Raw genomic sequence first — 121,896 nt, forward strand, 5'->3', positions numbered from 1 at the left:
TAAGGTTGCCAAATTAATATTTCAGCTATAAGGGGGACACTTGGGGTGATATGGTATCTGAAAGAAGAGGCATCAACTCTATTCTCACCCTGCGATAGTCAAGAGACCTGACGGTCCCAATTCATCAGCAAAGCAAACATGGCGATAAATGAGCACTGGGAGGAAGGGAGAAATATGAATAAGCATCAGTATTGTGGCCTATAATGCAGTACAGACTGCCCTGACCATGTTTCCAGATCCAAAAGTATAGCCAACTCAACATGTTAGTTACCTTTATTGCAGTTGCAGTCAAAGCATCTCCCACATAATGCCATCAACTAGGGATGCTGGTGAAGAAGAATTTTGGCATGAGCAGGAAATTTCGCTAGACACTCAGGGTATGTTTTTGTTTTGTTTCCAAGGGCTCATTTCAGACATGAACCCTTTTGGAAATTTTTCCCCAAACCTCAAAGGGTTCCCAGACCTCAGATCCCGGCCCTTCACTCTGATTCCAATAAGATATACAAAATAGTAGCTGCAGGGAGGATATGCACATAAACTTGCAACTGTATCTGTTGCATGAGTGTGGAAGAGAGAGGAAATTTGATCTCACTGCTAGAGCAAATGAGCAGAATTCCCTCTTTTGCTGTGCAACAGTAATAAAACACCTCAGTGCAGCACAGCTAAACAGGGAGCATTGACCAGGATATGCATTTGGGGGCACCTAGGTACATGCATACAAGTGCAAGTGCAGCCTCCCTGCTCTTTGTTGCTCGAAACAGGATCCATGTTTGAGTATGCACTCTGATTGGTATCCAAATGTGGATTTTAGTGTGGCGAGAGCTGGTTCAGAAAGAGGAGACCTTTACCTAGTCACATTTGCTGGGTGATTGTCTGGGGTCACATAGTAAAGGAGACAGAAGTCCTCATGATGGTGCCAAAGGAGGAGATTTCCATGGGAGCAATGGCTGAGAAAAGATGTGAGAAACAGCACACATAAAAACTGAGGGGTGCATCTCACAACCTTTGAAAGCATGTCCTTCATCTTGAAAACACTTGAAGACAAAAACTCAGCGCCACTCTTATGTAGATCAACCCTGAAGAGTATTTTCCACAGGCAACACCTTGTTCAAAGAAAGAGATTTTGGAGAACTGGCAGAACAAAGGAGAGAGACTGGGTAATCATAACTCCCCTTCAGCCCAGTGGTAGGGGATGTGAACAGCAACAGCATCTCACATCAACTTCTGCCTCTACGTGTGGAAGTGAGGAATGTAAAGTGTTTTGATCCTTTGCCTTCCACTTTCTAATTGCATTGTTCCATAATACAGTGGTACCTCGGGTTAAATACGCTTCAGGTTACATGCACTTCAGGTTACAGACTCCGCTAACCCAGAAATATTGCTTCAGGTTAAGAACTTTGCTTCAGGATGAGAACAGAAATCGTGCTCCGGCGGCACGGCGGCAGCAGCTGGAGGCCCCATTAGCTAAAGTGGTGCTTCAGGTTAAGAACAGTTTCAGGTTAAGAACGGACCTCCAGAACAAATTAAGTACTTAACCCGAGGTACCACTGTAATTGCTTTCAGGATAAGCATGACACCACTTCTTTGGCTTCCTGTAGCATTGGGGATCAAATCCAGCACAGTGGCTGATCTGCTTTTATACTTCTCCTTCTTTCATGCCAGCTTGCTTAGTCCAAAAGAGCTACTACCCCTATTACTGAGCCTGTAATGCTCTTCTAATACTTTGATCAATCCTGTTTCTAAAAGGTTCCTTTTGCTGAAAATAATGAGCTTTTTTAGAGGACAAAGAGCACCATTTCTTCCTGATAAATATGGTATACCACTAACCAGCCATGGTGACCTTTACAGGCTTCCATTGACCTTGTCGCCAAGCTCTCAGCAAATTCAGGCAAGCCTAAAAAGGCCTGGTCACGGTGTTCTCTATCTGACACATGGGAGCTGAAGTGCATTGTGAAGATAAAGGAGTACAGGATGAAACTTTTCTTAATGCTATTGTAAACACAGTCATTGCAAAGTGAAAGTTTAGAGCATCCATCTCCAATGTTCCAGGGCATAATACGGTCTCCTAGATGATAGGATGGGCAGCCAATTCATGGCTTAACAAGCACTTGGAAAGAAGACAGGCTTTGACGGGACAAAGTTCCTGTTTATTTATGCCTAAGAGAACTGGATAGCTTGTAATTTTGGGAAGGGAGTATTGCACGCTTCTGCAGAACACTCTTCCGTTGGTTACAGTTTATGGGTAGTGATTGCTGTGTCTGATTCACAAACTGCACGCCAGCAAGCTGACTTATACACATGAATGTCACAGAGGCCTGACACCAGAGACAGAATCACACACAGACAAGATGCTGGCACACACATCATCCCCTCTATTTCCAAAGGTCAGAGAGGTGAGTGGGGATTCTAATGTAGCCCATGCATCTGCACACAAGAGAAAGGCTGGAAGGAACCTCAAGGTTTGCAGAAGCACACACATGCACACACACAAAAGTCTTTGTGGGGGAGAGAAACTATAAGGCAGAAGGGGAAGCTCAAAAAACAACATAATGAAAACTGAATGTGCTCCCAAACCTCAGATCCAGGTCCTTCCCTTTTCTGTATGCAAAATTGTACCTGCAGGGAGGAAATTCCCATAAGATTGCAGCAAAGGAATGGGAATCAATGTTTTGCATATCTGATATTATTTTTTAATAGGTACAGTGGCATAGCATGGGTTGTCAGCACCCGGGGCAAGGCAAGTAATTTGCGCCCCATAACCCGTGGATTTGCGCCCCCTAACCTGTGGATTTGCGCCCCCTAACCCTAACCCCCAGATGTTGCGCCCGGTGCAGCCGGCCCCCCCTGCACCCCCCACGCTACGCCGCTGAATAGATATATTGTTATCAAAGGGCTATGTTCTCCAAACTGCAAATTGCTGTTCTTTCCTATTGCTCCAGGAGTGTAGATATTTGCAGAGGAGCAATTATGAAGCATCCAGAGCCTTACAGGAATGTAGAACTGGCCAACTGCAGAATTTTCAAGCAAGAATGATCTATTTCTCCATTTGGAGAACAGAGCAACTATGCATTGCACTGCTTATGCATTTAGCTCTTTGTTGTTGCACTGCTGTGAATAACTTTGGATCAATCTTTTTTTAAAATATTCATCTTAAATCAGGGATGAGGACAAGTTAGACTGGAATCTGTTAGCATATCTCTAGGTGGTGTGAAGTAGATTGCAATGGTTTCTTATTCCTGATCTTTTAACAATAGCAACAACAAAAAGGTCCTTTCCCTCCTTAAATGAGGCTGCCAAAGAGAAGAAAGTGTGGGTTCACCGTGAGTGAACTTGTGTGCGAAAGGACTGTGAGTCCAATTCAGTTGTGGTTAGGGATGAACAAATCTGTTAATTTAGTCTCCATTTCTCATTTTTCCAATCTTCAGTTCTCCATACTGTCACATCACCAGGCAATTTCATTTTTAAAAGCCCCATGAAGATTCATCAGCATTTTAGAGTGAATTCCTTCTAACATATGCATTTTAATGCATTTTTGCCTGATGCATACATTTTTTGCTACCTGACTATAAAGCTTTTTCACATGCTATTTTCACAATTGCATGCCTTTTATGCACAATTTAGCCTTCTAAATGCCTTTTGTACACATTACCTGTCTGGAGAACTGCCCTGCAAAATTCAGAGAAATGCGAATTTTGAAAGATAGCTTTGGACAAATCTTTGCACAATGGAGAAAGGAAAATCCTGGTGCATCAACAGGAACCTGTTGTCATCCTCAAGTACTGCATCTAGAGGCTTCTGCATCACTCTGTTCGGGGACTGCTCTACTTGCTGCAGGTGTGAGCCTGCCCAGTGAACGCCCTCCCATCAGATATAAGCAACTATCCACCTTTTAAAAGACATGTGAAGGCAGCCCTGTTTATGGAAGTTTTTAATGTTTAATGCTGTATTGTGTTTTTAATATTCAATTGGGAGCCACCCAGAGTGGCTGGGGAAACCCAGCCTGGTGGTCGGGGTAGAAATAATAAATTGTTGTTGTTGTTGTTACTATTATTATTATTACTACTACTACCTAGCAGCTATCTAAAGAAGTAAGAACATTGAGCTGGCCAGTGAATCGTGCTGTAAAAAAGCAGTTGCCCAAATTGCTGTCAGACAAGAAGAATGTGAAATAGCTCCTGGTGTTTGTTTCTTCAGAAATAACAAATAAGAAAGACTGTCATTCATGCAGAATGACAAATATTACTGTTTGTAGCACTTCACATAGTGCTTCTATGGACATGCCTAATCTGCTCCAGAAGCTAGTTATATCCACATTTTAGTGACATCCTATTAAACAGTCTTGCTTCTAAAGGCAATGGTCTGAACTGAAATTGTTAGTTTCTGTTTTATATGCTACATAAACTACACATTGTGTATCTGTATCTCTGTGTGTGTTTGTGTGTGTGTGTGCACGTGTTTAAGTGACAGAAGCAAAATGGGGTTGCAAAATGGGGCTCTTGGCCACCACGTCTGAAAGCACCCAAAGACGTTCCAGCTTTGCTTGAGCTGCCTATGATTCCAGCAGTGAAGGCAGTTCAGTCTCAATACAACTATCTTGTACAAATGCCTTTCCCTGTCTTGTATCAATGCAAACCTCAGTAATAAGCGGGACAACCCCATTTGCCCAATACAGGCTCAGCTTTGTGTAAGAACTGCCAACACCTCTGAGAAGGGAACGTTTCTGGCTTTCAGAATTTGGGGGATTTTAATGGACTTCCTGAGTCCATAAAAGATAATGGCCCTGTTACTTCTGTGAGTTCCCAATGAGTTTAATGGCACAAACGCACATGTAAAGTGAGAGCAAGCCGGCCCTTTTCCTGTTCTCTTTCCATCAATAACCTTTCTCTCCAGAATCAGCATCTAACACTGGGAGTTTATACAGATAGCACTGAAATGTATGCAGAATCAGATTGTCCAAGATTCAGAAATGAAACACACAAACTTTGTTTCTCTGGAAAGTACAAGGAGAGCTGTCTAAAAGTACCCATCCACATACCTGCATGTGTACATGCTGACATATGGGGGGGGTGTGCTTGTGCTTGTGTATCTTATAAATACACACAGCCCCCACAATCAGAAATGCCATTATCCACAAATTCAGTTATCCAAACAGAAAGAATTGTGCTCAGACTTCTTTACACAAATGGCTGATTCAGATATCTGAACAGCCATGGTTTGCCCATTTCCTTATTTGTTTGTGTTTTGCTGGTCATCGACAGCTATTTTCAGGAAGAAACCGTGGAGGGAGGGATGAGAGAGATTGGACAAATCACAGATTAGAAATGTTCCCATAGGAAATAATGAAAGTTGTCAGCTCATAATGTGAATACTTACCTAATGAGCAATTTCCTAGGAACCTAGGAACCATATACATGGGCCCTGCATGTTATATTCAGATAGCAAAAATTCTGGATTCTTGCCTACTCTGTCCCTGCATTTTGACTCCCACACCCCAGATGTGCAGTGACCAGTGTATAGCGATATAGTAAACTGTGCAGTATACATCTCTGACTTGGTGTCCTAAGTGAAAGGGGTATCTGGGTTTTTCTTCAGTCCACTCCATTGGGAGTGCCCCAGTATTCAGCTGCGATGCCCTCAGCACTGAGTAACCTCAACAAATGCTTTCTCACTGACCACAGCTCACAAAGTTGTTGTTTAAATTTCAGCATAAATGGAAACAAAAATACCTTGCAATATATGCTTTACTGGATAGGTCTCTTCCGCTGTGAGATTTCTATCCAATTTCCTAACCTCCATACAACCTACATTCCACAATGTTGACACTGTGTGTAGAGATCAGCTCCTCAAACTTAAAGATTTCAAGTCGTTTGTTGGATTTTGTCATTTCTGGAAAATCATGGTTCCAGGAAAGCGTCCCTGCTAGAGTTCTGCCAAGCATCCAATAAGATTCTAGGATTTTCTGACGCGCAGAGGCAGCCTGCATGATGAGGGGCCATATTGTCTGTCACAGGCCTCCTTGTAGATACATTCACTGTGTGTACTTTGCAAGGCACAAAAGCAGGCAAGTGGGTGGCGGAGGCCAAGGGGGTGGGAGGGGTGGGGGAACAGGACAAAACAAAACAAAACCTCATGGCCTTGTAAGCATAACAGTTTAGTCTGCTTTCAGGGACATAAGCTGGCAGTTGCCTTTGTAGTAACCCGCATGACAACAGCAGAAACATCAGGAGTAATTAGACAAAATGATGGTATAAATTCAGCCCCCTACCTCTAAACCACCCAGCTCCTCCTCCAATCAACTCATTTGGAAACAATGCATCTTTTGTGGCCTCCAAGTCACTTTTTAAAAAGACAATCAATTTCTTTCTTCACTGTTATAGAAAAGAATGTGCTGCTTAGATAACCAATGTTGACATGTCTCTTTGGGGTGGAGGGCGGGAGGACTTCTCTGGGACCATTTATTGTGTGTCCCCTGCCAGATAACAGCCACCCCCTCTTCACCCACCCCCAGGAGGAAATCACTTCATCTTTTGAATGCAGCTTTAAATCCTCCCCTATGTGTGCCAGCCCCATTGCCTCCACAGTATCCCTGATTGTTCAGCTGTTGGAGGTGTACGTGATCAAGACCCAATTCTCCTTGTTCCGGGACTTTGGCTGGTTATGGATAATTGGTCATGCTCCATCCAGCAGATCAAACAAGCGCGTTAAATTCTCCCTGCTGTCTTTCTCTCTCTCTCTCCCCCTTTGGAGTACGACTGGTGGGTGGTGCTAGTGGCAGGCAGGGGTGGTGATGTGGCTTGGTATTGGGGACCACGCTGGATTTATATGGAAATTATCTAAGTGTGTGGCTTTCTCCCTTACCCACTTTTCCAAAGGAGTCTGAAATTTAATCGTATTTACTTTAATGAAGGGGAACAGTGCAAAAAAGCAAGCCATGAAGAAGGAGGAGGAAAACGTGGTGGGTGATCCCATTCCGTTTGATGTAAACAACATCCAGCAGCTTGAAATTTCTGTCCTGAAGATTCTCATAGAAGGGAGAGAATCTCTCTATCCTATCCTAACTCCAATGCATGCCTGTGTTTTTAAGTCTACTACAGCCTTGCCCAGTGTGGCAAGAATAATAACTATTGTGGCTAGCTGGAAAGAACAGTAAGTACAGGGACCCTGGAACAGGGATGGTGGAGAAATTTGATTGAGTCCACATTTAAAGGTCACACTTTCCGAAACAATACGTGAACCAAAACACAACCATCCTTTGATATTCACACTTCTCCAATCTCGTAATGCACTTCTCCAGACAAGTAATGTGGAGAAAAATACAAGGGTAAAGTGTACAAATGATAATAATGAATCTAATAATGAAAGTAACTTAAAACAATGAATTAAATTGGGGAAAATTGCTTTACAAATGGTATATTGGGGAAAGTGCAGGCCAAAGTGTTGATATTATGAGAAATTTGTACTAAAATGCTGGGGAATTTTCAAGAGGAACATTTTAAAAAAAATGCAAACTGATGCAGAAATGTGGAGAACTGAACTTTCAAAAAATGAGAAACACCTAAACCCTAAAAGTGTTTTGAAGGTCAGGGTGGTCAAATATTATTTTCAAGCTTAGTTAAAATGGTTTGCAATAGGACTAAGAAGACACAGCTCATAAACTTATGGCGAATTAACATTCACCTCTGGAACATGTTTCATTGTTCTAGAAGTACAGTTCATAAGTTTATTGTTCTGTCCAAAGGCCATGACACACTTGCACCAATAGAACTTATTTCCATTATATGAGCCACAATCCATGATGTAAGAGAGAGAAGTTACCAGAGACACCAACAAACTCAAATCCAACTTGATTTCAAATTAAAGCTCCAAATCACCACAAAAATTTATAGTGATTTTATCAAACTCCTTTTTCCTGTCTCCCCATCCCCACCCCTGCAGTGCATAGAGGGTCACTCTTTGTATTACAAAGCTATTATAGTCACTCAAAAGGAACCAAACCATTTCTGCAAGAAGTACTTGCTTACGTGTGTGAACAAAGGTTTCAAAATCTCTTGGGTTTCTATATATGGGGCAGGCTAAAAGATAATGAATGATGTCCTTCACCTGAGGTAGACCACAAATACAAAGTCTGCCTGAGTACAGGACCTTGTTGTGTCAGTGATTCAAGACTGCAGTGGGCATCCCTTGGAAATGCAGCTCAAGAGGAAACCAGCCAAGAATGTATTAATTATTGTGAGAAACTATGCAAATCAGGATAGCAAAAAACATGAGATTTTAGGAAATATTTTTAATGATCCGATTAACTGATTTCAAGTCTGGAAGGCAAGGAATTTATGGAGCAAGACATTAAAAAGGAAGAGGTAGAGCAAGCTATCAGAAAACTTCAGAAAGGCAAATGAATGGGTCCTGCTGATTTTATAGTAGAAAAACTATAAAGTATTTATTGATCTTTTGAGTACCCCACCGACTTAGGTCTTAAATAAACTACATGCTCAGGATGAAATACCACAAGAATGGGAAACATTTTACCATACAGTATAAGAAAAAGAAAGAAAGGAATGGAACAAGTTCTTATAGACCTATAATGCTGTTAAATTTTGTCTATTTTTTTAACATCTAAATGAAAGGAAAAATAAGATGGTATTCAAATGCATAAATCAAGATCAATTATGGTTTATTAAAGAAAGAGCATTAAATATGATGTGTATAGACTCTTGAATATAATAAACTTCATCAAACAATAAATTAATGGGGGGGGGTAGAGGAAAGCATATGACAGGCTTGAATGGAGATATTTGAAGGTGTGCCTAAAACAATGTGGATCTAGTTCAACATTGGATTGATTTGATTTAGCCACCACTATTTGTGCAGATGCTCTTTCTCTATAGCAACACTTGAATTACATTTTCTGTTAATCCCCTTGGCTACTGTTTTCCAAGGTTGCAGGATCAATTTACTAAAATGGGGGGGGGGAGAAGTCAGAGGGGCTTGTGGATTTCATTAAGGGCTCCCATCCCAGCCCCAATAATTCAAATGTTGTTCCACAGATCAAGGCACCGGAGACAGGGCTTTCTTAGTGATGACTCCTATCCCATTAAGCATTTTCTGTGACATATATCGCCAGAATTAAGAAAATTTGAATAACTCATCTATTTTCCATTGCTTTCTTTTTTAAAAAAATAATAATATTTATTGCTTTTAAAAGTTACAAAAAAGTAGAAAAAAGAGAGAAAAGACAAAAAAGACAAGAGAAAAAAAAGACAAGAAAAAAGAAAAACAATACAATATATAAACAATACAAACCCACCCTAAACCCATTAAACTAAACACATAAACAAAGCAAGACAAAAACAATTTAAAAACATCCCTCCTTTCCATACTCTGTCCTTCATTCCCTTGTTTCCTCGACTTCCTCACACCTCCCTTCTTGTATCCCACTTCTAGTACTTATTTCAGCAAATCCTCTCCATCTTTCTCTATTTTCTGTCATATTATAAATAACATATTCTTTAACCTTATTTCCCATTAAAGGTAGATTACTTATATACACCCAACTTCTTATAGCATTTCTGCTAAATCCATAAAATATCATTCCACCATTTTTCTAACAGTCATTACTTTAACAAAATTTCTAAATAAACACTTTAAATTTTCCAGTAATCTTCCACTATCTCCTCTCCCTGGCTTCGGATTCTGCCAGTCCTTTCCGTCAGTTCCATATAATCCATCAACCTGGTGTTCTTATATCCGAGGCTCTTAAATCTCTTCCAAGTCCCTTCTGCAGGTCTTCTTCATATTCTTTGATGCTCAGGAGCAAATCTCGGGAAAACTCCAGCCTAACAATACTTTTGTTCCTTCTGGACAGTTCAGCCAAATTTCCAAAGTTAAAAATAAAGTCCATAGAGTGTTTCAGAACGTATTTCCATTGCTTTCAGGTAGCACGAAGAGGGATTTGATAAGAGGTGGATAACTGTGGTGGATAACAGGAAAACAGTCTAATGTGTGCCTCTAATTCATCATCACATTGCCCAGAAAAGGGCTGAACCAAAGCTGAAGACACCAAGTATTATATTATTATTATTATTATTATTATTACTATTACTATTATTATTACTATTATTATTATTACTATTATTATTATTATTATTATTATTATTTCGCTTTAACTTACCCAGGGCAACCCAAAGCAATTTACAACAAACAGACAGATATGCCACCTCCCGCCACATAGATACATGAAAACCAAGAAGAAAAAGAAATGCATAAAAAAATATTCTGCTCACTTCTAAAAGGCCACAGATAAGGCTGGTTATTGAGGAAAGCTTTTGCCTGGCTCCTAAAGGTATTTAATGATGGTGCCAGGTAAGCCTATCTGGGGAGAGCATTCCACAAACGGGGAGCCACCACAGCAAAGGTGCATTCTTGTGTTGCCACCCTCTAGACTTCTCATGGAGGCAACACATGAAGAAGGCCCTCAGATGATGGTTGCAGGGCCTGGGTTGGTTCATATTGGGAGTGGAGGTCCTTGAGGTATAGCAGCCTTGATCCATTTAAGACTTTATAGGTAAGCTTATGCAGTAGCAGCAGGGGGGTCTGGTTATGCATCACACACAAAAAGAGGACAAGAGGGGAGACACCTTTTTGCAAAATTTACATATGTTGATTTATATGTAGAAATGCACATTAAAAAATACTTGTTACAATTCAGAGAGAAATACATCTCACCGTAGTGGGGAAGCCTGTGATCCAGTGACTGCCTGTTCAGTGTGCTCTCCAGGTGTTCAGCACTGGTGGGCTACTTTATCTTAAAGAGGACTTGGATTAGACAGCCCTTCCAGCAGAAGATGCCTTCAAACAGAGTATTATCCTCCTTCAAGCAGAAGACTGTTCTCTGTAAAGCAGGACCCAAAGCAGCAGCAGGAGGGGTGCATCATCAGAGAAAATAAGGAGGTATGGATGAGCCAAACGTCTAGGACATACTTGGTAGAGCATACCTTATGTATGGTACAAACGTCACATGGGAAAGAGGCCACCATTCCTAGAAACCATTAGTCCATCTATGAACCTTGCCCAAATCTCCTGTCATATCTAATTTCTGGGACTCCCACTGCAGAAGGCTGGACAGGCAATAATAGCGAGCATCATCTTATGCCTAGAATTCTAGTATGTGGGCTGCACCTTGGCATGCTGAAATGTTAAGCGCCTGAACTGTGTTGTGAAAGGCGCTTAAGAGCAGCCTCTTCCCTTCCGGGCCTACATTCCCAGTGCACAAATCACTTCAGTCAGCGAGGCAGGGAGAGAAGGAAGCCCACGGGGGTTGGCGGATCTTGAGTTCCATTGTGTGCTGTTTTCACTGCCTGCTTGCCTGTTTATGTCTCTTTCAATAGGTAATGCTTGGGAAATTGTTACCTGATCCCTCCCTCCCTCCTTCCACCTTTGTTTACAAATGCAATCTGGTTTGATTAATCCCTGCTTACTTTCTTTCTCTCCACTCTGTCTGGGCCCTCATCAATTGAGTGATGTAAGTGGTAACCAATCTCTCCCAGGCCCGCAAAGTTAGTTGGTCGTCTTATTTCCTTATTTATTAAGGCAGACACCTTAGAAAGGCTGGAAAATATTACAAAAAGAAGCTCAAGAGACTCGATCCATAGAACACGGAACAAGCACTCCAGCCTTCAAGTCTGCTACATGAAACACCTCTCAAATGAAGCACGGTCCTACGTATTTGTTCATGGGAAACTGCATTATTTATTTATTTATTTATTTTCAACCTGATCCTGCCGTGTTGCTTAGCTTGTCAGTAACGGAGTCTGCCTCCTAAAAGGACATCTCTGCAGTCACTTGGGGGCTCTCAGCAAATCACAACACCAACCATGCTTCTTGCGTGACAGCAACCGCTGCTGCTTCGCATTCACAACACACAATATTTCGACAACATGCTATGTGGGTTCCCCCACACACCTTCCAGGTATCAAACAGGCATTGCTATGGGATTTAAAAAAAAAATAACTGTGTTTTCCAGAAAGGGAATGCTTCCCCCTAGCCTAGAGTGCTGAAGAAATCATGTGGTGATTTTCACTTTTGGTCATTTGTATGAAGACAACATCTCTAGCCACAGTGGTGGTCATTCAGACTGGCAGGGTAGAAATCAAGGAGATCAACACTAGGTAAAGTCAGAGCAATCAATTCTGTGTTTGTCCCCATCCTCCTCCCCACCAAGTTCTGCAAGGGCAACTCTGAGACAAATGACCCATCTCTACTATACATTTAAAGCAATATCATTCCATTTCCCCGCACAATATCCTGGGAAGTGTAGTTTGTTGTGGGTGCTGAGAGTTGTGAGAAGACCCCTCCTCAGAGAGCTGTCGTTACCAGAGTTCCTTGGGAAGAGGGATTGACAAACTACTCTGGCGATTGTAGCTCTGTGAGGGGAATAGGGGTCTTCTAACAATTCTAGGTATCTTTAACAGACTTCCAAGAATTATTTGAGGGAAGCCATTACTGTTCAAAGTGATATGATACTGCTTTAAATGTGTAGTGCAAACAGGACCCTAAGAAGGAGAAAAGTGGCATTCAGTACCATTCCCTGGACTATATGCAGGCCGAGGGCAGGCTGAGGTGGGAGGAGAAGTGGCTCATTCACTCGAATGGACAAGCCTCCACTGTTCAGAAATGTAACATACATCTTTAGGATGGGGCGAACAAAGGATGGGTCTGTGTAACCAAGGCACAAGAATCTCCTTGGCAGAACAACATGTAGTTCAAGAAGCTTCTAAAGTCTTACCTCAGGTTAAGAACAGTTTCAGGTTAAGAACGGACCTCCAGAACAAATTAAGTTCTTAACCCGAGGTACCACTGTATTATTACTGTTTTTGACATTATTTTTTACGTTTTTATTCTTTTAATAAAACTCTGATATCCTTAAATAAGCATAATTACACTTTATAATTTCTGTGCTTCAAGTTCATTCAGACTTCCTCAGATTCAAATGTGCTTGGCAAATTTACTAAGAGTTTTGGACTCTCCAAGTAGTGGTGGCACTTTTACAAGGAAGGTGATTTTTATTTTATTTTTTAGGAGGGGCGTTCTGCCAGAGATTTAGTAATTTCTGATGTGGTGACAACTGATTAAAGGTTTTTAAGTGTTGTATATCACTTGCAACCTGATCTGTTCACAGTCACCTTATGCAAAATGTGAAGACTGAGAGCACAATTCTGTATGTGTTTACTCAAAGGTAAGCCAGACCGAGTTTAAGGGGACATTCTCCCAGGTAAGTGTTTATTGAGCTGCAGCCAAAACACACCTGCCATTTGAGAAAAGTGCAAAGGAACATAAGGTAGGAGAAGGAGATTCTTCTGTGACTGTGAGAGATAAAACAACCACATAAAATGATAAAACCAAAAGGACTAGGTAAAGGTAAAGGTACCCCTGCCCGTACGGGCCAGTCGTGTCCGACTCTAGGGTTGTGTGCCCATCTCACTTAAGAGCCCGGGGGCCAGCGCTGTCCAGAGACACTTCCGGGTCACGTGGCCAGCGTGACGAAGCTGCTCTGGCGAGCCAGCACCAGCGCAGCACACGGAAACACCGTTTACCTTCCCGCTATAAAGCGGTACCTATTTATCTACTTGCACTTAGGGGTGCTTTCGAACTGCTAGGTGGGCAGGAGCTGGGACCGAAAGACGGGAGCTCACCCTGCCGCGGGGATTCGAACCGCCGACCATATGATCGACAGGTCCTAGGCACTGAGGTTTTACCCACAGCGCCACCCGTGTCCCCACAGCGCCACAACCACATAAAATGATAAAACCAAAAGGACTAGGATGTCTTAAAAAAATCATTCCTGGACGACCTGCACTGAGGTAAACACCTTCCATAGTGAATTGGTTTCTTAAAAATCTTACTATTAAGTCTGCAATTTCACATGAACAGCTTTTTAATATCATTGGATGATTATGATTGGTTACAGGACTTGAACATAATAAGAACCTGTTACCAGCCCATAGGATTGAAGCCCCCAAAACATGGTTAGTTTCTTATACCATGTGCAGGGTCTTGCCCAAGAAATTTTGCTGACTGAAGCAAAGGACAAGATGGTGTCTGCTCTCTCCCTCCCTCCATCTCTCTTGCATACATTCCATTTGCAGAAGACCACTGGACAGGCAGCTGAATCAAACTCTGGCAACAGGACATTATCCTGCAGTGTGCCTGAGGGCGACAAGCTAATGCAGGGCTGCCTGCATTGCATGGTATTCACAGCTCTTTCTCTCAACAGAGGAAAATGCCTGATCAAGAGGAATTGACCCCTCACAAACATTCTCCAGCACCAGTTGCCTGAGGTACCTGCCTTGTGATAGAGCTGGTCCTGATTATGAAAGGTATCAGAATATCTTGCATAGGGCTAGGGGAGGAATTCAATTCAGTTGACATTTAAAGGTAAACTTAGCTAATTCAAAACCATGCAAAATAGCAAAAAACAGCCATCCTTTGCAATTCGCACTTCTCTGAATTTTGCAGTGGAGTCCTCCAGCCATGAAATGTTTCCATAAATGCATATGTTCGGGTGAAAGTAACATACAAAATGAGCTGTGTTGGGGGAAATTGTTTGGCAAAAATGTGTTGAGAACTGTTTGACTGCTTTCCTTTTGGTTTCTTTTTGAAAAATTCAATTTTTAAATACCTATTAATTAATATATATATCAGGGTTTTAAAAACATTAACCCCACATTAGACCTACCCAAAACACGCACAAAATGTTTTTGTATTTCAACACTCTGTTGTTAGCTGCCATGGGCTTTTTAAAAAAGAAAAGGTGGGATATAAATATTTTAAAAGATACAAATTAAGCTCTTCCAAGCCAGGGAAGGGGAGAAAGTAGAATCAGTTCACATGTAAAGAAGAACCTACCCAAGTTGCAGTTTCCAAAGCAAACCAAAATAAAGCCATCCTTCAAAATTTGAAGTTCTCTGAATTTTTTGATGCAGTTCTTCAGCTGAGTAGCATCTACAAAAATGCATATAATAGGGAAAAGTGTACATGGAAATAACATGCAAAAATGCATTGTGTTAGGGGAAGTAATTTACAAAAATTAAAAAATAGACATATTAGGCAAAAGTCTATACAAAAATGTATGTATTAGGAGAAAATTGCATTACAATACTAATGGGTTTTCGAAAAGACAAGACCTGTGAAAAACTGAAAACGTTTGGGAAAAATTGGAGAAACCAAAACCAACAAATTTGCCCACTCCTGTATATGTATTTGTCCCCTGCCTGCTCCTTGACTCAATAGGATTATGCCCCCCAGCACAGCTGTTGTTGTTGCATCTATGCACATGTCTCGTAGGCAAGAATAGGCAGAAGGAACTTGATTGAAGAGTCCAAGTGGTTGGAGTTGTAGTCCAGCAACCTCTGGAGAAACACAGGTCCCCCACCTCTATTTTACAAGATTCAGAGGATTTTTATTCCACTGAGTTGAGGGTTGATTGCTGTTATTTCCTGATGGGCATGCTGCAAAAGCAATAACAGTGGGCAAGAAAGGCCAGTTCCAATGTATTTGTCCTATCAGAGAACCTGATCATTATCAACATCTCATGCATAATAAATTGTACAGAGAAGGAGGGGGAAGGGTAACTGTAGATGGCTAGAGTGAAACAATCGTCTGTTGTGTTCTGGAGTTCCCAGTGTGCACACTGAAAATCAGTGCTGTGTTCTCCCCACTGGGTCTCAGGAATACTTGGAACACAAATAAGCAAGACCACAAAAATAAAAACCATCACTTACCAGCCAACCTCCTCCTTCCTTTTCAACTTCCCCTCCCCACCCCTCATTTAAATGAAACAGCAGACTTGCCTCTTTTGTTTACCTGTTGTTTGGCTAATTCACCTGCATTAAATTGTGATGGATCAGATGCTGTTGGCTGGAAACCTGAAACCAGGTGAAAATGCAAGTGGTGAATTGTATCTCTCTGCTTTTCACAGGCACAAAAGCTGACTTTCCTCTTTGGTGCCCAGCCAGAGAACCATGAGGGGTTCTTTGACATGTACCTAGTACTAACCACTCCTAAATTGCCACTATATCTTTGGGGCAGCTTAGTCATAAGGAGTCATCAGAATGGCAGCAGGGCAGCATTCTAGGAGAATACTTTGCTGAGAGTCACTATGAAATGATGGACATAGGAAGCTGTCATATGCTAGGTCAAACCATTTGTACATTTAGTCAAATAATGAGGAGGAGGAGCTCTCTGGCAGAGGCCTTTCCCATCGCTTGCTTCCTGATCCCTTTGACTGGTTTTTCTGTTTTGCTTTCATGACCAATAGGCCCATGACCTATTTATTGAGGATATCTGGGTTCCCAACGATGGCAGAGGATTGGTACGAAATATCTCTCAGGCTGATGTGCACTTCATATGTGAGTTGCCCAAGCTGCCCTTTGCTTGGCTTTGCTGTCCCACTGGGCAGAAGACAGTCATCGACTCTGAAGGTCCTCTAACTGAAGGTACCCTTTACTTGAGGTCTGTCTGGTCCATGTCTGGTTTAAAGATAAGGAACATTAAGAAGGGAGGATGGGCAGGAGCCTTGAAGTTGCCCTTTGGCCATGAGCATCACCTGGTCAACAGATGGAACAGGTGTACAAGTCACCTAGTGTCTTCCCCACTGTGGTGAGATGTACTGTATTTCTGTTTAAATTGCAGTAATTAGATCTAAATATTCAGATTTGGGGTGGGGATGCTGGAATGCTGAGATCTAGAGAATAGTGGCTTGTTTAGGGCCTCCTAATGAATTCAGGGCTAAGCTGTGGACTGCAGAACTATCCAGCAACAATTATGTGCCAGAAATTGCCTGATAAAACCTGGGTGTGTCCTTGGCTCACAACTCACACAGGTAGAACATTTTCTCATATCAGGCTTAACTCATCTTTGAGACACTCATTTATATTAATGGGTGCTTTTGGTGGGGACGAGTGGGCATTTGCAATGGAAAAGGATCTTCTAGCCAGTGCAGATTTTCCATCTGACTTATGAACCAATTGTGGTGCCAGGGTGAAGACAAACACAACTGCTTTAAGCTTCATGCAATGTCCTTAAACAGTTTGCCAGGGGTGGGGCATCGACTCAACAGTGTGACACGGCAGCTAAAAAAGCCAATGCAATTCTGGGCTGCATCAATAGGAGTATAGCATCTAGATCAAGGGAAGTAATAGTGCCACTGTATTCTGCTCTGGTCAGACCTCACCTGGAGTACTGTGTCCAGTTCTGGGCACCACAGTTCAAGAAGGACACTGACAAACTGGGACGTGTCCAGAGGAGGGCAACCAAAATGGTCAAAGGCCTGGAAACGATGCCTTATGAGGAACAGCTAAGGGAGCTGGGCATGTTTAGCCTGGAGAAGAGGAGGTTAAGGGGTGATATGATAGCCATGTTCAAATATATAAAAGGATGTCATATAGAGGGAGAAAGGTTGTTTTCTGCTGCTCCAGAGAAGCAGACACGGAGCAATGGATCCAAACTACAAGAAAGAAGATTCCACCTAAACATTAGGAAGAACTTCCTCACAGTAAGAGCTGTTCGACAGTGGAATTTGCTGCCAAGGAGTGTGGTGGAGTCTCGTTCTTTGGAGGTCGTTAAGCAGAGGCTTGACAACCATATGTCAGGAGTGCTCTGATGGTGTTTCCTGCTTGGCAGGGGGTTGGACTCGATGGCCCTTGTGGTCTATTCCAACTCTATGATTCTATGATTCTATGACTCCAGCTGGTGGGCAACCATCTGGTAGCCACACACCAATGGTAGAGCCAGAGTCAAGAAGTGGGCAGGGCAATGAATATGACTCTTAACTTTTGTTCAGCAGGCTATATTCCAGCCGCACAAATTCAGTGGTTTCTCTACACATACATCCCACATATCTTGAGCCTGGCAAGAGGCATTGTCAGAGTCCAAGGACACTCTGTAGCCAAGCAAAGGCAGAAGGAGAATGTGGAGCATGACCAGTGAGAGGTGTGGCCTGGGAAGAGACAGATAAAGAGACCAGGGGGCTGCATTTGGCCCCCAGGCCTGAGGTTCCCCCGCCCTTGCAGTATGTGCTACATCACTCCCAGGCTGTCTGTGTAGGAATTGTGTCCTAATAATGTCTGAAGCAGCCCTCGCATCCATATCATGTGTTGAGAACTGGACGGTTGGTCCATTAAGGAAGCAAATGCTGGGATAAGTTTCAGTTATTATGACTGGCTCGCGCTAAATATCCATTACTGAGCCCCATTGAAAAGCTTCATATCCCATTACAGATTCCCAGAAACATTTTGTCACCCTGCGTCACTGCACTTTCTTAATCTCCACTGTTTGCTAATAGCTTTAGTCTGAGTCCTGATGCAACAGCTGCTAATTGTTAGCGCCGCTTGCATTGCATTCCCAATGTGGGTCAGCTCTCTTAAAGACCTCACTAACTGGACAGCCGGATTGGTATGGCTGCAGGGCGTAGAACTCAGTAGGACATCTCTAAAACTCTGGCCAGAGGAGAATTCCACACAATTCCTCGTGATTTCTCTACACACTTACCCCCATCCCACCAATTGCCACCCCGCCCTGAAGAGCCTGGCTATGCCCCAGACCACAGCAGGGTTGGCAGCTGTTTGGCAGCTTGTGAGGTGAATCCAATCTGGCATGACTTTGATACACTTTCATTTACGTCTACATTGTCTCCCAAACACATAGCTGAGTCCAGAATCCCAAGCTGTGCTATGCAATGAAAATGCTTTACTGTCTGGGAATTGCCTCGGCAGATGAAAACACAGAAACCAGTATCCATTCTTTGAAATGGCCAGATGACAATTCCCAAGAAGAAAATGATGAATTTCACCAAACTAGGTCTTCTAAAATGGCAAGAAGAACCTGATGGCCAATGTCAGATGTAACCAGATATAAACTGGATGGGCACATCCCTGGATTACAATTCATTCCAGATTCTGAACTGGGACCCATCCATGTTTTGGTAAATCAACAGAGAGGCTTGGCAAGATTATTCACAACAATGTCACTGAAATTTTATGCAATGCAAATGAAATATAGATCCAGCTCTCCAGATCCATTACTCAATGAGCAGAATTTTTAAAATGGTAAGGGGCTTTCCTGAATTTTATTATTTCAGGCTGTGAGATATGTAAGCATGCATGTTCGAATGCTTCTGCCTCCCCAAAAGAAAACCTAGCACTCCACAGAGAATAATAGCACATCAGAGAGATGGCAAGCCTGAATCCTCTGATTTGAGGATGGTCCTTATGCATTATCCAAGGGCATTCAGTTTCACCATCCACTTTCCCTGTTCAATGTCCACTGTTTGACAGACAGGGCACTGCCAGAAGACTTCACCCTTTGCTCGGGATATAATGCCATTGTCACATTAACTGTTATAGCACTGTATGCTCCTGCTGTTTGCGCAGCAATGCCATGGTGAGGAGAGGAGGGCAGGGCATCAGCACCATCAGAATGTGTGTCCCAAAACTAGAATAAGAAGAGGGCATTTGGGCAGGTGTCTTCTTACCTCTGATACTGTTACTGCTATGATACCTGGAGTGATGTGCAATGAAGGGTTTGCATATCACATAATATTACGCCAGAGAGCCTTCTGTGGTATAAAACTGCCATGCATGCTGAAGATGCTGTAGAAATAATATGTGGTGGTCATACAGTAAAACATAATAAAATGTAGCTTTTGCTGAGCCCCAGTGTTTTGGAAAACTCTTCACTTCAGTTTCAGGGTTTACTTATCCCACTTGACTGAGCCCACAATGGGTTTTCCTTTCATTTTATTGTGTGCATCTTTATAATCAAACTCTACTACATATTATGAAGATATATCAACTTGCAGAGTCCTGTCTTATTCCTTCCAAAGCCCTCACTAGACTCATTTTTACTTAAATTCCCATCTGTGCTGCTGACTAGGTCAAGTGACACACTGACTCTGGGAGTGCAGAACTTCTGGAGTCTGGTTGGCTCCTAACCCTGACAGACCACACAACCCCTAAAGAGTCCAAGGGTCACATCTTTCCTTCATTGCAATACTGGCTGCATTGGCTTTCTTGAATGTGCAGTGTATTTCTCAACGATGAGTGACAAGACTTCCAAGCTTCCTCTGTGCAGAAAACTGGATGCGCTGGCCACATTTTCATTAGCCTGAGATTACTTTTTCAGACAAATGGCACCCCGTGCATTTTAGGGTTGCCTATGGATCACTATGATGATTCTACCCATGAAAAGGAGGATGTGTCCCGAAAAAAGAGGACATATGGCAACCCTAGTTTGCTCCCACCATCCCTTGTGAGTTTGCAGGGAGGCTCAAAAGTAACACAATTTCTAGGGGGGGGGGCTGGAAAACAATGTGTTGTACACTCCTTCATATGTGGAATTTAAAGAAAGCACCAGTGCCTTCGAGATTTGAATGAAGCTGTTAAGAAAATAAGGCTTGGTGGATCAAGCCAAAGGCCTATGTAGCTCAGTATCCTGTATTTTACAGAGACCAACCAGATGCCTTCATCATTTACCAGACAGCTATTTCTGAAAATGAACTGGCCAGCAAGGTTTTCGGTTCCCTCTTCTTTTACCATTCATTCTTTGTTTTCTTTCCCTCCTTGCTCTTAACAATAACTTCAAATTGTCCAGTGCAGAATATCACATTGCTGCAGTTTGGCCTGCTTTGTCCCTTTGTAGCTCCCAGATGCTGGCTGGCTGAGTTTCTGTCTCCTTCTCTTGATAAGTCAGCTTCCTTTCCCTACCCAGTCCCAGGTTTTTCTCACACTGACTCTCTCCCCTATTGCCTCCAATCCACCATTTGCTTTCACTGTCTCTTATTTATCATACTGGTTAGGCTTAATTTTTGCATCTCTCCAGCAGTAGATTTTTCTCAAACCTCATACTGACTAAGCCACACACAAACATCCCTCTTTCACGGCTAGCCCAAACAGCTGAGGGCTTCTGCATGCATTTGTTCTGGGAGTTTGTCTGAATGAGCAATTTAAGCAGATATATATTTGCTGTAACCTGAGGGGTATTTTGCATGGGGGACTGAGGAGTGGAAATCCAAACCAGACTTGAACTTCCGGGTTGGCGCGATCTGGGAATGGCGGATTCCCTCCGAGCTCCGGAGGGAATCGGCTCAGCGGTGGATGGGTCTTTGCCGTGCCGGCGACACGGGGACCCTTAAAAACCGCAGGCGCGGATGCCTGCGGACTGAAGACTCGGCGGGTGCCTTAAGCGCCCCCCCTGATTCGCGAAGAGCCTTTTTAAAGGCTATGGAGGGGATACGGGGGACGGCGCGGCACTGAGAGTCGATCGCTACCGCCGCTGAGCGAAGCCGCGAGCCATAACTGGAGAGCGCTGACTTCCTTCCTTGAAATTTGGACTGGAAAAAAAGAACCCGTGAGTAATCTGGAACTGAACTTTAAAAAATTTTTATCTTCTGAATTTGAGACGACCGGGGGGTGTGCCAAAAGGAAGTCCCCACCCCACCCCTTGCAGACGATCCAGAGCAACGATATAAGAGCTAAGCTGGAGTGCCTACCCTGTAAAGGGTGAGTTTTAAAAAGACAGTAACTTCCAAGATTTGGAAAGGCAAATTTGAGCAGGAGAGTGGAGTGTTGGAAGAGTCTTTGTTTTGTGGCAAACAACCCTCCCTCCCGGGCCCGGGAGCGACCTGCTTTGGAGCCTGTATAGAGGAGCAGAATTTGACAGCTGTCAAAGCTGTCAAATGGACTGTTAACAGTGGAAAAATTGCTATTTAAGACCTCTCCGGATTAAAAGGAGTTACAATTGAATTAAAATTGTGGGAAACAAAGAAACAATAACAGGACAGAGGATTGTTGGAGAAAAGTCCATTAAGTAATCAGATTCCCTCTAGGGGGAATTCTGTGGAATTACAATGGCTGTGGGTGGAAAGATACTGAGAGAAATCGAAAGGATGTTTTCACTGGTGGGAACCTTACAGGAGCAGACTATAGTTATGAGTAAACAATTGATGACCTTGAATTTGGAAACAAGTAGTTCTGCTGAATGTAATGAAGACCTGAGTGAGAAAGAACCCACAGCTGAATTCGAAATAATAAATAAAGAAGAGGAGAAGACAAAACATGAAAGAGAACAAGTTATGTGGGAAAATACTAACCAGAAGCCGGCATTTGGAGAATACAAGCAAGGAGACTATTGGATTAATTCCAGTTTAAGCCTACGAAAGATACAGAAGACGAAAGAGGAAGCCCTGGAAGTTTATGGAATTCAGGAGCTTGAAATAAAGAAGTACAACTGGGGCCTCCACATAGACTTTGATTTTGACTATCACCAAGACTTAGGCCTTGCGGAAATTCCTCAGCAGTTGTTTCTAAATATGGGAAGAGACTATGGATTGATTGGATTGATTGTTAAGGAAATCTTTCGAGACTCGATGACCGACAAAAAGGACTACCAACAAAACCGGCGGAGAGGGACTGAAAGAGAGTTGAGAGCTTCGGACGTGCGGAACCCAGGCTAAAAACTGTTATTTTGGACATGTCTTGGGAAAGGACGCAAGGCGGGAATGGGAGGGAGGGAAGTATTTAAATTTAAACAACACTCAAGACCAGGGGGTTTAGTTAATAAGAAAATTATTCAAGAAAAAATGAGAAATCGAGGGAAGAGAATTGGGGTCCAACTTAGGGAAAATTTATTTTTGTTTTTATAAAAGGATTAATATCAAGACGGAAAAGGAAATGCCAACTTGCTGACATAAACTTGGGAATAGGGATGCAAGGGAGGGGGGTGGGGGGAAGTCAAGGACTAGGGTTAGAAAATAAGATTTTCGGAAACTATACATGTTTGTTGTCTTTTATGTTTGTTTTGATGTTATGTGTTGTGTTTTTGTCTATATAAAATGTGAAAACCCAATAAAAATATTTTTTTTAAAAAAAAGGAAATCCAAACCAGACTCAGTCCATCCTCTGACCTGCTATATTAACTGTGGACTACATTGCAAGGGCTATATTAAATGAATTTCTTTTATCACAGCCTTCCAATCAGGACTAAACTTGGGACCATTTTTATGCAAAGCTCCTACTGAACCACTGAGCGACAGCCTCTCCAATAAAAACAAAGAAAACTATTGCCCTCCTCCCCATTCCTCCTTCCTTCTGGGTCTTCTGCTTCCTAACCTTATGTCCTATGCAGTGAGCACCTATAGGTTCCCTCTTTGGGTTGCATTGTTAGCTTTCAATAGAATGCAGTTTTCCAGGTTGGTGACCTGGCAATCCCATGTGAAGTAGGAAATTCACACATATCTTAGCTATGAACAGAGTGGGGGTCCCACTATCTTCCACCCCCTCCACCCCCATCTGCAGTATAGGAATAATACTGACCTACCTCTCAGGGACACGGGTGGTGCTGTGGTCTAAACCACAGAGCCTAGGGCTTGCTGATCTGAAGGTCAACAGTTTGAATTCCCGCGATGGGGGTGAGCTCCTGTTGCTCGGTCCCTGCTCCTGCCACCCTAGCGGTTCAAAAGCATGTCAAAGTACAAGTAGATAAATAGGTACCGCTCCAGTGGGAAGGTAAATTGCATTTCCATGTGCTGCTCCAGTTCGCCAGAAGTGGCTTAGTCATGCTGGTCGCATTACCCTGAAGCTGTACGCCGGCTCCCTTGGCCAGTAAAGCGAGATGAGCACCGCAACCCCAGAGTTGTCCATGACTGGACTTAATGGTCAGGGGTCCCTTTACCCTTTTTTCTCAGGGCTGAAAAAGTTATAAGATGGAATTCAATGTCATGCTTGGAAGAGTCATTCTGTCTGCACAAGTATTGCACTTGCCAGATAGCATGATCCCACCCAATCTCCCACTCCTATCACATGTTTTTCTTCTGATACTTTAAGCCAATTTCAGGGAGGGCACAGGGGAAGGAGAGGGAGTAAAAAACAAACAGACAAAAAACCATTGTGGAAACATAATACCATGTGCAAAGCTTCCACTGCAGGGCTGGTTAAGTGAACCCTGCTCATTAAATTTTCATTTGTTCACAAAATATCAAACTTTAAAGGAGCCCTACATGAAAACTCCTGGATATACCTTTCAACGATTTGTCAACCTTAGGTTACTTTGCAGGGACTGCTATACCTGCAAATTTCTTCCGCTTCTGTAGAAAGGGAAAATGTTATAACTCTTTTTTGTTTCTCCAGTATAGTAAATGGGGAGAAACCAAAGTTTTGTTTTTAACAGAATTAATTTGGTCCTGAATAGCGAGTCAAATTGGAAAGGCGCGGAGTAGCTCTGAAGCACTTTGGGCTACTTCTCAAAGCTACAGATAAAGATCAACCCTTGTGGCCAGTGCACATTCCCAGCATATGGATAATTATTATGTACATGAGTACTCCTAACATAGCTCATTATTATTCCAATTCCTTGATAGGGAACCATCACTATAAGATTGTAAATTTTTCTAGGCCATCCACTGCATTTAATTAACTTAACAACATGTGCACAGAAAGCTATTCTAAGATATTTTTATTCCCATCGCAGACGTGTTCTCTCCAATCTGCATGCAGCACATTATATCTTTGGAAATATAGATGCTCCAGCTGTTAAATAAATGTAAAATAAAAGCTGCTAAATAAATGTAACAAAGAAGAGAGTCTAGAATCTAAAAGCACATTAAAAAAAATATGAATAACAGGTAGATAAGGCAGACATAGCCTCTTCCTCTCTCACGCACTCAGCTGGATTTTATTTTTATTTTTTGGACTAATCCCCAAAGGCCTTGTTAAACTGTTCTAATAAAATATGATAGAGGCTGTATAAAATGCACAAACAGGAACAACAGAAAGCCATAAACATGTTTCCTGCTGTTAGGGTTGAGATGAACAGCCCTGCACTCCAGTGAATGCTTGAAAGAGGTTTCCACACATGGTTAGAAGAAGTGGGTTGCAAACTGTTGTGCCATTTTGCAAAGCTTCAGATTCCTTCTGGACACAGCAGGAGCCTTGCTTCTGGAAAGAGGGTACATTTAAGTTTGGGTCAGGGAGGTAGGATAAAGAGCTGGAATGGATCAGATCAAAATAGCTTAAATGGATGAGATCAAATGTCCATCTAACTCACCGGACTGTCCCTAATGGCAACTTGTTCTGGGTAAGTCTAAGTAAGAATGTAAGGCATGTCCACATCAGACAAGTTCACTACCGAGCACCCAACAAGAAAGGCAGGAAGCAATGCCAGGTGTAGATACACCATTAGTTTTGGGTTGGTGCCCCTTACTCTGGTTTTATTTCTGCTAGTTTGGCCTGTGAACTACAGAGACACCATTGCAGAGTCATCACCATGGCCAAGATCTAGAAAGGAGGGGAGGACCAAGCTAATAAAGAGCACGCCATGCTCTGTTGATTACAAAATTCCATCTTCCAACAGTTTGCTATTTACAGGCAGCGCCTTCTGTCTTCAATTTGTCTCCTAGTCTATTCTTTGCATGGTTACTTGGAAGTCCACTCAGTTTCATGGACTTACCCCACTGCAATGCACAGAGACTGTGTGTAAACCCAGCCACATTGCTGTCCTTGGCCACACAGCTGCAACCTATTAAGAGAAATGTTTCCACTTGCAAAATTGTTGCCTGATAATTTCATCTGGTGCACTCTAATATTCATATTAATAAAAAGAGTAAATAAACACTAGATTCAGCTGAATCCCAAACAAAATCAGGTCATTATGTGGGGATCAGGGCTTGAGCCGAATCGGGCTCAGGCTCATCCTGGGTGGATCAGGCCACCCAGAGTGACCCAGCGTTGTCAGGAAGTAGGTCATCAGGCAGATAGGCTACAGGGGTCTACTTCACCTGAGTGTCCACCACAGGGAAATGAGCTTGCAGAGGGACTCCCAGCAGGATGGAACCCTCCTGCTCTGAAACAGGAGGGTGGGAAAGGAGAGGCATAAGTTCCTTCTTCCCCTGCTCCCCCCTCCTGAAAGGTGCAGAATTATTGGTATTTGGACGCAGGTGGCGCTGTGGTCTAAACCACAGGGCCTAGGGCTTGCCGATCAGAAGGTGGGCGGTTCGAATCCCCGCCACGGGGTGAGCTCCCATTGCTTAGTCCCAGCTCCTGCCAACCTAGCAGTTCGAAAGCACGTCAAAGTGCAAGTAGATAAATAGGTACGGCTCCGGTGGGAAGGTAAACAGTGTTTTCATGCACTGCTCTGGTTCGCCAGAAGCAGCTTAGTCATGCTGGCCACATGACCCAGAAGCTGTCTGTGAACAAATGCCGGTTCCCTCGGCCAAGATGAGCGCCGCAACCCCCGAGTCGTCTGCGACTGGACTTAACAGTCAGGGGTCCCTTTACCTTTACCTTTATACTGATCTGTTTACTTAAATGTCTGAGCACTGGGTCAGACTGGATCACCAGCCATCCTGTTCCCCCCACTTCCCTTTCTTCCCTTCCTCTCCGTTACTTATATGCACATTACATGTTGTCTTGGTTTCTTATGATATAGTTTGCATTGTTTGACTGCTTTCCTTTTGGTTTCTTTTTGGAAAATACTATTTTTAAATAGCTATTAATTAAGAAATATTTTAGAGTTTTAAAAACTTTAACCCAACATTAGACCCACCCAAAACTGCTTTGTGGGTGACTCTGGGCTGGGTGTTCTTCTGGTCAGCCTGGATATCATCAGGGCCAATAAGAGCCCCCAAATTGTGTTGGAGGGCAAATGCTATATTGTGGAAAGCATGGCCATTTGTAAATATATCCTGGTTCAAACAAACACTTCCTACACACAGTCTCAGTTTCCATTTCACACACTACAAGCCTGAGATGACAACACAGCAAGCTTGTGTAATGTATGGTTCAAATTCCGACTCAGCCATGAAGCTCACTGGTTGCTCTCAGGTGATAACTCAACTTACCTCACACAGTTGTTGTGAGGATAAAATGGGGAGGGTGTGCGCTACCCTGAGCTCAGTAGAGGCAGGGGGCGATGAACGTGTAATCAATATATAAGGAACAGAACCAACGCAGAGAATTGTTGGACGGAAATTTCCGGCACCAGCCCTGTAAAATTCCTTTTCCTAATATGCTGAACCATGAGCTTGCCTGGCCTGTTCTGAAGCCGGCATTTGTTTCCTCCCTGAGTTTTTATTCCAGTGCCAACAAACTGCAGCCATCAAAAAGTTCCCAGACATTTAATAGATGTGCATTCATGTAAGTATATCATATTTCCCTCCAGATATAGCTTCAAAAAAAAGCAAGCAAAATCTTATCCAGCATTCTCATGATTTGTTTGACCTTTACAAGTTCACTTCTGTGTGGTTAGCTGGTTCCTAAAGTGGCAGCTCTGGCTCCATTGTGAGCAAAGTTGGACGATAGTTGGAAATGCCAGAAACCTTTAATGGGGGTGGGGGTGGAAGGCAACAGCAAGACTGCAGGTTTAAGCGTCAAAAGGTCCAAAGAGGTCTCAATGGGATTCCTAGGAATTCAACAGAAAGAGGCTTTTCCAGTCAGACACAGGGAGTTCATGCAGATGGTCCATGACACCCTCTCTGTTTTGTGGCTAGCTAATTGTTTTGCCACATCCGGTAGTTCTTAACAACAAAAAAAAAATCTTTCTCGACTTCTACGTCATATAACATTTTATAGGAATCCTGACTTCAGGCCTGCTGTTACACTGTTTCATTGGCTTTATGAAATGTGCACATATCACTTTTTCAGGGATAACAGTCCCTCTTCTTTTCTCTCTCTCTCTCTTTTTTCCAGTGGAAATAGATGAATGATGACCCACTTGGTCCAAGCTTGCAAGGATCAGGAGAGGGCACTTTGGTTCCCATTGGGAAGCACCTCTGATCTGAACATCAGATCCACATATTTCCAATTTTGGGGGTGGGTGGAAGGGACAAGGAACAGGAGGGAACTGCTGCCCAAAGCTATGAGATCTTGATGGGTGTAATCTGCATAAAATCCACCTGTCTCTTTGGGAGAGGGAATAATTAAAATGGCTGCATAAACATAAAACAGAAGAATTCCCTCCTGCATTGATGATTCTACAAATCTGCAATCTTCATGATTGCAGAGAGAAACTTTTTAATGTGATGGCAGCCCACCCCCCACCCCACCCCACCCCATCCAAAACAATGGTTTCTCATAGGCTTGGGAGCTTAGATGCAGTGATGAAGCACTCCCTCTGGCAGTGTCATGTGTCCTATGGAGACATCTTGGTTGGTTGGATCAGAGCAGGAGGAGGATTGAAATGAGAATGTGGAAGTGGTGGAATCAGATTTTTTTTTTGGGGGGGTGGCCCACAGGACAAGGAAGCACCAATCTGGAGCCAGGGTCAGGGGCTGAGGAGACAGTCAGGAAAGAAGCCCACCTCAGTGCCACCAGACATCCCAAGCCCCACATCACAGCCAACGGACATGACTGGAGTTGCCTCCCACAAGTGAAAAGCCCCCCTACACAGACACCTCTGGGAATATGCCTGGACATAGACCAGATAGTGTTCTGAAATGTTCTGAAGCCGCGGCCCCCCCAAGTCAACACCACTTCTGAGAACTACCTGCTGCTTCCTCATTCAGGAGCACTTCCATTTTACGTCATTTCTTGTAGATCATACCTCTTTGGCACAGCTTTGTGCTAACCAGTGTGGCCAAAGACAGCTGCTACAGATTGATGTAAAGTGAGTGACACTGGCAAATAACAACAAAGGAGAGAGTGAGCAGCCAGAATCAAGATACGGGTCTCTCTTACCCTTTGCTCAACCGATATATCATCTTCAGAAAATTGTTTTAAGTTGAAATAAATAACTCACAGTATACCAAAGTCGCTGCTAGTGTTGAAGCTCATTGGCATCTTTTTGCCATGTGCAGTAGTGATATTTTGGTCGATAGGATGCAGCAGCTAGACTGGTGACTGGGAGCGGCCGCCAAGACCACATAACACTGGTCTTGAAAGACCTACACTGGCTCCCAGTACGTTTCCGAGCACAATTCAAAGTGTTGGTGCTGACCTTTAAAGCCCTAAATGGCCTCGGCCCACTATACCTGAGGGAGCGTCTCCACCCCCATCATTCTGCCCAGACACTGAGGTCCAGTGCCAAGGGCCTTCTGGCGGTTTCCTCACTTCAAGAAGCCAAGTTACAGGGAACCAGGCAGAGGGCCTTCTCGGTAGTAGCACCTGCCCTGTGGAACGCCCTCCCACCAGATGTCAAAGAGAAAAACAACTACCAGACTTTTAGAAGACATCTGAATGCAGCCCTGTTTGGGGAAGTTTTAAATGTTTAATTGATTGTTGTATTTTAATATTCTGTTGGAAGCTGCCCAGAGTGGCTAGGGAAACCCAGCCAGATGGGCGGGGTATAAATAATAATAAATTATTATTATTATTATCATCATCATCATTACACTCTTACTTCCTTTTGCACCTCACCTGAGCACAACCTAGCTTTTTCTTATTTTTTTACCAGCAGCTGTTTCTACTGAATGTAGTCTTCCTATCTTGATTTCAAAGTTCAGCATAAATGTAACCCAGTTTCATTTTCCTCATCCAGGCACCAGGGAAAGACAGTTTAGCATCTTGCTGATATGTTCCGATCTTTCTGTCCTGGGTTGTATGAATTCCTGTGGGCATATTAAACATTTTACAGGAGCATAAGACAATAAAAAGAGCCTCCTGGGTCAGGCCAATGGCCCATCTAGGCCAGTATCCTGTTCTCACAGTGACCAACCAGATGCCTGTGGGAAATCCAAAAGCAGAACCTGAACACAAGAGCACCCCCCCCCCTTTCTGTGGTTTCCAACAACCAGTAGTCAGAAGCACAGCTGCCTCCGACTGTGGAGGCAGAGCACAGCCCTCTCCTCCATGAATTTAGCTCATCCTTGTTTAAAGCTATCTAGATTGGTGGTCATCACTGCCTCCTGTGGGAGTGAGTTCCACAGTTTAACCATGCACTCCTTCACTCAGCATAGTGCCACTTCTACTTACATAAGCTGTTTGCAATGCAACATTTTATTTCATAGATGCATATTTTATGCAGAAAACGGCCATGTGTGCGCATCTGCTGAAACATAACACTCAAGATGATTTATGTTTTGAATGCTTGTATTCAACATGAGTTTGTGCTTGACAGCCTGAAATCCCCAAACCTTAACTGAGACGAACAGTTAAAAGTCAACAGGCAACAAAAGAGACCACTGCCTTTCACCTGAAAAGAACAATGCTGAATAATGTAGGAAGCAGATTGAGGCTGCAATCATAATCCCACTTACCTGCAAGTAAACCCCACTGAATTCAGTGGTACTTACTTCTGAGTACAGATTCAGGTAGGTAGCTGTGTTGGTCTGATGCAGTCAAAACAAATAAAAATAAATAAATAATGTCCAGTAGCACCAACTAAGTTTGTTCTGAGTATAAGCTTTCGTGTGCATGCATACTTCTTCAGATACTTACTTCTGAGTAGATATGATTAGGATTGGAATTTTAGTGCATATGCGCTGCGTCTGGCAACATACAACTTATACACACACAAAGTAAACAAACAACACTTCAGAGAAAAAGAAAAGCAATGTGGTCCCTTTCTTGACAGCATTATGCATCAATGAACAAAATGTATATAGCGTAACTCGCAAAGCAATTTACACCTCCATTTACCTGTAATTAACTGACATGCTAAAGAGATTATTCTGTCAGTGCAGGCATTTCTGCTTGCCCGAGGGAATGATCTCTGCTCTCTTTTTTATTTTTTTTATTTTGGATTTGATATCCCGCTTTATCACTACCCGAAGGAGTCTCAAAGCAGCTAACATTCTCCTTTCCCTTCCTCCCCCACAACACTCTGTGAGGTGAGTGGGGCTGAGAGACTTCTGGCGGAAATGACTGGCAGAATCCGAGACCAGGGAGAGGAGTCGGTGGAGGAAGATTGGAAGAAATTTAAAATTTATTTGCAGAAATATTGTAAAATTTTTGAATGTTGAGGACATTGAAATGAATCGCAGGGGCTTTAGCAACAAAGTAAAATGTAAGATTGGGTTAATAACAGATAAATCAACAGGATATTAATTTGCTGAATTAATTTTTAAAAGGGATACAAGAACGGGAGACGTGAGGAAGTCGGGAAAATAAGTTAATTGAAGATGCGAAATTAAGAAAGAGGGAATTTTTGTTTTTTGTTATTATATGTGTTTTTATCTCCCCACCCTTTTTTTTCTTTTTTCTTTTGATGTGCTTAATGTTTGTATTTTTGTATTGTATTTTGTGATTTTGTATTTTCTTTGTTTTTGTATATTTTCTTGAATGTTCTTTTACTGTTAAAACTTAATAAAATATTTACTTTAAAAAAAAGAGTGGGGTTGAGAGACTTCAATGAAGTGTGACTAGCCCAAGGTCACCCAGCAGCTGCATGTGGAGGAGCAGGGAATCGAACCCAGTTCCCCAGATTACAAATCTACCGCTCTTAACCACTACACCACACTGGCTCTTCCCCCCTCTTGGCTGTTCTGGGGGTTCTCCCAATTTTCCCTGAGAAGAGGTTGGGGCAACATGAAGAGGGGAGGAGTGGGGGGTCAATTCCATTGTGCTTTGGGCTGTCTTCCGCTAGTGCGGCAGGTTAGTTGAATCCAGCCCTAAGATTCCCGTCAATATATGAAACTTTACTTTCAGTCTTTGGCTTCGGCACCATGGGTAAGTTGTATATGCCCCATTGCATGCATATTTCTTTCTTTAAAAAAATAAACAAACTAAAAAACTTACAGAAAACTAAGGCAGAAAACATTCATAGCAAGAGTCTGTGCCATGATGGGAGTCAAATAGAAGTCAGATAGAAGGAAATTGGCTTGATCTTCCATTTTCAACGGAATCCTCCAACGTTCTTATCTGAATGACCCCTTTCTGTCCAAACATCCTTAGACTGCAGTCCTATACACACGTACCTGGCCTGGATGTAAGTCCCATTACACAGTTAGGAGACACTCCTATGCACACTTACTTGGGAGCAAGCTTTGCTGAACTCTGGACTGCATTATGAAGCATGACTAATAACTTGTGAGACTGGCAAGGAGCCTACGACATCCTAGGAAGCAAAAGTTCAATAGCAGATTGACACTGGTGTGCCCCTAGGCTCTTCAGAAAAGAAAAGAAATTAAAATCAGGAAAGATCAGCTCATGGAAACACTGATGGATTGGGGTGGCAGAGAGGGGGAGCTGATTTATATGCAGTCGAAACCAAGCTGCCCGGGCTCCTGCCAAGCCATATAGATGTGGTGGCAAGACAAACAGAGAACTTGCAGAGCAGCCTGTGTAAATATAAACACCAGCACACGTGATGTGGTTCACAGAGTTCAAGCAAACACTTGAGAACAACGGGGAAGCAATTGCAAAGTTTAAGGCACCCTGAGGATGGCTTGAAAGGCAAAAGAGAAAGGTTACAAAGGGGGGAGGGGGGAATCTCTTCTCATTCCCAGCCATTTTTGTCTTTTTTGAGCACTATTTTATCAAGCCACACGTTCCAATTACATAATTAATGGAAGCAGATGATGCGTGGCTATTCCAGAACAATTTTTTTTGTTCTTGTACCTCCTATTTTCATTGCAAAACTGTTGAGACCAAAGTACAAATTTCCTTTTGCCGCTTCATTCATGAACTGTGAACCCCTTATTCATTCCTACCCCAGCAGAACTCTGTCATTTAAACTTTTCTAGAAATAGAAAATGAACTGTGGCTTTTTGGATGTAGAAATGTGAAAAAATGGAAATTGGGAGACTTTCTGCAGTGGAGATGACCATAGCAGGACACCTGAAATTTGTTTTCAGTTTCATAAGCATAAGTCATTTAGTAAGCTAAAATTGAGTGCAAAGGCCTGGGCCATGAATCCTTCAGGCTGGTAGACACAAAAGGGCCTTCTCAGTAGCAGCCCCATCATTGTGTAACTCTAGTGGGCCACTGGGAGAACAGAATGCTGGACTAAATAGGTCTCTGGCCTGATCCAGCAGGACTTAGACTCTTCTGTTCTTAACTCCTTCCCATAGAAGGTTCAATTGGCTCCCTTGCTGATGGATTGTAAACAAGCTCCAAAGACCTGACTCTTTACACCCACTTTGAACTGATTATGATTCTGTTTTCTGCTGCTCAGTCATAGTTTTAACTGTTGCTGCAATCTTACTGCTGATTTCAGAAGGAAATGGTTTCAGATGGTTATTATTGTGAATTTTGTATTTGACTTTTAACCTGTTGTATAATGATTTTATGTTGCAAACTGCCTTCTGAGACAGTTGCTTTGGCCCTGAAAGGTGGTATAAAAATATTGAAATAAAAATGTATTTATGCTTTTACAGACCTGCTCCTGTACAGTGGGGGTTTTGTGATTCCCTGAACTCCCTTAAATTTTATTTTGTATGTGCCTGTATGGAAAATGCAAAGATCTGTTTAAAAGAGAGAGAAAAGCACTGGCTGGGAATCATGGATCAGTTTTCACCATAAAAACTAATAGATTTTAATGAGTGCCTGTTTCATGCGCATAGCTGTTGTCAAAAGGGCATGTCATCATACAATAACCTTCCAACTCCTTCCCCTGGGGTTCATCAAAGGCGGCTGGGCACTTAATTTATTACAAAGACAGGTGCCACAGACAGCAACAAAAAGGAGAAAATCAAAACCACTATGCCAAGAACAGAAAGGCTGGGGAAAAACAACCGCCCCAGTCCCAAACAAACAAACCAGAATGCGCAATTTGGCTGACTTACGCATCAGCTACTCACATGCTCAGATGACCCATGTGTTGACGACATTCTGGTTGGAGCCTTTTCGGGATTAGCCAAAAGTGTCCCGCGAACTCACTGCAAAAAGAAATTGACACTACCTCCTTCTCTCTCTCTCTTCTTCCCTGCCTGTGAAACTTTGACTGCAGCAGCACCCCACATCACCTTTCCTTTGTACGCAAGTGTTTAGATCACTTCTCTAATGTTCAGCTGAAGCCTCTCCAGAAAGCAATAGCCACCCAATTTTAATTAAATAGTAAGGGTGATTGGGAGGGATGCCTAAAGTTATTTTAATTAATTTATCTCTTTGGGAGCAAAGCACTTGAACGAAGGAATCTCATGATGTCAGTGAAATGATATCCAGTCAGCTATATTTACATTCCACCTCCTCAGGGGTTTTTAGCATTGTTTTCTATTGAACAAACATTACTCTTTCTTTTTCCTCCACACCCTTGTTTCTTTCTGGCTTGGCTGCAAAACAGTCACGTACCTGGGTCACCTAACAGTAGGTCTGAAAAACACATTACCATCTACAGCAAAGACGTATTCCCCCCCCCCCAATATAATCAGATTAGAACTAGGGTGTTTGGAAAGGAAACAACAAACTGACTTAAGACAGGGAAAGTTGGTGGCCCTCCAGGTGTTGTTGGACTTCAACTCCCATCAGCCCCAGCCAGTAGGGCCAATGGGTAAGGATAGTGATTGTTGCAGTCCTGCAGAGTCCGGAGGGCCCCAAAATTTCCCTATCCCTGACCCAAGAAATGCTGGCTCATTTAGTCCAGCAATCAGTTTTCAACAGTTGTGAGCCAGTGCCCCTGGAAGCTCTCAAATAGGTCATGAATGTGATGCTTTGCTGTCCCCGTATATTCATCGGAATTACCTGATACTCAGAAGCATGCTGCCTTCTGTAGATGGATGATCTCTTTTGGCAGCTCACAGTCACGAAACTGAGCTGTCCTTCATTGATTTCTCCACTCCTCTCTTAAGGATACTGAAATCCCCTTTGCACATGCTCACTGCTGAGTGGAAGGCATGACATAGGGTATTCCATGTGTACATGAATTCCACAACCAAGCGAGCAAAGCTGATCACCAGGGCTGGCCCTTCACATTCTGTTGCCCTCTGCCACCCAAACAAGATGTGCTGTGCATTGCGATTCAACCAGGGCCGCTTGAGATGGCATGTGGGTAGAATGCTGGAGTACAGCACTCTGGCCCCAGCATCCATTGAAATACTTCAAGGAACTCGGGGGTAAATCTTCATATCTGACACGGCCTCTCTGGTGCCCCTGTAGCACTGCTGTCTCCAAGCAGCCTCCTGGCTTTGTTGTGTTGTTGGGCCTGATAACACTACTGCCCAAAGGTCAGTAATTAAATGGAGAAAACCTGGCACTCATACCTCCACTGTGTAGACTAACATCACAAGGAAGCAGTTCACACACAACAATGGATGCAGGCAAACGGGACCAGGGTTCATGGGAACACACCTTGGGACAATGAATTCTTTAATTTAATTAAGCATTGCTTGAAGAATGCTAGCTTATGTTCTGGATCAGTCGCCGACTTCAGGGAACCTTCAGCATGGGGCTACCAATGGGCTCCCTTCCCACAGCTATGATTGCACAACATTTTTTGTTACTTCTGCAGCCCCAATAGCAAAAGCACTCAGTGCCCTCTTTACCAGCCCCCTGGGTGTCATTTTTGCCATAGAGGAGCACAAGTGCCCTTTTTGAAAAGAATCCAAGTATGGCTCCCATCTGCCCACCCATCTTCTTAATGTGCCCCAAATACAGTGACACAGCTTATAGATCTGTGTAGTCCATAGATTTCATATATCTATAGGCTGGGTTTTCTATGAAATTATATATAGATAGGAATGTCCACCACTAAAATGGCAAGCCGTGCGTCCGATGGCGAGTGGCAGCATGGCTGAGTCAAACAAGTTATGAACCTTCCTGAGTCCCTGGGGCCTTCAATTAGTGCCCAACCTTGCTGAACTCTGGCAGCAGACCCACTTGCATTGGTGTTGAACCCAGTGGTGGAGCTTCATGCTCTGGCACTGGGGGCGGAGAGCAAGTGGGGCGGGGCTGGCTTGCATCCTGGGGGCATGGCACGCATCCTGGGGGCATGGCGCCCAGTGCAGGCAGGGGGGCAGCCACAATGCCACCCCACCAGGATCGCACTGCCAGGGGCAGTGTGCTCCCCCCACACTCCTCTTCCTCCGCCAGTGGTTCAACCTACCACCAATCACCTTTATTGAATGATGCTATTACAGTATTCCAAGACAGGAATTCTCTCTCCTGTCTCCATACTGTTGGTACTCCCATAATTTTTTGTGTGACTGATCTTAGACAACATTTCTCCACCTAAGCTAAAAGAAATCCCAAATGCTTTTGCCTTTATTAATAGAGAAAATAGCTCAGCCTCCTGGTCATCTGAGCTGACATTGCTGGATTTTTTTTTTTTTTTGAAAAAATGTGGTACACCCCATTTCTCATATGATTCTGTCGAAAAGCCAGCATTCCCCCTAATCATCATAATAGGCTTCCACGAACTGACTCAGTCTTAATGATCCATGTAAAAATCCATAAGTCTGTAGAAACAATAAGGTACAGGGAGAGGTTTTTATTTGGGTCCTGTTGTGGATGGCTGGAAAGGTATCCACGGGTAGTGCCAATTGGATGTGTGCATATATATATATTATATACTTTAACACCCTGAACCTTGGCAACATTTACTTGGAAGTAAATGTCGTTGATTTCATTGGAGCTTACTTCCAAGTAAGTGTGTGCACAGCCTAAGTCAGAGAGATTGATTGTATTATTTTAAAACTTTCTGCGTCAATATCGTCTGTCACTGACCAAATACCTCATCTCATCCCCTCAGAGACTCTATAACCTAATCTGGCTGAGTCAGAGTACAGAGTTCCTGAAAGAGGTCCTATAAAAACTGAGCAATGGAAGTAAGCAAGAGAAAGTCTACCCCTCCCTCACAAGCCTCATTCTCTCCTAAGTTGTTTCATGCAGGGAAGAGAGAAGGATCAAACTAATGGATCTGTTTTGTGGTCTCGAACTTCTAGGAAAAAAGCAATTCAGAAACAACAATTCCTTTTATTTGTGAGTGCAGTTGGAGTAGCAGGATCTGTCACCCCTCAGATGGCAGATTTGTGGGTACCTTTAAAGGGAAAGAATTGTCAATATTCCCCTCACCACTTTAGCTTTCTGTCCCAATCATCAAGTCCTGGGATATTTCTGAGTTGTAGAAAAGCCACTGCCGTCTTTACAAAGAGGTTAACAGCTGATGTAGTAGGTTCATTGTGGGAAGACCATCAAAGTCTCACTTCCATGAAGCTCACTGTACTGCCAGGGGGGATCTAATTCACTTCACAGGGCCGTCTGGAGATCACAAATGGGATGGACAAAACAACAACACATGTAAAACAATCTGCACATTGAAATATCAGTGCTTTTTCTGGGGGTACTCAGGGGTACTCAGTACTGGCACGTCCCTCCTTTTTTAGAAGGAAAGTTCTGGTTTAAAGTGTGGCACCTACTGTAACAACTTCATGTATCAGCATCTTTCTTTTCTAGAAGTAAAGCACTGGAAATACTATACAGTGGTACCTCAGGTTAAGAACTTAATTCGTTCCGGAGGTCCATTCTTAACCTGAAACTGTTCTTAACCTGAGGTACCACTTTAGCTAATGGGGCCTCCTGCTGCTGCCGCGCCACCAGAGCATGATTTCTGTTCTCATCCTGAAGTAAAGTTCTTAACCTGAGGTACTACTGTTAGTTTCTGTTTGCCACTGAGCAGCTGCTTAGAGTCACAAGGCTCTGTTTATATTCCAGAGACAGTCCAGACTGTTGGAAGTCTCACAGAAGATGGGAGACGGGATTGACGTTACTGGTTTCTCTGTTCCTTTGTTCCTTGGTTTGCTCTCTGCTCTCATAGAGAAAGGATGTATTTTTCTTTGGTGTCTGCGTAGAAGATAATAAAACTCTTTATCCATGTAGCTCATACTATCTCATCCTTCCGCATGCTGTTGGAAACTGCACTGAATGGGAGAACGTGCCTGGAAGCCTCATCAAAGGCTCAGGTCATTAATTATTCGTCAGGAGGGTGATTCTCAGAGGAAGATGAGCTTTATCAGCTTGGCCAAGCGGAGATCCCGACAACTACTTCCAGGTTAGCGGAGTCTGTAACCTGAAGCATCTGTAACCTGAAGTGTTTGTAACCCGAGGTACCACTGTATAACCACCATCAGCCCACAAACAGACATATTGTCCCTCTCTTTATCACACTTCAAGGCTCTAACGAGATACCTATCATTCCCATTTTATCATATCATATCTTAAGGATCACCCAAGAACTCAGGAGTGACTTCTGACATTACCTCAAGGTTCAAATGAGTAGGCAGGAACTCAAGCAAGGGGGATGTGTAGATAGGAGTGCAGCCTGTGCACTGAGATGCAGGAAGTGGCACGTCTTCAAGATATTCAAGAATGATTAGAAATGGGGTTAAATAACTCATAGAGAAAATGCAGGCCATACACACCAGTCTGTCAAATAGTTTAGGTACCATTAAAACTTGGTGAGATGGTTATAAAATGTTGTCATAATCTACAAATTGCCCACTTTGCTTAATTCATTATAATAACTGAATCTGGCATTCCCAGGCACAGATTTTCAGTTATCATGATGGAGAATGTGAACCGGATTGTATCTGGTACTATGTATACTGAATTTGATTGCGATCAGAACAGCCTTCCTCTCCCCACCCCCCGTCCTCATTATAGAATGCACTTTGAAGGGTTTATCTCCTTTATCTCTGGTAATGATAAAGTGGAAGTGAGTTTATTGATACAGATAAATCAGTGTGAGATCAGCTTTGGCCCCTTGCATTTGTCAAATCAGAAAGATGCTCATACAGTAAAAGACATCATTCCATCCAAGAGCGTTTTGAAATCCATGAGTGGAAAGCACAGTGTACAAGACCACTCATTAAATAGCCACAAACTGTTCTATTCTCTAAACTGAAGCAGACTAGAAAATAGAATGAGAGGCAAACAGCAGTTAAAAGATGTCCCCATCCTCCCTCACTCTCTCCTCTCCTCTACATCTACAGACTCCAGCTTATGACCCACACAAATAGTATATTTATATATTCCATTCCTCTGCTTCCAAGTTCTGCATCCCTGCATATCCACCATAGATTGCAAGAGACTGTCACTTTGTTACCACTTCAGGTCTACAGATCAAACTGGTCTTGCCAAATCAAGGTACACAGGTTTAATATGGCCACTGAGCACTTAAATACTTGCCAGGAGATGCTCCATTTAGTGTCTATTGATGTTTTTCAATACAGTGCTAAAAAGAGTGGCAAGGTAGGCAAGATACGACAAGGTGAGGAGGAGTGAAAGAGTTAAAAGCTTCCAGCTCTCCTGCACACAGCCCAGTGTTATTGCACCTTCTGCCAGTCTAACACTCTACATGTGTTCTTTACAGGGCAGGTATGCCAAACAAGATAGTGATCAACTGATGTACTGCACCAGAGTTACAAACAAACTGGGAGCAATATTTCTTAATACTTCCCTCTCACTCCCCCTCTCCTTTCCCCATGTGGGCCTTTGGTAGAGGCCACGCTATGTTATATTAGACTAGATTAAGGAAGCAGACAGCTAAATGCTTTAAATCTGAGAGGCCTGGGCCGTGATTTTTACTGGTGGAATGCACTGTGGATATTCTCTCCTGGCTTCTTAAAAAATGGAAGAGTGAAAATAGCTTAGATGTTTGAAAGGGCTTTATTTTCAACATGTCACCCTGCCACAGACGTTTTCTGGCAAAGCCTCATGCTGAGTCACTAAGGGGGAGTCTATGGAGCCCAGCCTCTTGGATAATGACGTTGTCCCGAGTGAATCTCCACCCCTCCCCGTCTCTCCTACTTCTTCATTCATCGTCCTCATCTCCTCCACGGGTGCCGCTAAGTACCCTCTGTCTTGGAGCTCTTTGCTCTCCTACCTTTAAGGCTCACCAGGTTCTGGGAAATGGAGGGTCTGGAATGCTTTCTGTTGTCAAAGTGTCAGCCAGCTGCTCTGGGTCTCCCATTATTTCCCAACTTTTCCACTTATCTGCCTGTGTGCTATGACCTCCCACAAATCCCTGTTGTAAATTTATATTGTCTTCCTCTTCCTCCTCCCTGGAAGGGTCAGGATGGGGAGGCGGTCTCCACCGCCACTCCTCCTCCCCTGCCCAGTTCCTGAAATCAGGATTCCAGAACTTACAGCTGTCAAGCTCTAAGGGAAGGCAGGCAATGATCCACAGCTCAGGTGTGGCTCGCTAGCTCAGGGAGAAGGCGTGTGATTCGTCAGCTGGAGTAGGGTCGGGACAGGTGAGGGTCACATGCCTCATCAAGCCCAGAAGGTATAACAGGAAAACCGTCCTGGCCAGGCCTGTGTGTTTTGAGATGCCCAAATGCCTTTTGCGCCTCTGCAGTCCACTGGAATGGCTTCTCGCCCTTCCAAGAATCTGTGAGGGGCATAATGAGGGGCATAATAGGCCAACACAAACTTGTGGTAATAGTTGGCGAACCCTTTGAACCTCTGCAGATCTTTCTTCATCTTGGGTGCCTGCCATGAAACTACGCTCTGCACCTTAGCAGGATCCATCTGAACCCCGCCCTCCAGGCATGAGGCAGCAACCCAGGAAATCTACCATTGAGATGCAGAACCAACATTTTTTCAACTTGGCATACAGCTGTTGTTCTCACAACCTCTTCAGCACCATTTTCATGTGACATACATGCTGTTCTTGGTTCTCTGAATACATCAAGATGTCATCAAGAACGCCCTCCCATCAGATGTCAAAGCGATAAATAACTACCTGACATTCAGAAGACATCTTAAGGCAGCCCTGTTCAGGGAAGTTTTTAATGTGTGATATTTTAGTGTATTTTTGGTTTCTATGGAAACCGCCCAGAGTGGCTGGGGAAACCCAGCCAGATGGGCGGGGTACAAATAAATTATTATTATTATTATTATTATTAAGGAAAACCACCATGAAACCGTCTACCAGGCCTCTGAGTATGTAGTTAATGAAGGCTTGGAACTCAAAGCTGCCATACCTCCCTCTCTGATGTGGATTAAGTTCTATGTCCCTCTCAAATCCAACTTTCTGAAGACCTTCACTGACCTCACACTTTCCAATGAATCTCCAGTCAGCAGTAGAGGATTTTACCTTTGATGATGATGTATTAACATTGAACAACATTAGTACTATTCAAATGGTTTCTGGGGTTCCAAAATTAACAAACAACACAGTAAGTCATCAAATGAGAGCCATTGCTGTATTGCTTTATTTCACCACTTCTAATGGATTTAGGTAGCCAGTAGCCTCACTTACTCTGGGTTAAATGTTCTCCACAATGTTTCCTGCCTTATACTCAGTCGAATAAAAATGGTCCTTCTAACTCAGCATTGTCTACCCTGACTGGCAGTGTCTTCAAAAGACTTTCCTTGACCTACTTGGAGGCCTTTTGCTGGCACCACTAAGCTATGGCCCTTCCTAAGGCAATCATCATAGCATCCTATCAATGTACGCCTGCTGGTCCTCCAAGTGCTGTTGGGAACTCCAGCTCCCAACATTAGCATTTCTCCTTTTTTAATAACCTGTGTGGGCTAAGCTGTAACAGATTCATAAACTCCAGCTCCCAACACCCACTGTCAGCATGACCTATGGTTAGGGCTAGGGGTGCTGTAGTGTGACAACATCTAGAGGGTCACAGCTTCCCTACACCTGACTTAAGATGTGTAAAACTCTCAAATGCACACAAGACAAAGGCATGTGGCGGGAGCTCAAAATATGACATGATGGAATTTCTGGACAGAATGTCCCATCCCTTGTGCTGAAATCAGGAACCACCACATGAGGTCTGCTATCATGAAGTCTGTACTGGAACCAGTTTTGAAGCTGCTGTCAAGTATTCCTTTGTGTGTGCTTGATCATGGCTTCCCTAACGGTCAGTTGACTGGCAGAGAGCAGCATTTCATTTTCTCTGAAACCAGCTTCCTTGCACTGGCAGATATTAGAAAAGATGTAGGAGGGAGGGAGAGAAGGAGGGAGGGCATGGAGAATGACATCTTGTCCATTTTTAGTTGTGCCAACATTCCGTTGTGTTTGAATGCCTGACAAGCTGGCGACAGAGGGAGATTTTTATCAGGTAAGTTATTACAGAGAACTGTCAGGTGAGTATGTGTGTGGTTGCTTTTTGGGTAGTTTGTTTTTCTCAAAACATAGTGAAAGTTTCCAAATCATTGCTACCAAAATGGAAGGAGGTGGAAAGGCTGCTTGTTCAAAGGGCTTTTGTTGTGCTATATATGCCATTATTTAAAATTTATTGCAAATGTGATGTGCTTTAGAAAGTTAGGTACATTAGCATTTCTCCTTTTTTAATAACCTGTGTGGGGCAACAGATTCATAAACTATATGAGATGGAGGACATTATGTGCCACTTAACAAGCTTTGAACACTCTCATCCAAATTCCCTGGGGGCATTCCAAATTTCCCAAGGTTTGAGTAATTGGATGGTTAAATAAGCAATAAATAATCCTTTATTTACTTGGCTATATATTAAATTTGGGCTACAATGAGAAGAGAATAGGAAGAGCAGTGAGAATTTGAACTTTCAGTGCCTGTGTATAATGGAGCACAGGTCCAAACCACCCAGCCAGCCTGAGATAAGTCCTCACAAGCCTGGGCAGGAGAAAAACTCAGGTAGATTCCCTTTCACATTGCAACATGGTGGACTACCTTCTCTCAGCCATGAGGCAGCTACTGGGTTTTTCCCTTGCAGGAAGAGAGGGGAGGGTCTACCAGCAGCCAATAGGTAGCTGGAATTCCAAGGACAACGTTTGGGCTTCCTTCCCATATAGTTGTATTGCTTGTTGAACTCTAACTATAATATCATCGTCATTTCATTTTATTATTTAAATTGAATTACTATGACTTTTTATTATTGCTTTGTTGATAGAAGGAAATTGCTTTGGAGGTCAGCTAGTGATGGAAAGTGGTATTCAACAGTTTTAAAGAAATAAATATGAGGGAGGATGAGGAACTTGTTTGACTACATTCTAAGGGGAGACCAGGTAGCCTGAGCCATCTGAGGAGTTATGACTCACTCTGCAGATTCCGCTCCCCCTATGAGAATGCCGGTTCAAGTCTGAGTTTAAACGTCATTGGGAGAACTGAAACAAAGAAACAAATTTATGCAATCATATTCCCCACCCCCCATTCCTAGCCTGAGAGGGCTCCACCCTGAATATCATAGTGTTAGAGCCATCACAGTACCCCAAACATTCCATGTAGGTGCTACAATACAAGGAAAGATGGCTCTTTTAGAATTGGAAAGAAGATTATTAGTTTCACCAATACCATTATTTATAAGAAGCCACATTCTTGATGAATGCACTAAACTCATCTGGAAAACCAGATGAGAGGGTAACGGAAATATTCGTGGAGAGACCATTTGTATGTGACCTCAGTATTACATGAAATTGCAGTGGTACCTCGGGTTAAGAACTCAATTCGTTCCAGAGGTCTGTCCTTAACCTGAAACCGTTCTTAACCTGAGGTACCACTTTAGCTGATGGGGCCTCCTGCTACCGCATGATATCCGTTCTCATCCTGAGATACTACTTCCGGATTAGAGGAGTTTGTAACCTAAAGTGTCTGTAACCCAAGGTACCACTGTATTAATACTTTCCAAACAATAAACATGTATCAATTTGCATCTTTAAGTGAAAATATCCATAGGGTTTACCCTTTTGATTAGCCTAGTTTAATGTCTCAAATAAAATGGCTTAATAGTGTAAAGAGCATGTGCACTGCTGTTGCTAGACTATACCTAAGGTTTGCACAGAATGTTAAATTGGATCCATGCAAAAGCCATACAAATAGTGACATACTCACCAGGGAGCTGCATGCCCCATTACTCTGCATCTATGACACACGCTCAGTTATATAGATGTGTGATTATTTTACCTTGGACTTGGCCATTGGCTTCCGGAAAGTAGAGAGACATCCAAAGGGTTGTCCAAAGATTCCTTGTCTCGTTCTGCGAGTTCAGCATGACGCCTTTCAGTCTCCGCAATTCCCCCTGCACTTTTCAAAGGCTAATGGATTTGATTTTGGCAGATATTCAGTGGGCCACATGTTGGGTTTATCTGGATGATGTGATTGTTATTGGGAGAACTTTCCAGGAACATTTAAATTGCCTGGAGGATGTGTTTAACTGGCTTTCAGCAGGCTGGTTTTGAAAGCACAAGGCCATCCAACTGTGACTTGTTATAGTCCCAGGTGCAAGGCCCCAGCCACATCATTTCTTCACAAGGGCGTCTTCCCAGATCCTGCCAAGATCAATACCATTAATAAACACATGGCCCACACCGCCAATGGCGGCAACGGAGACAGGCTTTCGGAAGCTTACTCTGTGCATCTGAGTTCTGGTTTTGCTTTGGCTGATGCATTTATATGCCCTTGCCAGAAAGAAAGAAAGAAAGAAAGAAAGAAAGAAAGAAAGAAAGAAAGAAAGAAAGAAAGAAAGAAAGAAAGAAAGAAAGCTAGTCATTCAGGAAAAATTCAGTGTGTTCTACCATACTGCATAAGGTTTCGAATATGGCTTTCTGGGCCAAATTGTGGCAACTGACACAAATTCATTTTGTTTGCACCATTCACCATGGCCTGTGCTTTTGATAACATTTGGAATCGTTTATCAAGAACAAATGGAGAGAAGGAAAATATGGAAGGGCAGCAGGACCCATAACTCAGAGCAGAGCCACACCATACATTGAAAGCACATCCTGTGTACATTTAAAGCACCTGACTTCCCTTGCAAGAACCTTGGGAGCTGTACTTTTCTTCTCACAGGGCTATGATTCCCAGCATTCTTAACAAACTATCATTCCCAGGATTCGGGGTGGGGTGGGGGAATAAGATACAGTACTTTAAATGTGTGGTGCGGATCTGCTCAATGTGCCTAGATGTAGGAAGCTTCAGGTTCAGACCCTAACATCTCAATTTAAAAGGGTCTCAAGTAGCAGAACTGGGGGAAACTGCTAACATAAAATAAAAATAAGAATGACTGTGAAGAAATTTACATCTCAACTGTTCAGAAGTCTCATGGCTATTGTGCACATTCTAAAATGCCCTGATGATGGAGAGTCTCTTTGGTTGGCTTGAATTACATTGGATACTCTTGCTGTTGTTGTTTAGTCGTTTAGTCGTTTAGTCGTTTAGTCGTGTCCGACTCTTCGTGACCCCATGGACCAGAGCACGCCAGGCACTCCTGTCTTCCACTGCCTCCCGCAGTTTTGTCAGACTCATACTCTTGCTACATTATTCATTAAAAACTTAGGGCTCACCCGTACTTCTCTAGAAACTTCTCTAGTAGTTTTCTGCTTCCCCCCTGCTTTTTAGGCACAGGTCTGAGTGGTATTCCCTTTGCCTCACCACTTTCCCCAGAAAAACCTATGATTTAATAGGTTTAACTCAACTGCAGCTTGTTCCAATTCAGAGCTAGTTTCCCCAGAGAAAAGCAGTGGGGCAAATGTTGGTTTACATATATTGGTTACATATTCTGCAAGCATGTGATCCGTACCTCTGTGACAGCATGGTGGTGCAGCCCTCTTTGCTCCTTACGATACTGTGGGTGCTTGAGAAAATGTAGGCTAATCATCCAAAATGTACATGAAAACATATATTGAAATGGATGCACTAATTCTTTTCTACAAACCTGAATTAAGAAAAAGGCTGAATTTTAAGGTTTTCCAGATTTTTATGATGACCTCATTATTTAAATTTAAAAAGATAGGAAATAAGCGCTACTGGCTTTTAATTACTATTTTGCATCAAAATAAAAAAAAATCCTTCCAGTAGCACCTTAGAGACCAACTAAATTTGTTATTGGTATGAGCTTTCGTGTGCAAGGTATCTGAAGAATTGTGTATGCACACAAAAGCTCATACCAATAACAAACTTAGTTGGTCTCTAAGGTGATACTGGAAGGATTTTTTTTATTTTGTTTTGACTACGGTAGACCAACATAGCTACCTACCTGTATCTTGCATCAGTTCAGCAAGAGAGGTCAACAGGTATAAGCAGCCTCCTGTATGCATTGCTGATGAGAATGGCATTGTGTATATGGATCTGTAACAGTCATGATGCCCAAACTCTTAATTATGGTATTCTGAATACCAATCTGCCTGGCTCAGAAGCAATACGAATTGAAATTATTCCCTTCAAAGCTCTTCTGTGGCTTGGAATGGAGAAGAGATTTTTCACGTGTGCAAAACACAGGTTTTTAATATGGATATTTTTAGTCCAAGTCCTGGACACCAATCACACAGGGATGGGCAACTTGCTGCACCAGGTGTGGGCAAGGGGTGGGTATCCTGAAGTAGCTGAAAACCAAAAATTAAACTGGATCCTCCTTTCCCTTTGGTAGCATGGTTGCAGGTATTGAGAGTGAGGGGACAAAGCCTGAGCTTTCTGAAACCCCTTTATTTTCTGGCACAGAGGCAGAAAGGACTATGCCTGCCAGACTTCTCCCAGCCATTTAAAACAGAAGAACCCTGTTCCTTACACTGAATTCAACAACTCTGAACTTGGTGCAAGAATCATTCTCTGTTAAGGGGATGTTTCGAGCCCTATAATCAAGGCACGCCACCCTCTGCAGGGATGCCATTATTTTCTTCTCCAAGAGCAGTGGTTTCAAGCTTATCACTGCAGTTCTCCTGGGACCATATGGATCCAGCACACTTTCAGAGCCAACAAAGCAACGGTTTTGCAAATGCCCTATTATTTCCATGCTGGGTTCTTTTCCTATTCAAGTGTGCCGGGGGGAATAACGTAAATAAAAACCCACATAAATATACCCAAATATTCCCAGCGTCCAACTACTATCAAATGTTAAAAGATGTGGGGCTAGGAGAGGATCATTGCAGCCTCATCAGTAGGGTCATTCTGTCCTTTGCAAACCACTTAAATGTTTTATTTACAGTGAAGCGCTGTACAAATTCTGTTAAACTAATAAAATTAATTCTGAACGTTCAGGCTGTTTCTTCCCTTCTGACCTTTATTCTTTAGAAATCTGTTCTTTAAAGTGGCAGTTCAAGCAAGCCAACTGATTTCATATTGACTCCAAAGGACTTCCTTCCCACTCCCTCTCCCCCCCCCCACACCCCACGCCACTAGCTTTATAGATATTGACTTCAGATTAAAAAAGACTAGTAGCAAATTATATAGTTCATGCAGTCTGCATGCAGCAGGATTTTCTGGAAAAGCTGGCTCCAGCGAGTCTGGCACTCCGTATCATTAGAAATATTTAAAGCCACTCTTTGGAGCCACGCAGATGGCAATGAACTTATCTGGAACTGCCTTAACTCTGTCGAGGCAGCTGGTGTCTTGAATGCTGCGAGCTCAGACAGTTGTGGCAAAAGGGCCATTGCTTTCGTGATGTTTCCCTTTTCAAATATCAGGTTTGCACATCCCTAGGTCTGAGTTATATGAAGGAGTGCAGGCCCACCCACACATTAATATCACCCCTCTTTGTTTGCTCTGCATCCTGATCAGCAGAACTGCTGGGGAGAGGGCCTTTTCTGTGGTGGCCCCATGACTATGGAATTCATTGTCTACTGATCTCTGGAAAGCTACCACACACCAGCCCTTTAGAAGACCCTTATAGACATATTTATTGTTTCAGGTGATCTGTGCATGAAGAATATTTTCTTCTTTGTATTTCTTTTAGCTAATGATTCAGGGCTGGGTGTGAGCTCTTCAGTATTGTTGCCTTATTAATGCTGTTGATGTTGTAGAGAAACTGTTCTGTTTTGTATGTTTATTCCATTAATTTTATTCTATTTTTCATTTTACCATTGTTGAAGCTGTAATTTTATATTGTTATTATGCAAGCCACCATGACAGAGTTGTCTACTGAAAGGCTGTATACACACACACTTAAATAAATAACTAAATCAGTGTACATATAAATCTAAACTTAATGGCACAGGTGATCTGACCTGCAACTCTGCTCACCCATACTGTGACTGGTCTGAAACAGGCATGGGGAAATGGTATACATGGACTGCCAGATGTTGTTGGACAGGCTGAAGCTGATGGAGACCCACAACATGCGTAGGGCCACAGGTTCCTCATCTGCAACCCAAAAAGGGAGGGGACGGAGAGAGATGATTGCCTGGATCCGATGCTTTTCTAGGCTGCAGTCCTTTGCACCCTTCCCTGGAGTAAGCCCCACTAAAAACAGGCTTCAAAAACAATTAATTACAGTAATAGGCAATTCAAACATCATGAAAACAAAAGGGTTGTGCAATATGAACAGGTTAAAACAAGGAAACCAGGAAATAAATTGGCTTTTTATATACCTGTCTCAAGGCATTCTGTGCCTCTTTATTGACTCAGGCCATTCAGTCTCACGCCTATGACTACTGTCTTCAGTTAAGCTCCTCTAACAAAACCATACACAAAGCCTCCTTCTCTCTCTCTCTCTCTCTCTCTCTCTCTCTCTCTCTCTCACACACACACACACACACACACACACACACCACCTTTCCTAAACTTGCTAATATTCTAAGGAATAACTACTAAGAAATGAATCACAGGATGACCCTTATATGCAGTGATCTCAAATCTACTGCTGGGTTCATATATATTGATGTTTGCAGCCTCTCTCATGGGCAACAACAGCCCAAAGACTTGAACGCATAGCCACAGTTACTTGCACTCCCCCAACCATACCTGTGAAACAACAGCTCTGCCATCAACATTGATCTCATCATGGCATCTCCTGTCATCCAACCCAATTTGTGTTCCTTCCCCTGAACATATAAAGACTTTGCAGAACTTTGCTGTTAGAGGAACTGGACATGGAGGAAGGGGTTAATTTCCTTCATGATCACAAATCATCTGTGTATGAGATGGGCTAATGTGGAACTCATTTCCAAGTTAAACAAGCATAGGCTACAATCTTAAGCATGCTTACTGGTGGGGTAAGCCCCTCTGAACTCAACGGGACTCACTTCTTGAGTAAGTATGCTTAGATCCATGTTGTACATCAGTTTGGGGAGTTGGGAGCCAAACTTGTGTGGTTGTGGGTCTGTTCTTTGTTTGTATTTTACACTTGGAGGCTATTGTCACACTTTTTCTTATAGAATGTTTTTATTTCAGTTTGATTTCTGTTGGAAAGGCCCTGACGCTTCATTTTAAATTTTTTTATGCACACCACATCTAAATGACTATAATACAAACCCAGCTGTCCTTGTTACTTGCGTTAATATAGTTCCATTTTATATGGTGATGGGCTTTGCCTAAGGGCTGGGCTGCATGGCTCCGAATTCCCTGTTTGTCAGCATTTTGCAAGATACGACATTTTTCATGGCAGAGTGTAAGGAATTTCATAAATTTGCTGAATGGATAAAGTAAGTGCGATGCAAAACAGTTCTGGGGACATGACAACAATCTTGCACAGATCTAGTTATGATTGTTATTACAAATAATATTTTATTTCTTGGACACTGGCTATGTGCAAAGGGCCAGGCGCTCTTTTTCGGCCTCACCCCTCACACATTCATTCTGGAACGAAAGGGCTCCTATTTCTATCTCTTCAAACCCTTGATTCATATGTAATATGAATAAGTGGCCACCATCCTTATAGCAGCATCAGAGCCTATCCTGCATGCATGTATTGCGAGCAGCTCAGGGGTGGGCCAGCCTATTTTACCACCTGAGGCAAAATGGGTAAGTGCTGACCTGTGTCCCTGCTAAAGCCCCACTTACCTAGCTTGTGTGGTGGTGACTTCAGGGTTCCACCATGATCTTGCAAGAGTCCCATGAGAGCCTGCAAGATCCCCCAAAAATTTCACAAGATTCCGTGGGGCTATCGTGCTATCCCACCACAACCCAGAAGCTGCTACCTCTTTGCCTTGCTTCTCCAGTGGTGGTGCCCATAGCTGCGACCCCCTGGATTCTGCTGCCTGAGGCAGCTGCCTCAGTCTGCCTCATGAGTGGACCAGCTCCGCTGCTACCAGTACCTCATTTCAAACTTAACAAGCATCCAGCCTGAGGCCTGTGGTTTCTACAAGACCACTTCCTCTGTAAGCTTGGGGAAAGAGACAGCAGGGGAGGCACACAATGGGTGGCTTAAACAGGGCCATTCCAAATCATACCTGAACTTCAGAGAATTCTGGACTCAAGTAGAGAGGGGTACGGGGGTCCCAACCATCCACCTAAGCCCCCAGCACCATCACTGCTAGTGTCACTTCTATGGATGACAAGAAGGCCTCCAACTAGCAAAGGAAAAATGAATTTGCTTTGACCTAAGACTTGGCTAGAGGGGTGGGGAAGCAAGCTGCAAAAGCCATATATGTTTTTATTTTATTTTATTTTATACCGTATTTTTCGCTCTATAACACACACCAGACCATAACACGCACGTAGTTTTTAAGAGGAGGAAAACAAGAAAAAAAATATTCTAAACGAAATAGTGGATATATGATTTTTGTGGTTAATGCTGTGGCCACAGACATGTGATCTGACAGTGAGTTTGGAGTAGCCCACTGCAAAAATCCTGAGGATCCATGTGGATCCATGCTTTGTAACCACGGAGGATGGAAGGAAGGGGAACCATGGATCCTCTGCTCACGACTGCAGCAGATCCCCCGGCCACCCGTAGGCATTCGCTCCATAACACGCACAGACATTTCCCCTTACTTTCTAGGAGGAAAAAAGTGAGTGTTATGGTGCAAAAAATACGGTATTTTATTTTATAAAATAATTCTTTGTTCTTCTACCATAGAAAAATTAAAAAGAAGTAAAACCCTTAGCTCTTGCAAAACCTGGTCAGAATTCGCAACCCGAATGAAGTCACTGACCTTGGCAGTAGGATATGCTGCATTATCATGAAAAAGTCTGTGGCCTTCAGAGCTCTGCCCCTTATGAGATATTCTCTCCAAAAAGAAGTTCCTGTCCACATTAGCAGATACTACAAAGTATCTCATTAGCAAATGCTTTCCTTTTTTTTGCTGAACTAGAGAAAGCAAAGAAGACTCAGGCTGCTGCAATTCTATGCACATTTCATCTGGTTTTGTTTTGTTAAAGTCCAATGAAAGTGGTCATTAACTTGCCTAGATAGTAGATAATAATTCAGAGTTTTGGGGCAGCCTTCTCTCCTATCTCCCTTCAGTTTCAGCTAGATGCTTAGTAAGAAAAGCATTGTGAATTCTTCTTTTTCCATTTTTAATAGGTGTAGTTCTTATGCATTCCTTCCTTACTCTGATGAAAACTTCTGTAGAGCATTTCATGTTAATTCACCTGGATCTTCACAGCTCTGTAGGTGATCTGGGCAGATTTTACATGTGCATTTATGACACTGGAAGTCCAGAATCTTTGTTACACTTCAGCCTTGCCATTGTGCATTCAAGTACACATATGAATAACGTATTTCTACTAAACCACTTTCAATTCAAGCCTACTGCACATTTATCCAGAAGTAAGTTCAATAATGTATACTCAGGGAAGCATACAAAGTTAAACTTGCCAAAAGAGGCTGTACCACATATTCACTTTCTTTTCTTTTCTTAAATGACCACAGTTTAATTAAAAAGAACAGCAGTCATACAAGGTCTTTAAAAAGTGAGCAACATCACACACAGTTTTGCCCCTCTGGTATAGATGGGCCGGCAAAGCAACCCTTATAGACACTTGGTCCTCTTCTATGTCTGAGGCGTAGATCAAAAACCATTCCAGTCTAGCCCTGTCCCTTGCTTGTTGCAGAGAAGTTCTCAGCAGAGAAGAGGTGTTCTCTCTCCTGGGCATAGCAGCTTTGTCAGCATCTGAAAGCTGTTATCACATGTCCCATCACCACCCCACCCTTCATAATCTCTCCTCTAGGCTAAAGATGCCTAATTCCTCCAGTATCTCCTCATATGTTTTGCATTCTAACGTGACTGCAATGTGTTATGTTGTACGGAGTCCAGCTCAATGGAGTCACTTGGAAGAAGACAGGGAATACAATGTGTGAGGGTGACGGTGGTCTTGAAAAGGCAGTCCTTCCCTTTAATGAAATGCACACAATGTTCTCAGTCTCTGAAGCATTTGCTGGATGAAATGTAATCCGGAACTCATTTGGGATGTGGTTATGTCATCTCAGAACATGCGGAAATCGCAGCGCGATGCGTTGGGGAATAGTGGTGCTGCGTTAAAAGACGAGGGGGTGCCAGGTGAACTGGGAGCCAAATTCAGCGGCTGAAACTCCATGCAGCTCTAACCAATTGTGGCACACGCCTTCTGCTGCCCTTCCCTATATAAAGAGACACGCATCCCACCCAATTTGCCGGTTCCATGTTAACCTGTCAAGACTGAACCACATGGTCAAAAATCATGCTCCTCTGATGGTGTGGCTGTATGGGCAGTCTGTCATCATACAATGAGATCCTTCTTTATTTTTTTTACTCATCACACAGGGTAATAAGAGGTGAAGAAAAATAAGGTTCTGGTAACTTTAAAAGTTGTATATTAGGAGTGGGTGAAGGGGTTTGGGTATCAGTTTTTCCCAGCATGACAAGTTAAATCAGCCAAATTCCCCTCTTTTGCAGTAGAGATATGGCTGCCCCATGTTTGCTAAGGAAGAGAAATGTTTATTATGACGAACACATTTTGAGTAATGATTCTTTGGGCCCTTCCGGTTGACCTATTTACTGAACATTCATACTGATGTGTTTGCACAAAGTTTTTTGGTCCTTAGCCTATGTCCGGTCTTTCCTGAGCATTTGTTCTGATTTGTTTACAGGGTGGTTATTTGAAAATGAGCATTCACTCTGCATTCATCCTGACTGGCTTGTGAAATGTTTATATATCTTTCTGTTACTCATTCATTCTTCCTACACTCTTCAATGTATTTCCCTGTCACTTTCCAAACCGCAAAAAGTCTGGTTCTTTTAAAAGTGGATTTGTTGTGCAAAGGCGACAGAACACTTGAATCCACTATCAAATATGGACACCTAAAGTTCTGGTAAGTGTATGAATCCCACCTGCAAAATAGTGAGAATTTGGAGGTGCCTGTGACAGATACCCCCACTGAAGATAGGTGATGGGTGATGTGACCAATATAATGAGTGTGCTACTAGATAAATATCTACTTATTATTGCACAGAAGAGGTCTAGCATTAACTGTGTGTTGGTAGTGTTTAACAGCAGCAAGGTATTCCATTTCTGTGAGTGCTGTCCAGTGTCCATTCACTCCCCACCCAGAGATTCAAAGTATGTGGTGGCACTTCTGGAACAAAACTGTATATTTATTTAATTACACTCTATGAGGGCTTAATGCTTGATGGCCGGTCTGTGCTGCAAATGTGCTGGGCCTAATAAATAACAGTTCACCATGGAGACTTCCTCTGTGGTTGATTTCATATTGATGTCCTCCTTCCTCCTCTGCTTTACCTTCTCTTTTGCATCTGGCCACCATACACTTACAGTAACTATGTGGAAAGGCATTTTGGGCGAAGGTGCCTCCACCCCCACACCGTTCATGCTAACTAAAGCAGCAAAAGAAAGCTGGCCAATTTTGCTGGTATGACTAAAATTGCCAAATTACTTGGGAAGATAAGTGGTGCTCCTCCTTCGTGCTGTTGATGAGCCAATACAGTTTGTGCCCTTGGTAGCCAATCACATTGCCCACATAATGTTGCACTCCACCCCAATTTCCCAGTGGTGTGAGAGTCTAGGGTTCAGAATGAGGGATGACAGAGACTGTGGTGTCTTCAGGCTATATGGCTTATTTACACATATATACAACTTGAGCCTACACCCACAGCCTTGGCTTCCAGCATAAATCATGCATGGCTGACTCTCCCATGCTTCCTGCCAGCTTCTAGCTCACACACAAAACTCTCAACTCTGGCCTTTATCTTTTAAACATGGGACCTTTGTGTGCAAAGCAGATGCCCTACTACATCCCTTCCTCTACTGAAATATACAAAAGACATGAGCCCTTTCCCCCTATCTACCAACATTTATAAAGTCTACATCTAATCTCATTCTGTAGCTCCACCAGGCTCACCACTCACACGTGTACATTTGTCCAAGACCAGGCTTTTTTCAGTGGGAACTCGCCGGACCTCAGTTCTGGCACCTCTCAGGTAGGTTCCATTGCCATTCTAAGATAATAAGATAAGATAATAATTCATGGTGAGTTCCGGAACCTCTTTTTCTACAAAAATAGCACTGGTTCAAGGAATGGCAGCAATTTATTGCATCCCAGAAGTCAGCTTTAAAAAGCAATGGGCTCATCCCGGGTTGTGAAATTCTCTATTTCTGTAGGCCTCTGCAGCGTAGTTGGAAAAAGACCAATGACAGCTTAGCCAAAGCTCTAGGCTTTGATGTGTGCTCAGAGTCTTGGAATTTAAGAGGCAATTGTGTGTTTAATGCCCCACTGTTCCTCAGCTTGGCACAGGGTTCCTCTTGCATTGCTTTTCAGTTCAATTACTTCTACCTTTCTCAAATATGAAATGAAGCAACAAAAAGATTTTTAGGAGCTGGCTTGGCTCTTTCCAAAGGCAGGGTCCTGTTGGCGCTGGGCTTACAGCTGAAGGTGCTGACAGGCTCACAGTTATGCAGGAGTTCAGCTGGTGCCCTGTTCTGTTTGTTACAGTGTGTTCTAATATAGCCCCCATCCTTTTCACCATCGCAGAAGGGTGGGGGAGAAAGTAAGAGGAAATATTTTTATAGAGGAAAAAGCCCCTCAGGTAGGAGAAAAGGACAAGAGACTTTCTCAGAGAAGCAGCAAGGCAAGTCAGGGAGGAGCAGACCATCTCACAAATGACCAAATTCAGCATGGGGAGACACTCAAAATGGAGACATTGGCTTCTTGTAGTGTTATAAGTCCATGCAAGCCTTTGAGTTACGCAGGGCTCTTAAGCATGCAGAAGGGGAAGGTGGATCAACCACAGCTACAGGACGTGTGTACACAGCATCAAAAGTGGGCCAAATTCTGCACCCAGAGTGGTAGCAGAGGGAAGACTCCAGATAATATCAATTTGCAGTCATGTTTAAATTTTTGCATATTCTATTCTGCTTTCCTAAAGCTGGGGCTTTAAAGGAAGATAGAATTAATTTGGACGGAAATGTCTGATGCAGCTGGAAGACTGGGAGAGAAGGGAATGAAGTTTGGTTAAGAGGCCAGTGGAGAGGCAAGTGTGTGCTGCATCTGGTGGTGTAAGAGGGGGTCTGCAGGCCCAATGTACTCCCACAGCTCATTTGCAAAACAGCATACAAGACAAGGTTAGCCACAAACCATATCTGCCCTGTGCATGTCTTGCTATTTCTTATGAAATATTCCAGTTTCATACCCCTCAACTGTCCCAGCACTGGGGGGCAGAGAGCAGACGGGGGCGGGGCAGGAATCTTGGGGGCGGGGCACCCAGCATGGGCAGGGGGCAGCCACGATGGCACCCCACTGGGATCGTGCTGCCGGGGGCGATGCGCTCCCCCTGCACTCCTCTTCCTCTGCCCATCTTTAGAGGGACATCCCAGAATTACAGAAGCCATTCTGAATTCTGATTGGATCCTGGAACGTAGTGTTTTTTGGTCCAGTGCTCTGGCTCAAGCCAGCTAGCTTGCACTGGAGCACCAGAACAAAAGACGCTTAGTTTTTGGTCTTGCCTCACGCACAAATCAGCTGGCTCCTGTGAAAGCTCGGGACTAAAAAATGAGCATCCTGATTTTGATCAGCAGGATGTATGCCATTCCCCCCCCCCCATCAGTTTCAATTCAAACTGAGAGAAAGAATGGCCTAGCAGTGTTTTTAAGCAGCAAAACGTGCCCACAGTCAGGGAGTGTGCTTCCAGACATAGGCTTAATATTGCAAATGAGACATTCAGGTGTTGCGAAATCGTCATTCACAACTGTTTGGTTTTTTTTAATTTAGCAAAAATTTGCCCAGACAGGGTAAATCTGAAATAAATCGAGAAGGGGGTATATCACCTGGCATTTTAATGCCAGTGGTGTTGTTAGGATGCTGTAAAAAAAATTGCATGCATGAGGATAATCAGTTCCATGGTATTAAAAAAACCACACAAACACCTTTCTAGAGGCAGAGAGAGAGAATAGCAGCCTTGAGAGTGGGAGAGTGGGCTGTGCACAACTCTGAAATCACTGTTTTCTGGAAGCTCTGCTTGGCACCATCCTCATTTCTTACCTTTCCTAGACACTGTTCCTGCTTCCATGCCATCTTGCTCCCTGCTAGGTGCCAGAAGTTGTATTTCGCAAACTTTTGATCAAGTTCTTGATATGTTTATTTTAGTTTATTAAAACTGGAGGAGGCCCACTTCACTCCCACACTAAAAGAGTTAACGTATGTTGAACAGATTCTTGGAACAGTAGTTTTGAATTGATACTATTCTTTTCCTTTTAAAAAATAAAATAAAATCATCTGCTAGATTTCTGGGCCAGCATTTCATTGAGCTTTTTGACTGACTGATTGATTGAGAAAAAGTATTTATACACTGCCATAAAACATTGTGGTGGTGTGCAATGATAAACATAAAACACAGTTGAAAACAGTTGAAAATAATCATTAAAGTGACTGGCTAATCAGGAGTGTTTTGAACAACAACACAGGCCTGTCGGCATATACAAAGTCTTCAAGAGACACCTGAAAGTCAAAAGCAAAGGTGGGAAGGGGATCACTCTAATACCCATCAAACACAGTCAATCTTGGAGAATTGCAGGGTCAGTAGTATCAAAGGCCAGTGAAAGATCCCATATGAGTAACATGTTCACACTTCCCCTGTCTTCACTTCATAAGATCATCATCAGGGCAATCAGTTCCTTCACTGCAGTGGGTTGGACTAGATGACCCCTGGAATCCCTTCCAACCCTACAATTCCATGATTCTAAGACTAATTCCATTCTGAAACCAGTCCTAAATCCAGACTGAAGTGAATTTAGATAATTTGTGTCATCCAGGAATACATTGAAACTGGAAGATCAGTCCACTGCTGAGGCTCTCTAAGACTGCAATTCTATTCATAAGGGTAAGCCCCATTGGACTCAGTGAGACATTCTTCTCAATAGACATGCATACTACTGTACTCAAAGACTCCGATAATAAATCTTTTTTATTAAATAAAAACTACACCACTCTCCTAGCTGCAAAGCACCACTCTCAAATGTAAGGGCATGTCTCCCTAATGTCCAGGTCCTTAGTCATCACCAACTGGCAGTCTTGAAGGCATGGGCTAGATAACTACATTGGTACCTTGGGTTAAGAACTTAATTCGTTCTGGAGGTCTGTTCTTAACCCAAAACTGTTCTTAACCTGAAGCACCACTTTAGCTAATGGGGCCTCCTGTTGCCGCTGTGCCACCGCCACACAATTTCTGATCTCATCCTGAAGCAAAGTTCTTAACCCAAGGTAATATTTCTGGGTTAGCGGAGTCTGTAACCTGAAGCATGTGTTACCCAAGGTACCACTGTATCAACATCCCAGGAGCCTAAACAGAGAAGAGCCATGTGCGATGTTGCTTTAGGTGTGTTCCTTTGGTTGGTTCAGAAATGCAGTTTTCTGGATGGTGCCCTCTTCCTTACTCCTTTACTGCTCACTTTTGATCCAGGTCTTTCCCATTCTTCCCGTTTGTCATTTCTCCCCATTCACTTTTATATATTCATCCATCCAGAAGTCAACTCTCTAGATTCCTCAACAAGTGCAAAGCACCAGACATGTACATTATTATCTTGCATAAAGCTGCAGATGTTTCACATCTGCCTCCACACTTGTTATCCTGCCAAATTGCCGAGTCTTCATGGCAGGTTTACAGTAAAGAAAGATTGTAGCTGTAAACAGTTTTATGACAGGTTGACGTTACAGGCTTATGGCTTCTTGCCTAAACTCTTGAAGGCTCTATGACTCCACAAAGCTGGGCCATTGCTAACCCCATAAGCCCAGTACAGAAGGGGAGGGAGTGACGTTTGAACCTACCATGTGACCACACAGGTCCTTCGCTTGCTGTAGACCTGCATGTTTAAGTGACGTTTACCAACAGATTCTGGAATCTCTAGATTTCCAGTTAACAAAACTCCTTGTGGATGCAACGCTGACAGATTTCCATGATGCACTGTTATGGCCAAAGGGGAACTTCAAATGTGGGACACACTGATTTCAGTTTGTGGTGGGAAAGTTTCCAGAACTGATGGGGTTATACACCTTGAAAGTGTGGAAATTAGACTCTAGTTCCCATTTACAGAGCTATGCAAAATGAAGAGACAGGGTCATTTAACCCTTTAATTAGTTCCCCTTTGCCTCCTATAAAAAATATGCAAGACACTCTCTTTTAAAGTTTAAATAACAAATAACTTTTACTCAGTGTACTTGCATGTGTTAGATTAAACATACAAGACAGAAAGGTGTTACTTATGTTACGAATACATATTACATAGAATTGTATCCAGTGCTGTTTTTCTAGAAAAAGAGGTGCTGGAATTCACCATGAACGCCTCCCTTGTTCTCTTCTAATGGCAATGGCACTCACCTGAGAGGTGCCAGAACTGAGTTCTGGTGAGTTCCAGATGGAAAAAAAGGCCTGATTATATCTAAGACAAAAACTGTTACAGACCAACCAACTCTGAGGCAGGCAGCAGCACAGCAGAACAGACATACTGCTCAGCTGCTCTAACACAAAAGACTGTTAATACCTGCTCTGACTGTACCAACGGACATAACTGCCTCTGGCAGGAGGTGTATGACATCATTGTGAGCATTAACCCTTTGATTAGTATTTTGGATGCTTTCATCCCATAAAGGAGGTGTCAACTTGGCCCTATCCAGAGATTTTCTCCAGTGGGAACTCACTAGAACTCAGTTCCGGCTCCTCTCAGATGGGCACCATTGCCATTCTAATAGCACTGGTCCTATCCATAAATTATTCTCCACGTGCAGGGCTAACGTGCAGGACCATACCCTTTTGGCCATGCATGCAATAATGTGACCGACCCTGTCATCCACATTGTGGACATGGATGCCTCCAAATGGGCAACCATACATTTTTACTGTACACATTTCTTTTGCCTAAAGTCTCACTTTCACTGGTTCCTGGAAAGATCATCCTTCCTTATAAAACTTGATGGACAGATGTTTATGCAGCTGGATTGACGCAAGTATGCAGTTAGGAATGCTTATCAAGAGAGATTTCAGTCCATGCTGTGATAGCAACACCACTTCAGCAGGTTGGCCACAAATATTCAAAAGCTGGCTTTTGTTATACCACTTTCCTTGCACCCTCCTTTTCTATACTTAATTTTGTCCGGTTAGTGGGCAGGGTGGAGGCCAAGATGCATATGAATCAGCTCAAAACTGATCCCTCCCCCAAATATAGTTGTCATTATATGAGGAATATAGGCAAAAGGATAATGGACACTGAGTACACTCTGGCCTCAATTCACTGTCTGGAGATTTACTCTCCCTTTAGGATTTCCTCCCCCTCTCCCACCCCAGGGAGGGGCAACAACTAGGGGAAAGAAAGGCATAACATCTTACAAGGACAGGAAGAAACATCGCAGACAGAATAATTGCCACACACAGGAAGAACAAGGATATCGTTTGAGTTCCGCACTTGTAGTTTTATAAATCATGTCAACATGAATAGAAGTTATTAATATTGCAGTTGTTGTATAAGGGATTATTATTATGACTGGAATGTAATGGAAAATAGTAAGATTTTGGGACGCAGAAATTAAGCAAATAATCAAGGCATTACATTTCCTTTGCTTCACTTCCTTTATCCATCAGGAGGAAAGAAGTAACAATGTGTGAGGTGCCAAAGCAATTCTGGGCATTGCCCTGGAATATTCACTATTTACAGATGTCTGCACAAACAAGAAGGTTCCAATGACTTGTGACTTTCATAGCATACACCATGCCTTACAGGAGTCCTTCTTATCATGGCTTATCACTTGCTGGATCATCACCTTGTTGTGGTGAGTGGGCTTGCACGCTCCTATGTCCCTTGTAAGCAAAGCCGTCCAGAATCTCCCACTCCCAGCAGGGTCACCCAAGGCGGTAAGGTCAAAAGGAAGGAGCTAGACAAAGAGTGAACCAAGAAGTCCTCAGTGGCAGAACAAGTGGATGATAACAAGCAGTATGTTACAACGGCTGTGAAGGCGGATAAGAATCTACCAGTCGTAGTGACTACTCATCCCATTGGAACAGAGCCTTACTGCGAAGACTGTGTGTTGGTCAGTGCGCACTGATCTACACATATAAAACAAATTCACGCACAGGCGTCTTCCAAAAACCCAACCCAAACTCAAACCCCAATACAATCTTACTCAGCTATGAGTGATCGCCAAAGAAGATCACAGCTTAGTCCTCATCCCCATAGCCTAAACGCATGTGATTCATCTCTCTCTCTCTCTCTCTCTGTTTCTTCCCCTCATGTTTGAAATATAATTGTGAGCTCCTTGGAGCAGAGGCCTCATGTTTGCTCATGTGACTATTTTTTTTAAAAAAAAATGTTTTTACAGAACTAATGAAATAAGATATAGTAGAATACAGTTAATGCCATTCAAGTATATGGAGCTATATGTATACCTAAGTGTGACACACACACACACACACACACACACACACACACACACACACTAAATGGTTTTCATTTCCCAAGTGCAACCAAACAGTTAGGACACTTTGCCTTGAAGGAATCAAAAGTTTGTGAAATTAAGCTTTATAGATTTCATTGCTTTTATTGCATCATGTGGACTGTACTGTGTCCTTAATGTGGTGAGAGCTGCTTTGTAAATAAATATCATAAATATTATGTTGGGAGAGAGGGAGTTAAGTTTCAAATCACCAAAATGCTGTGAGTTGTTATTTTTAATCCCCAAAGCATTTTAAAATGGCACGTGTGATTGATTCCACTTCGATCTCAGGTTAACAAATGCATTTCACATTGCCCTTGTTCCAGTCTTACATCCCTCCAGGATAGGCAGGTATGAGGTTGTGAAGAAAGAATGAGCAATGCTGAGAAGCCAAAGGAGCCCACTGTATGAGCCAGAAGGTTCTTTATTCATTTACCAGTGGCTCAATCAGTAACTCATTGTCAATCCTGGTGTTTCTGCAGTTCTTCTCCTCTCATATCCCATTCTCCTGTAGCTAGACCAGAAACCACCCGGATCCATGCCCATGCCCAGTCCCTTGTATTCTCACTGCATTGCAAAGCAAATAATTGCACAGCAGCTACAGGATTCAAGACTGCACAGCAGCTGCTCAGCGTGTTTCCATGAGACAACGCTGGATTTATACTTCTCTCCCCCCCCTCCCTTTTACTGGAATTCTTTGTTGTTTGCTGCTGATGATGGCTTTCATTTGCTTTTATTAGCTGCAGGTGTTTTCTGTTCTTCAGCTGCAAGCGCTTTCCCTTTTTCCCTGCCAATTCCAACCCCGGTTTGTGCCTTGGTCACCTTTTGGAATATGATGTGGAGAATGATGGAGATTTTTGCGGCTTCAGCAGATGCGCTCAACCTGCCTGGCTTTTGCCTCTCCCAGCCCCTCCCCACCAGTTGAAAACATAAGGAGCACTTCTGCCTGGGCTTGGAGAGCAATCAAGAGAGAACTAATTAATGGTGGGAAAAGGAGGTGGAGATTAGGGATGGGACTCTGCATTATGACTCTGCTTGTTTAGCGCTCGTGGTTCTTGTCCCACCATCTAAATTTATTAATCTTCTTTAGCAGTATGGGCTTGGTCCACAGCAGGTATGTTGACTGCAAACTTGACCTTGCTGCTGAGCGATCCAAAAATGTCAGGCTTTAGCTCAAAAATATAGTGACTGATTTTGACTCTAATGCAACCCCAGGGCACACTAGAATGGCACAGAGGCAAATGGTGTGTGTTTTTAAATTTTCATTCTATATTGTATATTCTCTAATATGATATTGAGTTGCTTTAAGGCTGTTAATATCCCCTCTACAAAATGAATTGTATTGTTTTATTGTCACCCCCACACTATCATCTATCTATCTATCTATCTATCTATCTATCTATCTATCTTCTATCTATTATCTATCTATTTAATGTTATTGATTTGTTAACAATCACAAAAGTGAAAACCAAACAAAAAGAAAGAAAACAAAGAATCAAAAATTTAAACGATAAAGCATCACAACCTGGAAGGACAAAGGTACAGTGCAGTTCCAAAGGGATAATAAAGTATTATATTATATCATAAAAAGATTTCCTTTACAAATAATAAAGATTTATGAAATTTAAAGTATTCTCCACCCGTGAGTTCCATTATTATAGAGAATAAAGATTCTATACAGCCTTAAAAGAGCCAGATATTTGCATATACTGATAGCACCAAGTGATCATGTGACTCAATATTTGTATATTATTTTTATTCCCTGCCTCTCCAGTCCCCTTCACCTCAACCAGCCACCTCACCAGCAGATCCTTCCTTTGCCTACTGGGCACAGACATCAGAACAAAGAGCATTCATTCTTCCTCAATTTTGCCTTTTCTTCTTTGATAGGATTACATGGCAAATCAACCCCACCCACCGCCCCTACCCCATCTCTCCTGCTCAGACAATTTGCTTATCTCATTTATTTTCTGCCTTTAACAATGCATGCTGCTGATTGCTGACAGTCACATCAGCAGTGGAGAGATCTGCATTTAAAAAATGCCAGAGTAATGCCAGTGCAAGGCACAGGATAATAAATCATCACCTAAATGTAACAGGCTGAGCACAGACAGTCCCAATACACATTTAATCACATCGTATTGTACAGGAACAGCAGAAACCGTCAGTGAGTCAAGAGGATTTACAAGCTTAAACCTGGAGATTGAGAACAGTGACAAGAATTTGGGGGTGAAAAGTTTATCAAACAAATCTATGTCAAAAATTGCTCACAAGTTCTCACATGTGAGACAAGTGACCAGTTTATGCACAAACGTACAAGGTCCATGGAAGCTCAGTCTTCTACTCACTTTTAATGAACTTTGTTACCATCCCTAGTGGAGATACAGATAAGCACAAAACGATTTCCCCCTTAGATGGGGTGTCTCTCTCTCTCTCTCTCTCTCTGTGTGTGTGTGTGTCTTTTTTAGCGAAGTGCCTTGAAAAGGAGACAGGATTGCAACACAGTGGCAGAGAACTTTGCATCCCAAATTCAATCTCCAGTATCCTGAAGTAGGGCTGGAAAAGGCCCCCTTCTGAAAATATGGAGAGCCACTGCTGATCAGTGTCAACTGGATGCCTCCCCGTCCCCCACCCAAATCTGTCAAGTGAGCAGAGCCACCCACCCATCAGTCACCTGACATCATAATATCGAGTGAGATCATTTTTTACATACGGGGTTGAAATCAAACTGTGTAGGCAAATGCACAGCCCACAAAACACCTTTCAAAGCACTCCACAATACCCAATAATCCAGATACTTGCTGTTTCTTACAAAGCACTAGCAAGGGACTTAATAAGTTGACCATTCAGGTCCTGCAAAGTCCATTGCAAAGCAGTCTGTAAGATGTGACAATCAGCCGATTGCTGAGTGTTACAAAGCCTTTGGTAGAAAGGTTTGCAAGCACAGATCAGCCGATTGGCAGAGCCTATAAATTCCTTTCTGCTGAGTCAGGTCTTTGCCTGCCCCATACCTAACATCATATATTATGTCTGGTGTAAAGCAGGTGGGCGTGGCTGAGCTGAAATGGCCTCTCCGGCCAAATGGGGAGGCCTGGTGGGCCTAATTGGGCCAATGGGCCAGTAGCTCTTCATTCCTGGTGGAGATTATAATAAGCTAAATCAGAGTTGGGGAACCTGTGGTCTGGAAAAGAGACTGAGAAGAGAGATAGGACAGGCATCTTCAAAGTTCTGAAGGGCTTGGAGGAAGCTTGTTTTCTCCTGCTCTGGAGGGTAGGGCTTAAACCAAAATTACAAGAAAGGAGATTCTTACTAAACATTGGGAAGAACTCTGAGTAAACCTTAGTTGTCTATCACCCTTTGTGTTTAAGCATGCTTTGATTCCCTTGCACAGTAAAGACAACACTGTGACGTAATATTGGGAATAGGTGTGTTGAACAATAGATCTAGTAAAGATGGTGGCATTGTCTCCAAGAAAAGATGGGTATTCTCTTTCCTCAGTGAAGCATACAGTTACTTTCTCACATTCTACCAACAGAGCACTGGGTCAGAAGAATCCCAGTTTCCTATCTTTTGTTCTAAGAATGAGTTAAAAGAGAAATAAAATAACTCCCACTGGTTTGCTTGTTTTCTTTACTTGCGTGAGTGTCCAAACTCCACAGTGAACAGTGGGTGAAGCGATCCCATGGTGCAAGTAAGCACAAACATCAGTGTGTACACATTGATCGAATATTGGAGGAATCTAATTATGCATGTAGCAATAAAGCTGACACCTCTCAGGAGACACATTAAGTAACCGAAGCACTGTTGCTGTCTTCATCACAGCTTGCTCTGCTGCGTTTGCTTGCAGCCATGCAGAACACAGCTTTGTGGAGACCTAATTGGATTTACCATAGTGCAGGGAGGTTGAAGGAGAACTGGGCTGCAGCTGCAGCAGTTGTGAATCCACTATGCCCCCTAGCTCTCAGCATCACCATTGCACTAAGAAAGTCCTATTCATGCTCCAGTGTTGCAAAGGGAAGGCTTGCAGAAGGCAGATATTTTCATGTTTGCTTCAAGCATATAATAAGAAGAGGGGGGAACAGTGAAAGGCACTGTCCTTTCTAGAATGCAAGAATGCTTTATGCTCTTTTAAACAGCAAGCAAAATGTGTATGGTCAGGGAAACTGCATGCTGCTTTTTCAACCAGGGTGTAAAGAGGATTATTGGAGACATCTTTGCAATTCTTTAATTGATCCCATATCTAAATTGTAGAACTATCTCTCTCTTTTTTCCCTCTGCAAAGAACAGGCTCATTCCTGATGATAGTTTTAGGAGATGTTTGTACCAATCCTGCAGGTTGGTACCTACATAAGGGCACAATATGTGGACCCAGAGCTCCAAAGAAGCAGAAGTAGCTCCCCTCACTCAGGATGCATTTTGGAACAAGTGTGCAGATCAAAGGGTTATCCCTGCACACCTGGAGCACCATGCACATATCAGAAAATCTCTTCAGCTTTGCATCGCAGCCCATATAAATTGCTCTGTGCATCTGTGCAATTCAAAGAATGCATTTTAAGACCTTTCTAGACAATCAATAAATGCAAAGGTGTTAACCATCTGTATGTCTAGAGGTCTTTCCCTCTGAGCTACCGGTATGTTTCTGTTGCATTGACACTCCAGTTTCCCAGGACTGGATGCATAATATTTGCATACCTGGGAACTGCAGCTCTTCCCTGAGTTACTATCCCATGCTACTGGCAGCAAGACTCTCACCTCCCCACATTCCCATTCCGTTACTCCTCCTAGAACAGGACTAGCTATTCACTCTTAATCAGATGGCTTAGCCTGAAGCATTTTCAGAGATCTGGACACAGCGTTGCAGAGCAGTCGTTGCCAACAGCACACATTCATTTGTGTGTATAAATCCCATTATAATCTCTGGTCAAACCAGTTTTTGTGGCGCTTGAAGCAATAACCAGAAAGTCAAAAGTAGCCCCTAAGAAGCATGGCTGTCTGCCTTGCAATAGACATGTGTACACTGCGGTAAGACATTATTCACATATTGACGCAAGCCTCAAGTTAACCCTTTCAGGTAGTCCATATAAAACAATGCAAAGCTACCTTTCATTTTCAGCCATGCTCCAATCTGCTGTTGTCCCTGTTAGATTTTCATTTAGGAGTTCAACTGGACTAGGCCAGAAGCTGCTTGTGTGATCTGGTTCAAATATCTTCACCATTCCCTTGACTTGCAAGAGACATGGGGAAGTGGCTGCAATCAGGGAAATTATATAATTTCCTCACCCTTTCCATGACTCTTGTAAAGTTATAAACAACTGCTAATGCTGGATCACAGCAATCAGTGTAGTGATAAGGAGGAAATTGCTCCCATTGCTTCATATAAATAACTGTCTGCATACACTTCTGATGACCTTCAAAACAATAAATGATTTGTGTTCCTTAGTTTGCAGGTGGCAGGGTCACATTAATTTGATATCCTTTAAATATGACCTGGACCGAATGACCTTTATATTTTGGCTACATCTCTCACAACATGCATTCACTGGTAAGAACAAGAGGGGCCGTTGTGATGCTCTACAGATGTTGCTAGACTCCAGCTCCCATCAGCCACTGCCAGCATGGCCACTGGTCAGGGATACTAGCCAACACACTGCCTTCCAGCTGTTGCTCATCTCTGGGTAAAAGGAGGATGCTCTATATATGAAACACCTTAAAACATTCATTAAGCATCCCAAAAGGAAAGAAATTAAATACCATTTTGCTTGCTTTCTTTTTGCCCATTCATCAAGCTTAGCTAACTGATTCCAGTTGGCCAAGCCATTTTCTTATTTATTTTCTCCTATCCTCATCCCCTCTTTCACCAGCACACACTGGCATTCTGCTCTGGCATTTCAGGGTGGAGAAATATAAATCCCCAGGGAACTTTAATCCTTGCCATTCTTTCTAATTGCACGAAAACTTATTCTTTCTTTTTCTTTGAGCTTGTAAAATTTAAGTTTCCTTAGCAAAACCTTTTAAAATATGGATTTATTATTATTTTTTCCCTTTACCAAGCTAACTGGACAGAATCCCTTCCAGATAAAGCCAGTTCTTTATCCGTGAGTCATCCATTGGCCTGTCTGGGTGCCCCGCAATGAGTGTGATGTGTCCAGTGGCAGCAGAGTACACAAACCAGGCCAAACAGTCTAGAAGACATATGCTCTAGCCCTTCATCTCAAGTTTGGAAAGCTGACACTTTCATGCATTACAGCCTGGAGTTAGTTGTGGAGCCCAGAGCAGATGAGGTGTACTGAACATCAGCCATTTACCCATAGCTACAGCAATGAACAGACCATCTGTGATACAGAGTATGCTGAATGTGATATCAAATGCAGAATCTCATACCTTGTCCCAGGAACCTCACGAATCTACCTTTTTATGGTCACAAGAGCAATAAATTGTAGTCAAGGGGGAAATAATGGTGAACGGAGGCCACATTCTCATGTCACTATAGCCTTGTGTTGCTGGCTTATCGCCGTGTATCAGGAAAGAGCAGCGTACTGATGGTTGCAGCCTGCTTACTCCAGATTTGTTCCTTCCACAGAGTGAATGGGGGAAGCAAAATGAGAAGCAGCAATTAAACATGGCTTGTTGTGACATCCCAGCCTAGGATCCTGGGTTGTTTCTCCCTAACAAGCCCAGGTCACCATGGTTTGTTGGTGGCTTATGGATCCTGGCTTGTTTGGCAAGCACAAGCCCTCCTTTGGAGATCACAGCAAGCTGAGCTTAATTGTGGCTTTCTAGCTTGTTTCTTCTGCTCAGGAAGGTCGAAGTGGAAACTATGGGACTGTGCACACCAGCACCCTGGACCAGCAGCCTTGGGTTTCATTACTTGTGTATGCAGCCCATATTAGCAGTTTCAACTTTCTATAAACTGGAAACAGTCAATGGACAATAGGTGCTTCAACAAACAGGATATCTCTCACTTCCTTCCCAGTTCCTAGATAGATAGATAGATAGATAGATAGATAGATAGTGAGAGAGAGAGTTCAGAGCTGTATTTAGGTACACAGCATCTGGACTTATGACCTAGGTGGTGGAGCTCAGGCATCTGGGTGGAAGAATGTTAGGATTTCAAAATTGAACCGATTTAAAATGAGACAAATTCTGCATTGGTCTGTAGCCCCTCTGCACTGTGCACCCTTTCCACCACCACCTCAACATTCCCTCTGGTCCCTTGCAGAGAGAGTCCTGCCTCCCTTGCTCATGCTTGTCAAGGTGGCAAGCAAGGTTAAGAATTGTGGAAGCATCTAGGCTGCACTTGAAGCCTGTGGCTAATTTGAACGCAAACTCCATATGCTCTCCCCTGGGAAATTAGATAGAGATAGAGAGGGGTGCAGGGAATATAACAAAAGTAGGAGCCAAGGTTGCCTTTGGACTGTATCCAGAGGTGGCTTTGCCTTAGTGGAAAGTGCTTCTGCTTATACAAGTCAGGGCACACACACACCTCCTTCTTTTTAGCATTCACTGATCCATGAGTCATCCATTAGCCTTTCTGGATACCTGACATAACTGTGATGTGTCAAGTGGCGCCAGAATACACATGTCAAGCTAAACTGCTTGGAAGATATATGCTCTACCCCTACTGCTGCCCTCCATGCCATATCCATGCTATTCTGGAGGGAGACACACACAGCCCAGCCTCAGCAGAGTGACCATGTGTCCTTCCCACTTTATGGAGAACAGTCTTCAGTTTGGAAGGTAGGCTGGTCCAAATCTGGTATAAAGAACTCTCAGAGAGGGAGAGGCAGGACCTTTCAGACCAAATGATGGCAACAATGACAGCGGCATCTCCATGGTTTCTGAGCCATGGGGTGACTCACCCCATCCCTGCTGGCGTTCAGCTGCTTGGGTGGGCTAAGGAGGGGAGGGTCTCATAACACAAAAGTGGGTCATTGTCAGTGTGGCCCTGTGCCCTCCTTTGGAAAGCAGTCCTCCATTTTGAAAGGCTATCTGGTCAAAGTCTGGTTTAAAGATAAAAGTGCAGGGGCCTTGAAGTTCCCCATCCACAGATGGTACTTAGACAGAGGACTGAGCAGGCATGTGGGTCACCCAGCCACAGTCTTCCCCCACTATGGTGAGAAGTGGTGCATTTCTATTTATAGCATGGTGATGTTGTTGTTTTTTAATATATATATATACTGCTTAATACTTTTTTAAAAAATCTCTGTGGTTTACATAAAAACAATAAAAACACAACATTCAGTACAATTTCCTATATACCTGTCAGGGAACTGACATCGGAGCCAGAGGCGGAGGGAAGGCTCCCAAGTGATGCTGGAGAGGGACCCAGCAGGGAGAGAGGCAGCTCATCAGCTGGGGAAGGAAATCAGCGCAACACCAGGGATAAAGGGGGGCAGATGGGGGAATCGGCGAGAGGGCTCCAGGACTCCTCGACGGAGACCAGTGGGGAGAGCACGGGTCCTCCGCTACCCACACCTTCCCTGCGCAGAAGACTTCCGCGCAGGGAGAGTAGGAGGAGACTTGGTGTCAAACAGTTTTTATGCTGGAAAAGGTTTAAGAAACGCCCACTGACGGATTCTGCTAGCGACTGAGGCAGCCACGAAGTGAAGGGCTGTCCAGACAGAAAAGGTTTAACAAGGCAACATAGCCAGGAGTGGCGGCAGCGTACGCACAAGCAACCCCTATATTCATTACAATACCCAACCAAAAACGACATTAAAAACAAAATCCAACATTATATTGCAAATTAAACTAAAGCAAAAAATAAAAATCCATTAAAATTAAGAGTCAGAGTCCAGGGGGGAAAAGAGTTTTTCAGAGATATTTAAATGTCATTACTGCCCCTGCCTCACAAGTTACAACAGTGGAGGCATCCCCGAAGGTGGGTGCTATTGCTGAGAAGGTCTGCCTCTGCACTGTCATTGGCTGGTCCTGCTGGGACAACCTGTGAGGCCTCCTGGGAAGAGTTTAGGTCAGCTTGTTCTGTACTGGGAAACAGCCTGTGGGCATCTTGGTCTGAAACTGTATACAGATTTAAATATAAACAAAAACCTTGATCTTCACTTGGTAGCTAATAGGCAGCCATTGCACCTCTTTAGAGGGAGGTGATGTTTAAGTGACCACCCAAAGCTCAGGAGCAGCTTTTGCAGCAGGGGGGGGCTAACTGCAAAATATTGGGTGCCCTAAACTGCATCCGATTTGGCTGCTGTCTGCTAAGACCAAACTGCCATGACATACAGTGATTATATGAATGTAAGTGCCTATCTTACAACAAGAACAAACAAACAAAAAACCCACCCATCATCTTTTATTTTTAAAAACCTTATGGGCAACGTTTCTATTAAAAGAAATGCTTGAAGCAGCGTGCAATTAAAACAAACTATTAAAAGACAACAGTGCACTAGCACGGTATATATAGTCATATTAGAAGCCAGCTGCAGCAGAACGCCGATTTAAAACATACTGGCTATCCACAACATGGGCATTTCATCTATCTGCCTATGTCATCAAAATATTTCTGTTCTAAATTCTCACTTAAAATGTGACCATATTAGCTAGCAGAAGCCAAACATTCAAATCACAGAAGTAGAATATACCAATCAGAAATATAATAAATGAAAACACAGAAATATAAAGCAGCAAACAACCTCTGAAAGCCATCTATCTGCTGCCTCCTTCAAAGGCAGTTGCAGAAACAAGATAGTTGGCACTTTTGCCTAGAGAAAAAGAAGAAGAGAATGTGGCCCCCTTTGCAGAGAGAATCCCAAAACTCACACACCATTATGTATTTATGGGGAATATTTGCTGGCTGCCAAATTAACCAAGACCTCTGAGTGGTTCATGGTACATTATGGTTTATTTATATACCTCTTTTTGGACCAAAGGCCACTGAAGAGTGAAAAAGGATGGAGGAGAAATTAGACTAACTTCACATTTATTGGCAAACTCACCTAATTTGTGTTTATCAAAACAATATGTGAACACAGGGACTTTATCTGGTGAATAAAGATTCTTAGTGAAGGCACCAAGTGGGTATCATTGGGAAAGGCATTCCATTATGAGGGGGCCACCACCAAAAAAGTCTTCTCCTTAGTAACCACCTGCTTTACACCTGGAGAAGGGCCTCATCTCATGGTCTGGGCAGATATATACAGATGGACGGGCAATCTTTCAGGTATCCTACCCCCAAGCCAGTATGGAAAAATCCTTATTATGAGTGGAAGAACCTAGAACAGGTACGACACCTGATGGTGATCTCAGCAGATTAGAGTGTTCATATTCAAGCAGACTATCCTGTAGGCATCCTGAAATGCACCCAGAAAGCAAAGGGAATTCAGTGATGTTCTTAATCACAGACATATTGTGTTCATTGAGATAAGCCGCAGGTAGCTATCTGGTTGCCTCACACTGGATGAGCTGTAGTTTCTGAACACTTTTCAAAGAGAGTCCCATGGAAAGCCTACTGTCTGTTATGGATGCATGGATGTTGGCAAATGATCATCCTTCTGCAGGTATGGGCTCAACTGGAACACTTACCAAAGCGGATTGTGGATCATGGTGCTTCTGATCATTGGTGGCACCTGAGAATCTAGGAGCAGAGCCAAAAGGAACGCCTAGGCTGCCCACCTGATCGCTAGAGGAAGCGGAGTGCACTTCCACCTAGGACAAGCCAAGCACCAACTCCAGAGTAAACTGCAGCGACAACACCTCAATCTTCTATGGAATGCATTTTAGTTTCGTAGCCCTCACCCTGCCTATTACTGATCATTTCCAGAACATCTATTTCCTCACCTTGATTAGATGGAAATGGTGCTGAGGATCATTGATGAGCTTCCCTCAGTGGTTGGATATAAATCTCAAACAGCATGGGAGGCAAAGTGAAACCATGTGGGCACAGCCACATAGCAATTGCTGTCAGGTGAAGCAAAAAAATTTCAGCATTGCATTCTGAAAAATCCCCTAGGTACTAGAAACAGAACCAACACAATATGGTGCCTTCAGTTCTAAGCCCAGACAACCATCCCAGAAAGCTGTCCACTGATGCCACGGACAGTGCTGTTGAAAGCGGGAGCATGAAGAGTGTCACATTCCCCATGCCTTTCTGCTGCCTTAGGTCATTCACTGGGTGTCAGGGACTGTGCTGAGGAGGGCTGCACTGAGGAGGAATGGTGGGAGCCTCCCCCTCCCCCTGCTCCTGATAGGATGCTGAATCTTCTCAGGAGCAGGAGGACAGTATAGATTTGGAACAGTGGTTTGCAGAGGACATAGTTCAGAAGGCAGAAGCTGGGAAGTACTGGATGGAGAAGAGAAGAAGAACTGGGAGAGAGAGAGTTAACAGACTCACTTTCTCTAGAAAGTGTTCATCCACTGAGCCCAAGGTCAAGAAGAGCAGATAAGGTGGCAACACAGAAAGCACAGTGGTTGCAGATCAGGTTGCAAAATGCGGAAGTGACGTGGGTGACTAGGGAGGAAGTGGGTGGAACCCTTAATTGGGAGCACCTTCATTCCTAGGAAATGGATTCTTTGTTCTCTCACTGTGATCGTTAAAGTTTCTAACTGGTAAGAGGACTCCTTTCCCTTTGTTCTGCATATTTACTGCCAAAGCAGGGAGGAAACCAATTCCCTGAAGCCTGACACTGGGGCAACCAAGACAGTCCTTCAAGCTGGTTGGAACCCAGGCTGAAATGTATCCAGATGTTCAGGGTCATCCAGGAGGTTCTGAATCTGGACCACACCAGAGGCTCCTGTAACTTACCCGAGGAAGAAATTTAGAAACAAAGTGGTAGCTGGATAGTTCCTCTCCGTTGCTCCCCCCCTCCCTTTTGGAAATGGCATGAGAGAGAACTTAAGACAATCATTTAGCAGCTGGTACGAAGAGAATACAAGCAATGCCAGAAAAATAAGATCCTTGTTAGGAGTAAATTCTATTACAGCTAACAGAAGCTAATTGGTTGCAAACCAGTTTCTGGTTTCTGCTGTTTTAAAGCAAAACTGCTTCTTTGCTACTGGTGAGAGAAGCAAATTTGACAAAGAGAGCAGATGGGCACTGATGGGCTCGTTTCCATCATTAGTGGTGAGCAGGATCACTTAGCCACAAATTGTACTCGAGTCTATTTCTTCCAGTCCATCTCAATTTCACCTGTGTGATATTCCCAAGTCTGTTCTGTCGTTCGTGTGTTTGTGTGTTTAAAAAAAGCTCTGTATGAGAAGTCAGACTGAAATATATATTTAGAGTTGTACATAAACACACACATATACAGTGGTACCTTGGTTTAAGAACAGCTTGGTTTATGAACAACTTGGATAAAGAAAGCTGCAAACCCAGAAGTAGGTGTTTCGGTCTGTGAACTTTGCCTTGGAATAAGAACATGTTTCGCTTCCTGTTGAGTGTGTTCCATTTGTAAATTGAGTCCCCCGCTGCTATGGGAAAGCACGCCTTGGTTTAAGAATGCTTTGGTTTAAGAACGGACTTCTGGAGCAGGTTAAGTTCATAAACCAAGGTACCACTGTATAACTCAAAATAATATGCATTTTAAAACATATTTTATCTCAATGCACACATTTCTGAATGTATTCTATCCTAAGATGCAGCTTTTTAGGGCAAGAGTCATGACACAAAATTTGGAGAAGCATGAATTCCAAGGAGTAGTTACATTCCAATCCATTTATTAGAAGCGCAAATTAAGGTCACTTTGTTTTAAAAACATGGGTCAAGTCAATTGCAAAAGCCTAGGACCAGGGCAGGACTGCCAACTTTTAAAATGGTCCCTGCTCCTGTGCCTTTCTCAAGCAGCTTGATTTGCAGACATTAGTAAATGGTCATGTTATGCCATGAAACGTTTCTTTTGCTGGTTTCTGCATTAGAGACACAAGAGCAGACCAGGCTGGTCCTTCCTAGTGCCAGGTAAAGGGAAGGCTTTTTCAAATCTCTACTCATCCAGGAACTCTTTTGCTGGCTTTGAAAAAGTTACAGTCAGCCACATCTGCAAATAATGGAATATGAATAATCTTCCAGGATTTTATGAGGATAAATGAAGCTTCAAGTCCAAACACACTTCCCGAGAAGTAGGCTCTGTTGGTCACATCCACAACATACATCTAAAGCACATGGCTTCCGTCAAAGAATCCAGGAAGCTGCAGTTTGTTAAGAATGCTGGGAACTAGAGCTCTGTGAGGAGTGAGCTACAGTTCCCAGGATCCTTTGCGGGAAACAGTGTGATTTAAGTGTGCATTAAGTATGCTTTCAATGTATGGTGTAGATCTGCCCACAAGTGGGGCATACTTCTGAGGAGACAGAACCTGGTGCGCAGCAGAACTACTAGTGGAGCATGTGTAGAGGCAGGTATTGCATACTATAAATTAGGGGGTGAAATTAAGGGTTGTAAAATAAGCTCTGTAGGAGATTTGTTAGTGAGAACTAACCCAGCCAATGTCCAAGGTGGAGGGTGCATTTTGCCCCCAATACAGTTCCCATACACAAACATTGCAATGCATCCTTGGAGAAAGTTGCATCTGTTGGATTTCCGCCTGTCACACAGTGGCTAAAGACTCACCAGCGGAGAAAAAAGGCTGTGAATCCCATATTTAAGTTAACCATCAACGGGGAGAGTATTCAATGAGCTTCTGCAAATTTCCCAGCATTCAGATTCTTTACTTAAAAGAGTATTTCGTGATGCTGACAGCTCTTGGACATTTGAGAAACAGATCTCTCTAGGGTCCCTCTCTCTGCCTGTCTGTCTCTGGACTCCAATCATCCCTCTGTTTGGTGTCAAGAAAGAAAATGTAAGACATTAAGTAGCCAGCACTAAAAACATTCAAGCAACGCCAGAAAGGGGTTAATATTTTTTTCAAGAAGCAGGCCCAAGGACTTATCATAGATAAGGGTGCATTCTAGTGGCAAAAGCAATGCAATGCAGGCATTTTCCACACAGTCGGGAGAACTGAAATCCACCTGGAAGAGGAAGAGGAGAGGCCCGGCCGCTCCTTGAGAATCTCCAATGAAAATTGACGGGTTGTTCTCAGTCATAGCCCCCTCTCCCACCCACCCTACCCTTTGTTGGAAGGAAACACCGACTTCTTAGTGGTTACTATATGCAGAAGGGGAAATTTCAGAACGCCACGCTGTGGTTCCATATCTCCTGTGTTTTCTTCAGAAGCCGTGTTTGCGTTTCAGCCTACTGGGAAGGGTGGTGGTAGACATGCCCATCCCAGCTACTGGCATCTTGACAGTTTGTGGCCTTTCAGCGCCCATGAAAATAAGAGAAGGTCATTGGTTCTATAACACGCAAGAGAAAAAACCTTTTCTTTCCAGACATGTTTTTTTTTAATGTGTTTCAAGGTAACAGGTCAGAAGAGCGCTGGGAAGGGTAGAAGAAATAAGGATGCTTATTTGATGTGGCTCTTTGATGTGGCAAAAGCCCTCTGATGATGCAGCTAACTTTGTTTCTGGTTTCTGTTTAGGTTCCCTGCTTTTGCTGGTTTGTTTGGCTTTGCTCATGCTCTGGGTTTGCTTAAGCAATTGGTATTTGAGAGGTAAGGAGCTTTTGTCAGACACACACACACACACATACATGCTGGCGGAGAGCCTCGCTGAACAAACCAAGCGCTGCAACTCCACGCAGGTTATCGCCCTGCAGCGGTGATGTCATGCAAATGGGCACCTGCCATGTTAAAACCTGCAGGCGCGGTGCACGGTAACGGAATTGTCAGCCTAATCCTGCAAACAGCTCCTGGGGCCTGGAACGATGCCTCTCAACTGCGAAATGTCAGATTATACACAAAAGGAGCCACACTAGGCTGCGATAACCCACATTCTGTATACAAGCCTGATTTCATGAACAGTGGCGTAGCGTGGGGGGGCAGGGGGGGCAGCCACACCGGGCGCAACATCTGGGGGTTAGGGTTAGGAGGCGCAAATCCACGGGTTAGGGGGCGCAAATTACTTGCCTTGCCCTGGGTGCTGATAACCCACGCTACGCTACTGTTCATGAACACTCTTTGGCATGGAGCAGACCATGGTGATTAAGGTGATGGGAGCTACCACAAGGCAACACTCGTGTAGTGAGTGTTGCCAGCTGAGCAGAAACGATGCCTGGCCGGCTACCATTCAGCAATCACCAGGTAAAGATTTTTGATGGGGTCTGCTAGGCAGCAGCAATTCCATACTGAGCTGCTGTTAAGTGCACAGGAGCAGGGATCAATAAAAAAGTTGGCAACTCCACATGTACCCTTGTGCCTATGCAGAGTTACTCAGATCCGAAGCCCCACTGAGGCTTGCTCCCAAATCATGGTGTGCACACATGATTCTAGCCTTGGGCATTTAATAAAACAAAAACATGACACCAATTTAGCCCAGAAACTCTGAGCTTTTTCCACTCTTCCCTGCAGTCTGGAGCATAGAGAACTTTATTCCTTCTTGTCCGGTATAAATGAGGCAATTGGATGCCTTTGGGGTGGCGTCTGTGTGTGTGTGTGTGTGTGTGTGTGTGTGTGTGTGTGTGTCTGCGAACAATAATGTGGCTGATCATTGCCAAGGGCTTTGGAAGCCTAGAAGTCAGAAGCTGCACAGCCCACCCCCACACACATTTGGAGTGTGCACTGATCTTGCCCTGGTTCCTGGCACCCATTCAGGCTGAGGTGTCATTGGGATCTCAGATTGCAGCGAGGGGCTGGCAGGCAGCCAGGGGCAGTCTATTTAAAAGACATGCCTGCTCGGCACTATTCAGTCTCTTTAGAAACTTCTCCAGGGGAAAAGTGTTGGGAGATCTACAAAGTGGAATTCTTTTTTTTTTTCTCCTTCTTTTTTTTCCCCCTCCTCCCTCCTTCGTTCTCTTTCTACTGCCGACTTTGTAGAAATCCTCCAACTTTTACAGAAAACCTCTTTGTTGTTCTTAACCCAATCTAGGAAGAGGAGGATAAGGGGGGAGGAAAAAAATTGCAGCCAGTCCCATGCTAAATCTCTTCTTGACAAAGCCCAGCTCTACCTGCTTTAATGCTACTTCTCTCCAGGCGTTTTTTCATTTGCTGCAGATAATATCAGGACAGTCGAAAAGAAGCTGATTCCCTTCTCTGCTTCCTCCTCAGCCTCTCTTGCAGACGTTGCTTTTTTGAGTGAAGCCTGTGGATTATTATTATTATTTTTGTACCTCTCGGTGTGCAGCTTCACCAAAGCTCTCCTGGCTCTTCTCCCCCCCCCCTTGACTCCCCAACCCACCCTCCCCATTTCCAACCTGTTGCATGCGTAATTCTTGCAACTGCAGATTTTGACAGCCAGGTTTTGTTTTTGCATTCCGATCCCGAATCATTTCTGAGGTGGAAAAGCTCTTTTGGAATCTAAGGAAGGAGACACTTTTTTTTTCGTTCTTTCTTTTTGAAAAAGATTATTTTCCTATTTTTTTATATAGCAAAAAAAATTTTTTTGCAAAAGAAATAAAAAGAGGACAATCAATATTGCCTTGGGTGCCTGCCACGCTGCATGCCTGCCTGTGCCTTGAAGATGCTCGTGACCCAAGTTTTGCTCCTCTGCCTCTGCCTGGGGCTGTCCCAAGGGCTGGGCTCCTTTGTGCACTGTGAACTTTGCGATGAAAAAGCCCTTTCCATGTGCCCTCCCAGCCCGGTGGGCTGCGAGTTGGTGAAGGAGCCCGGCTGCGGATGCTGCATGACCTGCGCCCTGGCTGAAGGGCAGTCTTGCGGGGTGTACACCGAGCGCTGTGCCCAGGGCATGCGCTGCCTGCCGCGCCAAGGTGAGGAGAAGCCCTTGCACGCCCTGCTGCACGGCCGAGGGGTCTGCCTCAACGAGAAGAGCTACAGGGAGCAAGCCAAGAACGGTGAGTCCTGCCCCTGGGCCTTGGCTCTTGAGGGGAGGGTCATGGGGCACCCCTTCATTTCGCTCCACTCTCTTGCCTCCGCACATCCCTGTCCACCACCTGCCATGCTCTCTAAGCGCCCTCTGAACATCTTGCCCTGCTGTCTCCTCGGATGCACCACCTATCCCATCAGGTCACCTTTCCAATCCGATTATGCCCAGGTCACCCCCACCCCACCCCGCTCACTTGCACCTCCCTTACCTTCCATGACACATAAACCTGTGCAACCTCCACAGTGCTGCCCTATGTTCCTCCCTTGCAGCGCATCTTAACCTTGCTTCACCTGTAAGTGTGTTTTCCTTCTTTACCCAACTCTCACCTGGTCCCTCTTCCCCTCCCCAAGCCTGGGCTCCTTATCTCCCATTGCATAGCTTTCCCCCCATCCTTATTATTGCATGCCTGGTTTCTCACTCAGATGAATTTTACACCCCACCTGTTGCCTCCTTGACCATCGAGTCACACCTTTTACACTCCCACCTCCTCCTTTGGTCCCTCCACGATCCTGTCACATTTTAGTAGCAGTCTATCTTCTCTGGTTTTTATTTTTAATGCTCTGCATCTATTTGGCAAGAGCACTCAGACAGATACACCCCATTAAGTCCCGTTCAGTTCAGGCTCCATACCTTGTGAGTGCAGCCCAATCCCATCTCTGTCCAAACTTGAGAGTGGTTTTTTCCTTGTGATGCATCTGAATGTTTTGATGGGACATAGAAAGGAGCAGGTGCAATACAGTAACAAAAAAATGCCGAAGAAAAAAATACTTTTGAACAGGGAACTTTGATATACGTTTTAGGGGGGTGAAGAAGCCAGCATTTCCTAACCCGTATTCCATTTGAGCCATTTCTTCTTTTTTGCACACCTGGATGCAAAAGAGAGCATTCTCTCTCCCAAAACAGCCACTGATTTGCCCCCCTCCTCTTTCCATCTTCTGCAAAAAAACAAACCCCAAAACACACCAGGCATCTGCTTTCTGCCAGCATGCCTGTTGCATCCATACAGTGAAGATTTGCAGTTACAACTTCTCTTTCCCAACACCCCATAAATCTTCCTGCTTTTATGACAACTCCCCCCCTCCCCCCCCCACACAGAGCCTTTTCCTTTTCCTGCTGCTGCTTGAAAGCATTTGCTGGCTTTGGGTTGTCATCTCATCCAGCGGAGTGAAAATATCCTTAAGAAAACAAAAACAAGTTTCCAAAATGTCAGGTGCTTCATTTGGAAGAGGTGAAAGGCGAAGGCATTTTGCTTGGATCATTCCATAAAGTGGAACTAGTCTGTTAGGCGAGGAGGAGGAGGAGGAGCAGCAGATACGACTTGATTTCCTGTCTTGGAACCCAGTAAACTCTGTAACAATCCACTCACACTAAAACTATGTGGAATATCCCCATTGCACGTCATCTACAGTGTGTGTGTGTGTGTGTGTGTGTGTGTGTGTGTGTGTGTGTGTGTTTGGTCAGTAATACGAACAATATGGTTCAGTGCAAATATGACAGCCTGCAGAGCAATACACTCTGCTCTTCCTTTGGAGTTGCAACAGTGCCACTTACAGACAGATGAGACCAGCAACAGTTTGACTTTTTCATTTAGTTTGAACGTGCCTGAGCGTTTTTCTCTTTCCATCCCCCTTTCTCTCACGCTTTCGGATCCAGCTGTACAGCAGGTGCTCCAAAATTGTCTGTAAGAGGAATAGCCAATTCTTAATTCTTGGGGGCCACTCTGCTCTTCAAACAGCAGTCCTGGGGCTCAAAGTATGTAGCTTGATGCACAAATAAACCAGGGGTTGTTGGGCATTGTTATAAAGTCTCAGATAAGCCATCAGCAGCACAAAAACCCAAAGAGTGTTGAATCTAAATGTGGCCTCTCCCTCTCATGCATGCAGCCATTATATAATTATTTTTGTTTCCTGGGGAGGGGGGAGGGCTAAAGTCCTTGCCATCCAGCAGTTGATCTCCTGGAGACCAGCATGGAAGCATGATGATTGGTGGGTCGTGTCCAGTCTACACATTTATAGCAGGCCATTCCTAGTCAATATGAATGGACTACTGTTTTTTAAAACTTTTCTTAAAGTTTCTTGCAAATTTTGTCTCTAAAAGTGGGTGGAATCAAAAGGAGAAGAAGAGAAAAAGGGAGAGAGAGGTCTAAAAATGGCAGCTCAACTACTCCCAGTGGATTGGCCATGAACCTATTTATTAGGCTGCTGGAGGCTTGTAGGTTAAAGGGTGACAATTTTTGAGGACTTTGGGGTCAGAAGGTGGACACTGATCAGAAACAGACCTTTGTTAGTTCTCAGTAAAATCAGTGCTGTTTTTCTGGAAAAAGAGGTGCCAGAACTCACTATGAACACCTCCCTTGTTCTCTAATAATGGCAATGGCACCTACCTGAGAGGTGCCAGAACTGAGTTCTGGTGAGCTCTGGCTGGGGGAAAAAGCTCTGAGTAAAATTATCCAGAACTGTTGGCATGACTGGTAAATAGTATTTTTGCCGTTAAGTTAAAAGTTTCAGAGATGGTGGATGCTATGGATCCTAGGTGTGTGTCGTACTGCGGAAGTGTTGCTCTAGCACTCTGATGGGGCTTCAATGACATTTCCTTGCTGTCCACCTCATTCCTGTTTCCAAGACCTGCCAGTGAATTTCAAGGAGCCTCATTTTGCTCCTTAGTTAAACTTTAATCCAATAATGTAAAAAGCAGCCGTTGAAAATAATACCAAAGTCACCTTTTTCTGGAGATGGGCATGTGCTGGGAACAGATGACTTGCAGGCATAACTTTGTGCCTGCAGGCGCTTCTCTCATATATATATGTGTGTGTGTGTGTATATATATATATATATATATATATATATATATATATATATATATATATATATATGAATTTCTGAGGGCAAGGCATAGGGAAAATAAAAGCTCTTGGCACCAGAACAGTAGAGTGTGAGAACGGAGAAGTATATTTTCATAGGCATGTTTCTAAGCAACTGGTGAAAAGGAAAAATGAAGTTTGACTTGAACTTGAAGGCTTCTGCCAGGTTGGCCAGAAATCCAAGGAGCAATCGCTTAGGAAGCCAGTCCCAGCAATGACCAAAATTGGCCCAGAGCTGGAAACTGAAGAGAGTGGGGGGAAGTCAGGCCTGTATAAAATAAATTAAGCACTGGTGGGGAGAGATGGTTGATTCTTCCCTGTTCTTAAATGTTCTTCTGCCCTTATTGCTTTTAAAGTAGGGTTTCCTCTCTCTCTCTCTCTCCCCTGTTCCCTTTCTAGATGGGCTGCAATTGTCTAATAGACATCCTTTTGGAAACAGGGGCTAATCACTATACCTCTGCTTGTCCTTGCCCACTGATAAAATTGCATGACTGGCAAGTCAGGTAGAGTGAAGCAGTGGTCAAGCCCACTGAAAGTGCCTGCTTATTCTAATTGGCACTTCATGCCACTGGATGCTGTTGTTAATACCCACACACCTGGTCCAGGGTAGTGCAGCATCCTGTGCCCAAGGCAACTTGACCACTTACATGCTGAGTGCCCACACTGAACCACATGCTCAACTTCTGCCAGCCATTAAACAGCAACCCTACCTGAAGAACTATGATGCTTTTATTTAGCTATTTGTTTTTCGGCCAGTCATTTCCCAGCTACCTTACTGATCATTTGGTTACATGCTTATGTTTATGCTTCCATCATCTGTAGGCATCCAGTCATAGCATAGTCATAGGGAGCTCCCATATGCCAGGTCAGGCCGTTGGTCTATCTAGCTCTGTTTTGTCTATATATCTATACTGACTGGCTGTGACTCTCTAAGATTTCAGATGGAGGTCTCTCTCAGCCCTACTTGGAGATGTGAACCTTCCTGCATACAAAGCAGATGCTCTGAGCTGTGGCCTTTCCCCCCAAAGTAGGCAGGTAGGCGCTGGCAGACCGCAGAATGAGGTTGGTGGGGCAGAGTCCTTCCAGAAAATCATGCAGCAGAAAGATCATAGGGCCCAGTCTTCCTGGGACCAAACCAAATTGGAATGCTGGAAGGGGGTGTTCATATAATTGAATACTTACCCATGTTCTGTTTAGTTTCAAAGGCCTTTCTTGCATGCAGAACATTGGCAGATCAGGAAGAAGACTGAGTTATACACCTTCTTCCTGATATGCTAGCCTTTGTGGTTCTTCTTTTAAGGTGGGAGAGCATTCGATCATTTGACTCTGCCACCTGTGTTTTGAATGGTACACTAACCTGCTGGAAGTTCTTGAGAAGGGCATCCAGTCATCTCATTTCCTGCCCGCTTTTTGAAGTAGTATAATTCCCACCGAGCTTCCTTGTGTCATTCCAATGAACACAGTTGCTAACCTCAGACACCAGCCACACCCTCACAGCCCTACCTGAGTAATGAAGGCTTGCAGAGCAATATCCAGCTGCCACAGAAGCATCCCCTGGTGGCCACATGCAGAAACAACAGCGGCATTGTAGAAAATAATGACTAACAGAAAGATGGGTTGTATGATAACAATTATATCGTTGGTGTGATTTCCTAAGGAACCAAGCAACAGGAACAAAATGGCCAAGGTATTTTCCATTTTTATTTCTCAATTAAAGTCAATCTTTTTGAGAATAGAATGCCAGCAGATACGCTTCTTGGTCACTGAGAAAATATGGTAGTCGCTTGGGGTGAACAGGCTACTGGGTATTTGTATGCCTAGTTCAGAAACCTACAGCCAACCAACATGAATTCATTTTCTCAAAGAGGCCAATGAAATCACCTACAAAGAGAAAATGAGGAGTGTTGTTTATAATTCATGCCAGTATCACACATATATTCCTAGGATCAGTATATCCTTCATATACAGATGAGTGGTCATATTCCTAGCAAATATTTGAATCATAGGATTGTAGAGTTGGAAGGAACCCCAGGGGACATCTAGTCCAACCCCCTGCAATGTAGGAATCTCCACTACAGCATCCTTGACAGATGGCCATCCAACCTCTGCTTAAAAGCTTCCTAGGAAGAAGAGTCCACAACCTCCCAAGGGAGACTTTGGCCCTGTGACTGACTTGCAGGGGAATTGATGCAACAGTGAAGAAATGAAATGGCAATCATATTTAATATGGCTGTTCCGGATTTATCCGTTTTTATTTTCGAAATGTGACCACTTTTTTCCACCACTTTTTTCCCTCACCACATCACACAGGCGTTCTTATTTTTCTGAGAGAAGGCAATTAGCAGCCCACTCTTTCCTAGGCATGTTTCTCCACCAGAAGACCCACTGCGGGCTCCTTTCGCACATTACATTTCCCTCACTTTTTTATTAATTGCTATTTAATGCAACACAAAAGTGGCACTCATTCACTTATAATTTTCCAGGCAATTTGCACATTACATTTTTCATATGTGCATGCACATCAAAAGAGAAGGGACTGTGGCTCTGGGCCTGAGTACATCCTTGGCATGTAGAAGGTCACGTGGTCAGCTAATTCTCTCCCTGCTCCCTGCATCTTCACCCAAAGAAAGATGACAGGCAGCACAGGGTTGGAAAGGGGCCTGCCTGTATCCTTGGAGAGGTCACCCTAGCCTCAGAATAGACCACGCAGAGTTAGAGGGATCTGACTCAGTCTTTGCTCAAGACTCCACGCCACATCTTCTGACTTCATGTATTTGGTGCCTGCGATGTGTGAAGCATCCCGGAGATGAATAGGACTCATGATTTGAAAAGCAGGCAAGGGATTGCAGAGTTCAGGGGGCCCAATTAGTGTTTGCTACCCAGATCCCCAAACCCACTGGAAGGTGACACATTTCCTAGAACCCAAATGAAAGAGAAGTACTTCTTCACACAGTGCATAGTAAAACTATGACATTTGCCCCCACAAGAGTAGTGATGGTTGCCAACTTGGATGGCTTTAAAAGAGGATTAGACAAATCCATGGGACTGGTTTCAACTACTTGATTCCATTAGTGGAAGCAGGATGCTGGACCAGGTGATCTTTTGGCCGGATCCAGCCCAACATTTCTCTGATGAAAATAGGGACATCCTAAGGAAAAGCAGGACATTCCAGGATCAAATCAGAAACCAGGATGATTGTAAATCCAAACTGTCCCTGGAAAATAGGGACACTTGGAGGGTCTGGCAGGGATCTTCTAATGTTTTTATGTTGTTCTTCTAATGTTGCTCCAAAGTTCTCTGTTCTTCCCTTCCCTCATGCCCGTTTAAAAAAATCTGTGCTGAAGTAATGAGGAATGAGTTGATAAACTACTGATAGGCTTTCTTATGAAACCATGAGCCAATGACAGCTGTTACTAGGGAGGAGGAGAGAGTCTCAGAGGCTGGATTTTTTTTTAAAAAAAAGTTTTTGCTGTATCAGCTTTCACAAGACAGGAGAGAAGCGTCGACTTGAGCTTAAGTTTCCTGCGGCTAGTAGTAGATTTAATATTTTATCATTCCTTTGACATGCTTTCCCTTGCACTCCCCACTCAAATGAGTTTAACATGGGGCTGGGTATATAACAGACACACAACAGCTGCAGCAGGGTGTCTGGGATATAAAAGGGGGGCAGGTGCACAGCTAGGAATGGAGGAGGGAGGCCCTGGGTGAACTGGGGTTAGGGGGGTGAGGGTTGGGGCAAGGGTCATGGGAGCAGCCAGCTGTGTGTGCCTTTGACAATTGCCAGGATGCGCTGTCCATCCCAGGGTGTAACTGGCAACCCTTGGTGAACTGTTCTCTCCCTCTCTTCCTTTCCCTGCATGAAGCCAAGACAACATCAAAAAAACCCCTCCAGACGTTAAAGCCAAGGCTAGTAGCAACAGGTCTGTGGCTCGCTCAGAAACTGGAAAAACGCCATTCTTTTTTCTTGCTCCCCCCCCCCATCTACAGGGATAGGGGGAAAGGGTGGGGGGAGAGCAAGATGTTTAAAATGTCAGGTCCAAGCAAGAAAGCTGAGTTTCTGTGAACTTTGGGGAAGACGGCAGAGTGCTTCAGAGGGAAAAGGCGGCATGTGGATTTTGAAGTGGGAATGGGTTTCAGGAAGAGAAGCAAGTCAAACTCCAGAGAAACTCAGATTTGCAAAAGGGTGTGTGTGAAAAAGAGGAGTACAGGAAGCTTACTTTCTGAAGTCAGGTTACCTTTTCATCTATCCTGGCTTTATCTCTTCTGGCTGGCTTTGACTGGTGTTGAGCAGAGGACTTTTACATCACCTTCTGTCTGATCCTTTTTCTCTTGAGAAGCCAGGGTTTGGACCTGGGAACTTCCTGATTGTCTCTACCACTGAGCCATGGCCCCCTCCTGAGAGGAAGGATCTGTACAATGGAGGCAGAATTTTATCCACAAAGCTGATCAGTCAAAATTAGCTGATTCATGTGTTGGATTTTACATACATAAAGCTGTATTCTAACACCACACCCCCACAGGAATATCGAGGGACATTGGAGGCAGGATAGGTGCACTGAATGAGCAGAGGTGACAGGCATGTCACCTTGCTCCCTTCCATATAATATGGGCCAGTATTATCTGACCTGGCCCCATACATGTATAGTGTTTACTGAATTGAAGCTGAGTATCATTTGTCCATGTGCTTTATGTTTGATGCTTCCCTCATCATTTGTATGAAGACGTGTCCCAATTGTCCACATATGATAACATGTTTAAAAGGCAGGGCCATCAAAAAAGGAGACCATAGGCTGGAAGGGACACCAAGCATCATCCAGACTGACCCCACCCCACCCCCGCAAAACCCACAACAATATAGAATCATAGAATTGTAGAGCTGGAAGAGACCATGAGGAGGGTCATCTGGTCCAACCCCTCACATTTGCCCAATGTGGAACCCACGACCCTGAGATTAAGAGCCTCATGCTCTACCGACTGAGCTATCCTTTGGTCTGCATGTGATTTGATCCACTACAGCATTGCAGGATTTTGACACAATTTATGAAAGGCAGTCCTAGCAATTACCATTTACTCTGGCTTCAGTGCACTCCCACTGCTAACTTTTGTATCCATTTGCACTTGTTACCCACAATGCAGAGCTACCCTGTAGTAGGTCATTTTTTCCTTTGAGAAATAAAGTAGACGCTCGGGTTGCGAACGTGATCCATGCGGGAGGCACGTTCGCAACCCGCAGCGTTCGCAACCTGCAGCGCCGCGTCTGCGCATGCACAGGTTGTGATTCAGCGCTTATGCGCAAAGTGCAATTTAGCGCTTCTGCACATGCATGACCGCCGAAACCCGGAAGTAACCTGTTCCAGTACTTCCGGGTTTTAGCGCGTCCGTAACCCAAAAAAACGCAATCTGAAGCATCTGTAACTCGAGGTATGACTGTACCGCTATTTGGAGCATTTTGCCTTGAACCAGCATAAGCCACATTCACTTCAGAGTTAAGCGGAGGTGTGTTCATTTGAGACAGCCATTGCACATGTGCAGATGACAGTTTCATGAACAGGAAGTGCTGGGGTAGCAGGGGCAGGGAAACCAAGCAGGTAATGCAGATCAGGTGAAGCTATCGTCTCTGTTGTGTACAACAGCATGCAAATGGAACTTAAAATGCAGCAGGGGAGGAATCATAGAATCATAGAATAGAATCATAGAGTTGGAATAGACTACAAGGGCCATCGAGTCCAACCCCCTGCCAAGCAGGAAACACCATCAGAGCACTCCTGACATATGGTTGTCAAGCCTCTGCTTAAAGACCTCCAAAGAAGGAGACTCCACCACACTCCTTGGCAGCAAATTCCACTGTCAAACAGCTCTTACTGTCAGGAAGTTCTTCCTAATGTTTAGGTGGAATCTTCTTTCTTGTAGTTCTTGTAAAACACCTCATTGTGTTTTAAACCCCCAAAGTGTACATAGCCTTGGAAAGCATTCCTTGACTGCAGCAATAGGTTGCTTAGTAAGTACATAGGGATGTCGGCATTCCTCTTGACCCTCTCTTTTGCTGCCTTCTGAAGAAGCAGAGCAGCAGAACATGAGCAGCTTTCTTTTCAAGCAGAGCCTGGGGATTTTGGCAGCATCCTCCTGGCCATGCTTAGCTTATCCAGAAGTAAGCCCTAATGAGGCCTGCTCTGTACATGTGGCAAAATGGGGTGGCAGAATACTGAAGGGACAGAATGGACGTTACCACTTCAGGCTATAAGGGAAGTATGTCACTTTAGAATGCTCTTGCATTCCATTCCAAGTAAAATTGTGACATAGCCAAGAAAAAGTTACAGTACTTTCTGGAATGCTCCTCACTCTGCTACTTTTCTACTTCCAGTTTTTCAAACCTGTGACACCAACCCTTCTGCAGTCTGGAGCGACACAGGGGTGGGGGACCTTTTTTCAGCAATGCATGACTGATGGACAGTGACTTGAACTGTGCTTTCCATAGGCATCACCTGCACAATCAAGTTCTCCATGGGGAACTCAGTCACGTGGCCAACTCAGCCGCACTTTCACCTGCCCTGTTGCATATGTTATCAGGTGTGGAGCAGGTGATCTTGGCCTCACAGGCCAAATTGGGACTTGTGGTGGGACACATCTGGCAATTCCCCACCCTTGTTGAGTGACGTCAGAATTCTGCCTCCTCCTCGCCACATGAGTAGCAGATCTGGATTCAACAAGACTTAGTTCCTAGTAAGAGGGTTTAGGATTACAGCCCAATCCTGTGCAGGATCAGTTAAAATTAAATACCCACTGATTTCAATAGGGCATGCTACCAAGGATGTGTGCTAAGGCTGTAGCCTTAAACCAGGCTTCCTCAACCTTGACCCTCCAGATGTTTTGAGACTACAATTCCCATCATCCCTGACCACTGGTCCTGCTAGCTAGGGATCATGGGAGTTGTAGGCCAAAAACATCTGGAGGCCCGAGATTGAGGAAGCCTGTCTTAAACATGTTTCCTTCTCTTCAAGTAGAAGCTGCTGAGGAATCACTAAAGAGAGATGCAAACTTCTACCCCCACTTTGTTTGCACCTTCTGTGTTTTTAATACCAGTATGACTTGGACATATTGGTCAATGATGAGGCTCATCTCCAAGCTCAACTTCCATCCTCCTCTGTTCCTTGGCTGTTGATGTTTTAAATAAGGACCATATAAAACTTAAAGAGGTTTATATATGTAGTGCATACATGCCCACAAAGAGGGTCTAACAGTTGTTACATACGGATTCACAGCATTAATGTTTAGTGTTAACTGAAGACCACCAACACTGAGAAGTTGACCTATATAAGGAATCCTTCCCACTCGGATGGGTGTGTGCATGTATGCTCATCGGAATATCCTAGGAATTGCCTTTCCTTAATTTCATTGTACACAGGTTGTGCATTGACAATAAAGGTATTATTATTAGCCCATCCTCTGCATGCAAAATCCACCTGCATAGTCTCTACTAAACTTAATCATTGTAATCCAAGCATCTCTGGCATTTCCACTGTTTGCAAGCCTTTGAATCATCCTAGGCTGTATTTTTCTGCATTATTATTGTTCTGGGTGGGGTTGATCTGATAGTTAGGAATGGCTGCTGGGGGTCCTGGCTTAGTGCAGAACCTAGAAGAATAGTTGGCCATCATCAGAGGTTTCCCAGTCCCATAGTTTCACGATTGCTGCTATCATTTCTGTGATTCCGTCATTCTGCCTGAACAAACTGAGATTCACAACTTCTCTTTGCAGAAGTTGTGATTAGCAAAACTTTTTTAAAAAAAGAAAGGGGAAAAAGGGGAAAAAGCAAAAGGCTAGGTGAGGTTCCCTGAAACCCAGCAGTGAACCTGATCAGCTTTGCTATGGAAGAAGAGTTCACATAGAGAGTTTCAGTGACCAGGTTCCTTGCCAACTCTTGAAGCAGCTTCTGTAGCTCTCCCTTTAAAAACAGTCTTATCTACAGCAATTAGCAGCTGATAATGCTTGACTCCATGCTCTGAAAAGCCTCACTGCTGATTCCTACAGATCAAACCTCTGCCAGTACACTTACTTCTGTAAAACAAGAAAATCCTTAATAAAATATTTTTTTAAAAAAAGAAGAAGAAGAAGAGCAGGCCAGGCTGTTTGGTTTTCTGGATAGTTATTGAAGGTGGCATAGAGGCAGAGGTGTCATGTTCAGCCAGCAAAGGCAGACCTAGAAGATGTCTAATGCTCTTCCATGGCAAAAAATATAAAAAATGTGAGGGTCCCCACCTGCCTTAGGGGCCTTCTGGTTCAAATCTAGACCTTTGAGGGGTACTCTTTGGCCTCATGGTTACCAACACTGGACAACAGATAAGCATATCAGAGCTGTTCTATATGGCCAATAGACTGAATAGCAGGCTCTTAGGGTGGGCAGGCTTGCTGCTCCCCGCCCCCTCACCAATTTCCTTGCTGGCGGCAGCCTTCTTCCAAAATTAATTGCTGATCAAAGTGATATGGCCTTGAAGACAAAAGGAAGAAATTGAGTAATTTCTCATTTTTCCATTTCCTCTCCTAATCTGTCAGAATATCACCTTGTTCACTTGCCAGAGAGAGAGAGAGAGAGAAAGAAAGTCTGGCAATACCCTGGTGCTCTGACAGATGATAAAAGGACCCCTACCCCCATGAGCTGTGTTCCCATGTATTGCCCTTCCACTACATCACTGGGGGCGGCAGGAGGTGGAACTCTGGGAATTTTGAGCCTGGCTTTTGATCTGCATGTGGTTCCTGCTTTTGAGAGGAGGGAGACAAGTGTCAGCACCACTGACAGCACTACTCATCAGCTGTGCAATGAAGGTGGCTCTTTTTCTGACTCCTGAGCATAAGCAAATTGTACTGCAGTTGTACTGGTACTTCTTTGCACAGCACACTGTGTTATGGAATGACAGCACAAATGACCATGGGAAGAAGGGAAATTAAGATTCCATTTCCTTTGCAGGGCACTATATGTATGGGGAAAGAAATAGCTTCCTTCTGCACAATATCCCTGGAAGGAAAGTGGAAATGTGCATTTCACAAATTTATTTTATTGCATTACATTGCATTTCTATCCCACCTTTTCCTCCATGGAACTCAAGGTGGTTTTCCTTTCCCCATGGTATCCTCATTACAACCCTATGAGGTAGGTTAGGCTAAAAGAGAGTGTCTGGCCCATGGTCACTGACTCTCCCAATGTGGAGAGCAGGGGCAGATCAGCTCTTGGCTTTTAAAGCAACTCTGCCACCACCCCAAAAGAAAGAACATCACCAGCAACCTTGTCTCATATTTTTTTAATTTAGAAAGGGTAATGTTGATGTGATAAATAAGTGGGAGCAGCTGGGGAGAAGCCAATTTTTAGAGCATGACTTGGATCGTCTGGGTGGGAAGTTAATCAGGAGTTATGGGTAAAATTCATGCAACTGAACTGAGTGGGGAGCAGAGGAATTCAAAAAATTATTTGGGGTAATTTGAAGAAGAAACTGATTGGCTTGCCTTATGGGAAATGTAAATTTGAGTCGTTTTAAATTTGCACTTCTGCATCCAAATTAGCATATGTAAATTTGTGTGTTTCAACAGCACCCCCTGTTGTAAAATATTTAAGTACACTAGGTTGCAAGGGAGTCATATTAATTGTTAGGATTAGAAGTGAATAAAAGCCAAGCAGCTCACACAGGCATTAGAAGAACAGAATGCAACAAAATGCTGCATTATGAAACGCCAGCCAACCTTGCCTGCTTTGAGGGTATTCCATTCTGTTTTTCCCCTTCCCCTCACCCTGTATGTTTGTATTTTTCCCCCAACAGCACTCAGGACTCCTCACTGTGCTGTTTTGGGGTCCCTCGCAATAATTTTCCCCCTAAAATTGTTTCCCTCCCTTTGCTCTTGCATAAACCTTGGGGTTCCCCTAAGCCAAATGTGGGGAACCTTTGGCCCTCAGGATGCTTGGCCCATTGGCCATGCTTGCTGGCGCTGATGAGAGTTGCAGTTCATCAACAGGGTTCCTAGCTGCTGCCAGACCTAAGCCTTCCCTTTCGTGCCTAATGGTGTTGTTCTGGATACATACCAGATCAGCAATCAGAGAAGACATTCGCTATTAGTATAGGTAGGATCTGCCCACCAACATACTGCAAAAGTTCACTCTCCAAGGCTCCCCAATTTGCATCTAGGTCCTCCAGTTTGTGTATGCAAGCTGTAGGTGTTTGCATGTGCAAATAAGTACCACCCTAGACTTTCCAAAGGATGCAGGTGTCGGTGGTTGGCTTGAGAATTTAACCCATTAGGAACTGGACTCCATTAGACAATCCCTCCCATCTACCCACTGTGTGTTATATTTTGATTCTTTCTTTTCCTTCAGTTATATCTTGCAGCCTAGTGTGGTGTTCCCAAGGGGTCACGCATCCAAGCACTGACTTTAGCAAGATTCAGTACCGTGTCCCTGCAAACCATCTCCCCACCCATAATAGCAGCTACAGGGGGGAAGGATTAGACAGGATTAGACAGGATCACAACAGAGTGGGAGGAAAATTAACCCCCTTTCCCCCTTGTGTCATTTTGCTGATTAAAATCCCACCCCCCCCAAGCTGCTGTTTACACTAGGAGGGAGGGACTGCTTCCAGGGGTCACTTGGGCACCAATAAATTTTCCTCTGTAGGCTAAACACTAACTTTGGCATCAAGTGTGGGCAGGATTAGACTGCCCTTCTCCAGCACCAGTTAAGGGGCCCTAGAGCACAGTATGTGTGGGGTGTTTTAAAGGAGACTCTAAACATAGATCTCCCACATCATGTCTAGCTTGGTCCTGCATGAGTGTGGTCTTGGTCAGTCCCCCGGATGGGAAGCAATTGTGAGTGAGCTAAAAGTACGATCAGTTAAAAATCCATCGAAAAACATGGAAATCCAATGGTGCCTGTTTCCCGGCTGCCGTGTGAACTGTTCAAGATGCAGAACCTTCATCTGTGAGTGGGAATAATGCTGGCAACATGGCCCTTACAATTTGTGAGGACTCTTTTTGTGAATTCTCCTCCTGGAGGAAGAAGGGAGGCTTCTGCAGAATGTGGCACCTGGTTGTGAACCCTGCCAGGGCAAATTATTCAACAGCACTTTGTGGCTTTGTCGGACCAGTCTATCCAGAGGTGGAGAGAAGGGTGGGGTTAGGGAAGAATTTGGAAAAGGGTGGGTGGGAAACAGGGTCCAGGAAAAACAATTTATTTGTTTGGCAAGCTTCTGAAGATGCTCTGAAGAATCCAGAGTTTCTGTTCCCTTACATTTTTCTAATTGCAAACACAAGCCAAAGGAGTTGATGTTGGGAGGTGCCGCAACTGCTTGTTTCTAATGAGTAATTTCTAGGCTGTGGACCAGTTACATACTTAAAGCAGATTTAGATGCTGTTTTCTCTTATTTATTTGTGCTCAAAAATACTACAATGTGAACACACACACACAAGTTCAATTCACCACTCTCAAGGGACATCACTTGAGCTACTCTTTACTTAAGTTTACACTACTGTAAGCCTCCTCTAGTTCCTGGCAAAGGTCTCAGAGCAAAAGTAATATGAAGCACATAATTCTGGGACATGTGCAGACATCCAGTTGAACTGAGCATCTTGGTAACAGCAATTACCATCATTCCTGGCCATTGGCTGGGGCTGGTGGGAGTTGAAGTCCAATGTGTACTGTGGGGGGGGGGGCTCACCTACAGAACTGATTAATGCTGCTTGGCTGGAGGGCTCCCAAGGTTGAATGAGCTTAAAACAGGGTCAGAGTTCAAAATTTTTACCAAAGTTACCCAAGGGGAAACATCCATAATAGATAGTCTTTTTTTCTGTGTGTGCTCACTTGTCCTAACACACATACACCTCGGTAGGCAATTCTTACCATATACACCATAGAAAGGAGCCTTGCTGTTAGAGTGACCAGATGGCTCTGGCAAATCCAACCAATATTTTTAATTAATTGCCCCTGATCCATTGATAGGTTAATTGTGCTGATTAATCAAAGTAATGCTTTTAGACCTGGCAATTTCTGATTGATGGATGGCTTGGAAACCTGTCTGGCTCCCCCTCTGCCACCCCACCCACCTCCCTCCCCCTCCCCCAGCCAATCGAGGCAATTCTTCAGCTTTCAGTTGGGTAAAGGAGAAGGAAATAATGATTCTGCTATTCCTTTGAGACCAGGCCACGCTTTCTAAGGAGCTTACTGTTTCAAGTACCCACCTATCCATCACTCAACCCCCCCCCCACCCCCCACCCCTTTCCAGTGTTATGCCTTTCAGGGATCTTGTTGAAATCCCCCCTTTCAGCCAAAACACAAGGACAGAAATACATTGTGTAAACAAACAGAGCAAATAACATTGTGAATGGGTTTCCCTAAGTCACCAGGTGTTTGTCCTCCAAGCAGCTGCCCTGGGGGACCAATCCTGCTGAGCACTGAGAAGCAATGTTAAGAAGCGGGGGGGGGGGGGGCGTTGAGGGAGCTCAGAAACCTTGTGTGATTGAGATGTTGTTATGTTGGATCCTGGGCTGCCTTGTTTGATTTGTTTTAGCTGTAGGGTTGTTGATGGAGACAGCCAGTCTGTGTTTGCCACTGAAGGTAGCAAAGCAACCCAGGTGGAGGTTATCAAGGGAGCTGCTAATGTGGGGGTGGGCACTGGTTTAAAAGAGCCTTTTCTGCTTGCAATGGGAGGTTTCTTATAAAAACAGCTGAAATGGATGTCACGTTTTACATCCTCCCCATTTTCAAATCCAACATATCTATTTCAGAAATAATGTTACAAGAGTACAAGCTTCAACTTTTGGTGCAACAGTGTAATCCCACATGCACACCATATATTTAAAGTGCTAGTATGTGACTTTAAACAGCAACAAATAATTCTAGAAGCTGTAGCCTGCTAAGAGTGCTGAGAGTTGAACAGGAGACCCTGATTCCCTGCAAGGAGTTCCAATTCTCAGGGTGCTTTAACAATCAATCCCTCCTCACAGAGAACTCTGGAAATTGTAACTCTATGAGGAGAATAGGGGTCTCCTCTCAGCACCCTTAACCAACTGCAAACTAGAACTCTTTGGGAGAGAGAAACCATGACTGTCTATTGTGGTATCATAGTGCTTTGAATGCATGGTGTGAATATGGTCTAAGTCTAGGACAGCCTTCTCCAACCTACTGACCCAACCACAGATATTTTGAACAACAACTTCCATCAGCCCAAGCCAGCATGAGTACTTGTCAAGGATGAAGGGAAGTGCAATTCAAAAACATTTGGAAGGCACTTGGTTGGAGAAGACTGACTGAACAGTTTGTCTCAGAAGTGAGGCCTATAGAGTCCAATGCAGGGCCAGCCTACAAGGTGGGCTGAAGCAGCCACCTCAGGCAGCAGAACCACAACAGGCAGCACACCACCCCACCCACTCCATGTCCTCCACTAGTGGAGAAGCAGCAGTAGCAACAACTTCCGACAAGATCTTGCTGCAATCTCATGTGTTCCCTAAGATCTTACAACAGCTCCACAAGGTCTCACTAAACCTTCTGCCTTTGACATTTCTTCACAGGTGCTGTTGTTGGACTCCAACTCCCATCAGCCCCAGCATCACAGTCAATAGTCAAGAATGATGGGGGCTGGAGTCCCACAACATCTGGAGGGCCACAGGTTCCCCATCCCTGGTGTAGACAGTCCTGAGGTGAAGGGTCCAATGGTCTAACTTGATATAGGGCAGCTGCCTATGTTTCTATGTTTCTGGGCAGTGGTGCAGATTGGACCCAAAAGGATGGAGCAAGCAAATGGCCTGTAGTGTCTGTGGCAAGGGAGAGAGGCTCAGTAAGGGTATCTTGCCTGAAGACACACATACACTGCCATCACCAAATAAAAATATGGAGTCAGTATTGTTGAAGTATAATCTGTAGCATGAGACCCTGGAGGAAAAGCAATCAATATGCAAGTGAGCAATCCTGTTTCATGGGCTGAGTGCTTGCCCACCTATTTAGCAGATGGTTGGCATCGCTTGGTTTGTCACCATTGACTTGAGAGTGATAGACCCATAACATTCATAACACATGGTGCAACTTTATGGCTGTAAGATTCTGCTGTATCATCTACTGCTGGCAATTAAAATACTACCTTGTACAGCAAGCTAAGAGCAAACTTTGCAGAGGGACGGGAGTTGTGGTGAGGTCAAAAGGGAATCGCAGTTGTTGGCACCCTTCACTTGCCAGAGAGTATGTGTTGTTTGCTGAGTGTTTTGTCAGCTAAATTGTACTTCACATTTTTACTTCATTTTGGAATGTGGTGTGTGTGTGGAGTGAGAGCTATGTATTATTACTTCAGGCATGGAAAAATGTACTTTTTCTGGTGCTGTGAGGAGTGTGTGTGTGTGTGTGTGTGTGTGTGTGTGTGTGTAATCTCCCCAAGCTTTCTACAAAGTATTCAAGGCATCTAACAAGGACAAAATTAAAATAACATGATATATGTACATATATATATATATATATATATTTGTTTTCGTAGATTTTCACGGGTACAGGAATGCAGGTTTTGGTGTCCTCGGGTGTCTTCCCGTGTAAAAGTTGGGGTGTCTAGGCGACGTTTCGACGAGGTCTCACTCGTCATCTTCAGGCTGGTGCTTTCGGCTTCTTGTTACTGGAACAGAGCGGGATCTCAGTGTTTGAGTTCCTATAAATACTGTAGAGGGGTGTGGTGTATTGCCTCAAAAGTTCTGGGCAGAGGGGAAGTTCCCAGGCTAGTGTTCTTTTCTTCTTTTGTTCCTTAATTACTTGAGGGATATCTTGAGTGATTTCTTGAGTGATATTCTGAGTACCACTTAGGTGGGTCATTAGGTGTGGATTAGTTGCTAAAGCCTTCGTGTCTTGACCTCTTGAATTTGTGAAGAGTTTTTCTGGGAAGATGGCTGTACTGCACTTAGTTGTGCTTTGGCTTGGCTTCGTGTATAGGGGCGAGCTGTGGTTTTGTGCCCTGTGCCAGCCAGATCTGTGTAGGGATTGCAGGGGGGTGCAGCATCCGGAGGTGCCACTATGGTTTGGTTACTGGATGGTGTCTGTAATTTATCTGTGGAGAGGGTCTGGGTTTGGGTCTGGTGTGGTTGATTGGTGGTGGCGTTCTGTGTGCCTCTGGATCTGGTGTCGGTTTTTGTGGGGAGGGCTAATTTCCAGATGTCTGGCAGGCGGGACGTGTCGTCACGCTTGTTCATGTTGTGAGGGTGTTTCTCTATCTCGATGGCTTCCATGATTATTCTCTTGTGGTGATGTTCCATGTTAAAGAGCAATTTGGAATCTGCAAAATTAATTTCGTGTCCTGTTTCTTTCATGTGTTGGAAAAGAGAGGAAGATTTTTCTTCTTTTTTGACGGCATTCTTGTGTTCTGCGATACGTGCATTTATTCGTCTGTTTGTTTGTCCAATGTACGTGGCTGGGCAGACTTTGCAGGGTATTTCATAGACCCCTTGGTTTTCCAACTGGATTTTATCTTTGGGGTTTCTGAGGATATTGGCTATTTTTTGGTTGGTGCAAAAGGCTGTTTTGATATTGTGTTTATGGAGGATTTTGCTAATTTTATCTGTAGTGCCCTTGATATAAGGAAGGAGGGCCATGCCATTGTTTTCTTCCGTGTCTTGGTTTTTGGGGGGTGTTTCTTTTTGGATTAGCTTCTTAACCCTGTTTTGCTGGTATCCATTGGCGATTAACACATTTGAGAGATTCTGTAACTCAGTTGTCAAGTGGTCTTTGTCAGCCAGGCGTTTGGTTCTGGAGATGAGGGTCTTGGCTACGGAGTTTATTTGTGCAGGGTGGTGGTGTGATTGAGCATGTAAGTAGCGGTTGGTGTGTGTTTTTTTTCGGTAGATAGTGTGTCCTAGGGAGCCATCAGGTTTTTTGTAGATTAGGACGTCAAGGAAGGGAAGCTGGTTGTTGGCTTCTATTTCCATAGTGAATTGTATTTTGGGGTGTAGGCTGTTGAGATGTGTGAGGAAGCTATCTAGTTTTTCTTTCCCGTGTGGCCAAATTATTGTAATTTGGCCACACGGGAAAGAAAAACTAGATAGCTTCCTCACACATCTCAACAGCCTACACCCCAAAATACAATTCACTATGGAAATAGAAGCCAACAACCAGCTTCCCTTCCTTGACGTCCTAATCTACAAAAAACCTGATGGCTCCCTAGGACACACTATCTACCGGAAAAAAACACACACCAACCGCTACTTACATGCTCAATCACACCACCACCCTGCACAAATAAACTCCGTAGCCAAGACCCTCATCTCCAGAACCAAACGCCTGGCTGACAAAGACCACTTGACAACTGAGTTACAGAATCTCTCAAATGTGTTAATCGCCAATGGATACCAGCAAAACAGGGTTAAGAAGCTAATCCAAAAAGAAACACCCCCCAAAAACCAAGACACGGAAGAAAACAATGGCATGGCCCTCCTTCCTTATATCAAGGGCACTACAGATAAAATTAGCAAAATCCTCCATAAACACAATATCAAAACAGCCTTTTGCACCAACCAAAAAATAGCCAATATCCTCAGAAACCCCAAAGATAAAATCCAGTTGGAAAACCAAGGGGTCTATGAAATACCCTGCAAAGTCTGCCCAGCCACGTACATTGGACAAACAAACAGACGAATAAATGCACGTATCGCAGAACACAAGAATGCCGTCAAAAAAGAAGAAAAATCTTCCTCTCTTTTCCAACACATGAAAGAAACAGGACACGAAATTAATTTTGCAGATTCCAAATTGCTCTTTAACATGGAACATCACCACAAGAGAATAATCATGGAAGCCATCGAGATAGAGAAACACCCTCACAACATGAACAAGCGTGACGACACGTCCCGCCTGCCAGACATCTGGAAATTAGCCCTCCCCACAAAAACCGACACCAGATCCAGAGGCACACAGAACGCCACCACCAATCAACCACACCAGACCCAAACCCAGACCCTCTCCACAGATAAATTACAGACACCATCCAGTAACCAAACCATAGTGGCACCTCCGGATGCTGCACCCCCCTGCAATCCCTACACAGATCTGGCTGGCACAGGGCACAAAACCACAGCTCGCCCCTATACACGAAGCCAAGCCAAAGCACAACTAAGTGCAGTACAGCCATCTTCCCAGAAAAACTCTTCACAAATTCAAGAGGTCAAGACACGAAGGCTTTAGCAACTAATCCACACCTAATGACCCACCTAAGTGGTACTCAGAATATCACTCAAGAAATCACTCAAGATATCCCTCAAGTAATTAAGGAACAAAAGAAGAAAAGAACACTAGCCTGGGAACTTCCCCTCTGCCCAGAACTTTTGAGGCAATACACCACACCCCTCTACAGTATTTATAGGAACTCAAACACTGAGATCCCGCTCTGTTCCAGTAACAAGAAGCCGAAAGCACCAGCCTGAAGATGACGAGTGAGACCTCGTCGAAACGTCGCCTAGACACCCCAACTTTTACACGGGAAGACACCCGAGGACACCAAAACCTGCATATATATATATATATATATATATATATATATATATATGTATATATATGTATATTATGTATATAAAGTACAGCAATAATGCAAATCCATAATGTGGCAGAATTAATCAAAACAAAACAAACAAAACAAAATCCTGAAGAAGCAGTGGTGGAGATAAGCTACATTTCTGCTTGTCACACAGCTGTCAGGAGTCACCAGGGCTGTGCCAAATGAGAGAGAGAGAGAAGTTGGCAACCCTACACTTCACATACTGCATTCTTCACAACACGCCGGAGTGACTCAGCATAAACCAAGCAGATTCTTCAGAGCCTAAGTGGTCCCGTTAGAATGTCAGGAACGCTTTTGGTACTCAATATAGCACAGCACAGGCAGTGAAGTGCATTGTGGGATTTGTTTGGCTGGCTTTGAATTATTATAAAGTGGGTCACCGCTTCCCCAAGCTCACATCCCAGCAGAATCTGTGTCTTTAACAGTTGTATTATGGTCAAAGTTCAACAGGTATATCTTTTTCCCATGTAGGGGAACTACACTTGTTGAATTTCTGCTTTTCAGACAGCTGTTAAAGGCACAAGACTTCTGACTAGAAAATGGGGAGGGGTGAGGTGAACCTGAGTTGTGTCAGTTACTTGATTGGTGCCATAATGTCTTCAAACTTTGCTGTGCGATGGGTCTATCACATTGTCCGGTAGTGGCCACTAAAACCTCACAAAACACAGTATGAGGAAGTGGGTCTCATAGGTTTTTATAAAGTCAAGATGAGAAGATCAAAATCATGAGGTAAACCAGGAGAAATAGGCTAACTTGGTGCTCAAATTATAGATGGCTAGTGGGGCTGGCTATGCCCTTTTGGGGTCTTTTTATAATGGCTCCTACAGCTGCTGTTTTCAAGGATCACAGAAGTAGCATGGTTTGGCTAAAATGGGGAGGGGTGTCAGAGGGTGGGGCTTGTAGATAAACCTACAAGCTTGTAGATAACCTATAAAGAGTTAATAGGTTAAGTCGTTATATAGCTTTACATTATGGAAAAGTGAGGAACCTCTGGCCCTCCAGATGTGGATGGATTAAAACTTCCATCATCTGGTGCTGATGAGCATTGAGAGTCCAGCAATATCTGGCCATTGCAGATAACTGCATTACAGTGCTACCTAGATTTAATAGCACTATCTATTCTGGAAGTGGGAGCAAAGTTTGAGAGTTCCAGATGAACTTTGCTTGGATTCTCTCCAATCCTATCCTGTGCGCAGTTGTTATTACAAGACAGTTTATTATCTTTCAGTGTACATGGAAGCAATGCTTTCCTTGATTGAGATTTGCGGTTCTTGACTTACTTACTTTTTAAAAATCTTCTACGCAAGTATGATTTTGCATTGCTTTACATTTTTAAGGATTTTTTTAATGGGTTTAAGAAGAGATGACTAGATCTGTGGTAGGATAAGCAGCCTACAGGGAAAATAGAATCTTAATCAGTTGGAGGGTTGGCATTCATCAGCGAGGCATCAATCAAAGGATGCTTTTAGGTGTGGGATATTCTGCCCTTGGGTAGTAGGATGACCCAACAGTGTCTCTTCCAGCTCTCTGATTCTAGGAACATTTTGCTTCACAGACATTGTCAAGTGTAGCGTGTGTCTTCCCTCCTTTAGATTCTTCTTTCAGACATTGCTATGCTGAATTTCCACTTGTGTGCATAGCAAATCCTCATGGCAGTGACTCCTTTTGTAAAGTTTCAGCTCCTTCTCCTCCCCCTCCTATTGCATAAATCCTTCTTAATTCCACTTTGCAGGTCAAGAGGTATTTGCATGACTGGCCTTTTTCGGTCTGATAACCTGGGGATCAATATCTGCTGTTACATAGGGTCTCTGTGGTATGAGGACTGCAGGGGACAGGTCCTGTAAAATCAGCATATTGGAGTGAACACATGCCCAGAAGGGATTTTGTCTTCACTCTTTTGTGCTTCTCCATCGATCAGGAGACACAGCACTTTCTTAAGATCACATCTCTTGTCTCCCGTGTGCACCTAGAAGGTATAAGCAGAGAGGGGGTGCAGTTTGCGACACAGACACTTGACCTCTAGGAACTGAACTGTGATGAATTCCCATACCCTTTTCCCCTTAGCTGGACACCAAACAGCTGTCCCCCGATAACAGCTTTCACTCACCACTCGCATGGCTGGGAGCCCAAACCAGAGCCTTAGAAGCAAAAGATCCCTCTCCAATTACCACCCCTTGGAGCTGATTCTAAACATGCATGTCTTCTCCTCCTCCCCTCACCCAGCCATTTTTAGCTAGCAGAGAGACACTTCTGGTGGGGATCCCATTCCATGGAATACATGCTTCCAAGTCTAGAGAGTTGTTGATAATCTATACTGAAAATCCTAACAGGGAAAGTGGGGTTGTTGTTCTTTTTTCTTTCTGGGGAGCATACATAGGACATTATTGCAGTACCATGGAAGCACTGAGGCAGCATGGAGATCACAGGGGAGGGTCGTAGTGATGTAATCTCGTCAAGCTGGCCTGGTAGTTCCCAGGAGGAGGAGGGATGCTAAATTCAAGAACAAGAGAGCAAGATAATGACAGGTAGCTGAGCTGTGGAATGCAAGAATGCAATCCTAAGACGTCCTTCCCCAACCTGGTGCCCTCCCAACATTGTTGGACTACAACTCCCAGCATTCCTGCACATGAGACCAAGCTGGCTGAGGCTGATGGGAGTTGGGAGTCCAAAAAACATCTGGAGGGCTCCAGGTGTAGTCTTAAGCAATTATTAAATGTCAACACTGAGTCTCCAATAGGACTGCCAACCAACAGCGGGTGGGGAGGAGAAAGCTACCTGGCTAGATTTATTTCCAGACCAATGAAAGTTAGTTACAAGGCCAGCCTCCCCTGCCTCCTCCTTCAGTCCTTCCCCCTTAGAAGAAGTGGGACACATGTGAACAGACAACTTTTGTGTTATGTTCCACCACCCGCAGGTTGGCTCTGCCGCTAGATTTGCTCAGGGTTCCACCCCCAGGTCTCACCCAGTAGCAGAATTTTTGATTTTAAGAGTTGGCAACCCTAATCTCTGGAGCTTGCCAAGAACACATTAAGCAGTCAGCGAAGGCAGTTGCAACCTTACAATGGCCACACCAGATCTATGGGGGTGTTATTAAACTAATCTAGACCAACCAGCATTTCGGATGGACTGAACAAGACATGGAACATCATGTATATGAACAAGTTGACTTTAGATAATTTGAAGAGAGTATAGGCCTGAGGAAATCCTTTTGTTAGTAACTGGAACACTGGCTTTGCAGAACCTATCAATTAATGATGGACGTTTTTATCTAATGACTGCAGTCCATTGATGAATGACTATCTTTCTTGATTTCAATATTACAACAGTAAAGGATTCTTAAAATTAAAGATGAAAACAATCAAACAGTACATTAGATTGGTACATGTTGCTCCTGCTGGGTGGGGCCCAGATCCTGAGAGATACCCAGGAGCAAGTTAAGGCTGAAATTCAAAACCCATTTACTAGGAAGCAAGCCTCCTTGGACACAGTGTGACTTACTTATGGGAAAACATGCATAGGATGGCACTGCAAGTAGTGCTTCTCTGCAAAAGACCAATTGCCTACCGATAGCTATGCTAAAAGTGTTCCTTCGAGCAGAATCAAAGACATCCCAATTGCACATCTTGTAACACTTTGACTGTTGGGCTGACAGATGAAATAGTCTGGTGGAAGGTCCCGTCCCCCCCCCATATTCTCTATTTTTTCTGACTTCACCTCTCACTTCTATTTCTAAAACTCCTCTGAGCACCTGTGAGTAACCTCACTTTGTGCCTACAACCTGCCAATATTTCAAGCTCATTAAGAATATTCATTGGTTTTCCTCTTAACCTCCTCTAAGTGAATCAATGTCTTTTATATTATAAACAATAGGTTCATTGATAGTGGGAATTAAAGCGCCCCTTGAGCTGGGGGTGGGGAAGGGGTAGAAAATTGAAGCCTACAACAGCAGTCTTTCCCCCTGCTAAGGGGTTATAGTGAGTTGCACAGTAGAAAATTAAGTGTGAATGTTGTTCCAGGCTCCTTTGACATAATTTCATTTAAAACGCAGCATTTTTTCTACTAAACATGAACTAAACATCCTAGTTGTTATAAGTATTACAGTTGGGCTCCAATAATTTATCCCAAGCCTTACAAGTTCAAGCTTGCAGATGGAAATTTTTGATCCCCCTTTTATATCATTTTATGGTTAGTTTTTTTATCATGCATGACCAAGAATTGCTTTGACCTTTCCCTCAGCTCTGTCAAAACTGCCACAAACAAGAGGATTGTTCTCTTCTCATTGAATTTCATGGTGTGTGTTTTTAAAATGATATTGTTCCTAGTGCATTGCTTGTTTGTGCTTCCTTGCAGTATGTTGTGTGATTCCTCCCAGCTCAGTGTTACCTGCCTCTGCAAGTGTTGTTCATTGGCCTAAGTAATGGAAACAAGACCTTTGGTTTAGCCACTGGTCCATTCAACAGTTTGTTCAGTGCAACAGCTTGTTCAACCTTCTTGAACACAGAGATATCAGAACGAAATTTAGTGTAAGTGTTGAGGACACACTTCTTTGTTTCAGGCTCTGGTACCAGCTCAACTTCCAAACCTGTTTTTCAAAACCGTGAAGGTAAATAGAAAATACACTGTAATGTGATCGCTGCTTTCGAGACTGAGATAACCAGAATGAAAGTCAGTATACATGTTCAGGACACCATTTTACACACCAAGTTCATACCCAGTTCCACCAATCCCTGCTTCACAAGCTCTTAACAAGCGTTGACAACCAACATGTGAAAATATGACTAGCACCCAAAGCATTTTCCAACCCTTTGGGTATGAGCTGCTGCCCTCACTTAGAAGCCAAAAAGTCCCTGGGACTTGACCATAACTCATTCTTTGGCCTCGTGAGCTATGGCTTGGCAGTGAATTCAGCCTTGGCTTGGCAAGCTGGAAACTGACACTGATGCTCTTTTGGAAATTCAGAGGCGTTGACATCACCAGCTGACATCATCAGGGTGTGGGTCCCAAGCATGATCCTAAGATGTGATGGTTCTTCATGTTCTAACTGATCCATATTCAGCCTCCCGCTGTCTCTACATGGGCTTTCTCTTCTTGCCTCCAACTCAATGGCAACCGGAATCCTTGCTTCACCCCTTACTGCCTTAAGGGCTTCGTCTCACTTTTCAGACTGTCTAGAATAAGGCCTTTTGTTTGAAGGTATTATTATCCAGCTGTAAAGGCTCCCTTTCTTGGAGTCCAAAGGGACTGCAAATTTCAACCACTTATACTGCTTCCCAGTTAATTCCAGGATGAAAGTAAGGGTGGGTTTTTAAAATATATATTAAAAAACAAAAACGATGACGCACCTTCTCAGGCAAAATATTGCATGTAATTTAAATGAATTAACTTGGCATATTTGGTAACAAGGTGAAGGTCCTTACATCACATAGTCACAGTTCTTGCTTGAGCTGGGTAGAGCTTCTAGCTCCATCTCATCCAAGGAAGAAAGAGTGCTTTCACCTTAATATTGTCAATTTCAGCATGTTATTCTGCATGTCCCTGTGGGTAACTGTAATAGTCTTTGTGAGTATGGCGAAATATCATCCCTAGCAGGACATTTAAGCAGTTTGCTCAGAAATTATCCCATTAATCACAACTCTCCAGGGAGGCAATCTGAGCTCAAGGGATATCTATGAGCAGGTGATTCTGATGACCCATTTAGGCATAAAGTTTTCTTATGTATCTGCATAGGACGTGGAGTAATAACCCACAGATCAGAAACTCATGAGGAATATCCTGACTACCTAGTTGATAAATACCGTAGTCTACGTTGCGGCACAATTATGTAAACTTAGTCTCTGGACTTAATTGCCTTATGGGGAGCCCTCTTTGATTGATAATGGCCTGGTTCATGCATCACAGCTTAGCACAAATGTATGCCCTCTGAGAAAGGTGATCATGGCTGCCTTGCTTCTCCCAAGTCATTCTGCTGATGGACTGTGGTTTGGCTTGGCTTGGCTTGGCTTGGTGTAAAGCACGGGTAGCCAACTCCCAAGAGACTGCAATCTATTTACAGAATTAAAAACTGGCAGTGATCTACCCCTGTTTTTTGGGGGGTTCAGGTCAAAGTTGTTGAGCTTTTTTAGGGAGGAGGAGGAAAGCCCTGTTTTTAAGGGTTTCGGGGAAGAAAGAGGAACAGCCACTCACCAACAGATCACTGGGGAAACAAATAGCCTCGATGAGTAAACTCCGCCTTCTGTCCTTCTGTTCTACAGAGCGTGCAACAATGGAAGGTGGTGCGAGGGGGACAGATTCTATTTTACCCAGCGATCGACCACGATCTACCAAAACCTCCCAGGGAGCTACCAGTAGATCGCGATCGACCTGTTGGACATCCCTGGTGTAAAGCAACTTGAATTAGTGGGTGGGTGATAGACAGAAATGCAACCTATTTGTCGCCTTGTTTATTCCTTCTTGAGTAACCACTCACTGTCATGTTGAGTGTGTCTCCTCAGACTTTGCTTCTTCCTTCTTCTTGTTGCATTAGTATTACTTTCCTTTTTGTTAACCTCATGACTCCATGAAAGCCACATATTAACTTCTCAGAATGGCTTTGTTTGCCAGGGATAATAAACCTTAAGTGGTCTTACCAAACTATTTATTCCTGCAGTCAACTGCAATATATGTACCAAATTCAATAGGTTTAGCATCTTGTCCACACCCAGGGAGCGTTTTTTGCCCCAGATGCCAAAGAACTTGATCAGACTTGAGTCACGTATGAGCCTTGTCCAGGCGGGGAGAGGCACCATTTCTGTCCCACCTCAGAGGCATCCCCTCTTCTTTTGCCTGCAGCGCTGAATAATAAAACCCATGTTGCCTTTTTATGCACCTCTCAAAGCCATTGCAGATTTCCTAGGGACTCTTCTTCCATCCAGGCTGGAAAGGCAAAAGGTTGGTGGTACATGGAGATTAACAGCAAAGTACCAAAGGAGAGGGGGACCTCATAGATTGTTTAGAAAACACTAATGTGTGGTTGACGTAGGTGGTGGATCCTGATTGCATCAAGTGAGTGTCGCGCAAAAGCCCAGCTGGAGGGGCAGCTCAGGTTCAGGCAGTTTGAGTGAGCCTCGAGAACCAGCCGGGGAATCAGGTATCAGCGCAATGCGGTATCGGTGACACAGCCCAGGCCGAGTGTGTGTGCTCCACCGGATGCAACCCGCTCCTCTGCATTCTAGCCAAGGGACATACGATCCCTGCATAATCCTACCAAGCTTCTGTGCAGGGAGAGGAAAGGAGAAGAGACCTCTGCCCTTCAGAATTCCAGCTCTCCGTTCCTTCAACTCCAGGCAGCCTTTAATATCTGAGTTTCTCCTCACCACCATCACCGCTACCCTTTTCCTCCTCCCCCCCACCCCATTTCCACTATAACTGATAGATGTCTCGTAGATTTTCCTACAGAGAGAGACCACCAAGGGTTGCTAAGCCGGCTAAATTTCAACCAGTCGAACCAGTTTGCAGCTAAGCCTGCCACCTGGCTGAGGTTTCTTCTTGCTTTGAAAAGCTGACGCCTGCTCAGCGTATGCACAGAGATCCATGGAAAACTGCAGGATGTCCTTTGCTTGCGATCTCTCTTTTCCCCCTCCACTGGCAAGCTGCGTGAGGCAGGGATCCAAAAGAAAGGATGAAACTGAATTTTGGCATCACCAATGCATGTGCAGATGCACACACATATACTCCTAGCAATAGCAGCTCAAGTTGCCATTGCATCCAAATCTAATGCTTCAGCATAAGGTGACTATGTGCTACCTTCAGGATCTTGCCTTTAAATACCAGTTGCTGGGGGATGCAAGTGGGAGGTGGCCATTGTGCTCACATCCTCCTTGTGGGCATTCCATGTGTGTCTAGTTGGCTACTGTGAATACGAGGTGCTGGAGACAGATAGTCCTTTGGTCTGATCTAGCAGGGCTTTTCTTACAACTGAAAAAAACCAGCTTGATCAGGTTGGAAACCTCTATTCTTGCAAATCTCTATGCTTCCCCATATTTCTCTTTCTGAAATGCATTTTCTAAAAAAGTATCTACAACCTTTCCCTGTCTTTAGGGTGCTGAAATGCAGAAGAGAACAGAACTCCTGCATCTTTAATAGAATTTCCTGCAATTCTCTTTTCTGCACAACTAGTAAAGGTGCAGGAGCTCTGCCTTCTTTTTGCATCTGGCCACCCCTAGCACCACTGCATGGGGAGATTTAAAATGAACAGGTTGTTGTATGCTAATTGCATTTACTATGTGAAAAACCATGAGTTTGCATCTCTTCCATATCCAGCCTGGATGAGGCAATTGTAATATTGCAGGGTCTAGATAAAGGACTGGGTCTACCCATGCAGCAGAATGACGTGAAGGGGCATCGGAATGGTAGAATGGAATGGAATTCAGCTGAAGGATCACGTCTGAGTCATCAACACTCAGCACCACAGCAAGTTAGAACTGCTGCCCTTGATGTAATAATTTTCTACTTGTGGGGAGTTTTTACATGGCAGGTGATATATTTGCCACCTGCAATGAGCAGTATACACTGCATTCTTCTGCCTCAGCTTTCTACCATTTCATTCTGAATTTTAAGACCAGCCCAAAGCCACTGTGGGTTTTCCCAGTGGTGGCTTTCTTGGTAGCTGCTGTGGGTATGACTTCTCCTGCAGAGCTAGCTAAAATGGTGCTGCCTAGATATTGGTGGGCTCCACTTCCACCAGCCCCATCCAACATGGCGAGTAACCAGGGTTGGAGGGAGCTGCAGTCTAACTACATCTCAGGCACCATATTGGCTACACCTGGTTGTACTGTAGCTACACTCACAAGGCAACCACTGGGCTAAATAATTTCCTCCTTGCACAGCAAGAGATCAAGTTTTTGGATGTGGGGAAAGAAGCATCTGCCTAGCCATTGTTGCAATGAGATGCTGGAGTAGGTGGATCTTTGATCTGCACCAGCAGGGCCAGTCTTGTGTTCTTATGTTTATGGTCACCTGGCTGCATGCTGGACTCTATGACTTGCCACCTGAGCATGGGGCAAGTGAAGGAAGATCTAAGGCACACGAGGGGTGAATGAGAGATAGTGTGCTATATAGTTCAGGGCATTAGTAACCTTCTCCCCACCACACTAGCACCCCCTTTCTGATCTTCTCCCCACCCACTGACCGCCCCTGTGGCTGCTCATATCTCCCCTCTGATTACCAAAAGGAATTAGAACCTGGCCAGCACTTTCCTGCCCTGGCTTGCTGACAAATTCCAGGTTTAAAGAAATGTTTATACTTTCTGTAATTTATAACTTAACTGTGTGCCCAGATTCTATTTCCCGGGCTGATACGTGCGCTGCTGGTGCCCTCTTCGGGGCAATGGATAATATTGCAGCCAAGGTGGAGAGATTGCTTCTAGGCACTAGAAAAGGACTTACTTGGTGAAGGAATGTGACCATAGGCACACCACAACTCTGCATAAAGGAGGTAGTGCTTATAGCTGTGGTTTACTATTCCTATGCCACACCCATGGCAAAATAAAAAGCCTAACTTTTGGGCCTCCAAAAGTTGCCCACCATTCCTGACCATCAGCCATGCTGGTTGGGGCTGACGAGAATCATTGTTCAACAATATCTGGAGAGCCACAGATCAGCCACCCTTCCTCTACAGTGGTACCTTGGGTTACAGACGCTTCAGGTTACAGACACTTCAGGTTACAGACTCCACTAACCCAGAAATAGTACCTTGGGTTAAGAACTTTGCTTCACGATGAGAACAGAAATCAGCGGTGGCGGCAGAAGGAGGCCCTCTTAACCTGAGGTACCACTGTACAGACATGCAACAAGGAGCCTAAAGTATTTTCCCCCTCAGGTGTGACCTGAGGCTTTTTAAAAACACATGTCCATACGTTAAGCAGAAAAGCAGAATAATACACTGAACCAGTACTTTTGATTGGTCTTTTGTCCTCTGGAGACAGTAACTGACAAGAATCTCGGGCCTAGTGCTGATATTGAAGTGAGTGGTGAAGTTAAGAGAGGTTCGAAGGAAACCCCTGATCCCTTCAGAAGCTGCTAGCCTCCAACTCCCATCAGCCCCAGTCAGCATGGCCAATAGTCAGGGCTGGAGTGGTAGTCCAGCAACATCTCCCATCCCTGGGTTAAGGGGTAGAGGATTTTGATATGTATCCTTCATAGGACAAAGTGGGGAGGAAGCCAGGCAAAGGTACCTATTTCACCAAAGCAGGATGCACACCTGTTGCCCTGAGTAGAGTTTCTGCAGACCTGACGACAGATCTTTGGATCATGATGCTTCAACAACATTCCCACCCACTTACTCTGGCTCCAGCTCGCTCCCACCACTGGTGTTTGAAGTCATGTGCACATGACCTTAGCCACAATCCATATCTATCCTTTTTGATGCGTTTTTCTTCAAACCAGCTTCCATCTGGTTTGAAAATGAACACAATATTCACTTTGCTCTTAAGCCGCGGTGTGCACATTTTTGGCAGCCATTGCACGTGTGCAGATGACAGCTTCATGAATAGGTGTTTGGGAGGGAGTTGCAGGTGTGGGTTTAAAAAAACCAATTAATGAGCATTGAGTAAAGACATCCCCATCCCTCTCTCTGCAGCAATGTAGAAATGTGGCTTAAAATGCAGCAGTGGATGAAACGACCTCACTGAGTATTAAGCCTCTAATGTTACATGTCTTGGCCTGAGCTTCATCTCTATGTAACCAAAGCAGTGTTGTCTACTGAAGCAGCATGCATAGGGTCCATACAGGAGATGGTATGGATTGTATTGAATAGGTGAGCGAAGAAGCAAGAGGTGTGGCTCTCCAGGTGTGGTTGGACCACCACTCCCATCAACTCTGACTGCCGGCCCTGTTGGCTGAGGCTGATAGGAGCTTGGGAGTCCAACAGCACCCAACAGGTTGCCCATCTCTACACAGCACTACCAACCAAAAGGAACATCTTAAATTTGCAGAAGAGTCAGAACCTCTATTTGGTGTGCTAGGAACAAAAATTGGTGTGATTGTTGTGAAGCAACAAAAAGATTAATAGCCTAATTCTAGGTAATTGTTCAAAAGCTCATTCCCATTGGGTTCAACTGAGCTGCAAGCTGTCAAATCGCAAGCTGGAGAACATGGCTGAACCTCCATGTCCCCATATGCAACAGGAGATGGGAGAGCTGCCTGCTCCACCCTCACCTCTGTCACCTCTCATCTCACAAGCAGGACTTGGGGTTCATGGTACAGCAGTGGGGAAAAGGGCAGGTGATGATGTTTGCATGCAGCTGCCTCCTCTGCTCTATCAGGGTGCATTTGTGTTCTCAGGATAGCAACTTGGTACCCCTCCAAGGACTTACAGTGGTACCTCAGGTTAAGTACTTAATTCGTTCCGGAGGTCTGTTCTTAACCTGAAACTGTTCTTAACCTGAAGCACCACTTTAGCTAATGAGGCCTTCTGCTGCTGCCGTGCCGCCGGAGCACAATTTCTGTTCTCATCCTGAAGCAAAGTTCTTAACCTGAAGCATTGTTTCTGGGTTAGTGGAGTCTGTAACCTGAAGCATATGTAACCTGAAGTGTATGTAACCCGAGGTACCACTGTATTCCCTAGTCCTTATGTTTAGGGCTGCATGGTAAAGTGTGGAGTACTTTCCAGGAAGCCCTGTCTTTAACCAATGACACTTCACTTCTATATCTAGAGAAGGATTTTTAGGATTGGCCTCTTAAATATGGTGAGAGAGATCTGTTCTAGATTAAGTGCCCATAGATGGAGACTGGAGAGAGGGTCTTCTTGGAAGAGGTGAATTAGTGGACTACCTTCTCCAGCAAGCTTGCCAACACAAGCTTAGCACCAAGTGGGTCATCTGTGACAGCTCAGATTCCAGGGTGATTTGAGATTGTTGAAAGCTTTAAGGAGACTGGGTGCATCCTGGGTGCAGACAAAGCCAAGCTTCTGCCCTTCCTCTCTTCCACTCTGTGCTTCCTTTTAATCGTTTTCCTGTGACCACCCTAATCTCTCAGCTGCCCTGGGTGGCCTGGTAGAAATGGGCAGTGCAGGATTCCATAGTCTCTGTGGGGTTAGGACTTTATTGAAATTTGGAGCTAAAAATAGCCTTCTTTTGCTCTAAGGGCTGTATTAAAGGTCACAAGTGAGCTAAGTATAGGCTGTCACCAAGTCGTTCCTATATATAACTGTGCTGGAGCTCTAAAAGCGACCATCTGTTAATAAGATCATATTGGCTAGGATCAGAGAGTTTGAACACACACAGAGTTTAGGAGGCAGGGTGGATTTTCTCTGGGGAATGCACTGCCACAAGAAGGTGGAAAAGGCCACATGCATAAATTGATGTCTGCAAGGATTAAATAAATAAATGGAGGATAAATGAGTGGCTGCTACCCAGGCCCAAGATACCCTGAAAGGTAACATTCATCACCTTTTGTGATCAGACACTGAGGATTAATAGGGGATGGGTACCAGCATTTTGCCTGCTTGTAAACTTTGTGAGACATCAGATTGGCCACCATCACCTTCAATGTTTCTTGATAGCACTGATGACTCTTGACCATTGCTCCTTTAATAGCAAACTTGAGTGGGGTGTGCAAATAAGATTGCAGCCAAAATGGGGCCACCAAGACAAGAAAATATTAGCATGTTTGAACACTGACGTTTGAAGGTGTACAAATATTTTTTTAAAAAAATAAAAACTTAAGGGGGTGTCTCAACCCCCCCACACACACACACAAAAGTGGGAATTTGCACTTGACCCCCGTACATATATTTCAAAATTCTGGTGAAATTCAGATATATTTGAAATGCTAGCAAACTGCTTGATTGGAAAGGAGAGGGGGAGATTTCCCCCTCCCACTCAGCTGCTTAATGTATGTCTGCATGTGAGGAGGAGACTACAAATGTCAAGACATTTGACTGCCATCAGGCTTAGTGACAGATTTCAGTATAGTCTGCTGCATGCGAACAACAGGACACTTGCTGCCCCTGGCTATGTTTTGGCCCCTCACACAGTCTGCCAGAGTGTTTACTGCTGAGAGCTGAGAAGATCCGCTGTTACTGAGAGGATTCCAACCCACCCCTTGGAGAGTCCTTGCCAGGCAACAAATCTGCTCCACCTCTTCACTCAGGGGACTATACCTTGTAATGTCTCTTTTGACCTTGTATGGAGCACCACATGCTTTTCTTTAATGAGGGCCTCACTCTTCCACATTAAGATCCAGAAGCAGAGCATTGTTGCTGCCCACTGAAAAGCAAATGACGCTTGCTTCTCCCAGGGCATATGCCAGGGAAACTCTTCTTGTGAACAAGCCTGAATGTGTAGGGAACGTTTTCAACCTGGGGGCCATATTCCTGCACTGGCAACCATCTGAGGGGTGGGCAGCACATGCTAGGGGTGGGCAGGGCCAGAGGCAAGGGGAATAATGGGTGTGGCTCTTCTCTTGGTACAGTAGGCTATATTCCTGCCATGCAACAGCTGGAGAGTTCTTTGTTTGGATGCATTCAGTTTGGCACTTAATATAACCTTTCCACTAATAACTGTGGCAGTAGCAAGAGTTGGGAATTTATCAAATTTAGCACACTCCACCTCCAAAAAAATAACCCTGGGAACCCAGATTATCCTGTCTTCTGCTGTCTGATTCCTATTCTGGCAACAGGATTGTGGTACAATGCGCTGTAGTTTAGTCACCCTAGAAAAGCAACACTGTGTTCAGCAACCTTGGATTATAGCAGGTTGGGCTGTTATAATATCATTTAAACAGTTTCCTTTTTTAAAAATAACTTTTTTATTCAAAATTAAAACAAAACATATTATCCAGAAACATATCATCCTTATTCCCCCCCCCCATTTTTCCTCCCTTTTTGCATCTCATTGCCATATGATCCCACTCTTCACATATTTCTCCACTTTTCACCCACATGCTTCAACTAAAGATAACATTTCATGCACCTGCCAAAGTGGATTCTACCAGTTAGCCCATGAAAACTCTTCTCCTTTCAATGCCTGCCGGGTTCTGGGAGAAGAGGGATCTGGAATGTTTTCTAAAGACGCTGAGTCTGTCAACTGTCTCTCCCCCTGATGCTTCTTCCTCTTCCTGCTCCTCTCCCATTATTTACCAGCTTTTCACCTCATCTGCCTCTGAGCTACGACCTCCCACAAACCACCGTTGTAAATCTATACTGTCCTCCTCTTCTCTAGAAGGGCCAGGCTGAGGAGGCGCTTCCCACCATTCCCCTTCTGTCCAGTCCCTGACAATATGTGAGGTTTCTCAGAATGTGGGCTTCATGTGCTCCACAAATACAGATGGTGCATTGTATGGATCTTGAGACTGCTGTTACGAAAGCAATGAGCAAAGAAGGACGCTGTGGCTCAAGGACATGGATGAAAGTCCAAGAAGCAACTCTTTTTCTTGCTTTCTCCCATTCAGAAAGAGAATCCCGAGAGCATGAGGACCCAACCACCTCAGAAATGGCAGAGGAGACCTACCCTTCCAAACCGCACAGGAACAAGGGACACGTGCGCCTCCCTGAGTCCAAGGTAGAGGCCCTGAGGAAGGATCGCAGGAAGAAGCTGACTTCATCCAAGTTCGTTGGTGGGGCAGAAAACACGGCACACCCTCGCGTTGCTGCCCCTGAGCTGAGGCCAGAGTTTGAACTGGTAAGTGTGGTCCTTCCCTGTATCACATGTGCTCTTGCCCTTCATTCTCTCGCTCCATGTCTTGTCTCCTCCCCCTCTTCCTACCATCTATGTTCCCACCATAACTGCCATGCTGGTAGAGGATGGTTAGAGAGGGATATTGATAAGTGGAAAACATGGAGCTGGCGGGCACAATTCTAACTGCTAGTTCAAAGCCCACTCTGCATAGTGACTCTTTCCTCCACCCACCTTCATGTGCTCAGCTGCCCACCACATAGTGAAGCTGGTTTCCTCCAAGCAGTGCCAGTTCCAGGTTTTGCCAGGCTAAGATGCACTGTGTGTGTGCCCATTAACTCACCACTATTACCACTGCCCATGTGCTTGCCTCTTGGCTCAATCTGCACATCCTCACTGAGATAAGCATGCAGAAAACACTACTAATCTTAATGAATTCTGCTTAATCTGACCTTATCTTGGGAGTTCAGTGCTTCATCCTCCTCAGCACCTGATTGCTTTCTCTCCTCTTCTTTCAGGGCCCTTGCCGTAGACAGATGGAGGCATCGCTGCAGGAGCTCAAATCAAGCCAGCGCATGATCCCCCGTGCCGTCCACCTTCCCAACTGTGACAGGAAAGGCTTCTACAAGAGGAAACAGGTAGAAGCTCTGCTTGGAGTCAAGCTCTGCTTTGTGGTCCAGGGGTACAGACAGCAGGGGCTCTTCCCCATCAAACAGCTTCGAGTCAATTGACCCAGTCTCCTAACAGTTATTTCACCACAAAATCTAAACTGGTGTTCCTCAACCTTGGGCCCTCAACCTTGGGCCCTCAACCTTGGGCAACAACTCCCATCATTCAAAACTCACTTACCCATTAGGGGTGGCAGGAGGTGTTGTTGTGAGCTTTGAATGATGGGAGTTGTAGTCCAACAACGTCTGAGGATCCAAAGTTGAAGAACACTGGTCTGAACCAAGGATGGATTTATGCTCTGTATGAGCCAAGCATTATGTGGCGCAGGAGGTGATTAAATGAATTAAAAAAAAAATACGATTGCAAGTGACACCATTAGCATCATGTGTAGTTAGGAACCCAAGCAACCCTACAGCAGACCCAGGACAATTGCCCACAGTTAATTGCCTTAACCTACATCTTGATCCACCAAAATTTGCAAGTGATGATGCTCATCATCTCCATGCTGGAAAAAGTTTATTTCTTCAGATTAAGCTGCAGTTAAAGGAGCAGGCTAGGCTGGTTTCCACCTCTCCCACTCCTTTACCCAGAAGCAAACTGTGCTTATTTGGGGTTCTAGTCTAGTTAAGGCCTTAACCAGCAGGCCAGGTGGTTAATTCAAAGGTTAACTTCCTCCAAGGTGGGCAGGGGGTGTCTTCCTCTCAGGGGAGGCGTGACCATCCCAGACGCCCTCCACTCACTCTCCACCCTTTTCATCCCCCTCTCTCCAGTGCAAGCCATCTCGGGGCCGAAAACGTGGACTGTGTTGGTGCGTGGATAAGTATGGACTGAAGCTGCCGGGAACGGATTACGTAGCTGGAGACCTCCAGTGTCACAACTTTGACAGTGGCAACACTGAGTGAATTATCCTTCTTTGCCTCTCCCTGCCAGAGCCCTTTCCCCCACCCACCCACCCATTACCCACCCACACCTCATGACGTGCCCAGGAGACTGATTCCTTTCATCTCATTTTAAGAAACTGAGGACCTCGGAATCTACGGTTATTATCATCAACTTCTCTCAATGGCAACGGCAGAGACTAAAGAAGAAAAGGCAACACTTTGAAGCCAAATAAATGGATAAATAGAGAAGGAAGGAAGGAAGGAGGCAGAAGATGAAGATGACAAGGCAGCCACCACCTCCCTTGGGACATGGCTCTAAGATAACTCTGTAGGCCGCCATGCTTGAAAGTATTGTCATCCAGCCGCCCAGACAGCACCAATGTAGGAAGCTCTCAGAAGCACTTGAATTTTGTTTTTGTTTTCTTCCCCTCCCCCCTTTTTTACTATGGTGGGTTTGAAACCTTAAGATTTTGGGAAGTACTTAGTTTAACCAGCAGAATCCTAGGACAAGCAGGCCACTCACTATTTCAATCCACACACACATAATATATATATTCTGTCAAGGTTCTTTTTTCAATGTTGTCATTTCTCTACTCCTTCCCCCAGGGCTAAGGTTTTATTTGCTCTCTCTCCCTTATTTTATTTTCAAATAAAAATCAAATGGATCAGAGAACATCAGAACCTACAGCAGGGTGAAGTCAAACCATTGGTTAAAAATCAAAATTCTTCAGGTCCTGCTGGGACTGTTTCCCTGGGCAGTTAAGTAAGAGGTTTGACCTGATTATTTGAGGTGTCATTGTCCATCCCTCTCCTGTGTAAATACAGCTGTGGTGCACATGTTTACTCTTTGTTGAACAAGTCCCCTTTCTTCCAAGAAGAGTCCTTTGACCTCCAATCATGCAAGAAGCCCCACAAACCTCTATGCAGTTTCTTGTGTAAGTCAAAGGCATTCAGGTTTGTGTATTTGCAGGATCATGACTCAAGCTGAAGCAATAGCATGTCAGGTATCCTGCAGGCACTTAAAGCATATTTTTCTTGTTGTCAATTATGTAAACCGACCTGTGGATAGCCACACAATGCTGAATAATCATTGCCCTGAGCAAGGACAATACGAAGGAGTTAAAACATGATTCATAAAATCATGCACACTAGATTTGTAAATCTAGTCCACAGATAAGGAAACTATTTTGCCATCTTTCAATGTCTACGAAGTGACTGAGAGTAGGTTGAGACCTTTTTTTCCTGAAAGAGACTCTGAAATTGCTGCATGGCGGGCAGAAATTCAGTACATATTAATTTGTCCCCATAAGTACATCTTTTGTGCTGGAAAAAAGCTGCACCTGCTTAATTTCTGCCTATTGTGCTGCTGTCAGTCTCCGCCAGGAAAGAAGAAGCTATGCAAACAAATTAAAAAATCACCTGCAGAATACAATAATTTGACAACTTTCACGTCCAAGCTTGGGCATGCCACTAAAGCCATTTTAAACAATATATATTGTTTAATATTTTTTAAGCTCCTCAGTATGTCTCCATGGACATTGCCATGACAAGGATCTTTCCTATACTCAGGATGGTGAATGAGAATGCAAGAAAATGACAAGAGGGAGAAAGAGAAAGGATTACCCATCCAAAGTCACTAGCATTAGGGGAAAATCACCAAAATAGTAGCCATTCAGAAACATGCAATCCACTTGAGGGTGCAAAAGAAATGGAACCCATGGTGATTTCCTGGAGGAGGACACAAAGGAGTCGAGGACACTGGTGTGGTGGGCTGCAAGCACTTCTGGACAACATGCTAATCAGAAGCATGGAGAGAGACAGAGAGAGGACCGGGGGGTTTGCTTGCAGGCAGATGAGAAAGGCCACACTGCCTGCTGAGTGTCAGAAAAGAGTGCTGTTGGTAGGAGAACCAGGAGGACACCCACAACATGCTACATGCACTACTAAGCACAGAAGAAAGGGAAATGAGGAATCGTCCTGGCAGAATGGCTACAGCATGAAAGTGACTGTGGTGGGTTTTTCTTCTATCACCCCCTTCACTCCCAGCAGTGTTCAGATCAGCTCCAGAACAAAGATGAAAGCCAACAAACCATTGGGGTCTTCCCAGAGATGTGAGAACTGGCCAAGAAAATCTGGATCAGGGAATCCACAGATTGGCTCTATGGAGATTTGATTTGTCTTCTATAGAAGAGAGCAGGGTGGGGAGATTTCTCCACATTTCTGTGTGCAAACACCCATTCTTTTGTGCAGAGACAAGGAAATATGGAGATGGAATCACACACACACATCCTTCCAAGGTAAAAAGTCTAATCATCTGGGAGGAATTCCTGCCCCAAAATTCAACATTGCAAACAAAGCCCACTCCATCCTTTCAGCTCCATCTTTGATCCAGATTTTCTGGAAAGTGTAAATGACTGCTAGATATTCCAGTTATCCCTTCCCCTGGGCTTTGGCAGCAGTGGTGAGACTTTTACCCTTTCTCCTCCAAATCAAAGCTAAACCTACCACAAGCTCCTGTGTAACAGAAGGCCGAACTGTGCTTTGACTGGAACATTTGTTATCACAATGGGTGAGCCTAAGTCCCATTTCCCCCACAACCCTGATTTAGCATGTGGAAAGGTAGAAATGCCTTGTTGTTTACTACCTGCATTTGGGTTGGATTATTTGGCTGTGCCTCTTTCCTAAACTGGATAAGTCCTTGGATGCTCTGCTGACAATGCAACCTGAACAATATACCCCTAGTTAGGTAGCTCTTTCCCAGTTCCCTGGCAACAAGATCATCTATGTCAGTCAAGAGAGCTTGTAGGACAGAAGGAGAATCATGGTCCCTTTCAGAAATTCTGTACTTACCAAGGTGGTATAATTGTGCTTCTGTGTCAACAAGTGTGTGAACTGGGTAAGGGAGCAAATCTGTGGTAATGATGGAAAGAAGGGGCAGTGCCCTTGTTGCCTTGCTATAGGCGACCTGAGATGCTCCCCCCCAGCAATGGTCATAATCCTGATCTCCATGAAAGACACCTGTGTGCAACATTTGGGCTTTCCCTGATGTCTTCTACGAAGTAGAAGGACAGAAATTGTTTAAGCATTTCTTCTCATTTCAAGTGGTTCATTTCTTTGGGCTGATAAATCACTTGTATTGGGACTTGGTTGGTAAACGAAAGGTCCTGACCGCATCTGTCCTTCCCCATAGAAGATTGTGTGGACAGCCCCAGTGGTGGGCATTGGTCCCTTAGGTGTTCACACTTGTGATTATGGCCAGTATTCCAAAAGGGGGAGACCTAAGGTAGCACCAAAAATAAAGTGTATCTTGAGAACGAACTACCATAATGGCCAAGCCAGTAGATCAGAAATGGAGAACCTGGGGCTATCCAGATGTTGCTGGACTACAACTCCAGTCATCTCTGACTGTTGGCCAGGCTGGCTGAAGCTAATGGGAACTGGAGGCCAGCAGCAACTGGAGGGCTGCATGGTCCCTGTCATTGCAACAGATTATATAAGGCTTTAATCTGATCCTGACATTTCCAGGGGTAATTCATACAGGAGGCTTCTCCATTCTAGCCATTACAGAGAGGGACAAAGTGGTCCTATGAAACCTGGTGATATCTATGCTACAGCAAAGCTCAGCATTGGCTTCTTATCTCTTTGGAAAAAATGAGGTTCAGTATGAACAAAGGCAAGAGGGAATTCTGTCATCTTCCAAAAGTGAGAACTGAATCCATTTTGCTTGCTCCATGGCATGTTCAGTATGAACAAAGGCAAGAGGGAATTCTGTCATCTTCCAAAAGTGAGAACTGAATCCATTTTGCTTGCTCCAGGGCACGTATGGTGCACTTTCTCTAGGTCTAAAGAATACATGGGAAAGGTCCATGGTAGAATGACTATGGGCTGCAAAGAGGCTGATGAACTTAATCCCTTTGGATTTAAAAACAAATCTCTATTGTCAAAAGAAGATTTACAAGGAGGAAAGGACAGTGGAGCAGAGTGCACATATAATCTACATAGCATATAAAGGGCCAGGAGATGTGCTGGGCACATAAGAAATTATGGGAAATTTACACTACAAAGTTATGCTGATTTTGTACCAATTTAATTGTCATGGCTTTTGCCAAAGAAGCCTAAGGACTGTTCTTTTCTACAGTTCCTAAGGTTCCCTGAAAGGAGGGAGTGATTCCTAAATCAGTGTAAGTGTGTGGTGTAAATATATATCTTTACAGGGCAATCCGTCACATGTCTACTCAGGAAGAAGTCTCATTGAGATCAGAGGGACCTATTCCCAGGTAAATGGGTAAAGGATTGCAGCCTTAGTTGCATAAGATGAAAGAATGTTGCTAAAATACTTTTCTCTCCCCAATTGGTAGAGGCAGTCTCTTGGCACTCCTGGACTGGTTTCAACCAAAACCATCTTTTATCTATCCTTCCTTCCTTCCTTCCTTCCTTCCTTCCTTCCTTCCTTCCTTCCTTCTTGATATGTATTTTTTTATTATTTCCTGAAACTTGAAAACCTTTCCCTATATAGAAAATAAGATCCCTTCTTACTCCGTAAACAGGGCATGGAGATAGCCACTTCATCTCCCACTTCTCTTGGACACACACACACACACAGTCACAGAGTACAGATATTGCAAGCAGGTGACGGGGTTTGGAGTACATAATATTCCCACCTAACTGCCAACTCATATTGTAAAAGGATTTTCTCATAAGCTCAAAGGATGCCTTTGAGGACAGTTCCATTACCTGGTTGCAAACTTTGCTGACTACTGCAGTAGCAGAAACCATTCCAAGTGCATTGGCCACAGCTGATTTTCCAGGAGAGAGCACATCTTTCATCCTTGCTGTTTAAGTATGGAGAACCCAAAGCTGATGTAGACTTTCACCATTAGAAGATCAACCTTCATGGATTTCTTAAAGCAGCACTCAAAATCTCAGCTGAAAGGCAGGGAAGCAGCTGCCCCAGTCTCAATCCTACAAAGCCAGTGCTTTTCTTTTTGGTTAAAAAAAATGAGGTGCTAGTACCCATACAGAGATTAAAGTCCATGGGCAGCCCCCCCCCCAAAAAAGGTGTCAGTACTCTGTACTAGTGAATACTGTCACAAAAAGTTCACAGTGTTCTCCGGGAGGAAGGGTTTTTAAAAATAACACAACCCCTTTTCCTGACAGGCCCTGCAGAGCAGACTAGGGAATCTTCCCAAACCTGAGTGTCACTTCCATCAAAGGGAGAGCTCCCCAAAAGCCATGCTCCCATCAAAAGTGCTAAACTTGCCACCCTAGACCTTAAAAGTGGGTTGACATTTTTATGTGCCCTCAAGAGGTCTCGAGCTAACCACTGGCATGACCTTTGCAGAGTTTGTATGATCACCTTTGCATGATCACCTCCTAAGAGCAGAGGGGAAACTGTGTTTGCAAACAGGCTGGTGACAACATTTGGGAAGACCAAAGTCTGTAGAACATGGCTAGAAATAGGACTGAGAACTTGGGCTACTTTATTCATCATATTCATTCATTCATACCTAACAACAAACCTTCACGATCCTATAACTGTCAAAGGCAGAGGAACCTCTTTCCAACCTGTAGATGCCAAGGCATAAGAGACTATGGGGAAACAAAACCTGTTAGAACTGATGCCGGATTTAGAAGAAAAGTCCTGAATCTCATTACTCTAATAGCACCTGCTATTAGAATAAGTCTTTGTTCTTTACCCCTCCTACTAGTCCTTCATTTCTATTAGCCTTTTGTGTTACATTGGTTACAGTGCCAACTTCTGGCAAGCCATTCTCAATAATCTCCCCCAACCATAAGCTACTGGTGAGTGACTCAGACAACCCGCCATGTTTTTTGACGCGTGCTCAATTCCATTATGTTATAAGCTTTAAAGATGGCATATTTGCCATTGAATGCACAGATTTCCCTCCTTCCCTTTGGCTGGCGACTCTGTGCCTGAATCGCTTTTCCTCTTCAGTTACCCATGATCCCCCATAAAGACTCCAGCTGCCATTGGTAGGAGATGAAAGTTATGCCACCTCAAGAGGAGGATACTGTCTCCATTGTTGACCAAGGAGAAAAGGCTCGCCCAGTTTACTTCATTTAAGAAAGAGCTTTCCATCCAGAGTAGTGAATCAGGGTGGGAGGTGATGAGAAAAAAGACTTAAAAGACAACGCAGTGGGGGAGTCCCCTTCAGAGACATTGATCTCAGAGACTGTGCACAGGGAAAGTGTGGAGAATGTTTTGGAGGCAATTGGTGAGATACCTTTCATCTCCAAAGCAGCTTTCACTTTCGACCTTTGTGAGTGGGATTCAGGAGCATATAGAGATCTTTAAAGTCTTAGAAGGTCCCACTGCAGCTGATGCAGGTCACATGCATATCCTATGTTTGAATCACATGGCTTCCTGCAATCCTGGGAATGAGAGTTTCTTGCTCTCAGAGCTGCAATTCCTAGCACTCAACTCTCTTGGGGGGTGGGGTGGAAACCACAGGCTTTAGACATGGTTTAAATATACGGTGTGGATGTCATCATAGCCTACAAACGACAATATCCAGGGGAGCAAAGACCTCCTTTCAAGCTGAGATATTCCTTGTCACTGTTGCAGAGGACAGTTTTATTTTGAAACCACTAGTACAAGAGCATATTGCACTATTTCTCCACTTCATCTCTCTCTCTCTCTCTCTCTCTCTCTCTCTCTCTCTCTCTCTCTTTCTGTCTTTCAACAGAGCATCTATAACTTCAGCAGTTGACAGGTCACTGCAGTCCCAGGCCACCTTCCTGGTATGAGCATCCCAGATAATGCCCAGGGAGGAGAGGGGGGCTTGCAGCACTCCCAACTTCCAACTCCATCCACTCTCAGCCCCTCCCACAACACCACTGGGACAGCTCTTCTACAATGCAGTTATTGCCCTCAGTAGCACAGTTAACAATACACACATGATTCCGAGTATCCTACCTGGTTTTTAATCATTACGCAGAATTATTCACTACACATTTTACGGTAGCTTTTAATAGCTTTACATACATACAGTAGCTCTGTGAATATTTTTTTTTCTTTTGCAGTAAACAAAAAATATTCATACTCTTACCGGTGGGGGGCGGGGGGGAGCAGTTTGTGAAAAAACTGACAATGGATGAGGAGTGTAATTGCTCTGTTTAGCATTTTGTACTTTAAAAAAAAGAATCTCACATTTTATTAAAAAGTGAAGATTGCTGTATACTATTTATTCAACTTATAATTTATGTTACTCTTTGATCTTTGTCTTTTCTTATGACAAAGCATTTATTTAATAAAGTTATGCATTCAGTTAGCCTGTGTGCATGGCTTGGGGAATGTCTGTGTAGTGCACTTGTGCTGAATGAATGTGATTTGCCCATCTTCTATTAAGGGAGCCAGCTGAGAATCTTTTGACTTTACTTGAAAGTAGCAGAATGCCCATCGTGTGAACAGAAGCCTTGCAGATTGCAAGGAGATGTGGTGTTCTGGGCAGGTTTCGTCCTCACTGCAGCACTTTACTTTTCTGCAGAGGAGACAGTGGTGCCCATTCACTTACAAAGGGAATGGGGAAGGGCACAGCTGCATATATGACTAGGTGAGAGCTAAATCTACTTCATGATGAGCCAGACACTGAGAATCAAGTTTGTGATGTGCAACACACGGACCACTTCAGTCAGAGACAGTGTTCATTCAGCCCTACTCTGAATTCTGATGTAGGGAACTCACATTTATCAGCAGCGTTTTTATGCCTGGCAAATGTTATCCCTCCCCTCTTCCCCCTCCATGAAGAGCAGTGGTTTTTGCTATTTCTGAAATAAAGTACTTCTGTTTTGCACAAAAGATGCAAATGTATCCTAAAATCAGGAAGCAGGGATGACAACTGCAGGAGAAGTGCCACGCCTGCCAAAACAATGGAAAGTACAATGTTGCTGTCCACACACTTATCAGTAGGGGAGCATTTCTCATTTTGTCCCTATTAAAAACAAACAACCTACCACTTTTTATTCATTTTTGCTCTCACAAGGGACATGTGCTTTTA

General features: G+C 44.0%; 1 protein-coding gene and 1 long non-coding RNA gene across 6 annotated transcripts; one reads left to right on the top strand and one right to left on the bottom strand.

Moving 5' to 3' along the window:
- Positions 1–75,956: 75,956 nt before the first annotated feature.
- On the top strand, positions 75,957–121,170 carry IGFBP5 (insulin like growth factor binding protein 5). Of its 3 annotated transcripts, none has more exons than XR_014522921.1 (5): positions 75,957–77,237; positions 112,105–112,334; positions 112,847–112,966; positions 113,768–117,551; positions 117,634–121,170. XR_014522921.1 is itself a non-coding variant. In XM_083491341.1 (4 exons), exons 1-4 carry the CDS (start codon positions 76,886–76,888, stop codon positions 113,897–113,899), a joined length of 834 nt encoding a protein of 277 aa, XP_083347467.1. In that variant the 5' UTR covers positions 75,957–76,885; the 3' UTR covers positions 113,900–121,170. The 3 variants fall into 3 exon arrangements, 1 of the variants encoding a protein (XP_083347467.1); XR_014522922.1 differs by having other exon boundaries at positions 113,768–117,539; positions 117,623–121,170; XM_083491341.1 differs by having other exon boundaries at positions 113,768–121,170.
- Positions 81,813–86,388, bottom strand: LOC310701252. 3 transcript variants are annotated; one of them, XR_014522957.1, is made up of 3 exons: positions 86,136–86,388; positions 84,347–84,538; positions 81,813–82,010 (listed from the first exon to the last, which is right to left on the bottom strand). It is a non-coding gene; the product is annotated as an uncharacterized lncRNA (long non-coding RNA). The 3 variants fall into 3 exon arrangements; XR_014522958.1 differs by having other exon boundaries at positions 84,365–84,538; positions 86,136–86,386; XR_014522959.1 differs by lacking the exon at positions 86,136–86,388 and adding an exon at positions 85,563–85,795 and having other exon boundaries at positions 84,365–84,538.
- Positions 121,171–121,896: the final 726 nt, after the last annotated feature.

Source organism: Podarcis liolepis (assembly GCF_965112155.1).
Source record: "Podarcis liolepis genome assembly, chromosome: 1".
Lineage (NCBI taxonomy): Eukaryota > Metazoa > Chordata > Lepidosauria > Squamata > Lacertidae > Podarcis > Podarcis liolepis.

Coding starts and splice junctions, on each gene's coding strand:
- IGFBP5 (XM_083491341.1), top strand. CDS start 76,886: ATGCCTGCCTGTGCCTTGAAGATGCTCGTGACCCAAGTTTTGCTCCTC. Junction 77,238..112,104: donor CAGGGAGCAAGCCAAGAACG/GTGAGTCCTGCC, acceptor TCTCCCATTCAG/AAAGAGAATCCCGAGAGCAT. Junction 112,967..113,767: donor GCTTCTACAAGAGGAAACAG/GTAGAAGCTCTG, acceptor CCCTCTCTCCAG/TGCAAGCCATCTCGGGGCCG.